The following is a 136,760-nucleotide window of genomic DNA, read 5'->3' as shown; positions in this document are numbered from 1 at the left end:
GATTCCATAAAACCAAAAGCAGAGGCGATGGATTTCAAAATACGAAGAATCTCTAATTCTCTACCTGTAGAAGTTCTTCGAAAACATCTTCTAAGGTGATGATGCCAATGACCTCACCATCTTCCGACTCATCCGGAGCAACCAACCCTTGCAGAACTGCTTCATTATACGCGAGGTTAGCTTTGGATGCTGGCTTTGAAACCTTATCAATGTCAACGACAACAGTATTTGATTTATCTTCTTTCTTTGTTAGCAATGGGGTGGTTATATCCGAATCTCCGTTTGTCGGTTCGTTCCCCTCAGACTTCTCCAAAATCGACGGAGGTCTTTTGCATCCGCCTTTTGGCTTCACAACAGCTGCCATATGGCTACTACCTTTTTGAAACTCGTTGAGTATGTCGTAAAGGGGCATATCTGCAGGAACACTGGAAAAGCAACGGTGCAGATGAAATTTGGAACCTTTATAGTCAAATATATAATGAGAACGTCGATAGTTCAAGATCATACCGAGGAATTCTTCTAATAGAAACAGCACTGACAGGGGTCTCTGTTTCTGCTCTCACGGTGAGAAGACTTTTTACCTAATATCGCTATTCGTGTGAGAGTCAAGCATTAAGGATAACGAAATAGTGAAGTCCATTTTTGGAAACTTACCAGTAAAAGTCCAATAATGTTCCTTGGATTTCCAGAATACACAGGAACACGGCTATGACCACGAGCCAGAACCTTACCAATTGCTTCCCTGAGAGGACAAATCAAGTTATACGATGTATTTCTTGAATAAATAAGCGAACTTAAGTAGAAAGAAAATTCAGGCTTTCTGAAAGGCATATATCAATATATCATATATGGAATAGTATAAGAAAATAATGTAATAGTTGCACCATCTTGCTTTACCAACGAGGCTACCATCTTGCTTTACTAACGAGGCTTGAAACTGTCGTTCCTATCTAAGCAATGTAAAGAAATCATTTCTATCTCTTACCAGTCGAGCTTCGAGTTAACATCCAGCGAAAATGTTGACTCAATTGGCGTCATCGCCTCCTCAGCAGTCTGGTCGAGAAACAGTAAATGTAGATGAAGATGCTTTCATAACATTACATAACTGAGATTAAATAAAACTACATTCATGAAGGAGTACAGGCTGCTAACACCATACCTTCTCTGTCAAATCTAGCGCTCCACTAATGATTGTTGTCTCATCATGTGTTAGTTCACCGCCTTTTCCAGCCTGAAAACAAAACAAGACAGCTTAATTTGGTCATGAATCAAGACTTGAGCAACTTGCAAGTGTTTTTACCTCCTGGCTGTGAATAGAAACGAGAGCTTTCAGCTGAGCTCGTCTAAACAGTGCATCATTGTGTCCTAGAACCCAATCCAGAACCTGAATTCATTGAACGGCAAATCACAACTTTCAATCGATTTAAGATCAAACTTCAGTATTGAAAGCTAGGGAATATCTAAAAACACATTGGCAGTCGATAATTACCTTGCCAATTGGGTAAGCAATCGGGTAGCAAACGATCATCAGAAAACGAACAAGCCACACACAATTAGCACCTACGGCGAGACCATATCTAGTGCATATTGCTTGAGGGATGACCTGACAACATAATAAAAAAAATCTCATCAGAGAATGAACACCAAAAAGTGAGAGTCGGGAAGAAGGAAAGGCTGAACACGTAGAAATCAATACCTCTCCGAAAAATAAGACAAAAGTAACTGATAGTATAATGGCAACATACTGATTGAAGATCCTATCTAGGTACAGAGGAAGTGCCTGCAACAAAACGAAAGTAAGCATATATGCAAATATGCAATACAAAGAATATGCAATTTGGCTTGTCTCCGGCTTCTTTGAAGACTGAGAAACACATATCAGAACAATATTATCAGGGGAAATCGTACCTCCATTGCAGCAGCATTACATAAAAGCAATGTCACAAGAAGCTGATGCTGCTTCTGAACCACCGGAAATATCGCAGCTGATGACAAATTGACTAGGTTCAGATCGAAGGGTAAAAAGGAATAACAAAAAAGAGAGAGATCCTTCGAAATCACTTTGCTAAGGTATACTCTAGAGCTGCAATCCCAACTATTAGTTACACTTCCAACATCGGCTAAGCATAAGTAAAGAAAAAGCAAGATTCCAGAATTTGCTTCTCGTTATTAACTCCATCTTCATCCTATTATCACCCCAAACTAACTTTTCAACAGCTAAGTAATAACAGTGAACGATCACAAAACTTTCAAAAACAAGATCCAATCTTTATCCAGTTTTATCATCAGGGTTATTTCAAAGATACCCAAAAACTTCTTCTATCTAGTATATCTACATTTCAAGCAATCCCATGCCTCCAATCATAATCAAACCGCAAAAATTCCATCTTTACTCAATCCCCATCAGTTTATATAACTAAAATCAATCATCACCCTATAATTTTCAAACTACCTCAAACTAAAACAAAATTCAAAACCAGCCCAAATCAGTCAAACCCCAATCCCAATCACAACCATCACAGAATCAATACACAGTCCAAAAAAAAAAAGAGGGATAGCGTTTCTCACCAGACTGCTTCTTCTCGGCGGGGGTGCCGCTGCGCTGGAGGATTTCGAGCTCGACAAGGCCGAGCGACATGAGGCCGAGCGTGAGGCCCGACATTACCCCGGCGAACATCACCAAGATGCAAGATATTCCCGCGTATACGTACCACCACACGGTGCCGAACTCTATCTCCGATCCTAACATCCCGCCGCCGCCGTTCTTCAACGCTATCGACAGCAGCGCCGCCGCATTCACAAAGTGCATGATTGTGAACTCCGAGTCGAGCTCCGCTGGCAGCAGTGTGATGTGAATTGCGCTTTGAGTGTGTGCGTGATGAGATATCAAGTAGAGAGAGAGGGCGAAGGGGTAGTTGGGATTTGCAGGCTGTGTAAGAAAATATTTGTGAGAGGCGCCCAACTAGTCAATTGGGAAGCAGTACAACTTAGACAGGCACTAATTTAGATTCAATCAAATTACTCCTATATCCATTTATACACTAATTTTATTCTACAAAATATATCCATTTTCATTTTTTTCACTCTCAATATATTAATTTCTTTTCAGAGAATGCTAGAGCTTTGAAACTAAATAAATTTCACCTAGCTATATTTCATACTACAATAAGCCAAATATAGAATATTTCTTAGAAATATATCATCTTTACAACATCGAACCACAATTTTATTAAATAATAGTACTAGCTATTCTCGAATACTAATCACACGTATGAGCAAGTCAAAGTTCAATGTTAATTGTATAAATTTATAGGTAACAATCATACTACTTATTTCTTCGTGATTCAATTCAATATTATACCACTCATTAGTGTCATTAGTCTTTCCAAAATAAAAATAACTTCGGATCAACATTAGCTATTGTACATTCATAATAGATGGTCCATATATATCTGTAGATTATGTATCTTACTTTTATAAGGAGCCAACTGAAAGAGTTTCTGTAACCATGATTCTCCCAATCAGTCTGCAATGTAGAAGAATAACTTATTTGTTCAATTATTAAATTTTATCAACAAGCGAGAAACCATGTGACATAAATATTTATTGTCATTAATTTAAAAAAAACAAGAATTACGAAATAAAACAGTATAACAAACTCTTCTAGTATATCCACCGAAGATAACTCAGTTTCTATTGTAGTTTGTCCAAGTTTAGATGACTTATTATTAAAATAAAATAACCTTCTCTCTATATTTTTCCTCTTATTTTATTACTCCCTTCGTCCCTGAAATTTAGGCACATTTTTATATTTTCGCCCGTCCTACAAAATTTGTCACATTTCACTTTTTACTATTTTTTTTAATAGACCTCACATTCCACTAACTTATTCTCACTCACATTTTATTATAAAACTAATAGTTTAAAAGTAGGAATCACATCCTACCAACTTTTTCAACTCACTTTCCTTTACATTTTTTTAAAACCCGTGTCCGGTCAAACTGTAACAAAATTTGAATGAGGAAGGGAGTATATCTTTTCTTTAACTCATAATATAAAATTGTATTTCATGCAACCTAAAATAAATTGTATTTCATGCAACTTATAAGATGATAGCCTTAGAATGGAGGGAATATCTATATGTATACTAACAATAATAATAATAATACGAGAGCAGATGATATTAAGTTGTTGTGTTTAAACTTAATTTTTAAAAAGGTGTGGAGAGAGATATAATATGACGATAATATTTTGACTAAGACACATATTTATCCATTCTTTTTTAAGTTATAAAAATCAATTATACTACATTTTACTCAAATCAAATTAATATCTAACCATTATTATTGACTTTTATATTTGACTCTAGTACCTATACAAAATTTCTATTATATGGTCGGATCACAGAAGTTGTCGAAATAACTTGATAATATAAAGAAATGGTGTAGAGGAGAAAAATTGAATCACATGATAAGTGTGCAGCGTGGATTGTCCGAGTATAGAAGAAATGGAATCATTCGTATGAGTATTTGTTTATTTTGTAGATCTTAGACATTTTTTTGATCCACGAAATAGACATAGGTGTATTATGTGTGTGTTATTTTTGGATCCACACAATAAATATCAGTGTGAAGATATATTTACATTTTTTGGGCCCACAACTCCTTTGAATTCTCATGCCAAAAAAATACTTTAAGTAACATGAAACGGAGGGAATAGTTTATAAATTTACATACACTACTAGTTATTTTCGTGTTAACTTCTATCGTTAAAACCAGAAAATCACAGTTAACACGTAAAATTAATCTATTCACTACATGTACGTAGAAAAATGAGCATTATAAATTGAATTTTCAAATTTTTAAAGGAATTTGAACATAGTCGAGGCATTTATAGGTAAAGAGATGCATTCATTATACTTATGGTCCGGTCCAATGACTGAATTTTTTTCCATTTAATAAGTTTTTATTTATAGCTAATTCTTGAAAATCAATCTCAGTTATTTGTAGGAATTTGAAAGTTGAAATTTGAAAGCTCTAGAGGGAATGAATTGAATAGTACTATTGTTATATTGTGGATTGTGGACATTGTTTTCTTGTTATACACTTGTTTAGATTTTTTTTTTCGGTTAATATTGAATGATTTGTGTAGTGTATTCTAATGCAATTTGGTACCCGGTGTTGAATTTTAGGAATTTGGCAAAATTTCAAAATTTTATAAGATTATATTTTATATGATTTTGGTTTTTTCATCCAAATATAAAATTTTCCAGTTCAAATTGAGCAAAATCCTGAGCTGAAATCCAGAATATTCACCCGTAAGCCCTAGATATATATATATATATATTTACGATCTATAGTTAGTTTATCAACTACTTTCCTTCTCTGATAATCCCTTACAAAATCGAATTAGATTATTAATAGTATAATTTTGAAATATAGGAGCAAATTGTGTGAAGAAGGAAGACCATACCCCACAAAATGTTAAAAAGGTTAACAAAATATTGAGTTACCCTATGTTAACTAATTAACATGTCAATTGTCATTATAAACAATTGATTATAAAAAGATTTATTTTGAAAATTGAATTAAATAGCATTAGTTGGTCTAAAGTTCTGATTTAAAAAAAATATTAGTAACTCTAGATTTAGATCGATAAACATCAACAACTACAAATGTTTATATCCGTAAATACTACTAGTACTGTACCATTTTAATTTGGATCATTTGTTAGGATTAAAGTGCAATGATTGAAAATTATTTAACCTCTTAAGTCGATAATAACTAAAATGATGGCCAGATAAAAGTTATCAAAATGAAATAGGAGTAGTAATATTAAATGCAAATAATTCAAAAAAGGTGAAATTTTAAAGAGTAAAAGTAAAACTCTCACCGAGTGAAGATGGATTCTATGAATTTCAATGGAGAATTCTAATTCTATGAATCTCACGACGCCATCTTCGATCTCTGCGCCGCCGTCGTCTGGCACGTCGTGGTTTTCTGGCATTGTCCGGAGCCGCTCCTCCGCCTCCGCCAAGGTTCCCAACAAAACCCCAGCCGCCGCTGGCGACGGCGCCGGAGGTGGAGATGGACCCATCAATAAGAAACGTCAATTTCGCGGGGTGATGTTTAAGTATGGCACGAAATCAATTCAGGTATAGGAAATTGAAAAATATCCAGAAGTTGTGAAATTAAAAAACAAGATGTATGTTTTTTTCTTCTTCTATTTCCTTGGTTTTGATTAAGCTAGTTTTATGTAGTTGGGCTGGTTTATTGAGCTGAGTTTTTTAGAGTTTATTTCAGTAAGTGATTTGTGCTGTTGATTTGTTGGTTGTAAAATTTGGAGAATGTCGCAGTATAAGTCGTGAATTAGAGATCAAGGTTCTGAAATGGAACTGCTTTATATCTGCAATGGTTTGAGGGTTTTAGCAGCGATGCAAGATCTTTGAGTTGAGGTTTGGAGTGCTGATAAATATTGATTTTCTGTTGGTTTTTATTGGAGAAATGACAAATATTCAGGAAGATAAATGATGGAATTGTGTGATATTGTATGTTGTTCCACAACGATCTGTGTTCTTAGATTTTGTACTGAGGATTGAGTGGTGATGTGGAGAATGAGCTCATGGAGTGATATTTAGGTGAAATGTTCCCATTGAAATTTAGTGAATTGGGAAGTGTTCGTGTAAAGACATTGAACTTCGTTAATTGTGTTATTTTATTTCTTGGAGGTGTTTAGATTGATTGGTAATTAGAACAGACACATTTTTGGTAAATAGCTCATTAGTTTTTTACCCGACTTTTGAGTATTTATCCATGTCTTGTACATTGATAACAGATATTGTTCTATTTTTAAGTTTCAACTAGTCATTCTTGATAGGTTTTTAGTGTGCCTTTGTTGTTCTTAGAGTGTCATTTGTCAGAAGCAATACACGAGATGCTCAAATTGTGGAATTCAAAGGAATATGCTAAGTTTCTTATGATGCATCTGGATTTCTGGAGCAAGTTCTGTTTCACTCTTTCTATCAACTGGAAATATACTTAAATCTTTAAGTATGATTTAGTTACACTACTTTATTTCTTTTTGTGATGACTGCATATAGAGGTAGCTAGAGTAAACTGGTGAACACTACTAAATTTATTCCTTGTGCTCATAATCTCATATTTCACATTGATCTTTTAAGACCCCTTTCTACTCATATCGCCTGTTTTTTCTTTTTTTCTCTTGGTACAGGTTGCTTTCAAAACAGGTGATTACAAGCAGCAAGTCATTTTTATTGGTGGGCTGACCGATGGGTTTTTAGCTACTGAGTATGTTAACCTATGCTGAATTTATTATTATTATTATTATTATTATTATTATTATTATTATTATTATTATTATTATTATTATTATTATTATTATTATTTTTCCCTTACCCCTGTTCTACCGATTTGGGGTTTGCATGCTCTTTCTATTTTCTTCCTCTCGTTATCTCATTCATGCATGAATTCCTGTCAAATTATTTATTTTCTCTTTATCAAATGCCTAAAGTTATCTGTGTATGAACTAACAGCCATTTTATGGCTTACAATCTAAGGACATCTATTTATTTCATCCTGCTATGGATTGTTGCCAATATTCTTGATATTTGGACCCTTTGGCAATTGTGTTTGAGAAAAACTGCTGGTCACAAGTTCAATTTCTGATAATATATCATAATATAGATGATTGCCAATTTTATAGATATTTGGAGCCTTTGGCAATTGCATTGGAGAAAGAGCGCTGGTCACTGGTTCAATTTCTATTTTCTTCGTCATACAGTGGTTATGGCATCTCGAGCTTGAAACAAGTAAATTTTTATTCTCTTTCGAAATCATGTTCCATGGTGCCAATGTAGTGAATCTTGAATCCCATTTTTTCCCTAGTTTGTTGCTGTCACTTTGTTCTTTTATGTGCTGCTTATGTTTGGAGAAAATATCTTGCGTGCTCAACACTTGCAAATTATGAGTGTTTATCTGCGTGTGCTAAAAACTTTTCTGGTTGCATTTCTCTGAAGGACGCCGCGGAGCTTGATCAATTGATTAGTTATCTAATAAATAAGGAAGATTCTGAAGGTGTGGTGCTACTAGGACACAGTACTGGATGCCAGGTAATTAGCTGATTCTGTTTTAGTGAATAGTCATCGGATCCTCGATGCAGTTTTATCGAATCAAAGATAGCCCCATGGTCGAAGGTGTGGAATATGGCTAAGGCTTGTTTACTTTTATATTTTCTAGGATATTGTATATTACTTGCGAACTAATGCAGCATGTTCAAGAGCAGTTCGTGCAGCCATTTTACAAGTAATTTTTCTATCGCACGACACTGCTTGAAATTTATCGACACTTTAGTTTTGAATTTAGTTGCTCCAGATTTTATATGTTCTTATTCATCTCGTCTATCCAATGTTCAGGCTCCAGCTAGTGACCGTGAATACAGAGCCACTCTCCCGGAAACTGCCTCCATGATTGATTTAGCTTCAACGATGATAAATGAAGGCCGGGGATCAGAATTGATGCCAAGGGAAGCCAATCCAGATTCTCCCATTACTGCTTACAGGTGTGTAGCTTTACTGTGTGTTGTTTTAACACACAGATAGAGAATAGTGATCTTACTATTTGTTTGTGATATGTAGATTTCATTCTCTCTGTGCATACAACGGAGATGATGACATGTTCAGCTCCGACTTTAATGAAGACCAGTTGAAGCAGAAACTTGGCCACATGTCCAACACGCCTACTCTGGTAGGGTCTCGTTCAAACTTGATGCATGGTTTAAGCTACACTCGAAGTTCTAAAGCTGAAATTCATTCTGGTCCTCGTAGTTAGAATCATTTACGTTGGTTTGAGTCTCTCATCCATGCTCGTCGTCTATCCGATATGCTGTGATATCTTCGTCTAGAAACCCTCTGTTTACTCTGCTTAGATTTTACTTTCTTGTAGGTCATGTTTTCCATGGGAGACGAATATGTACCTGAATACGTGGACAAGAAAGCTCTGGTTGACAGGCAAGAATACGACACTCTCTCAGCTAGGCCTAACAAAATAACCTCTTAGATTAACTCGTGCAACGTATCTCTTTAGGCTGTGTGCAGCAATGGGGGGAGCAGAGAAGGCTGAAATCGAGTATGGAAACCACTCGCTCTCCAACAGAGCCCAGGAAGCTGTCCAAGCCATAATCGAGTTCATCAAGAGAGATGGCCCTAAAGGATGGGATGACCCTTGGAGCTAGCGTGTCACCTTCCAACTAGACGTGTTTTTCGACCTCCATGTGATTGATGCGTTACAGATCGTTATCAGCCATCCCGCGATAGGGATATTTTACTTTGTATTAGAGGTTTTATGTAATTGAATGGGATTATCTTGAATTACTTGAAATATTATAAATACAAATTATTTGTTGTGACGTTTTGGGAGTAGGCGCATATGCGTGAGAGTGATGTAACAGAATATCTGGTAGTTATCTATGAACGTGAGCAGGATTTGTGTTGGGTGTTTGTTGATTGGGTGCATCAATACAATTTGCATGACTAAAGGCTTCATTCTTGGGAAATTTCAAATAAAAATCTTGGCATTTTCAATATACTAAAATTTAGACATGTTTTAAAGGTTAACACTCACGCACTCGTCCTCTTAATTAATTGAAGCCTTTGATCAACTAGTGGGATATACCAAAAGTTGAGTTTACTTTATAAAATAAAAAATTATCATTGACTTCTGACTAATTATATAATAGTAATTTTTAAAAATAACTAATTAAATCATAATTAATTATCTCATACATATTTAATACTCCTATTGTTCAACGTTATGGTGATCGAATTCTAGATGTTTATTATGTATTTGAGAAAATGTAACAAAAATTATGATATAATCAACTAGTAGTACGGAGTATTATTTAAGTTGACCAAAATTGGTCAAATTTCATAGTTTTCTTATTAATTTAACCTTTTAAAAAATTTATGAAAATTGAAAACAAACTATTTAGATCTATGATTTTAACAATTTTATAAAGTAGTATGATTTTGGCCACGTCTAGGAGGAATATGTGCCCCTATTATACTGCCAACAATTCACAGCCAAATAATTGAAGCGCACCTGCAACATGCAGTGTCGTTCCGTCACATGATCTCTGTCGTTTTATTCAATGCCGACATTCAATTCAATTCAATTACTAATATATAACCAATCTTTTCTGGGTTCTGGTAAAACTTTTTTTTATAAATCTATGTTGTACTTAAACCATAAAGCTGCAATATCTGAATTACTGCAAAAATATTAATAGTATGCTTAAATTTAATTTAATATTTTTGATATTCTTTATTTTAAACTAGACGTTCTTTAATAATCAATTGAATTTGAATCTATAAAGTCATAATAATCGGTGATTTACATAAAACATTTTTAACAACGCCTAGAAAAGTGAGGAGAAATCCACTAATCAATCACCTTCCAATTTAATTAAATATGATTCCGACAACACAAAAGTGATGTGACCATACCGGTAAATAATAAGGTCTAGATTCCAATAGAGCCCAACTCACATATCAAGAAGAGGTAAAATTTTAATTAAATAATCAAAACAAGAATGTATTTATATTAAGTTACTCCATTATGTACTTGACTTGTAATAATTGTGCGGTAGGTGTAGCGCGCACCCGAGTCCAAAAAGAGGGCAACTACTTTTGACTTACTATACATTGGTTTCTATTAATGAGCTTTATCTTATTTTGTTTAATTAATTTGAGTTCCAATAGATTTTTTCCACAAATGAACTATACTATTTTCATAAAAGTTTTTAATTTATCTAAGGACAAAGCTTATAATCAACGTTCAAACGAAATGCTACAGATTGACTCAAAGGAGATTATGATTAATAAAATAGAGGAGAAAGAGAATATAAGTGGGAATGTGGGATCACACAAACCATATGGTATAAAAATATAATGATTTTCTAAAAATGAGACTAATTAAGTTCACTGCTGTTGATTAGCACGTCTCTCTCAATCATTCTTGTTTTGCTTTCATGTTCATGAATAATGAGCTAACGTATAATAATCAGTCATTTAAAATACAAAATTGTATTTTTGGGGAATTAATTTGAAAAACAATGAAAAATCGATGGGCAAGCTGCTGCCCACGTGGCAAACGAAGGCCGGTAGAACCATGCAGACGGCGAGAGCGGGAAAAGACAAAAATACCCACACCAAGCGTTCCGCCACAGTTAAACGCCAACTGTCCGTCGGTGGACAACGGAAACGAGAAGGGCAAAATGGTAAAAATGAGTCGATTTGCAAGAATTTATTATGGCCATCATATAATAATCCAACTCCGGCTCCATTTCCGCCTATCTTCCTCTTCCTCTTCCTCTTCCTCCCATTATTAAAAATTTTCAACTACAGCAACACACTCTCCACTACTTTAATCACTGCACAATTATTCTTGAACGACAGCAACAGAGACAGAGGAGGGATTTCCGGCTACATTGAGGAAAATAAAAGGGAAGGCAATTCCAGACACCTTGAGCTATATTGGCTTTTCCAATATTGAAGAAAACAAAATAAAAGAAGAAAGGGTGAGTCTTGAACGATAACTTTGTTTTATTTTTTCAAGAAAACACAACAGAGCACTTATATTTTGCTGGGCAAGTTGCTTTTCTGCTACTTCTTTAGTCAAAACAATTATATTTTAGGAATTTTTGTCTCTAATTGATTCTGTCTTTTTTTTAATTCTTGGTGTTATTATGTGTTTTTGTTCAGATGAGGGAGAAATCTGCATGGTTTCTGGGGGCAAACCCCATAGTTCATTCATGGTTCAAGATTTTGATGATGTGTGTGTTTCTTGGAATCTTGATTGTGTGGGGGATTGATGGTTTGAGCATGAGCCCATTCCAGAATGATTTTGTTGTGGTGAAGCTCGACACTGCCGCAGAAGCTACAATACCCTTTAAAGATTTCAGCTTTAGGAATCGTTCCATTAAGTTTCAGCCCAAATTGGAATATCATGACCAGATTGATTTGAACCTCACCAACCAGATTTTGGCAGAAACTCATCCAAGTGTTGATCAGATTACCCCTCAGCCTCTTGATTTGGTTGGAAATCGAACTCTCAATGTGTCGATTTCGATTACGTTTTCGAATTCGAGCCCTAATGTTTCAGCTGATTCTAGCAAGAGTTGGACAGGGATGAACACTTCTTCAAGCCCTAGGGTTTTGTCTTGGATTTCGGCTGAGCTGGAGGCGAATTACTCGTCTCATCTCATTGCAAACTGGCTGGAACCGGGCGGTGAGGCGTGTAAGGATTCCAAAACTGTGGATGTTAAGGTTGCTGGATTGGATGGAAATGAGAATGTGGAGTTGGTGGCTGGTGAAATCCATGAGTTTGTGTTCCAAGCTGTTGATGAGGCAGGGGAGCCTCGTTGTTTGGGTGGAGATTACTTTGAGACCGATCTTTCGGGTGAGAAGTGGAAGTCTAGGCCTCCGGTGAAGGACATGGGCAACGGGACATACTCGTTTTCGCTCCAAGTCCATCCTGATTTTGCTGGTGACTACAATCTGACCATCATTTTGTTGTATAGGCACTACGAGGGTCTCAAGTTTTCGCCTTCCAAGTTTGTGCTGGACAAGGTTGTTCGCTTGGTTCCAATCACGTTCGTTAGGTCTGCGTTGCATTTGCCCAAGATCAGGCAATGCAGGTGGAGTGACTACACGAGGGATGTCTGGTCCGGTCGTTGGACAAGGCATGCTAAGAACGAAAACTGTGCGATTAGCTATGATGGTAGGTATAGGTGCCAAAGCCCGAGCTTCCCCTGCCAGCAGCCGTGGTGTAGTGGTCCATTAGGCGTGCTGGAGAGCAACGGGTGGGTGTACTCGGCCCAATGCTCGTTCAAGCTCTACAGGAGCCGGGAGGCGTGGAAGTGCTTGAACGGCCGCTGGATCTTCTGGTGGGGGGACTCGAACCACTGCGACACCATCCGTAACATCCTGCATTTTATCTTGGATGTGACCGACGTTCCCACCGTTCCAAGGCTGTTCGACATGAACATCACAAATCCGAGAAACGCGTCTCAAATGGTGCGGTTCACGAGCATATTCAACGGCCATTGGAACCACACTGGGAACTACCAAGGTTTGAACTCGTTGATCAACGAGGACTACCGGGAGACGTTGAAGGGATACTTCTCTCAAAGTGTCGTCCCCGACACCGTGATCATGAACTCGGGTTTGCACGACGGGATATACTGGTCCACCATCCGGAACTTCATCAAGGGCGCGAACTACGCTGCCAAGTTTTGGAAGGAGGTGATGGAGGGGGTGAGGCAGAGGGGGCTGCAGCCCCCGGAGGTCATATATCGGACCACCGTAGCCACAGGAGGCTATGCTAGGTCGATGGCGTTTAACCCTCACAAGATGGAGGTGTTCAATGGGGTGGTGGTGGACAAGCTGAGGCATTATGGCTTGCTCGATCGGGTCATCGACGATTTTGACATGACATACCCGTGGCACTTTGACAATAGGTGCAACGACGGGGTGCACTATGGGCGCGCCCCGTTGAAGGCCAGGTGGCGCGATGGACAGGTCGGCCACCAGTACTTCGTGGACCTCATGCTCGGGCACGTGGTGATCAACGCACTCTGCGTAAGGCCCGAGCATTCATCCGTGTGAGGGTGAGGGCAGGGGGCACAATGTTGTGAGCCATTAATCAAGATTGCAAGCTGGAAAGATTAGATTTTTGTGACAGGAAAAATGAAGGTATATTAGGTAAAATATGGGTATATAATTCTTTTAGCAGATTGATATATGTACTAATTCTTTTTTGTATGCTGTGATAAAACTGGTTGAGATCCCACTGTAAAGTTGATGGATATATGTCCCATTGATTAAATTCATAGAGATATTTTCTCCGTAACTCTTTTTTGTATCCTCTTATCTAAGTTCCTTAATTGCACAAAATTAATTTAAGAATGCGGTGGAATTTTGGATCAAGTTAGGAGTAGCTATTTTTCATGTTCGTTATGCTTTGTCCCGTTTTACTTGTTATTCTATTTTAGCTTTTCCATCCAAATCGCTTTATTATGAATTCAATCCTTTTGACGCAATTCTTTTTTAGTTTTTAAGGACTTATTATTATTTATTAGTGATTATTTAAGCATCAAAATCATAGTCTAAAATAAGCAACATCTTCCCTAAAATCTTTCCAAATTTTCACCTCTTTCTTTGCCACCACCTACGTTGGTTTCGATTTTACACTAATAAAGAATCTATAGTAACATGTCTCTGCAGAAAATGGATGGAATTGATTGATTGCTATTATTAACTAACCATTTTTTGTCAAAACCAATTGATTGGACTAAGGACTTTTTAGTTGGCTGGAGGATATATTTATTAATTTATCATTTGATTTCGGTTAATTTTTATGTACTCTTAATTAGTCTCTTCGGCTATTACTACAGAAAAAAAAACTCTAGAAATTAGTCACGTCCTTGAATATTCTTTCTAATTTTAAAAACATTCGCTTTCTTGGTTGATCTACCATTATCAATTTACTATATAATACTGTAGCACGACATGGACAGTGATACGTGCATATCTTTGGAAGACCCATATCTTTATTAATGATATTTTCTTGTTCCTTAAGTTAGGGTAATTAGCATTATAAATAGGTGTAATTGTTATTCCTTTCAATCAACGAATGAATGAATATATGAATTTATGCTTCTTTCTGTTTTATTTGGTGCACTTTATTTAAAGTTTGAGTTGTCGACAGGATTCCGCCTCCCGGGACTTCTTGTTTATCCTCTCCGGCTTCTTGATAAGGGAAATACCCTTATCAAATTGGTGCTTTCATCTTCGAACTCATGGCCGAAGTCAATCTTCGTTCGTGGTCGGAGATATCGCAAGCATCCGAAGGCTTGCAACTGAATTCAACAGCAGCAACGTTGGAGTATATTCGTGCTTGGCTCGACCGATTAGAGACCCGATTGGTTGAGCATGATCACAGGGCAGCAGCCACGCTCCCTCCGTTGCGCCTAGAACCTGACCCACCCGACGGACCCCCGTTATACCCCACTGCACAACCGCAATTCTAGTTCTCGTCTCTAACATTAGACGCTACCTCCGTTAGCCTACTCCACCAAACCGACTAGCCGCAGTCGTCCTACACCTACACGGATTCGTACGCGCTACTACAAAGTCTCTACGCCGAACCACTGAATCCACCGCCACCCTATGTCCCGCTGCGTCAAGCGTATTCCTACCACGAGCATCCTAATTGGCCGGTTCCAGCCGCTGTCCCTCAAGAGCGTTACACATACTCAGATTCATACGCGCCGCTGCAAAATTCCTACGTCGGATACCATTCGTGGCAGTATAACTACCAGCCCACGAATTTTATGTCCCAGTCGCCACTGCCGCGATCAGAATATCCGCTGCACCTACAGCCGCAGCATCCCTCCTGCTCGCACAACTATTGCGCACCATCGTCTCCGCCTCCTGTTGTTCTTGCCCTGAACGCAACCCTGACAGCATCTCTGGATAAAGTCGAGGAGCTATCTAAGTCACTTGAAGAAGCTCTGGCCAAACAAGCAGAAGAAAATGATGACCTAACGGACTGTGAGAGAGACTATGATATGCTTCCAATAGTGGTAGAACTCTCGGAACAGAATTGGAAGGGAGATGTGAGACAAGCAGTTGAACCCCAGTCTCAGCCGAACGAACTTTCTATCAAGGAGGGGCAAATCGAAGTGAACACATCTGGTGATGAAGTACAGAATGACATTGCCTATATCTATGTGGATTTACATGCTGCTAATGCTACAAGTTTTGATCATCAATCGTCATCGTTCGACGACGATGCACGGTGGATTCCTGCGAGCAATAACGGGTCATGTTTGGGCATTCTTGAACGCGTGGACTAACGTCCTGTTTTGGCGTTGGATTTTGGCAACCACATTGGTCCACATTTGATGATTTTTGTGGAAGATGATGTAGGGATATGCTCAACTATTCGGTGTATGTTTGACCCAGGAGGATTCATCGACGCTCATCGTTGCTTCATGGTTCCACCTTGAGGACAAGGTGGATTTTAACCGTGGGAGAGTTGATACGTGCATATCTTTATTAATTAGTTAATTAGTGATTTGTCATATCTTTTCCATATATGTTTAGGATATTTTCTTGTTCCTTAAGTTAGGGTAATTAGCATTATAAATAGGTGTCATTGTTATTCCTTTCTATCAACGAATGAATTAATATATGAATTTATGCTTCTTTCTGTTTTATTTGGTGCATTTTATTTGAAACTTGAGTTGTCGACGAGATTCCGTCTCCTGGGAATTCTTGTTTATCCTCTCTGGCATCTTGATAAGGGAAATACTCTTATCAAATTTCCGCAAAAATGAGTTGGACGTCGGTTTTATGACCCTTAAACGACGTCGTTTTACACTCAATCACATTTAGAAAATGGTAAATTGCTTCAAAAGTCGTCAACTTTTCAAATAGTTTGGTATTTCCTGTAAACTTTAAAAGTTGCATGAAAAGTCATGAACTTTACCAGGTGTTTCAAATTTTCCGTACGACCCGACCCAGTACATTTCCAGCAAAAACTAATCCTACGTGGCTCGCCGGAGGCGTGACATGGCAAAATCTCCGGCAGAACAATAAACCGACGTCGTTTTTTAGTTTCAATTAAATTAAAATATATATCAATTTAGGGTTTATGTCTCTTCTCTCTGTGACAGAAATCTCAATTCCCGTCGAGATTTCAATATAGGATCCAACTAATCACTTTAATGACAAATAGGATTAAAATTGATACATAGACAAATCGGGTTTGGCTGTTGACCCGCCGGGGGAAATAGCGAACTAAGTGAAAGTTCGTGGTTTTAAATTCCAATCTCATAGTTCGTGGGAAAAAACTGTAATTCGGGGAAAGTTTTTAGTTTTTAAAGCCAAAAACCGTTCTTTATATATTTATATATAAAATTTTGATTATATACTTCAACCACACTAAATATTCCTTCTCAAATGTATAAATTTTTCTTATGCATTATATTTTTACCCCTTCTCCAATAAAATACCGCTCTGCCCTTCGAATGAACTGACCCAATTAAACAAGAATTCTTTTTTCATGAAAACCAAAATCGTACAATAACTTTTTAATCCATAGGTTTGACATATAAATATATAATCCATGATTAAACAATATATCAAAGTGTATAAACCTAGTTTGAAATTCATTGGATTGACCCATGACCCATGACATTGACCAAGAATCCTAATTTCATAAATATCCAAAAGTATACTACAAGCTTTTTTATTTATAGATTTGACAAATTCTTTGACACCAAATAATACATTAAAGTGTATAGATCTAATCAGTAATTCAATGGGACTAACTCAATTAACCAAAAATCCTTATTTCATTAAAAAGCAAAATTTTGTAACTACTTTTTTATCTATGGATATGACATAAAATTCTTTGACCAAATAAATCGTCGAACTATATAATCTGATAAGCAAAGTCAAACCAATAAATTCAAAATTTACAGAACCGACAACAAATTTAAAAATAAAATTTTCACAATTTAAATATAAGTGAAGTGAAACTATGAAAGAGTTTTGACTAGGTAATATCTAGTACTGTCAAATTGGGTATCCGCAGATATCCGATCCAAAATTTTGGGTACCCGACCCTGAAATTTCCAAAATCCAATATCCGATACCCGACCCGAATTTGATTTCGGGTACCCAGTCCCAAAAAATTGGGAATCCAGTCCCAATTATAATTTTATTTTATTTTTTAATTTTTTTGAAAATTAACTAATACAAAGTTTTACAATTTATTTAATACTATTATTTAGTTCGAATTTAATACAAAGTTGAAGTAATATTCAAGAGAAGTACAAACTTTTAGACATACAAAATTCTTGTAATAGTTCGAATTTAAGAGAAAAATAATTACAAACTTTGAGAAATACAAAATTCATAAGTTATTGTAACATATTAACATCGTTCATCCATCCACAATAAGGAAATAAATTAGATTAAGAAATTATATTACATATTAACATCTTTCATCCATATACATGTAATTAAGAAATTTAATTACATTTTTCATCTTTCATCCATCCCCAATAAGAAATTGACATATTAACATCTTTCATCCATCCACACGTAATTAAGAAATTAAATTACATTTAACTATAATAAAAACATAATTTATTAATTTTTTTTTAAAAAATCAGATAATTCGGGTAACTCGATACCTGATCATCCAAAATTCTCACTACCCTATCCCGATCCGGTACCCGAAAAATCGGGTTTCGGGTATCCAATTACTTGACTTTTTTCCGATTTGGATATTGGGTATCCAATATCCAATATCCATTTTGACATGCCTAACTTATAGTCCATGAAATAATACTTACATTTGCTATTACAGAATGTCGACGATTTAAATTTACATTTATTTATTTTTCTATTTTAGGCAATAGTGTATTAAATAAATATACTCAAATTATAAATAAAAGATCAAGGGCATTATAGTCAACTCAAACAGCACAAAATGAATGACAAAAATATACTCCATAAACAAATTTATTGCTTCAACCACTTTTTGAAGAGGGTAAAATCTGACTTCAATCTGACGGTAGTAAATATTTATACAGATATTTCAGCAGATATCGTTTTGTATCATCTATAATCTGACAATGGTTAGCTCAACCAGCCAAACGATTTAAGCCAAGCCGCTGTGAAAGTGGGGGAAAAGGAAAAATAAAATAAAATAAATATAATATGATTAAAAGGTGGCTTATGCAGTAATAATCATCCCCACCACCTTATTATTAAAAAAATAATAGTAGTATTAAAAAAAGTGGCTAACCATAAATAAAGCTCCAAAAGCAAGACAAGTGAGGGTGCTTGTTTTGTTTTCCCTTTGCAACAGTCTCTCTCTCCCAAACTCTGAAATGGAGGTAGTCCAGAATTCAGCAGGGCAAGTGTTAATGTGGCTTGCAAACAGGGCCTGAATTCCTTTTCTCTCTCCTTTTTCCTTCTTGGTGAGTTCTGTGAAGGGACTGCACATCATTTTGTTGAAACTGTTTTTCACTCAGATCTACCTCACTCTCTTTCTCTCTCACTGCGTTACCCTGTTTGTAATTTGTGTTGCTTGTGCTGCAAAATGAGTAAAGACGAGTTCTTGAAGATCCAGGTACCTACTTTCTTTTCTCTTACACACATTTCTTGATAAATGGTGAGCTCGTGTGTGTGTATTTGTGTGTTTGTGTGAGAGAGAGAGAGAGGTGTATTGCGTGTGCATTCAGTATTTTTCTTGTTTAGGGACTCAAGATTTTCAGTGTATTAGGGACTCAAGATTTTCAGTGCCGTTTCTCTCTCTCTCAGTCACTCATGTTTTGTGTTGATTTCACTGAAATGGACTTTTTCGTTGGGATAAAGTTTTGATTTTTGTGTTGTTTCAGTGTTGATTTCTTGTTTTCCTGGTCTGATTTGGCTCAAAAATGTTAAAGTTGCAATCTTTATCCTAATTGAAGTGGCTGTTTCTATGTGGTTGGTTGCTTGTTCTTGCAGACTTGTGTTCTTAAAGTCAATATACACTGTGATGGATGTAAGCATAAAGTGAAGAAAATCTTGCAGAAGATTGAAGGTATACATACAACCTTGTATTTCTTGACTAATTTATGTTGAGTGTGTGTGAATCTTGGAGAGGAATTGGGGTAATTAATGTGGTGTTTTGGTGGTAGGTGTATACACTACTAAGATAGATTCAGAGCAAGGGAAGGTGACTGTTTCTGGGAATGTTGATCCAAACACACTGATTAAGAAGCTAATCAAGAATGGGAAGCATGCTGAGATGTGGGGTGCAAAGCCCTCCAACGGTAACAATCAAAACCAGCTCAACAACCAGTTCAAGAATCTCCAAATCGACCACAGTGGCAAAGGTGGAAGTGGTGGCGGTGGTGGTGGGAGTAAAGGGCAAGGCCAGAAGGGTGGTGGTGGTGCTAACAATCAGCCAAAGGGCGGCGGTGGAGGCAAAGGAGGAGGAGGTGGTGGTGGAGGTCCCCCTGGGCATAATCCACAGCTGCAGCAGCAATTGCAGCAGTTGCAGCAGATGAAGGGGTTTCAGGATATGAAGATGATGCCGCAGTTTATGAAGGATGTGAAGATGGGGACACCCGGCAATGGTGGGAAGGAGCAGAATGCGAAGTCGGTCAAGTTCAAGCTGCCTCAGGAGGAGGACTTGAGCGATGATGATGATTATGATGACGATGATTTTGATGATGATGAAGATGATTTTGATGATGATGATGAGATGGATCACGCGGCCATGAGTAAGATGAAGGCGGCTATGGGGGGCGGCCATGGTGGTGGAGGACCGCAGATGCCTCCCGGGATGATGATGCAGAACAAGATGAATGGCCAGCTCCCTCAGATGATGAAGCCTGGTGGTGGTGGTGGTGGTGGTGGTGCTGCTGCGGGGAATGGGAAGAAAGGCGGGGGCGAGGGTGGTAGCATTCCTGTTCAAATGAACCACGGTGGTGGTGGTGGTGGTGGGAAGAAGGGTGGTGGTGGGAACCCGAATCAAGGTGGTGGTGGTGGTGGTGGTGGTCCGAAGGGGGGAAAGAATGGTGGTGGTGGTGGTGGAGGCAATGGTGGCCAAAATAAAAATGGGGGTGGAGGTGGAGGTGGAGGAAACGGGCACAATTCCATGCCCAATGGGGCCAAGAAAATGAGTGATGGACCTCATGGCATGCCTAACATGATGGCTATGGGTGGTAATGTGGGGCATATGGGAAACCTACCACCAATGGGGCAGATGGGGAACCTTGCCGCGGTGCAAGGGTTGCCGGCAGCTCATGGTGGTGGCGGCGGCGGTGGTGCAGGGTACTTCCCAGGTGGTGGGCAGCCTGACCAAATGGCGGGGGGTGGCAACAACCCCTACTACCAGCAGCAGCTAGCAGCCATGATGATGAACCAGCAGAGGGCGAACGGGAACGAGAGGTTCCAGCCGATGATGTACGCGCGGCCTCCCCCAGCCGTGAACTACATGCCGGCGCCATACCCGCCATACCCGTACCCTCCCCCACCCGGCGAGCGGGCCGATCAGTATGCCATGTTCAGTGATGAGAACACCTCTAGTTGTAGTGTGATGTGAGGGAGGTTGATGAATCAAGAGCTTAATTGTTATAGTACTACTACACATGGAAATGTTTTTACTTCGAGTTCGCTTCTCTTCTCTATATGTCCCCTCTCTTTTTTTATTAGGTGTATGATTTGTGAAATGCCAAAAAGTAGGATGGGATTTGAGAAAAATAATGCACAAGGGAAGAAAATAAAATAAAATAAAATAAACCCCATCTACCTGTTCATTTCTATCTCTCTGCACACAAATTGTGATTTCTATATGTTGCTCTAAATTTATGGTTCACACTGCCTTCACGTGATTTTTAGTATTCAATAGGGGTATGTGTGGTATAAAATTGACCAAGTTGAAGAGTATTTGATTCAAAATATAGTCTAAATTTAGATTTGTTGTCATGAGAGCATCCACAACCATGCTCTTGCCAGCGGCACGGTTGTAGGCCCGACCCCACTTTTTCTGTCTGCTCTCTGCCAAGAGCACAACACCCACAGCTGTGCTCTTTCGCAAGGACGAGCACAATTAATTTAAAATTCAATTACACAAAAACATTTCCATAATACTAAAATTCATTAAAAAACCACAATAAATATTACAAATTACAAATAAAATAAAAAAGACATAATTAAAATCCTAAAAATTAAAAATTACATAATTAAAATCATAAAAATTAAAAATTACATAATTAAAAAACTAAAAATTACATAATTAAACTCCTAAAAATTAAAAATTACATGATTATTGGCTAATATTACCCGAGGAAGACAACGCATCCGGCGGCACCAACCCCAATTGTTTTTTTGAGACTCAATATCATGAAAAAAAAATTAAAAAGTGGAAAAAACGGTTATAAACGGATATATTTTTTTTGTGAAGTGATTTTTTTTATTTTGTATCGGTTTTTTTAATTAAAAACCTATTTTTTAATTAAAAAAAATTAAACACAACGGCTATGCCGTTGACGAATCCTAGTGCGCCACGTCAGCTGCTTGCTGGCACGACGTTGATCGATGCATCGAGCAGCGCCGTACTAGCGGCGGCAGGTAGCGTTCGTGCTAGCGGCACGGACAGCCGTGGCGACGGACGCCACCGTTGTGGATGCTCTAAGATAATGAAAATGAATGATTATGTACATTGACTAGGCGTTTTTAGTGGAGGATTTAACGTTTAGTGGTGGCCAATTGAATTATGAATTTGTGGAGTGTGATGTGGGGTATAGTGTAGTACCAAATTTCATGAAAAAACATTCAGTCCTTTCACTGATTGACTCTGGCATCCACACTCAATTTGTGTATCTATTTAAAATATTGATAGTATTTGTGTGTCTATATAGATAGTCTAATTAGTGAATTACATCGATTTTTTTTTGAGTTCTTACTTCTTAGATAATAGATGGTGACTTTGGTGGTGACATGTCTGAACTTTTAAATTTTGGAAAAAAATAACATCAATTTCCTAAAAAGTTTGTATTATTGATTGGAGATGGAGAAGATTGATAAATCACTATCGTTACACATTAGAATTGTTTGTCATGTAGGACAATTTTGGAATTTTCTAATCACAAAATCTTTGGGAATATTATCTGAAACTATATTGAAAAAACAAAATAAAGAAAAAACGAAAATATTAATCATTTTGGCAGAAGAATCAGTAGATTATAGTGTCTACATTAGTAGATAAACATCAATTAATTGTAATTCCTTTTTTGCACACTTTGGATTAGAATGGAAATCTTAATTAGCTGTAACTTTTTATTTTGAGCTCTTATCTGCGTCCTAGTATCATGACTTAATTAGTATAAAATCTATTATTCTTGAATTAATGCTCCACCTTGTTTAAATTTGAGGTGTAGTAGTGTTAAATGTTAATCCAGTATGCTTAAAATGAAAATCATTCAAAAAAGTTCGAAGATATTTTATGCTATTTCTAGTGGGACCTAATTAAATGTGATGTTATCATCCATGGACGTCGCGATAAATTTGAACCCATATTTTTAATTACGATATTAAATCGCTCTATTTTGATTATGCAAAAATTAATAATCATGTCACGATAGATTTAAACTCGATATCTTTAAATCAATACAAACACACACTATAGATATACATTTCCGATATGTTTGATTAATATATTAAATTGCTCTACTTAAACTAATACAGGCTTATGCTATAAATATCAAATACACCTCTATGTGGTTACTAAGTATTTACACAATTATATACTCCAGGATAATATTGATATAAGTATAATATAAAAGTTAAGTATTAGAAAAGAATAAAAGCAATTTGAATTTCCATGATAACATGAGAATTAAAAAACACATACTCCTATAGTTCTATTTGAAAATGAAAACAAACACCATCTAGTTGAGAAAAAGATTGACTAATTATTAGAGGAAAAATAAGAGATTGTTGTGTGATACAAACATAATATTCCACCCATGTCGAAAATAAAGTCATTTACTTCTTTTTTTGTCGCTCCCAAAATCATCAACTTTTTCTTACAAGACATAAATCGAATTTTCATTTCCTAATATACTCTGATTTACTAATATTCTTTAAAATTTATACTCGGTTACTTTTTAAATATGTGTCTTATCTTCTTATTCACTAATAAATGTCCTCTATCCAAAATTAAGAGTGCAATTATGACATTTTTCCATTTTATTCCTATTAGTGATTAATAGTATAATACTTTATTCTCGAGTACAATTGAATTGCACCTGTGTATTTAGTATTTTGACTAATATGACTACTAAGTTTAGTATTTAGTATTTCTATTTTTCAATATGTGTAATTTGATGGCTAAGAACATTTAATGAAAAAGGTCAGAATACTAAATAAGAGTATAGTACAGATTTTGATAATTATGTTATTTACAATAATAAGTTTTGTTATTATTCGAAATGAGGAAGAATACCACATTTACAACCTCGAATTGAGTTGTTAATCAACTAAACCAACCAAAAACGAAAATAATTTGAAGTCTTATAATAAAAATAAATCATGGATTAATTTCAAATTGTTTGTTTGCTTTTGTCCCAGATTTTCAAGTCATTTTATAATATATTGCAATAATGACTTTTATATTTCGATTATGATATTTCTGTATATATCATTAATTTTTATTAAAAAATAATCCCTCCGTCCCCTTAAATATGCAACATTAGGGAATCGGCACGAGTTTTTATGTAGTACTCCCTCCGTCCCGCACTATTCGCACTTATTTCCTTTTTGGGCGTCCCAAGTTACTTGCACTCTTTCCATTTTTAGTAAAAAATTTCACCTACAGCCGTCATTTTTGACTTTCCTATACACTCATTCCTTAATCTTTGAGCCGAAAAGGAAATGAGTGAGTAGCCCGGGACGGAGGGAGTAATATTTTGTGAGTTAATGCAGAGAGAATAAAGTAAGAGAGATGAAAAGTAGAGATAAAGACGTTTCCATTTTAATAAACGTTTCATTTTTAATAGGACAATCCAAAAGGAACCCGTTTCATTTTTAATGGGACAGAGTGAGTATATAATGGGACGGAGACAATCTAGAGAGAGAGACGAAGTGCTCGTTAAAGAGGTAAATCAAACGTCAAATCTAACGGCGTTGAGGCTCCACAGAAATTTTGCAGGATATTTGGTATAGTCTTATCACAAAAAAATAAACAAATAAGAAGAGAGCATCAAAAGTAGTGATATTCCAGTGCGGGCGACACCACAATGTTTGGCCATCGGCGGACATACTCATCGTGGGCCCCATCTCTTCTGTCTAATCAGACAGTGAATTTAGTGGGACCCGCCTCTCGTACTTGACACTTGTCACCCGACTAGTACATACTACTCCACTACTACCATTTTCAGAATTATTGTTGGAGACTTGGAGTAGTAGTTTTTGCGCTCCATATTCAACGTAGGACACAGATTTTGTCAAAGTAAATCTTCACCTAAAATTTTGAAATACGTCATTTACAATTTGACATTTTTAAAAAGAAAAAATATATGCCAGTGACACGAAAGAAGTAATTATATTCGACCTACAAATTTTACAATACAAAATCAAATTTTAAAGTCCAAATTTCGATTCAATATTTTAACATGACATCACAACAATATAAAGGTTTTGAAATAATCCATACTATTTTTAATTAATTATTTAATTTAAACACAAAAGTAAAAAATATCGTCCGGCCCATGTATCGGGCGGGCTATCGTCCGCCACTGTAGCCATGCGGACGATGCCCGATGCATCGTCCGCGGACGATGGCGTCGGAACACTCATCGTCCGCGGTATCGTCCCCCCTGCGGGTCACGCGGACGATACCGCGGACGATCCAACGGGTTTTCCTTTTTTTGAATTTTTTATCTATTTAAACCTCCATTTCTCTCTCATTTCCCACACCAATAATTCTCTTCCATCTCTCACTTTCCCCACACACCAATATTTCACTCCCAATCTTTCTCACTGAAAAAAATGAGACCCGACGACGACTGGAGTACCTCTGAGGGCATTACTCGGGCCTTATTCGATTGCGTTCATGAGGCTGTGGCGGAATGCTTGGCCGAAATGGAGCGCGAAGCGGCGGAGCAGGCCCAGGCGGTGCAGATCCTACGTCCGATTCGACGTCGGACGTTTGTCCGCCGCGAGCACGACGTAACTCACCAACGTCTGTTCGTAGACTATTTTGACGAGCAACCACGGTGGGGCCCGACGGTTTTTCACCGTCTTTTTAGAATTCGACGAGATCTTTTTCTCAGCATTTTCCAAACGTTGGAGGCACGTGATGAATACTTCTAGTATCGGGAAGATGGCATCGGCAGGCCCGGACTTATGCCTTTGCAGATGTGCACGGTTGCGCTCCGGCAGTTGGCCTACGGCACCACGGGGACATGTTCGATGAGTACCTTCACGTCGGGGGAGACAACTGGCCGCGAGTGCCTGAAGAATTTTTGTAGGGGAGTTGTGGAGGCTTATAACAACACCTATTTGCGAAAGCCGACTGCTGAGGATTGCCAGACCCTGATGAATATGCACGAGACGGCGCACGACTTTCCTAGAATGCTAGGGAGCATCGAATGTATGCACTGGGAGAGGAAGAATTGCTCGACGGCATGGAGAGGCCAATTTACTAGTGGATACAAGGGCAACCACCCGACTATGATCATCGAAGCCGTCGCTGACCATCGGCTCTGGATATGGCATGCTTACTTCGGTGTAGCGGGGTCGAACAACGACATCAACGTCCTCAACTCATCCAACCTCTTCACCGAGCAATGCAATGGCAATGGCCCGGCCATCGACTTCACTGCCAACGGACGCCAATATCATATGGGGTACTACTTGGCCGATGGCATATACCCGAGGTGGCCTATTTTTTTGAAGACGATCAGCTGCCCAATGGGTGAGAAGAGAGTTTTATTCGCGCAAAAGCATGAGGTTGCGCGGAAGGATGTGGAGCGGGCATTTGGTGTGCTCCAAGCGCGGTGGGCAATAGTGAAGGGTCCGGCGCGGTTCTGGTACAAGGACGTCATCGCCGATGTCATGTATGCGTGCATCATCTTGCATAACATGATAGTCGAACACGAAGGTGGAAGAGTCATCGATTGGGGCGATGATGAAGGTGAATCTAGCTCCAGCACGGCGGCCTCGCCCCACGTTCGAGGATTACCGATGGGCTTCAATAAGGTTCTATCTAGACAGGCCTCAATGCGCAACCAACAAGACCATGCTCAGCTCATGAACGACATGATTGAAGAAGTTTGGGACCGTAACCGCCTTTGAGAATTTGTAGTTTTTTTTTTATTTCGTAGTGTTTTGTTTGAATTTTAATGAAATGAAGTTTTTTTTTTAATTTTTATAGTGTGTTTTAAATATTCAAATAAATAAAATGCTTAGAGCGGACTATAGGGCAGCCTATAGGGCATCCCACTGCAGGTGGAAAGGTAGGAGGATGAAATGCTGATGTGACGGAGCATAGGGCGCCCTATTGTGGATGCCCTCAACAAAACTCTTAGCACAAGCATAATACCTAAAACTTCTTAATAAAGCAAGCTTAAATTGTCGATGAAGAACTCAAGTAACACAGAGCATAAATTAACCATGAAGAACTCATATGGCACCGGTATACATTGTCAATAAAAAAACTCAAGTGACACGAGTTTAATTTATCAATCAAGAAATCTAGTGACACAAGCATACTTAAGAACTCAAAATGATATGAATAGAAACTTTTAATGAAGTGGCTCATAGAAAGAGTTTAAACTAGCTTCTTGATAACAACAGAAATTAATGATTACGTATTTGCTTAAGATTTTCTTGGATTTGGGGGTTGGATTGGAATAAAGCAAGAAAACGGAATAGCTTAGTGTTGTGAATTTATTTAGTTATTTATTTTTAATTTTTTTCAACAATAAGGTTGAACAAATTAACTTATTAGGTCATTAGCTATTCCGATATTATATAGTGGAAGCATAGTCATCAATTCTTTTCAATTGCTCAATATTCTTCCCAATTACTGCTGATAAATATGGTATGCAATTCAGTTTATTTGAATCTCAATTAACGAGATTACTAAAAAAATGCTCGATACATACATAAGGTCAATTTTTATTGAGGAGAAAAATGTAGGTGGAAACAATGTTTAATTAACTTTCCTCAAATCTCATAAGATCAAAGAATCTTGATATACTATATATATAGAGGGTTGTGATCAATTGAGATTAATTGAGAATTGAAATGCATTATCAGCCTCTCATTTTTATTAAATGAGTGGTCCAGAATTTGTCACATGGAAAATATTTTTAGATTAATTAATTATGAAAGGGAAGAATGGTAATTTTATGGTACATTTTATTCAATAAATAATTTTTTTAATTTATTTTTTTTAAAAAATTTATTTATTTATTTTTATATTTATTTTTTTCAACTACACATGCAATTCATGTCAACTACACATATAATGTCAACTACATATACAATTCATGTCAACTAAACATATAATGTCAACTACATATACAATTCATGACAACTATACACATATAACGTCGACTATAAGTTGTTGACATTTGATGTGCAGGCAATTGATATTTATTGTGTAGACTATTGACGATAATACCCCCGAGTTGATATAATCTACTTACAGTTGACATTTCGAAAATGTTATGAATGAGTGGCTGAAACTGCGTCTCAATTCTCAATTAAGTAAAAATCTCAAACTAACATGATCCTATATATATTTAATCATATCTTTAATAGTATATCAATAGCCAATAGTCCAGCAACTTTTACGGATCGACGATGTCGATCCATTTGAAAACTCACTTTTTAATTGAACGTCAGTCTAGATCTAAAACACTACAAGTCTACACTCAACTGATATAGAAGTTAAATATAACTTTGTTTAAAAAAAAAACAAAAAGTTAAATATAACTTTGTTTTAAATTGAAAAGATAAAATGGTAGGAGTATTATTCAAAAGCTGCTAAATACTCCATATTTCAATTTGTTGCACGTCGTTCTCAAACTACAAGAGATACACCAATCATGCTTACTATAATCATGATTATTTTAAATTTAATATCACGACCTTACAATCTTGTGCTTGATTTTAATCATTGCATGTCTACCCCATTTATATTTTTAATTTTGTTATTTAATGTTTATTAGTACGACCATTCTTCTCCCCGGCCCTTATATAGTTGAAAAATATATACTATTTCATAAAATTTTAAAATCAAATGAATTTTTAAGATTTTTTTTGAAATTTTTGTAAGTCTAGTATACCAACTTGTTTATGCTTTTATATATATATATATATATATATATATATATATATATAGGGGAGCGTTATTCTCCTTTTCACATCTTAGATCCTTTTTCCTTCTTAATATTACGCGTTAGATCTAAGGCATCAACGGATCAGATTGATTCTATAAAACTGGTTCCGTGTTGCATTATAGAAGGTGGTTGTATGCATTACAGGGTTATTATTGACATTTGACGGAAAAGTAACTACCACATTTTGGTATCTGCGAATAATGCACCACATGGTCACGAGTAATGCATATAATTGACTATATAATGCACAATATGTGAACTGCAATGCATACGAATAAGATGTACCATGTTATGATGTTTGGACACACGTTTCTTGTTTCCCCTAAGGGTTTAATAAGCTTAGGGGCTAGGGTATAGTACGTAGACACGTATGTAATCTTCACATGGTAACGAGTAATGGATATAATTGACTATATAATGCACAATTTGTGAACTGCAATGCATACGAACAAGATGTGATGTGTTATGATGTTTGACACACGTTTCTTGTTTCCCCTAAGGGTTTAATAAGCTTAGGGGCTAGGGTATAGTACGTACGCATTAATAACAAATTATAAAACGATACGAATAATGCACCAAATTGTCACGAGTAATGGATGTTATTAACTATATAATGCACAATATGTGAACTGCAATGCATACGAATAAGATGTACCATGTTATGATGTTTGACACACGTTTCTTGTTTCCCCTAAGGGTTTAATAAGCTTAGGGGCTAGGGTATAGTACGTAGACATTACTAACAAATTGTTGTTATTGGAATATACGTATGTGCATTATTTGGTTTAGGTAGTGCATTATGTAGTTGTTACTTGTCATTATCTCAGTATATTATGCATTATTAGAGGTATTGTGTATATGGGTTAATCAACGGATTGAAGATTACATAAGTGCATTTAGTAATGTCTACGTACTATACCCTAGCCCCTAAGCTTATTAAACCCTTAGGGGAAACAAGAAACGTGTGTCAAACATCATAACATGATACATCTTATTCGTATGCATTGCAGCTCACATATTGTGCATTATATAGTTAATAACATCCATTACTCGTGACAATTTGGTGAATTATTCGTATCGTTTTATAATTTGTTATTAATGCGTACGTACTATACCCTAGCCCCTAAGCTTATTAAACCCTTAGGGGAAACAAGAAACGTGTGTCAAACATCATAACACAGCACATCTTGTTCGTATGCATTGCAGTTCACAAATTGTGCATTATATAGTCAAATATATCCATTACTCGTTACCATGTGAAGATTACATACATGTTTACGTACTATACCCTAGCCCCTAAGCTTATTAAACCCTTAGGGGAAACAAGAAACGTGTGTCCAAACATCATAACATGGTACATCTTATTCGTATGCATTACAGTTCACATATTGTGCATTATATAGTCAATTATATGCATTACTCGTGACCATGTGGTGCATTATTCGTAGCGGTTTCCAGCCATTATTAGATTACTATTGTACCCTCATAATGCACAAAATAGGACAAATAATGCAACACGGGATTAATTACCCAATGTTGATCTTGACCGTCCATTTCTCTAATCTAATGGCTGATATTAAGAAGGAAAAAGGAGGAAATATAGAAAAAGGAAACGAATACATCCCTATATATATATATATATATATATATATATATATATATAGGGTTGTCTTATATGCTTATATGTGAAAATGTTGAAAGCCATCAATTGACCGAGGAGAGTCCATGACTAGTACACCATATCAAAAGAGAATTTCAAAAATCACAAAAAATAATAATAATATCAAACATGCATCGATCTCACAATGCACCAAATACTCAAATTAAGCCCAAGTAACACAACACAATCTTTCAGACAAGGCAATCTAAGGATATGAAAAGTTGAAGAATATTTTTGTCTATAATAAATTTTAAAAAACGGTTATATATAAATTATTAGTATGTATTGATTTTGATTATCTTAATTGACTGCTTCAAATTTCGGCTCTATAGATTTTGGTCAAATTTAATTGTCACGAAAATTCAATAAATCAAGAACGAAATACAATTTTTAAGGGAAAAGAAACGTTACACCCCCATTTAATATACTACTACTACTAAAAAACTAAGAATAATTAGCGTACTCATTAAGAATGAGTCTACTTAAATCAATCATTCGAACGTTCTATCAAACTAGGATTGATAGATTTTTTTCCCTTTATTTAGGAACCTTATAAATTCAACCTTGCACTATACTATAACAAATCCCATATATATAATATAATTGGATCTAATAAGCAACAAATCCTATCAACTTGTCGAATTGTTACATGTCAAATCCATTTGTTAATTTTCCTATTCTAATTATATCTTAGTTGACAGGAAGTACTATTTTGCGTCGAAGGATTAACAATCCCCTCAGTTTATCTACGATGAAATCATTTTATTTTAGAAGTCTTAATCGTTAAATTATTGTTTTTGAATTAAGGAATTATTTGGATTGAAGCATCAGTAACGCGTTGAGCAAACGATGATATCATCAATTTGCCACTCATGTTCTGATTCATATATTATGTGTGGCATAATAATTTAAAACGCATATTTATGATACTCTATATAAGTTTTCGTGATGTATATCAGAAGAACCAATTCAAAGTGAACCTTTTTGTGACATTCTTGAATCCTGCCATTATCTAATATATATGGTGTAGATTCTCAAATACAAAGTGTTGAAGAGAAAGGGGAAGTTTGGATACGATCCCTTTTTTACCAAGTGTCAAGACGCTAAATGAGTTGTTTCTTCTAAAATTTCCAATTTAATTTAAAATATAGAAATGCAACTTTATTTCGAATGTCCCAAATTGACCACGAAATGACATAGAACATAGACGTCCACAGGAATTTGTCGAACCTCATGAATAGGACATCCATCCAAGATAGTAGACATTCTTTTGTATGGTTGAGAATACACAGAGAGATATTCCATCGATCCCAACAATAATATCAACGACTACTGGTTGCTCGCACTTGAAAAATAGATGTTCAATAATTAAGTTTCATTCCCACACAAAATGCATCAATCATCCTCCATCTCGACTGCTCCAAATCTGAACAGTGTCTCTCTAAGACTTACTAAGTCTTCGCCGCAGAAGAAATTAAACATGAAGTTGTGCTCTTAGTGAAGATTCAACCTTCATCCAAGAGAATCTCCTATATTTGCCTAGCAATTTCTCTTGCAAGATAAAGTTAGAAATAGCGAAATACCCTGAATTATCACACAAATAAATGTCATGTCACTCGTGTTTTCCCTTAGTATTTGGCAATTCACAGCATTCAAGAGTTTCCTAAGCGATTCTTCTTCCAAAACAAAAAGATTCCTAATCCACTAGACAGTCATATTCCCCTATTTTTTTCCATCTTCCCATTTTGTGAACACTAGTTGTGATCCAAAACAACGTCAAGAGGATACGGTGATTCTTGGCCTTGTGTAAGCAATATAACCAAAACTATGCCACAACAACAGTTTTATTTCTTGTCTTCTAATTTGGTCTTGTTAGCAAAATCTGAATCACATTAATAATAGCATGGAGATTTTTAAATTAATAGTGCTTAAAATTAAAATTTGCTAAAAGTTTAATAATTTATAATCAAATAATCATATTATATTTATAAGATCATCCACAATGGGGCGCCCTATAGGATGCCCTATCTTCCGCCACATCAGCATTTTATCCTCCTACCCTTCCATCTGCAGTGGGATGTCCTATAGTCCGCCCTATAACACCACAATTTAATTTTGTATTTAATTTTTATGTTTGCAACTATATCAAGCAAAATAAATAAAAAAAAGCACCACAATTAAGGCAAATCCTACATTTACTTTATTAATAAAAAAAAGTTACAAGAGTGGAGATAACAAACAAATGCACTACAGATAAAAAGCGCATACTCTAAATCATTCCCAACTTGAAGAATTTGGGAAATCCGGCCACCGTGCACCACCATCGAACATTGGAAATCCGTCGGGACTATTCGGATTTGGGAAATCACCGGGATTCATTATAAATTGAAATAGAGAGAATGAGATGAAAGAGTGAATGGAAGAGTGAAAGGAAGAAATAGAAGTGTGGTGTATATATATAAATTTTGAAGAATTTTAAAAAAAAAGAAAACGTGTTGCATCGGGCGTGCTATCGTTCACGTCGCCCGCAATGGGGCGGACGATAGCATGCCCGATGCGTGTTCCATGGACTATCGTCCGCGGACGATGCATCGGACATCGTCCGCATAGCTACAGTGGCGGACGATAGCATTCTCGATGCATCGGGCGGACTATTGTCCGCGCAATTGTGGATGGTGTCAGTAGATGAATACATTGATTACGCATCGTCCGCATAGCTACAGTAGCCGACGATAGCATGTCCGATGCATCGGGCGGACTATTGTCCGCGTAATTGTGGATGGTGTAAGTAGATGGATACATTGATTGAATTTCCAATCAATCGCCAGAATTGTGTTTGAAATCCCGTGACTAACCTGACTTCTAAGAAAGCAACATTAACCAAATTAAAAAATTATTAAGAGTGATAGAAGTCAAAAGAAGTGGGGTTGGGAGGGTTAACTTCGAGGGACTTCTCATTAAAAGCTCAAACTTCTAGGTATTGTTTAGCATAAAATCATGTGGATAGTTGGATGGATTTAGGGTAATATTTTTTCTTTAAAATATTTAATATTCCTTAATTGTATAGGAGTATATGTTATACACTTATACTTGGTGATCTATTAAATAAACTTGCAATAATAAGATGGGTGTGTATGGATTTTGCACAATGAAATAAAAAATAATGCAAGATTGTATTGCTTTCCAAGTTACTTTATTCCAGCCTTGTTTATGTAATATTTGTGGAATTAATTAGTTAAACTATAATTGGAATTATATATAAAAATTAAATCAAGAATTGGTGGATTCTACCACCTTCCCTCCATAATAGCTTCACTTCACCTTTCCCCGATTTCAGTCATTGGTCGCAGATTCCTCTTCATTAATTAGTTGAAAGTGAAACTAAACAAACTTTGCCTATTATAAAATGAATGAGTTATTAACATGAAATTATAAAGTTCCTTAAATTTAATAATTCCCCGCTAATTATTCTTTATGGTTGTTAGAAAAATAATGTTGTTGGAGAATATAATTTGAATAGTATGATTTTTAATAAACTTCTATTCAAGATTTATTTAATTTTTTTATTGAGACAATTTTTTTATTATTTTTTTAACTTTAATTGTGGGGCTTGACTTTAGAGCATCCACAACCGTGCTCTTGCCAGCGAGCACGGTTGTGGGCCCGGCGCCACTATTCCTGCATGCTCTCTGGCAAGAGCACAACACCCACAGCTGTGCTCTTCCGCAAGGACGAGCACAATTCAATTTAAAATTCAATTAAACAAAAATATTTCCATAATATGATAATTCATTAAAAAAACTGAAATAACATTACAAATTACAAATAAATTTAAAAAGACATAATTAAAATCCTAAAAATTAAAAATTACATAATTAAAATCCTAAAATTAAAAAAATCACTACTCGTAGCCGAATTTCACCCACATGTGTTTGATTAGGTCTTCTTGTGGCTGAATGTGGGTTCGGGTATCGCGCATTGTGTATCTTGTCTCGATCCTCTGGCCAACCGTCGTATGCGCACCTTGGCGTGGGGGAGACCTCGCGGTTGAGCTTTCGGCTTCATCCTCGTCGTAGAAGCTAGCCGCCATCGGTCCTTCGTCGGCTATAATCATGTTGTGTAAGATAATACACGTGAACATGATGTCGGCGATATTATTCACGTACCACAGCCGAGCCGGGGCCTTCACAATGTTGAATCGGGCTTGAAGGACCCCGAAGGCTCTTTCGACGTCTTTTCGCGCGGACTCTTGATGCTGCGCAAAAAGAACCCGTCTCGGGTCGTGCGGGTTGCTGAGCGTCTTCACGAAAGTCGACCACCTTGGGTAGATACCATCGGCGAGATAGTAACCCATGTGGTATGTAGTTCCGTTGACGGTGAAGTCGATCGCCGGTGCAACACCATTCATCACATCATTGAAGAGTGGTGAAGAATAGAGCACGTTCAAGTCATTGTTGGATACGGCAACGCCGACATATGCATGCCAAATCCATAGGCGGTAGTCGGTGACCGCCTCAAGGATAAGTGTTGGGCCGCCGCCTTTGTGACCGCTTAAGTGTTGCCCCCTCCAAGCAGTCGGGCAATTCTTCCACCTCCAATGCATGCAGTCAATGCTGCCAAGCATTCCGGGAAAGCCATGGACTGATTCGTGAAGACGAAGCAACCGTTGGCAATCATCGGTGGTGGGTACCCGAAGGAATTTATCACCGAAAGCTGAACGAACGCCCTCGCAAAAATTCTTTAGACAAAGGATTCCAGTGGACTCACCGACATGCAAATACTCGTCGAAGAGGTCGGCTGTTTGCCCAGTAGCGAGTTGTCGGATGGCACACGTACACTTCTGCAACGACGTGATACTTTGCCGACCGGCTGCATCTGGACCTGTTTGGAAGAATTCAACACGTGCGGACAATGTGTTGACAATTCGCATGAACAGGTGCTTTGACATGCGAAAACGGCGCCTGAAGTAATCTGCCGGAAACCGCGGCTGGTCGGCAAAATAGTCGGCAACGAGCCTTTCGTGAGCTCCCTCCCGGTCACGATGGATGTAGCGGCGAGTTGATCTAGTTCGTTGAGGAGGAGGAGCGGGGGTATTCGCCGCGACATATGCTTCGTAAGCGGCCCGATGTTGTTCGTAGTATTCTTGTTCTTCGCGCTCCGCTTCCGCCATAAGATGAGTGAAATCCATTTAAGGTTTTGAGTGAGTGATGAATGTGTTGATAGTTTGTATGAGAATTATGAATGAGAGATGATTTGAAGTGATAAATGGATGATGAATGTGTGTATTTATAGATGATTTTGGGGGAAATATAAAAAAAATTCAGAAAAACGGGCAAAAAAATGGCCATATTTTTGTGATTTGGAAAATATTTTTTTTAGCATTTTTAAAAATTAAATAGCGAATTTTAAATAAAAAAAAAAAATTCAAAGTTGCCCAATCGCGTGCCGCCACGTCGCCTGCTCGCTGGCACGGCGCTGCTTGATGCATCGAGCAGCGCCGTGCCAGCAGTGCGAGCGCAGCAGCGGCGAGCCTCGTCCTTGCCAGCGGCGCGGACGGACGCGGGGCCGGTGTCTTGTGCATGTTATTAAGACTCAAAATTTCTACATTTGTAGTGTGAACGTTTTCCCATGACACAATTTTTTAAACTAACGTCGATGGAAAGTAATTCTATTTCCACAATATCTTCCTTTCTAGATTATGCTGCAACCTTCTGATTTTTTTATTTTTTATTTTTTATTTTAAAGACCATGCAATTTATATAGGTCTCGAAATTTTTTTTTATCGTATATGCAGAGACAAAATCAAGTATCATGGATTTAAAGGATATTCTATCAATTGTATCTCAAAAATTGAAGTTCATCCATTTTATCCACAACCTTTAATTTATCAATGATATATCTAAAATTTTGAAATTTATCAATTTTATCCACAACCTTTAATAATTGTATCGATTTTATTTTAAGTTTTTTAACTTATCAAGCTATCCTAATGTTTTCAATTCGTATGAACAGTGAACTTACTCAATCGTTTTGCAACTACTTGTTTCTAAAAATTTAAATAAAATAAAATATTAACATCATCTTTATACACGTCATTTCACTGCGCACCTCGTAATTTAAAGTTTTTGCCATAGAAATGAACAATTATTAAAGGTAAAGATGAATTTGTAAGACTTAAAAATTGAAATAAAATTGGGTAAAACACTAAAATTCAGGGTAGATGGGATAATTAACTCTCATTTAATATTGAAAAAAGATTGAGATATAATTGGTAAAGTTGTTATATGTTTAATGGCCATTCAATTTTATAGTACAAGAACATATAGTACATATCTAAATGCACGATATTGGATATAAATGTATAGCCAATAAATAACACAATTTTTAAAAAAACATTATAATACATTTTTCACCTAAAAAATACAAACATATTTTTAATAGATTTGGTGTTTATTAATATTCAACATGAACATTCATCCTTCAATAATTAATACTCATAGATGAATACTCCTATTTATGCATTCCCATCTTATATTTTATTGAGGAGTTTCTACGCTTTCTTTCTCAAAATAAATACTCGTATGAAAATAAAAACAAAAATAAAATCGAACCATAGATCACGTGGCTATTTGATTCTTTTATTTGTTATACTGTGGTAAAGATTTATTTGAGAAAATAAATATGAATTGAAAAATTAAAGATTCTAAGTTTAACTATTACTCCAACACCCACATAAAATTCAACATCTTGTCACTATCTTTTACTTTATTTTTCTTCTTTTACGAACCTCTATCTGTTTAACAAATTTTCAATGTAAATAAAAGAAAAACGAAATAATTACTCGTAATAATCATGTTAGCTTAAAGCCGAGCCGATTAGTCGAAGATACCATTAGCTGATGAGCCGATCAAACCAGGGGTAAAATAGTGAAAGCGTACGGTTATGATTGTTTATTAGCACGATGATAATTATTGATCTATTAAAGAATAATTTAAGAACCTTTTTGTTTCCTAAAACTAAATATTATTGCAGATAAAAAAGAACCTTAATTTACTCTGATTTTTATGCAGACTGCTTCCATATTGTTATTAGTATCATTTAATGTAAACAATATTTACATAGACACACTAATAGCAAGAGAGTGAGGTATAAAAGTGTCAAATGTAGTTTATGAAACAAATGTTGAAAGTTATTTACAAAATTATAATGAACTTAAAAAAATTATAAATACATAGTAGACTTTTACGAAAATTTTAAATTGGCCTAAATTACCAAAATTTTAAAGAGTGGACTATGCTAATAGTCCTTGTCTTGTCGAAAATATTCAAAACCATAAATAAAGATATGGCATTTAGATTATAAAAAGAAAGATGAAAAAATATTTAAATATTGGCAAGTTACTAGACAATAATAGGAGTAATACATAGTATATATATTTAGTCAAATGCATGATTGTAAAATTACTCTTTCCAATTCGTATGACCATTAGTAGTACATTCAATAGTTTCATAGTGACAAATGCAATATATTTAAAACGCCATTTTTAATAAGATGCCTAAATTTCGTATCAATCATCGTAAAAGTAATAGGTATAGTAGCTAGCCACTTTTAATGAAAAAGTAAAATTAACCTTACTAGATCCACTAGTAAAGTAAAAAAGAAACAAACGAATAATATAATTAATGTCTTGACCTACAATTGAATAATAGTTTTACTATTGAAGTTTCATTTATTTAATTATGATAAAATCTCCAATGATTTGTTCACCTCTTGTTAGTAATAAAGGAGTTATAGATAGACATGAGTTGGAATTAAAAATAATAATAAAAAAAAGAAAAAGTTAGGATTAGAGATTGAGTGAGGTGGTTAGGAGGGTGCCAAATATTATGCCAGTCTTGTGACTTAATAGTCAAACACTAACCCCCCTTCCTTGTCTTTTGCCCATCCACTCCACTCCACTCATTTTTTTGTTACTTACAAGTTACAACTCACAACACAATTTGTATAATTTAATGTTTCCCAAATTTCCATTTTTCGGACCAATAACAATTGTTTTTAGCCATTTTAGGACAAGTTTTGTGTATTAAAAAGTAATGTTTTTATATGAATGCAATTATTTTCTCTTATAAATATGATGAGATGATATTCAAAGGAGTACTAAATTAATAAGTTTGGTTGAAGTCAGGGTGTAAAAAATCGATATTGCGAGTGTGGTAAGTATATTGGAAATTTGGAATGTAATCAGTTTTGGACTTTTTGGAAATTTCAGATATTCCGGAATTTTCGAGATTAATTATGAAAGTTTTGGATCTTTCAGATTTGGTTTTTCTATACTTCAAACCGATTCAAATTTATATTCTTTTCAAATTTGGCAAAAGTTTTTTCGCAAATACGAATAATTTTTGTATGGGCCTAATAGGTGTAATTAAAATGTGTCAAAGCGATAAGTCCAATCATTTGTTTATTTGGGCTGACATCGCATTTTATTGAAAATATATTTGAACGAAAAATGTTAGTAAAATTTATATTTTACACAACCAAAATTTTTAGCTCGTCCAAGAGTCACGAAAAAGGTAAATAAATACTACTAGTAGGAATTTTCACATAAGAAAGTAGTACTAGTATATAATTCTAAGTTATTAAAAATTTTTGCTAATAAATATTGATCGGTTTTAAACAAGAATTAAGTATTACGCAAACAATATTTTTGTTATGAAAAATCAATGATCAAATTAAATTTTAAGATTGGGTAAAATGAAATACTCCTAGAAAATATTTAAGATTTAAATTATCTAAAAGGTTTTAAGTTTGAAACTGAACTACTGCGTCAAATAGAAAAAAAGGAGGAAAAAAAGAGGAGATCACTGGTACGCTGCCGTTTCGATGCCACAACAATCTTAGGGTTTATGCTTCGCTCTCTATAGGCAACATCCAAAATCTATTTCCCCATTTTTGATATGGCTTTGTGGAGGCAAATCCAGACGGGAAACAGCCGATTATCTTCATTTTTCACTAATTCAAATCATGTATCTGGAATTGCGAATTTCACAACCAAATCAAGTCATTACATGGGTGAGAAATTGCAAGATGCTTTCTTCTGATCTTATTTTTTTGCTTGTTCGATTCAGTTTCAGAAAATGAGCTGCGATCGTTTTGATTTGAAAATGCAGTGAAAGTTGGGATTCCGGAGTTTTTGAATGGAGTGGGGCGAGGATTAGGAAATCATGTGGAGAAGTTGGAATCTGAGATTGGAGATTTGAATAAGCTTCTCGTCACTCGAACTATTAAGCTCAAGCGGCTCGGGATCCCTTGCAAAGACGTAAGAGAAATTTCTCTCTTTATGTACATATTTTAGCTTGTGTTTTAGTTAATGTGGGTTTTAGATGGATTGTGGATATTGATTTTGGTTTTGTAAAGGGTTAGATATATTCTTAAGTGCTTATTAGATCAATAGCCGAAGCTAGGAGCTGCTGAAAATAGATAGAAGCTTGGAGCTGCTGAAAACTGGTAGTATTATCTTCATAATGCCATTTACTTGTTTCATTGTTTTGCTTCCTTCTCTTGTTTGAGAATCTCTCCCTGAAAGATGCACTGGTGTGCTTCGCCTATGTGTCTATAGGTATTCGTATCCTTGTTACAGTTTGGGTGGAATAATCCCCACCTCTTGTATTGCATTACCACTTCTCTTGGTCAACAAAGGTCTTGTTGCCAAAATTGCTTATGTAGAAAGTATTAAAAGCGAAAGTTAAAATTATGTAATTTACAAACTTATTAGATGTATTCGGACCTGATTTTGATACTGTCCTAGTACTCACGTTGTTGTTTGTTCTCTTTTACACCCGGCTCATGGTAAATGGTTTTCCAAAGTCTTTTAATATATGATAAATTTAGACCATGTTGTTCGCTTTGCTTTCTGTTTCATGACTATTGGTTCTGCCAGCCTGAGCACTCTGTAACATAGGTTAACAAAACCATCATAATCAGAGCCGAAGTGAATATGCTTGATCATTGTAATTTTGCAACTGAAAAGAATTTGTCTAAGATATCGAATGAGACTCATGTTTTGGGTTGGGAATGTGGATGCATGAAACCCCTCTGGTCCCATCTTTGCATGATCTGGGGTCAGTCCTACATTAACTATTTCATGTTTACCTCAGCTCGTATGATATGATTTTATACTTTGAGCTCCAGTTGGCAAAGATGGGCCCTTCTATTGTCATGTAAAGCCTTAAAAGACAGAAGGCCATCTACTTTATTTAATATCTAGCTCAACGAGCTACATAATTAACAAGCTTGACAGTGACTTTTGTTGATGAGTTAGGTTTCCCATTTTGGTAAATTTGAGTAAAAAATGCATCATAAATCAAATATTAGGAGCGAATTGTGCATACTCATAAGCTGATGATATGTTAAATTTGCAAATGTTGTTACAAATATATGAACCATACTAGTTCGTTCATATCTCCAACCACAGACCTTTTTCTGTACTGGATAAACTCATGGAAGAGTGTTTGGTTATTTTTGCAGAGAAAGCTGATACTGAAGTATGCCCACAAGTACCGGCTTGGACTGTGGAGGCCTAGAGCTGAGCCCGTAAAATCTTGATGTTCAGAAGTAGCGGAATACTATTTGGCTCTTTGCTGGACTTGGTTCTTTTGCTCTGAAACACTCTCTTAGGGATTTAGGGTTTATGTTTTCTTAAAATCTGTTTGAGAGGTTGTTGATGCTGGTTTACCTCTGCACGGTGCATCTGGATGATCAATAACATCAAGCTGTTTATGCCAGTTTTAATGCTCTCTGCATTTGGATTTTTGAGGTTGTGATGGAGTTAGCGGGTCGAAGGATCAGATAAATCCCATTGACCGGCTAACTTCATCACCTAAAGCCTTGGATATATCTTTCAAATGGTGTAGAGCCTCAATTTCCATCCCGCCGGTTTTCGAACCGAAACCAAAACCGTGAAAAAGCCTCACGGTTCGGTTCCGGTTCCACATTTCCTAAAACCGGAACCGGTTCATGAACCGTGGGCAACACTAATCCCACCCATTGTTTTACCCCCCATTTATCCTCCCATTTTTCTATTGTATCGAGTAGTAGTACTTTGTTTAGTTAGTGGAGTAACTTTTCGCTAATTGGTTAATACAAATAAAGAGCTTTTTTAAAAAATAAAAAATAAAAAATAGATATTATAGTAAGAATAGTTTTATTATTGAGTTATATGTTGATTTTTTAAAACAGAAATAGTAACAGTTGGCTGTGAAAATGGGATGGAAAGAGTAAAATTTTGACTTTTTTGAGCCATAATTATAGCAAAAAATAAAAAATCTGAAAGTAAATATAGAAAGACACGATTTTAGCTGTCGATATAAAACGCGAAACGTATATATCCTCTCATTTCACTGCGCTACCAAAAAAGGGAAAATTTGAAGAAATGGCTATAGCTTTCTCTGCATTGCTGAAGCGAACGTCAGTGATTAACTCAGCGATCGGCGGTTTCCAAGCATCAAGGGCATTCGCGTCAGTTGCAGTGGGCTCGGACTTGATATCGGCCGCATCGGATATTTCCCTCCAGAAAGCTCGCTCTTGGGACGAAGGCGTTTCGTCCAAATTCGCCACCACTCCACTCAGACACATTTTCAAGGTTAATTCATTCCATCCATAATAAATGTGGTGAAAATCATGTTTTTTTTTTCAAGTTTAATTTTGGGGGGTTTTTGTAGGGTTTTCTGAGTTGATTACTTGGAATTCTAATTAATCCGTTTTGTTTTTTTTTTCAGGGCAAGAAAGTTGTTATCTTTGGGCTTCCGGTGAGTTATTCGTATCGATTTCTCCTTCTCTTTTGATCATTGATTCGTGTGTTATTTACTATTTAGGAGAATTCCTGCTTTTATTTTAATGTAATTAGTGATTGATCTAGTTTATTGTGTTGAAATGAATCTTTTTTATGCATGATGCTGCCATTTACATTTTGAAGAAATTCATTAGATATTTGTATATGTCAATGGATTGAATGTGTTTCAAAATCCAGTAAAAGTCACTCAAGAAAATAGCTCATATGCGAAGAATAAAAGACTTCGTCAGGAACAATTAATCTTTATATATTCTGTTCTTGAGGTTCCCGCGGATTGCTTGCTTAAGCGTCATTGAAGTATATTATTAGAAGTTCAACTCTTTAAAATTTGAATCTGTTAAGAAATTGTGATCCAATCTCTCCTGTCAATATATTAGGTGTGATGGTAGCATGAGGCCAAGTTCATTTTAGCTCATTTTTTCTATTATTTTGCCTTTTCTTTTAGAAAAATAGGGTAATTTAATCTGTTTCTCTGCATATTGATTGAGTTTGGTTTTACACCCTTAGGGAGCATACACTGGAGTGTGCTCGGCACAACATGTCCCTAGCTACAACAGAAATATCGACAGCTTCAAGAGGAAAGGAATTGATTCGGTTATATGTGTAGCTGTCAACGATCCCTATACAATCAACGCCTGGGCTGAAAAACTTCGAGCTAAAGAAGCTGTAAGTTTCACATTTACTGAATAAAACTTTGTTGTTTGAGAAAGATGAGCTGTTGATAATGGTGGCATATACTGATTTCATCTATATGGCCTTGATAGAGCTGTAGTAACTCATCAAGTCTTTTATCAATATCGTGCTCCAGTCACTTTGTTCTAGACATGTAGGTTGAGATTTAACGATTTTGTTCGTTTTGTGGTTTAAGTATTTGGTAATGCCGTGACTGAATACATCCTATATTTGCCTTTGCTATCTATTAGTCAGCCTCATTAGCTAACGGATTTGGTCCCTTTCTATAAGCAAGGGCCGTTGTCTCGGGCCTAAAGAATGGCTGATCTTTCGTCTTATGCTCGTGCTATTGAAGAGCATATTGACTGTGTGTTGGGTCTTCATCTTGTGTTGTTGCAGATTGAATTTTATGGAGATATCGATGGTAGCTTCCACAAGAAGCTTGACTTGATGATAGATCTATCCGCTGCATTACTTGGACCTCGATCCCACAGGTATTTTCGCTATGTGGCTGTGCGATGATATTCAGTTAATCTGGTTGGTTCTCTTCCAAAAATCAAACCATATCTATCCATCTCCATTAACCTTTGCGCTCTTTACGCGCAGGTGGTCGGCTTATGTGGATGACGGCAAGATTAAAGTTCTAAACATCGAGAAAGCTCCTTCCGAGTTTGACGTTTCTAGTGGCGACGTCATCCTCCAACAGATCTAAGGCAGTTGTTAATTGTTAGACTTCAGATTTTGCCACATTTTATATGGGCATTGTTTACTCATTCTGAATAAGGATGTCAAATTTCTAAAATTTGGTGCATTCCTTTTTTGCTATAAATGGACTTAATAGTCCAAATTATCTAAAAAATCATGAATTTTGGTCATATCCATGATGCTTGGATTAGTATGCAATTATCATACTGAGAAAAATTTTCATTGTTTACACTACAGTAAACGTGTAGTATGTTTCTATGTCATAATAACACGCCATTAATGGATAACTTTGTTTAACTCATTATAGTGTCTGAACAAATTTGTTGTTCAATAATTTCAAACTAAATCCATTTTCATGGATTTTTTATTGCTGTTTTAAAATTATGGGACATACTATTTGTTTAAAATTCTTTATTATTCCTGCGATTTGCCCATTTAATTCTATAAAATTTTTGGCAGCAAGTCTATGTCGTGGCTGTTGGACCAGCAAAATCTTGCTCACCAGCTCAAATAGTCAATTTAAAATTTTAAAAAAAAAGCTCAAATGGTCAATTTATATATTCTCATTTTTTGCATAAGTCGATTTTTACTTAAAAACTAAAGACCTCAGTATATTTTTTACAAGAGAAAATTATTGGTTATTTTTTGTGGATGGTTGGTTAATTTATTTTACTACATCGAATGAATTGGTTAAATTTTATTTATCAGATTAGGTCGGTGGAAGTTTAATTCGAACATACCTAGATGCTTATATGTAATAAAACTATATAATAATAAAACTATATAATAATAAAATCAACAAAAAGTTAATATCGAAAATGACATGCTAACGAAACGACGCCGTGTGATATTTTCATATAATCATCAATCATAAGACCATCAGCAATGGCGTCCGTGTGTCCGCCATTGTGCATGGTATTCACAGATACGGAATTCCGCCGAGGACACCGTAGTTCAGCGGCGTTACGCGGAATTCCGTCGCAACTGGCGTGCAGACGTCCGCGCGGAATTCCCGTTTATTGCATTAAATTTTTTTAATTGTGGGAAGTATTTTTTTAATTGTGGAAAGTCCTTCGGGAAGTCCTTGGGATGTCTGACACTGTGCAATGGGAAGTCCTTATGACGTGTCAGTGCAGTGGGAAGTCCGTATGACATGTCAGAAGGTGTTTGGGAAATTCCGCGCTAGTTCTGATGCTCTAACAAATTACAGTACAGGAGCTCAGCTCAGCTCCAGCCTCCAACTCTTCTTTGATGGCGTCATTCTCTCATCTCCTCTTTCTCTCTCTACTCTTTCACTCCGCTCTATTCATCAAATGCGACGGTAAGAATTTCCTCCCTGTTCCTCGTAACTACCGTTTTTCTGGATTCATCGCGAGATTTACTTCCGTTTTGCTTTTCTGCATTTGCAATTTTTCAGTTAAACCTCTTTAGGTCTTTCTCTATCTGAAGATTTTCAATAATATAGAGAAATGTTAGCTCGAATTTAGTCGGAAATTTGAAATTTGTATTATATTTTCACGCATTAGTTTGTTGACTTACTTAGTGGGTTATTGGATTTGCATTGCGATCCAGCTATTGCTATTTCGATTGATAACCTCTAGAATACAGATTGATTTTTCTTAGGGAATTTGGACTGTAAAAGATTATGCAAAAGTGGAATCTTCTATTCGGTTAATTTCCATAATTATTTGATATTTCCATCGTTCTGGGCTATATAACACCGATACGCCACCCTGTTGCCGTATCGCGTATCGGATACGTATCCGATACCGATACGCGACGGATACACCGTCGATACGTATCCTGGGCGTATCCGCGAGCTGGGCCGTATTGGGCCGGGAAACCTCAGATTCGATACGTATCCTTCGGCGTATCCGCGAGCTGGGCCGTATTGGGCCTTCATCCTCCTCTATCTGCAAAGATCTGAGGTTCTCCTCTTCGAAATCAACGTCCATCTCTGTCGAAGAACTTCGCAACTTTCAATTTACGAACTTCAATCCGATTTGGGAACAAAATCGACAGTTAATCGGATATGAAGAAGAAGAAGAAGAAGAAGAAAGGGGAGGCGCCGCTATTGCCTCAACTAGGGATTGAAGAAAATTGGAAATGGGAGAATGAATTGGGCAAGAAGTAGTCACGATGGAAAAGGAGTATATTTGGGGCTCATTTTTTGGGCCAATTTATTACTCCATTAACTTTGTCTAATTTTGTAACTAGAAATAAATATTTTGATCAATATTATTGGTAATATGGATAAGTATAACCAAAAAATCGATGTGGTGTAATCGACCATAAAAGAAATTGACTTTAGCTTTTAATATTTTGTAATTTTATTATTTTTATTTGTATAATAACATTAGAATATCTATTTTGTAATTTATTATGCACTATTATTATTTATTAAAAAAATAGTTAAAACGTATCCGCGTATCGGGTTGTTTGGGAAAGAGCCGTATCCGCGTATCCGTATCCTTCGGATACTGATACGCGTATCCGTATCCGTGCCGCATAGGTTCTGGGCATAGCAGTGTTTCTCTCTTCTTAAATTTCTAGAACAAGGAGTATAAGATTGCGCTTGTATACTTTCCTTTAAAGTTTGGTATAGTTTAAAATTAAAGGTCTTGCTTTACTCGAACGCTAGATCTACCATTTCTGCAATAATGATATCTCAATACTTTATTGTTGTGGACTTATGAGTGAAGATTTTAAACATCAATTTGAATTATTTATAAGTTTGGAACTTTATTGAGCTTGTTTAATGGTTGAATTAGTTAATTTGAGGTGAGATTTTATTGAGACGAGTCATATCTTATAGATCAAATACACCATCACCCAATATCTCATCTCTCACAGCTAAAGCACTTTCCCACTTTTCAGATATAGTAATAGGAAACAGTTGATGCATGTAGGCAAAGATAACTACATTGTCTGACAGATTGGTGGAATCTTGTTGATGCATGTTAACCCTGTTGATTAATGACTATAAGTTTGATATTTGGTGCTGATCTAAGTCGTGTGCTAAGAGTTCTGGTGTCATTTCTCATTTGCAGACGAGGAAGACAATCTTCTTCAAGGGATCGACCAGTACCGAACATCTCTAAACTTGACGCCTTTAACCAAGAGTGACCGAGCAGAATGCCTAGCTAGTGAAGTCGCGGATCAGTTGAAGAACCAACCTTGCACCAACACTACGGGCGCCAACACCGTGCCTGGAACCGAACCTCAGATTTCCAGCTTCCCTAACCTCCTAACGAAATGCCATCTGAATGTCACCACGACAAGGGACGGGCAGATTATGCCAGCCTGTGTCCCCAATCTCGATCCAACCCTTGTGCTCTCCAACTTCACAAAGTCGCTATACTCAGGCTATCTCAATGACACCAAGTTCAGTGGTGTTGGGATCAGCTCTGAGGACAACTGGATTGTTGTCGTTCTGACTACGAGCACACCTGAGGGTAACTACTCACCGGGAACTAACGAGAACAACGACGACAACAATGGAGCGGCTGGCCTCAGCCCGATTGGCGCCGTGGTGCTTCTGCTAGTTGGTTTGTTCATGTTGATGTAAACTTGATTGAAGAACAGACAATACACCAGCACGACGCTTTTATTGTATCGTTTGTTTGAGCCAGACGTTCTCTTACAATGTAGTCATATATGGAATTGTGTTTTTCTTTTACAAACTCATAATTTTTTGATGGGAGAGTCCTTGTAGTTTGTGTTTCTTGAGATATCTCGATACGACTAAACTCGTTTGAGTTTTTATAATCCAATTTTGTCTGAACTAAGACGTGACATACGGAGTTTATTTGAACAATGTTATTTGAACTAAGATATTCGGTGCCGGCAAAAAAATGATATATAAATTATAATTGCATTTTCCCTTATGAAGAAATTTTAAAAGGAAATTAAAAAAAAAGGAATGGACCGTTCCGTTTAGGATCGGGAGATTTGAACCCGACGTGAATCGAACACGCAACCTTCTGATCTGGAGTCAGACGCGCTACCATTGCGCCACGGATCCACATCATATTCATACCACAATACTATTATTTAACTTGACTCACTCCACCGACAGATTACCTTTTGCATACAATCATGTTTGGATAAGAAATAGAAATCCATTTATTCTCATTGTTCACCAACAACATTGATGCAAATGCACCACTTATTGAAGATGACACAATCAATACTACTACTACTACTACTACTATAAACTCTATTTATCCCTTACTTTGCACGCGAGCTCCTCAGCCGAATTCTTCCTCAGGCATTTTCTTTTATAACAAAAATTATTTTCATTATGTAATCGTGTTAATGATTACATCAAAAATTATTTGTCCAAAATAACTATGTAGTAATCCATTAAATCTTGAGGGAAAATCGTTGAAAAATAAGTGAATTTTTTATTATTATTTTAATTGAGAATTTACTATTTATCCTCAACGGCAGACCTTTTTTACATACCCTCCCTCAAATAAACGAGGTCGCGCGCATTTTGCTGAAAACAGAAAATAACCGACCACATAATCCTTCACCCTTCGCCTATTTATCTTCAACTTGGCTTTTCTATCATTATTCAACTTCCGCATTTTCCCCTCCTCTATTACCAACTATTCCCACAAGATGGCGTGTAACAAGACGTTTTTGCTGCTGTTGTTGGTTTGCGTCGTAACTGTGGGGCGCTGCTCCGCCCAAGAACCGGCCAATCGCGTCGAGCCCCAGTTCGACAAGGACGGTGATTCTTGGTCTGGTTGGGCCTACAACAAATTCTCCGAGTAATACAATCATACATTCTCTCCACATAAACTAAAAATATTTCATTTTTTGATTTGAGTCGTAATCTTGTTTAGGATCGGGCTTGTTGATTCAGAAAAGGCCAAGGATGTCGCTCACAATGTTGTCGAGAAAACATCCGAAGCTGTCTCAAGATCTGCAGACACCGTCAATTCTGCAGCATCTGGTATTCCTATTGTTTGCTAGTAATAATATTTATGAAAAATGGTTAATGGATGGAATACTTGCTTATTCACTTGGGTTAATTTGGGCAGATTCATCCAAGTATGCATCGGACGTGGTGAGCAGCACATCTCAGAAGGTCGGCAGCGCCAAGGACCAGGTTTCCGAGAAAGCCGGCGAGGCTGTGAAGAAGGCGTCCGAGATGGCTTCCGGTGCGAGTGAGGCCACCAAGCAGAAGACCAACAGCGCCTACGAATCCGCTTCCGATTTGGCACGTGAGGCCACAGACAAGGCTGCGGGCGCCAAGGACAATGTCAAGGACAATGCTAATACCGTGTATACCAAGGCTGGAGAGGCGGTGCAGCAGGGCAAGGGCAAAGCTGCGGACACATACGGGGACACCAAGTGGTCGCTGGGTGAGGCTTTTGATAAGGTCAAGGGGTCGATCTCGGATCAGGATAAGAAGAGGTTAGACGAGGCGCAAGAGAAGGCTAAGGGAAATTTGTCGCCCGAGGATAAGAAGAAGGTGGAGGACGCCAAGGAGAAGGCCAAGGGGTCAGTGACGGAGCAGGATAAGAGGAAGTTTGAGGAGGCGAAGGAGAAGGCCAAGGGGTCGGTGACGGAGCAGGATAAGAGGAAGTTCGAGGAGGCGAAGGAGAAGGCCAAGGGGTCGGTGACGGAGCAGGATAAGAGGAAGTTCGAGGAGGCAAAGGGGTCGATGACAGAGCAGGATAAGAAGAAGATCGAGGAGGCGGAGAGGGCTGCGCAGGGGATAGTTGATGCTTCTTAATTGTGTTGTGTTTTATAAATATATTTTGGTTTGGTAGGTTAGCCACATAAAGTGGTTTATAGCAGCAGAGGTTTTAAGACCTTGTTGCACTTTAGTACAATAAATATGATATATAGTTGTATACTTGTATATAGTTTTCATGTGATCATCAAGATATCACATATAATAAAATTTCAGTAAATGTTTCTTATATTCGTTAGTTGAAATCTCGGACTTTCCAGTCCGAAACCACTTTCCGGTACAGCTTACAAAAAGATGAATTGAGAACATCAGTAAGCAATTAAACAACACTAAATCAATTCCTGGTTTAAATAAGATACTTCCCAGATTGATACCAATTCAAACTCTCCACATATCCTAGCTTCCATCAACTCTACAAAAATCTTATACATTAAGGACCCGTTCACCTTCCCTGAAATGCCCAGAAATGGGCTCAATTCTGGGCTAAATCAGGTGTTCAGGGTTATGGTTTTATTACTGTCCAGCCCGTTAGATATGGGGAAGCCCGCACTATTCAGTGCATTTAACGCAAGAAAAAAAACTGACGAACTAGGTGATTTTCAATTCTCGTTTCACTTTTTACATCAAGAAATGATTGTGCAATTACATTTTTGCCCCTCATCTTCCCTTACCATCGCTGATTCTCTCTCCTTCCTCACATTCACATTTGGCAAACCCTAGGCAGCCGGCATCCACTCTTTCTTCTCCGACATACAGCCGGTGCGTGCATCGGCGTTTTGGAAAACTACTCTGGGCACGCTGCTCACACCCCGAATTGAAGGGGAGATTATGTTTTTACCCCAGAATTGAACGCAACTTTATTCCGGATTTCTCGCCCAATTTTTCCGTTTTGATTCTACAATTCAATTCAATTCAATTTTTCTTCTTATTGGCGTTTGATTTCCGTGATTCAGCTATTGTAGGGTGTGGAGCAAGGTTGATTTTTTTTCCGTGATTGTGTGGTTGGCTGATTTGGGATTTTGTGCACAATTTAGCGGAGCGAGAAGAGAATAAAAAATAGAGAAATATGCGCTTGTGATGGATTTAGGGAGTGAAAATTTTGGTGTGGTGAGCCTTATGAGAAACAAGGAGGCGGAAAGAGCTCGTGGCGATGAAATACATTGAAGGGGGCATAAGGTTTTCATTCTACCTTTTGTTATGCTGATTAGTACTACATTCTGATTAAATTCGTTCTTTTAATTTGATTGGTGCCCTTTTTTCATCCAATCTTTGTTTTCTGAACTAGATTGATCAAAAAGGTTGAAAATTGTAGTGCTGTTGCAGAGGGATCATTCCAAAGATGGCGGTGGCTGATGGACAATGTGATGACGACGAAGGCGCCGCCGCTCTCTTCAAGGAAGAAGGCGTCGACTACGCCGATGACATCGATCATTCCGATACACCTATTCTCCTTCGTCCCCTCGCCTTAGCTGCCGAGTCTGGCAACCTCGACGCCCTCCGCCAAGCGGTAGATGCTTTTGATCGTAAGATTGATGAATCCGGCTATCTGGAAATTGCCCAACTACTTTAAGCTCTGCTAATGACAGTGTGGAGCGAATGTTGGAGACTATTGGTATGGAAGGGGATACGCCTCTTCACCATGCTGTTGGAGACTCTGGTCTGATGCACAAAAAGAAGTTGAAAATTGTAATGCCTGCTGAAAATTTTTGTTTGGAGTTTGAAGGGGTATTTTTGGGAACACACTCATATAAAGAGAATAAATAAATAAACCATAAATGCAAATATGAGTTTATTTCTGCCTCCTCGAACAAGCCAATTGATTTAAGAATATGTGGGCCCAACCTTATACAAATAGCAAAGGAATTTAATCAATACATTTGGAATGGCGAACACTGAACACGCCCTAAGAGTTGTTTAGGCCAAAATAGCAGTATATAGCTTACAAATGTAACATTCAAACTCTGTGCTAAGATTCTAGTCTCGATTCGAGCTGGAAATTTATCAAGCATCTCATCCCATTAGAGGAAGCAAAGAACATCACCAGACTGGTGTTTCGTAATCACTGGTTCCAAATGCATGCCCTGAAGACGATGAAGAAAATATTAAAGTGGAACACGTAGAACAATTTGCTTAAAACTAATCAAACTTGAAATGGACCGATTACAAAAGTTAAGATAAAGGCCACTTCCTATGTTTCAGCTTCATTACATAGGCATATGCAAAACTTTGGCAAAGTTCGTAAATATATATCGGGAAGGGGGAAGAAGCATCTTTCGAGTTGAACCTAGTATTTCTTCAGCCTATAATCATATTGCTCCATTATAGAAACTAATGACAAAAGCTATAACAAAATACAAGTAAAATCAAGCGGCCACACAAACCAAGTAGGCAAAATTTATGTCTGTCATTTACATCCAACAGTGCAATATTCTTATGTAGTGTAAAGACTAGTATCGGTGTCGGTGTCATGACCTGAATTTCTTGTCCTTCAGAATTATAAGTTGGCCAACTTTATCTTTGACAAAGCTTTTTAAACCTTGAATTCTCTCATCAATTAAGTGGTAAAACAAGAGAACGAGGATCTGAGCCTTAGGCCTCACATGGGGGGGATTGACTGAGCTTATAAGCTCCACAAATGTTTAGGAGCTTATAAGCTTTTGAAAAGTGTATGACAAGAAAATACCCTAAACTTATAAAGTTTTAAAATAAGCTCCAAAAAGCAAGGTTCATCAATCTCATCTTATTTTTTCATATTCATATAAGCAACAATAAATTTACATAGATAACCCTACTGTGTTTTCCCATACCAGCATATATTTTTCCCATTTCATCTCCTTCCAATTTTCAATTTTCTCTTCATACTACAATTCTCTCTCTCTCTCCCTCTCTCTCTCTCTCTATATATATATATAACTGACAACTTATAAGCTCTTGAAACATTACATTTTATAAGTATAAGCTCTTGAAACATCTTATAATGAACTTAAGGTGTCTAAAATAAGGTTAGCCAACACCCTGCGGATTATAGTTCATGGCTCCCTATCAACAATATGAGATGAAGCATCCTTGAAATTTCCTATCAACTTCTCATTTAGCTTAATCAAGTAAAGCAACCAAAGTAGCAAGAAAGGTTCTCAGTATTCGCAGATCCAGAAAACTGAGGTATCACCGAGTCATTTGTGCATGGATTTCATCATGCCAATGTTACTTGATTATTCCCAATCAATCCAGTAATCCACTCTGGTGTTGTGCCAGCAAAATCTAAAAGTGCATAGTCTGCTAGGGTGATGGAATGATCCATTCCGTTTACAGCATGCAGAGAGTACAATTCAAAATGCAGACTCTTGGCAGAGGCCAGGAAATTCTAATGTCAACATTTCAAAGAATAAATGCTCAGGATTGTGAATTGTTCATAAACTGGAAACATGTAACTATTTCAATTTGCATCTCTCGTTACAAAAGAGCACACAACATAAAACATAAGGTCATTAGCCAAGTAAAAATAGGAGAAAGATATGAGCATGGCCAACAACCATTTTACAGCAGAAGAGAGATTGGAACTGGTCACATAAACAAAATCATGACTCGGAATTTTGATTCTGGAGAGTCCATCACACAAATCTCAGATTTCAAAAGAGAAGGTTTACAGCACCAATCAGCACCATGAACCTCAATACATGCTACACAAGGCTTCTGTTAACTCCTTACTGGAAAAACCAACGGAACTTAGTTCATCAATGGAGACATGATTGTTAGGAACCTCGCATTAAACAGAAATTTTGCATCTCCAACTCTAAGCTATCAATCCATTGCACATAGCCACATATGGAACCCAATTCTGCACCCCAAACTTAAAACTTTGATGAAAAACAATATGTGAGTTTCACCACATAATATCTAGCTACAGCTAATGATATACATATATACATGGAAAAGCTAACGACAAGTTCCCTCAGTTCAAGCTTAATTTTTAGTTCAGAAAATGGAAAATACGATATTAAGCAATTCATTCAAAGTACATAACATAAACAGAAAAGAATAGTAAATAACTACCCAATACTGCCCATGCCATTAACTGGTTCCACAAACTGTAGCTGATGCTGATGTTGATGCCCATCCTGATGTGGCTCTATCTGCTGCAGTGGCTGCACAGCACCACCATCAAGCGGCATTACAGAACTGCTAGCTGGGGTTCCCTTCCCTTCACCGAACCGCCACATGTACCATGCCCCGACTGATCTATAAGGCCTCCACTTCTCACACAACTGCTCCATCTGAGAAGGACGTGGCAACTCCTCCAAGCCATACAAGCACTGCACTCCTTTCCTAACCCCTAAGTCGCTCACCGGCAAAACATCCGGCCTGTGCAGTGAAAATATCATAAACATGTGGACCGACCACGAACCTATCCCCTTCACCATCGAAAGCATCGTGAACAATGACCGATCGTCCATCTTCACCACTGTTTCATCCGATAGAATCCCCGATTTATATTTATTAGCGAGGTCGTACAAGTAGCTAGCTTTGCGGCCTGAAACCCCGATTTGCTTGAGCTGCTGGGTAGAGAGAGCAAGGACAGAATCAGGGCATATTACTTCCTCTCCGCCGCAGAGCGAAACGAAACGTGTGTAGATGGAAGTTCCAGCTTTGTAGGCTAGCTGCTGGTAAAGAATACTCTTGGTGAGAGCGAGGAATGGGGGGTGGTGGGACTCGAAATGCGGCTGTGGATGGGAATCAATCAGTGGGGCCAGTAAAGGATCAGCTGCGCGGAGGTGTCGGATGGCTAATTCAATTTCCCCGTCGGCCGACAAGGGTTTGATCACTTGGGGGAGAGCTCTGGCAGCGTGGGAGACGCTACGCCGCCGGTTCTTGGCGGAGGCGGGGGTAATGGCAGCCGGATTGGGAGCTGAAGAGGACGAAGCGGAGATGGATGAATCATCGGTTGCTAGCTTGACAGCGGCGGTGGTCTGAGCCGATAGTTTGCGGATTTTTTGGGGGCGAATTGGAATTTTGGAGGGATTGTTGTGGGAGATCTCGGTGGGGATAGCGTGAGATGCCTCAGGTATGGAGGTGGCGGGCTGGGGATGAGGGATTTGGAGATTGGGGTCGGAATTGGGCGGTGATGGATGGGAGTTAGAATCTTGATGCGAATTGGGTTTTTCGATTTGGGATTCTGGTTTAGGTAGGGCTTCGATTTGGGTGTGAGCCTGCTCACCCATGAGAATCTGTTGCAGCGTGGAGGGGTAGTGAGGGAGAGAGAGTGTCGGCGGCGGCGGCGATGGTGGTGGGGATTATGAAGGCGAAAGAGGGAAACTTGGTATTGTTTGGGGGAGATTGCGGTAAAATTGCAATTTTTAGTTTCAGGAAATTACTACCTGTCCGAACAGTCACTCAACCGGGACGTAGTAGTTGATGATTTTGTCAAATGATGTTGGTTTTTTTTTCTAAGATTATTTAATTATACTAAATATGTAAAATTTAAAATATTAATTATGGGGTAATCATCAAATCAAATACTCCTTCAATTACTTATTATCAATATAAAAATATGATATTAAATAAAATGACATCCTTTTAATTATTTATTTTATTAAAACCATTATTTAAGTATCGAACCAATAGCCAACTAAATCGAACTAATATACATGAGCAGCATCAAGGGTCAATCCACTCATCTGGCGCCGGGTGGTGCGAGCACCGCCGCAGCACAGGTGGGGTGGGGGGCGCGGTTTTTTTATATACAATATAATTATCCTAGAATTTGTATTTTATAATTTTGAGGCTTAAAGTGTTATATATTAAATGAAAAGAAATAAAAATTATATAAAGAAGAAGGGATATTAGTGTATACAATCATCAATTTTGGTCAAATTTTGGTATTTTCCATGAACTTTAAAATTAGTCTAAAAAATCACAAACTTTACGTTTTGTTTGTTATTTTCCATGACGTATCAATCACCATAACCAACTATCTTCCGTGCATATTTTATCATACTTGGCACTACTAAATCAACGTGATTTTATATGTAGTATTTTATCCTACTTGTCATGAACTTAAAAAGTAATCCAAAATATCATAAACATTTTACGATTGCCAAAGTATAATAAGTTTTTTTTCCGAAAATATCTTATTTGGGCTGCCATGGGAAATAACAAACAAAATGTAAAGTTTGTGATTTTTAGATCAATTTCAAAGTTCGTGGGAAATACTAAAATTTGAGTAAAGTTTATGGTTTTAGGGATCAATATCCCAAAGAATAAATAGTATACCTAATAATAGTGTTTTAGTGTATAGATTGATTAATAGAGAAAAAGGATAGCTAAAGATATCATGAGAGGTAAATGACCTTATCCCCTAAAGTTTGATTGTTTATTTTGAGCGGTAAGTTAACAATAAAATTATAATCATGTGAGTAAAAAATATCGAGATAATAAACATTTTTAATTTTATGGTCCTACTAAAAATTCGATTATGACATCAAATTTCTTACATCAATACTATTTACATTGTTACATAAATTTACAGTTTGATGTACATTACCCAAATGTGTAAAGGTATATCAATTTTAAACGACTCATATTTCCATATTTTCATCTTACATGAAAACAAGTTATATGGATTATGGAGTACCAAACACACCCCATCACTGAAACGACGTCGTTCGATTCTGATTTATACTCCCGGCAAAACTTTCTGTTCTCCAAAATCCAATTAAAAGATGGTGCACAGCGCCTATGATTCCTTCGAGCTCCTCCACAACTCCACCGCCAAAATCGACGCCGTCGCATCCTACGGCCACAACCTCTTACTATCCTGCTCCGACGGCTCCCTCCGCATTTACTGCCCGGAGTCCTCCGCCAACGACCCCCGATCTCCGACGCCGTCCTCCGATTTCTATTTGCAGTACCCTGAGCTGAAGAAGGAGCCTTACGTCCTCGAGCGGACGATCAATGGATTCTCTAGGAGGCCTATGCTCGCCATGGAGGTCCTCAAGTCGCGGGAGCTCCTCCTCTCGCTCTCGGAATCGATCGCCTTCCATCGCCTGCCCAATTTCGAGACCCTCGCCGTGATCACCAAGGCCAAGGGCGCCAACGCCTACTCCTGGGATGAGAGGCGTGGATTTCTCTGCTTTGCGCGCCAGAGGAGGGTTTGCATCTTCAGACACGATGGTGAGTAATCGTTAATTTAACAACATTCAGCTTTTCATTAACCGTTTTTTGCCTTTATGGTTAATTAGGTTTAGCAATTGGGTAGACCGGGTTGGGGAGCTAGTTCAATTGAGAACTACTGTATCCAATGTGAAGATGGTAGCTTTTTCTATATGGTTTAATGAGTTTTAGAATTGCGATGATGTTTTGTCACATTTACACGAGGTTATAAGATCAACAGAACAAAAGATTGAGTTTTGTATAATTTGATCTCTTGAATGAACTTCATAATTTCTAGTGCTTTCTGGACTGTTCTTCATAAATTTGGATGTTTGTATCTGATTTCATTATGATACCTCATCTATTATGTTTTCACAAAGGTCAGGTTTACGTCTTTGCCAGGATTTCTGCGAATATATGTGGATTGATGGTTCTTCTGGACAGAACTATGATTTTATTAGTTTTGTTGTTTGTGCAGGGGGACGGGGTTTTGTAGAGGTAAAAGATTTTGGAGTTCCGGATTCAGTCAAATCAATGTCATGGTGTGGTGAGAATATATGTTTGGGGATCCGAAAGGAGTATGTGATATTAAATTCCACAAATGGTGTGTTGTCTGAGGTGTTCCCCTCTGGAAGGATTGCTTCGCCTTTGGTCGTATCTCTTCCATCAGGGGAGCTTCTTCTTGGGAAGGTAATACATTTTTTTTCAGTGGTTCATATGATTGATTCATGTTAATACACTGTGGGGGTGTGTTAAAATTGAAGCCCTTTCTACCCCACATTAACTTAAAAAAGATCCTGACAATAAAAGTTTGGACTTTCCTCTTCCATTATAAGGATTTTAAAGAATAAAGGGGAAGATGGGCCCAATTCTTATGCATTCTATACGTTTTAGTCAATTAGATTGCTATCATTTAGCATGGTCACTTACATCTATGTCGCAGCACTTTCCAATAAAATAATGCTCTTTGGCATCCTTCTTCAGCACTTAACAAGTTCAGTTGCTTTAATTTTCCTCAGGATAATATTGGAGTGTTTGTCGACCAAAATGGAAAACTTCTTCAGGAAGGCAGGATTTGCTGGTCAGAGGCTCCTGCTGCAGTTGTTGTCGAAAATCCATATGCAGTAGGTCTTCTACCAAGACATATTGAGGTATCTTTACACTTCACTGTAGATAACTCCATACTTCTCTCCTTTTTCAATACATCCACCATACTTCTATCCTTTTTCAATACATCCACCATATTTCTATCCTTTTTCAATACATCAATTAGATTAAGGCTTCTAAAGTAAACATTTTGGATGTAGATACGATCCCTTCGTGATCCTTATCCACTGATCCAGACCGTTGTTCTCCGGAATGTTCGTCGGATCCTCCAGAGTGCCTATGTTATAGTTGTTGCATTAGAGAGTTCCGTTTATGGCTTCTTTCCTGTTCCTATCGGGGCACAGGTATTTCCTCTCTAAAATTCATGGCTTGTTCAATACGAGTTAGTTCACCCATAGCTTCCTCAATCGTTCCATTTTTATATTTTAAGAATGATAGTTGATGTGTGAATTTATGATTACTGCATTTGCTGACGTCTGAGGTAATGTATCATCTAAAGCTACTATATAATGTAAAGTCGTATGAGCATTATGTGAATGCTACTAGAAAAAATATGCAGTAATTATTTCCTGATCTTACAAGATATAGTAACTTTAGAAATCTTGATCACTTCTCCAGCTTTCTCTTTTTCCAAATATAATTAGGTAAGGGTTAAATCATCAGTGGGAGTACACATAGGAGATGCAGAACATAATCTTAGAAGCTAATGACCAGCGTGAAAGCTTAATTTATTTTTTAACTAAAAGCTTAAGCTCAGTAGAAATCCAATCACTTCATCAATGATTTTTTTCTTCTTTCTTACCACCCAGATTGTACAACTAACAGCTTCAGGAAACTTTGAGGAAGCACTGGCTTTGTGCAAGCTACTTCCTCCAGAAGATTCAAACCTCCGAGCTGCAAAGGAGCAGTCAATTCATATTAGGTAAACATTGGTCCTTGTTCCAATGTATTTAGTCTACCCTTACTCTATTTGGGTGTGAAGGTCATTAAATTGAAAACATAAGTGCAGAAGGGGCTAGAAATAACTCGGCAGTTTGTTAAGGCTATATCTTTACATCTCCGTATAGGAAGTCAAGACCTAGGTTATCTGAGGTGACTGGCTCCTCTAACTGATTTCATATTTAAACACTTGAAGACTGCCTAGGTATTCAGAATTTAGATAGTATTATAATGGGAGTTTTAGTAAACCTGACGATTTAATATGGAAATGTCAAATGTGTAATAACAACACAATCTTGTAGTAATTGTTAGCATCTTTTCAGTGCGCAATTAAGCTTCATCATAATGTGATCCAATGTTGCTGAACTTGAGTCAACAGACTCAATACCCTTCTCTATCGTTCTTCATCTTTTCTATTCGTCTGGTTAGACCAATGTTATAGAGTAAACGCGATTGAGGTAAATAATGAATGAGGAGCAAAGAGAATCTGATTGAAATAAATAGTCAGCACGAAAAACAAAGAGAATCCCTCCTCTCACGCAGCCCTACAACAAGATTTTTCCTGAACTCCTCTCACAAGGCCTACAACGGATTCTGTCCCGAAATAATTATCAGATGATGGTCCTAGCCTGACACGCTAATAACTATTTCAGGACCTAAAAACTTGAACCCCAATTAAATAACTTAAAGCCACACAAAAGTGTGATCCATCACTTTTTCTAACCCTAAATAACTAAATAGATTAAGGAAATTAAAGGTAGCTAAGAATGAAAACTTCATTAGATTGTTGCTATCTTGACTGCCAGATCTTAGTTTTTGTTAGCTAATGAACAAGAGATCACTATGTAATTGAAAATTCAAGCTGTGTCCTGAAAATGCTGCTATTTATGACTTATTAGATGCCTAAAGCATGATGTTGAATCATATTTATTCAGATATGCTCACTATTTATTTGAGAATGGCGACTATGAGGAGGCAATGGAACATTTTTATGCATCTCAAGTGGAAATCAATTATGTGCTTTCTTTGTATCCATCAATCGTTCTGCCCAAATCATCTGTTATACCTGACCCTGAGCAATATACGGATGTTGGTGGAGATACTCCAGTTCTATCAAGAGGTTCCTCAAGCTTGTCAGATGACATGGAATCTTCACTTCCTCTTCATGCCCTGGATTCTGAGGAAAGAACAGATCTCGAATCCAGGAAAATGAGCCACAATACTCTGATGGCTCTCATTAAGTTCTTGCAGAGGAAACGATTTATTATTGTTGAAAAAGCTGCTGCAGAAGGAACTGAGGAGGCTGTTTCAGATGCCGTAGGACATAATTTCGTTTCTTATGGTAGTGGCCGGCCAAGTAAAACGGGCAAGGTAAGGAGTTTGCTAATTAATATTTGTATTTGTCTTGAGGTTCTGGAGTTATATTTTAATAGCTCATGCATGTTTTCGATGAATAGTAGAGGTGTTCTTCCTGTTCCAAGGTGAATAAGGGGGTTGAATGAAATACCCTTAAATAATTATTAATCAAGTAACAACTCAAATATCCTTAAATAGATATTACTCCACCATGATACTACTTAGTGTGTCCCATTGCTGTATAGCACTTAAGTTTCTGAAAAATTTTGAATCTTTTTTTACTCACTCCACCATTAATTTGTTAGAGTAACGGCGGTTGCTCATGGAGAAGAACAATAAGAAACAAATAAGATAACTGAAACAAAACTCTCCTCCGAATTGGCCACAATACTTGCTCAACCTTAATTATATTTCTGAATGAATGAAGCGTGAGAAACATAACCATATAAATGATGAGCTGACTGAACCCTAATGAAAAAAAACTCCTCATCTGGTTCAACACTAATAGATAAAAGCTTAACCACTAACAAACTCGACTCCTTAAAGAAACAGACTCCTTAATGAAACAAATAACTAATAAAATAATTATTACTAGTAACTAATACTAATAATCTGCAACCAATGATCTCTATCAGAATTATTGTGCATGTTTAAGAATTGCAGTACCATTATTAAATTTTTTATCCTTTTTTCCTGGATAGATGACGTGGATTGGCCTGAGTATGCATATAGACTAGAAGTTTTCAATGTACCTGCTGCTTTTTCTCATTTTTAGTAATCCTTCATGAGAAGTGCATGATTTTCATTTCAATTTAAAATTATTACTGTTTCTACGTAAAGCATGTCTTGAATCTAATTGTGCCATTAGGCAACTTGGGTGACATTTTAACTATTATTTCTGGGTCTTATAGGCTCGTGCCAATGTATCTATCAGCTCAGTTGCTAGGGACACTGCAGCCATACTGGACACGGCATTACTCCAAGCCCTTCTACTGACAGGACAACCTTCAGCTGCTTTGGAACTACTTAGTGGTCTCAATTATTGTGATTTAAGGATATGTGAGGAGTTTTTGCAGGAAAGGAATCAGCATGCTTGTCTGCTAGAACTGCATAAATGTAATGCCATGCATCGTGAAGCACTAAAGCTTCTTCACAAATTAGTGGAAGACTCAAACTCAGACAACCCACCAGCTGAACTCGGACAGAAGTTTAAGCCTGAAATGATTATTGATTATCTTAAAGTAAGTCTTAATTGTCATCACATACTATTTATATAGTTTGATGTTTCATCACAAATGCATAAATTTAGGGAAGGCAGTCTAGATTTTATTCATTATAAATAAGGTTATTCCTGGATTCCAGTTATGTTTTCTAGGTTTCTCGTCACTATTTACCCAATTTCTTAATATACATGCTGATTTCAGAGAACAATTTCAAGTGCAGTGTCATGTTCACGTTTTCTTGTAGTGTCTCTGCTAGGCTATTAAAAGCACAGGCTTTGATCTTTTTTTCCATGTTGGTGTTCCAATACCAACACAACACATACAGAAATGCACTAAGATGTTTAGTTTATGTTATCAAGCTTAGAATTGAATGATCACTTTCTTGTGAAATGCTGAAGTTGTTGATCTTAATTTACTGAAGTTTTGTTTTATTAGTTGGTTCAAGTAATGTCAATAACAGTATCATCTGAGATGTATCTAAGGAAGCTTCTAAGAGAAGTAATAGGAATAATATCTTCACATTTAGATTTGTACTAAAGAAGGGAAGGAAGATGCTGTGTACTAAAATCCCCAATAGCATGCTTGTGGCTGCAAAAATCAGAGTGTATGTTAGTCTAGCTAAGGGCATTGATGACCTGATAGAGAGCTGTAGCCCAGTATTAATTAATAATTAATATGGTTATGTTATTTTGATAGTATTTCATTGCTCTTCTGATTATGTCTGCATCAGCCCATTGTACATGGGCTTAGTAGTATTTATAGGGGTCTTTTATTCTCCTTTTAGGTAACGTGAACTATACTGTATTCTGGACGAATTGTTGCTGGCCTTGTTTGAGGAGGGTTGTCATATTTTATCGTATTTCTATTTGCATTCTGCCTTCACTCTATCATGAACTTTCCTTATAATATTTCTGAGTATTTTCCCCCCTTTACAGCCTCTCTGTGGCACAGATCCGATGCTTGTCCTGGAATTTTCTATGCTCGTCCTAGAAAGCTGCCCCTCACAAACTATTGAGCTATTCTTGTCTGGAAATATTCAAGCAGACTTAGTGAACTCTTATCTGAAACAGCATGCTCCAAATATGCAGACTACATATTTGGAACTTATGCTTGCAATGAATGAGAGCAGTGTCTCAGGGAACCTCCAGAATGAAATGGTATGGATATTATTACTTCTTTTGCATCTGGTTAGCAAGTTCCCCTGATAGCCCATTTATCTAATAGTATATCCCATCATTTATAGTTAGTCACATATTTTTATGCAGCTATTTGGTACTTGTCTAGTTTGAAAAGTGGAAGTTCAGGGTTCGTTTAGTTTTTTATTTTGTCATAAATCATAATAGTAAGATGGTGCCCACAACTGAAGGAATTTTGTAAAACTTATTTTATAACTACTGTAACAATGAGAGGTTTCTGGTGTATTAGGTACAAACTACAAAGTTTAATAGGCTCTGCTCACTATCTACTAACTGAATATTTACAAATATTCACTATACAGATGCAAATATATCTGTCAGAAGTTCTTGATTGGTACAAAGATCTTAATTCTCAACAAAAGTGGGATGAGAAAGCTTTTTCTCCTACAAGGAAGAAGCTGTTGTCTGCTTTGGAGGGTATCTCTGGGTACAACCCTGAGGTTTTGTTGAAGCGCCTTCCGCCAGATGCCTTGTATGAAGAGCGGGCAATTTTGTTGGGAAAGATGAACCAACATGAGCTTGCTCTTTCGATATATGTTCACAAGGTACTTTATTGAAAAATCCTTTAGTTGATTCATCATCTTCCTAGAAATCACGCCCCTGATATCATGAATGTGCTAATATTGCTAGGATAAGTCACTAGAACTTTCTTTCGACCAGTGATACTCCCTTTAGCTTTAATGGTTGCTCTGCATGGTCTATTATCATTTGAGAGTGAAAAGTAAAGCTGGTTCTTGCTTTATGTACTAGTACTAATTACCTTGTAGATCCTAAAAGTTAAATTCTGCACGTGTCACGTGTACTGCATGTCAAAAGAACACTTGATTCAGACTTCTGTTTTCCTTGCAATATCAGGCCATAATATTTGTGTGCATTTTACCTTCTGCTCGTAATTTAGTTTTCCTAATCTGCCTATGTCTCTTCCGTCTTAGCTTAATGTTCCTGAATTGGCGCTGTCCTACTGTGATCGGATATATGAATCGGGACCTCAACACTCAGGGAAATCTCATGGAAATATTTACCTTATTCTACTACAAATATATCTGAATCCTCAGAGGACTACGAAAAACTTTCAAAAGATAATTACTAGCTTGACATCCAACCGAAGTTCTGCATTCCACAAGGTTGTTCAAGCGGCTGTTAAAAATAAAGGTCGCCTGTCAAAAAAGATTGCACAAATTGAGGGTGCTGCGGAGACGCGCATCAGCCAAAGTAGCACTGACAGTGGAAAAAGTGATTATGATACTGATGATGCTAATGATAATGAGGAAGGAACTTCTACCATTATGCTCGATAAGGTTCTTGATTTGTTGGGCCAAAGATGGGATCGAATAAATGGAGCTCAGGCTCTAAGACTGCTTCCTAGGGAAACTAAGCTGAAGGTTACTCCCTTGTCAAACAGAGTACTTGTTAGATAAGATGTATTAGATGTATGCTTATTTTTAAAATCTGTATTAGTTAAGGGTAAATGTTATCTTGTTCTATTAATATTTAATGCTCTCTCTCTCTTAATGCATCGGTTTGGGCTCACTGCAGAATCTACTTCCTTTCCTTGGACCTCTTTTAAGAAAATCCAGCGAAGTATACAGGAATTTTTCAGTCATAAAGAGCCTCAGAGAGAGTGAGAACCTACAGGTATGTTCTTTTGAAATGTCTGTAAAAAATAGAACATTCCACTTCCGAGCCAACTTTTAAAATACAGTATGATTATGAAAACATGTTCGTTTCCAACCTAGGTTTGGCTCTTTGCATAAGGTAGTGCAATTTATCTAAAATGACTTTATATGTTGCATTTACTCTCTTTAATGGATGAGGCCATCCCCAAAACTAAGCTTTAATTCTTTTCTTTTTTGGTCTCTGGCTTAGTTAGTTATGCTCCATGTTTTCTTCTATGTTAGCTAATTATGTAGGTGACAGTAGACCAATACCTAACTCTCCTTGGCATTTGTGAATTCTTCATACATGCTTTGTTTTGTATAAATGCTGATGCATGATCGCTGAATATGCTGCAAACAAATCAAAGAAGGTCCATCTACGTACATAGTAGTTTTCTTCTATATGTGATATTTCACGATCACTGATGCTGCAAACAGGTCAAAGAAGATCTTTATAGCCAAAGGAAGAATTCAGTGAAGATTAGTGGTGACAGTATGTGTTCGCTTTGCAACAAAAAAATAGGAACTAGCGTGTTTGCAGTTTATCCAAATGGAAAGACGCTTGTCCATTTCGTATGCTTCAAAGATTCTCAGAGTATGAAGACTGGGGGAAAAGGCTCACGCTCACCGTTCCAAGTTAGATGACAACTGATTTGAGATTTGTTGGTTGTCTACTGATTTCAGCTATATCCAGAGTGCTTGGAAATAGCCCATTTCATAAACTTACCTCAGGTTTTTTACATCACATTTTTTTTCTCTTTCTTGCGCGTGGCTTCAGTGTGACGAGTTTTCTGGTAGATATAGAGTGGCTTCAGCATTTGTTTCCACGTTTTCGTGTTCTATATTCTTACATGGTTTATGTCCAATTGTGGTATCATATTCTTACATGGTTTATGTCCAATTGTGCGGATACCTCGAATCACACCTTGGCATATTGGTTATGTATTATATGAAAGAAGGGACCATACATGGTTGTAAAAAGCTGGTTACCAAAAAAAATGAGAGAAGCAAAAGTGGTTTAATTTAAGCTAATATGAAACAGAAAACATGCACAGAACCAAAATGCTCATTGTGTCAATCTTTGCATCTCATCTTGGTCGTTGAGAGTCTCGATAAGCAAAGGAGGAACATACTGAGCAGTTCCTTGGTGTTTGTCTGAGTCCTGACAGAAAGAAAGGATCATCGTGTCGATAGACATCTCCACAATGTAACCGAATCCCCAGCAAACCTGCACAATCAACTTCATCAGTAACGAGGCGTTTACATATTTCGAAATTCACAATCATGTATGCAGAGAGAGCATAACAGTACAGGAAACAGAGGGGATGTGATCTTGTTGTGTGCAGATTTGTATGTGTGTGTGTCCAGCCAAGAGTACTGAAACCATGAAGATTCATATACACATGAAGACAGTAATCAGAATAAGTATAGCGTAAAATTCGTTAAAGAGAAACAAATGAGGAAGCAAGAGTCCGAAATTGTTGAGATAGACTTCAGGCTCACAGTTTTGGCATCTAACCTTTAGTACTGATGGCCTAGAGTTAACCGATTTGTGGATAGATCGGTCTATGGCGATATCCTCTATAACTTTCACCCCACCCATCTGCTCCCAGTGGTTCAAACATACATTTGACGCACGTGCAATGAACTGACAGCAGAAGTCGAAGACTAGTATATTAAGATGCAATCTTTCATAAAGAAGATAAGAAAAACTACTCCTCAGAGATATTATCAGCAAAACAAAAAAGATCAACTAGAATTGCCTCCAAGCAAAGGTCAATAATCGTAGAAATTTACCATTGACACTAGGAAATATAACAGGATAGGATAGCATGGACCCTGCAGCTGAAGAGAAGTGTTCCTGAGTTCAGGGGTTAAGTCCGCAAAATAATCATAATTTCTATCAATCCAATCATATACGGATATCTCCTTCCGGATAATCACAGACCCAATTGAGGGAGTCTTCGGATGGGATGGGACGGGACGGGACAGTCCATCAAGCAAATACTCCGAGCATTGGAGAGCTCGAATTTGAACCAGTATCTGATTTCCAATTCACGTAGATCCTGATCACCATGTCTTTCACCACAAACATTCCCCTTATAGTCCAGCCCATAGTTTAGCCTGCCACACAACAACAGTACAACACACAAGCAAACAAAAAAAACTATAAAATGATACTAAAAAAATAGCTTCTTGTTAAATCTTGAGGATACTGGTTAGAAGGCTCACAAACTGAAACAATTCAAAAATGAGAAACATTCACAATGTTCAGGACAATCCCAATTCTGAAGAGCTCAAGATACAATTTTTTTGAAAACAACTGTCTCCAGCATGAGGATTCAAACACACAAGGCAAACACAAAGAATGTATGAACAAATACATTAGTCATACCATGAAACTCCCAAATGTAAAGATGCTAACTTTCTTCATAAAAAGAGTAGGGTAAAGACAGCATTTTTCGAGTAAAAAAGACCGAAGAAATAGATCAGGATTACTCAAAGACAACATTTTTCGAGGATTCAAACACACAAGTAAGCACAAAGAATGAATGAACAAATACATTAGTCATACAATGACACTCCTAAATGTAAAAATGCCAACTTTCCTCATAAAAGTAGGGTAAAGACAACATTTCGACTCAAAAGGAGCAATGAAATAGATCAGGATCACGCAAAGATAAATCAGACGCATCTAGTTATTTATAACATTTCCTTTTCTAATTATTTCGCGCAAATCCATATACTGGAGTCGTTTGTATTTCGCGCTGGTATTTTATTTGATAAGAAAAAAGATGAGGAAAATAAATGCGGATAAAGATGCCTAGCAAATATTTTATCTACATATTATGTCCATTTTTTTTCTCTTGTATGTACATTTGGTTTATGTGTTGGAAATAACCAGATAGTGTTTTTATAATGTTGTTTGATTAATAAGAAGAGCCCAAATCGTACTTGATGAATCGGCGAATTTTCGATGATGATGAATGCTCGTAAAAATAAATTACGACACAGAGAATTTTACGTGGTTCGATTTACTGAGGTAAATCTACGTCCACGGGGAGAAATGGGGGCAGGTTTGTATTGCTTGATCTGGAATTACAGCTTACAACACAGACTTGCTATATGGTATTTTTCTCTAGAGAGCTTCTAACCCTTTTCTATCAGATCTAAGTTCTATTTATACATTGAACTAAGATCGTGGCTTACATCATCACTCTAGGTCGTGGAGGTCGTGTAGGTCATGGCCTAAGATCGTGGCCTGAGTTGACGCCACGTGGTAGTGGGTATGTTGGAAGTCGTGGAAATCCTGCATGGGTCCACTAACTCCTTGTTCGGTCGAAAACTGAGACCGAACTGCTTTGGTTGCCGATCTGAGAGTAGAGCTTGATGCCGACCTGAGAGCAGAGCTTGATTGGTTGGCTTTTACCGAGCTGTAGGCTGAGGCCGAACTCTTTGGTAATGCCGAACTCCTCCGAACTCTTTGGTAATGCCGAACTCATACTCTTCCTTGGGCTTCGGGCTGATGGGCCGTCATTGCTGTTGGGCTTGTTTAGTACGCACCCCATCACTACCCCCCCCGAAAAGCGAAGTGAATCACTTCGGCGAAGTGAGTCACTTCGGCATTCTGAGAATGGTACGGGGGAGGCTGAAGTCAGGGGACGTGCCCTGCGCGTGACGCCTTTCTTCATCTTTTGAACACCTTTGCTATTGGCTTCTTCTGCACTCTCTATCTTTTGCGTGAAAAATTTCCTTCCGCTTTCAAAGATTTCCTCAGATTTTGCAAAGAGTAAGGACCATGTCTGCTTCTTCTTCGTCTGAGTCTGGTAGCGGTGGAAAAGGGGGTAAGGGGTCTTCTAGCCGGAAAGAATCCGGGGAGAAGACCGTAGAGTATTTTCACAGTATCTTGAGTAAGGATACTGTGATATCCCTTCATGAAAAATACTCTTTTCCTGGGGGGAAAGCGGTGGTTCCCGATGATGATCATAGGGCTAACGACCCGCCGGAGGGTTATGCCACCGTTTACGAAGCCTGCTTAGAATGCGGGCTTCGTTTTCCTCTTCCCCCACCTTTTGTAGAGCTTCTTGATTTTTTTCAACTCCCTTTAGGTCAGGTGACTCCGAACTCTTGGAGGCACTTATCGGCTTTTGCTGCCGAACTGCGTAGGCTAGATAAGGATCTGTCTCTGAGGGCAATCCTTAATTTTTTCCAGTTTAAAAGGAAAGGATCTTGGTTTTACTTGATCCCCTTGCAGCCTTTTAGGGCCTTCTGCAAAACCAAGTGGCCGAAATGGCAAAACCGTTTCTTTTTTTATAATAGGACTTCGGCTCCGGGCTTTCCTTGGAGAAGGCCGAAGTCCGTGATTCCCCATCCTCGGTTAGAACCGTTGGCCGAGCTCGAGGGCGAGCTCAATAAGATTCCTATGATTAGGAAACAGTATTCGGAAACTGAGCTCGTCAAGGGCGACGTCGTGTTCGACATCTCGTCTTCGGACGAAGAGGCCGAGGGTGAGGATTTCTCTTTATCTTTATGCTCTACTGCTTTAACGAAGAAAACTAACCTTGTTTTCTTGCTTTTTGGCAGTGTTCATGCTGAACAAGGCTACCCGAAAATCTTCGGAGTCCCAGGAGCCGGAGAGGCCGAAAACCACCAGCTCGGCGTCTGATGCCGAGAGGACTCCGAAAAGGCAAAAAACCTCTTCGGATCCGAAGAAGCCGGAGTCGACTTCGGCAGAGGGGAAGGGGAGGGCCCAGAAGCCCCCGAGAGCGCCAGAAAAGGACGTGGTCTTGGCGCCTCCTTCGGAACATATCTGTGAGCCGTTTTTATGGCCCACGGACTTTGCCGAGGTGAATTCTCTTCTTGACTTTATGGTCTTGCTTTTTTCCTGTATTTTTTGTGGCCCCTTTGTTGACTTTTTTCTTTATCCATTTTCAGAGGAACGATATGCTCTCCAAGCTCGTCGCCGTCGAGCTCTCCAAAGCGTCCAATGACTATGCTGAGATGCAGAGGAAGTTGGCGGCTGCTTGTCATCGGGCCGAACAGGCTGAGGCTAACTTTGAGAAGGCCAGAGCTGCTAGGATTTCGGCCCAGGATGAAGCTCAGTTTGCCAAAAACCAGCTCGTCATCCAGCGAGAGCAGACGAAACGGAGTGATGCTGCCGCCGTGGTTGCCCAAGGAGAGGGTCTCCGTGTTTACACGGAGAAACTCTTTTTGAGCAGCCAGTTCTCGGCCTTTGTCGGTAGTCTGGTAAGGCTAATTGCCGATAAGGGCGAGCAGGGGGCCGACGTCGTGCTGCCTCTGTACAGCCGAGAGATAGCAGCTCGGCTTCAGAATCTGCCGCTCCTTGAGGAGCTCGCTTCATCCTCGGTCCTGCTTTCTGCAGACCGAGTCCGGAGTTGTCGAGCTGATCGGGACGAGAACCTGGAGGCTATCTTTGCCTCTGTGGGACCCGTTTCACCCGCTTCGACTTACAACGGAGAGGGTGAGGCCGAGCCGCTGGAGCTGGAGGCCGAAGTCGAGCGGGCCGGGCATCCGGAGAAGGAGGCCGATCAGGAGGCGGAGGCGAGGCCGGCAGGAGGCGAGGCCGAGGCTGAGGTAGCCCAGGAGAAAGAAGCTGTACCAGACCGAGGAGCCGGAGACGAAGCTGGCGGAGTATGATTTCGTCTCCCTTCTCTTAGTCTAGTTTCTTCCTTGTAAAATGGCCTTGAAGCCCTAGTGTAAAAAATTTTCCTTGTGAATGAAAAATTCTCTACACTTGTCTTCGTATAGCTTTTCGTACTCGCCTTTATTCCTGTTGTATTTTACTATCTGCTCGGTACAGCTGCCGAACTAATATAGCTGCTTTGTACCCAAGGAGATGGAGATACTTCACTGGAAACGGCTGTACTCTTCGGCTTTGGACGAAGCTGAGAGAAGAGCTATAGCCGATCAGACGAAGAATGACGAACTCTTGGCTCGTTCAATGAAGCTGGAGGCCGATAATAGGGACTTAGAGTCCGAAAAGAAAGATCTGGAGGCCGAGCTGAATACCGCCGTGGCTGAGAGGACTGCGTATGAGGATTTCATCAGCAGGCGCGGGGGAATGACCATATCAGAAGTTCAGGAACGAGTTGACGAACTGTGGGAGGAATATCATGTACTCCGGAGGAACAATGCGCTGGAGAGCTCGGCTTGCCAACAAGTTGTGAAATCACTGCGGCGTTGGGCTTCTCGGTACAACATTGTTCTTTCTCGGCGCCCCTCCATAGAAAGATTCCTTCGGCATATCGTGCCAACAGATGCTCGCACTCCAGATCAAACCTCTGGTTCCCTTGTTCAAAATCCTACTCCCAGTCAACAACGAACTCCGGAACAGCCGGAAACGTCGAGACGAGAACGGGCTCAGGAGCAACCGGAATCGTCAAGACAGGGACGGACTGAAATTCGCCGAGGAGTTGTGACTATGAGCGAGCAAGATCAGCAGATGCTTATTGCCGAGACTCTTCATCGCCGAGGTGTTAGGACTTCTCGGGCTCGGGGAAGAGGCGTTGGGTCGAGGATAGCATCTCGTCGACCTGCTTATTCTTCATCTGCTCGGAACAACCGAACTCGGCTTCCAGAGGATTTTGCAGATAGGTGGCTTAACTTCAGCAACCCTGGACAGTAGAATAGTCCTTTGTAATAGCGTAACGCCATTTTGTAGGGTAGCGGAGTTGTATGCCGAACAAGATTTGAAAATGAAATTTTGTTTTCGCTTCTAACACTGTATTTACAGCTTAGCGAAAAAATTTCATCGTACTTGTCCTCGGTCTTATGAAGTAAACTTCTTTGACCGGACTCGTCTTTGGTCTGATGAAATAAACATCTTTGACCGGACTCGTCTTTGGTCTGATGAAATAAACATCTTTTGACCGGACTCGTCTTTAGTCTGATGAAATAAACATCTTTGACCGGACTCGTCTTTAGTCTGATGAAATAAACATCTTTGACCGGACTCGTCTTTGGTCTGATGAAATAAACATCTTTGACCGGACTCGTCTTTGGTCTGATGAAATAAACATCTTTTGACCGGACTCGGTTTGTGTTCTAATTTGGCGATTTGTTGCCGGGATCGAACTTTCCCTTGTCCTAATTCGGCGAGTTTTATCGCGTGGATCGGACTTTCCTAGTTAACCGAAGTGGTCTTATGCAGTAAACCTCTTTGACTAGACATGGTCGTCCTTGGTCTTATGAGGTAAACTTCTTTGACCGAACTTGGTCGTCCTAATTCGGCGAGGTTTATCGCGTGGATTGGACTTTCCCTTGTCCTAATTCAGGCAAGTTTTATCGCGAGAATCGGACTTTTGTTGCAGTTCGTTTCAGACGAAGTGCTTGATTCTTAAGCAGAATTGTGGTCTTGTATCCTCTTTAGAAGCTTTGACACACAATCGTGGGCTTGTTGCAGCTCGTTTCGGACGAACTGCTTGTTTAAGCTGAATTGTGGTCTTGTATCCTCTTTAGAAGCTTTGACGCACAATCGTTGGCTTGTTGCAGCTCGTTTCGGACGAACTGCTTGTTTAAGCTGAATTGTGGTCTTGTATCCTCTAAATTTCTCCTCAGAAATGAATGACGACGGACTGAGAGCAGAACTAGATCTCGCCGAAGAAAGAAGAGAATTGGCGTGCATAAAAGCAGCCAAGTATAAGGAGCAAGTAGCCCGGTATTATAACCAAAGGGTGAAAAAGCTTCAATTTCAAGTGGGAGATCTCGTCTTGAGAAACAACGAAGTAAGCCGAGCAGAAAAGCTGGGCAAACTCGAACCCACATGGGAGGGTCCATATCGGGTGTCCGAAGTCCTCGGCAAAGGGTCTTATAAATTGACTCACATGTCAGGAGAACAAGTACCCCGAACATGGCACGTCTCCAACCTCAAGAAGTACCACTTGTAAGAGACAAGGTCCGGTCAGTCTGTCTTGTGTCTAGTTCGGTCATAGGGGTACATGTTTTTATTTGTTTGTTTTTTTACCTTTTACTTGTCGTTTTTTAAAAGGGGTTTAAAGTTTTTTTCCTTCGTCTTTTTCATTTTTTCTCTATGTGTTTTGTCTCTATGTGCTTGTCGTCTCTTACAAATGGTACCAAGGTATATCGTTCTTTAAAGACTGATCCCCTTTTTAGATCGATTATTAAAGACTATTGTGAGTCCAAGCTTCTAAGGAGGATATAAGACCACAATTCAGCTTAACAAGCAGTCCGTCTGAAACGAACTGCAATAAGCCAACGATTGTGAGTCCAAGCTTCCAAGGAGGATACAAGACCGCAATTCAGCTTAATAAGCACTTCGTCTGAAACGAACTGCAATAAGGGAAAGTCCGATCCACGCGATAAACCTCGCCGAATTAGGACGACCAAGTTCGGTCAAAGAAGTTTACCTCATAAGACCGGGGACGACCACGTCTAGTCAAAGGGGTTTACTGCATAAGACCACTTCGGTTAACTGGGAAAGTCCGATCCACGCGATAAAACTCGCCGAATTAGGACAAGGGAAAGTTCGATCCCGGCGACAAAAATCGCCAAATTAGAACACAAACCAAGTCCGGTCAAAGATGTTTATTTCATCGGACCAAAGACGAGTCCGGTCAAAGATGTTTATTTCATCAGACCAAAGACGAGTCCGGTCAAAGATGTTTATTTCATCAGACCAAAGACGAGTCCGGTCAAAGATGTTTATTTCATCAGACCAAAGACGAGTCCGGTCAAAGATGTTTATTTCATCAGACCAAAGACGAGTCCGGTCAAAGATGTTTATTTCATCAGACCAAACACGAGTCCGGTCAAAGAAGTTTACTTCATAAGACCAAGGACCAAGTCCGGTCAAAGAAGTTTACTTCATAAGACCGAGGACGAGTACGATGAAATTTTGTCGCTAAGCTGTAAATACAGTGTTAGAAGCGAAAACAAAATTTCATTTTTCAAATCTTGTTCGGCATACAACTCAGCTACCCTACAAAATGGCGTTACGCTATTACAAAGGACTATTCTACTGTCCAGGGTTGCTGAAGTTAAGCCACCTATCTGCAAAATCCTCTGGAAGCCGAGTTCGGTTGTTCCGAGCAGATGAAGAATAAGCAGGTCGACGAGATGCTATCCTCGACCCAACGCCTCTTCCCCGAGCCCGAGAAGTCCTAACACCTCGGCGATGAAGAGTCTCTGCAATAAGCATCTGCTGATCTTGCTCGCTCATAGTCACAACTCCTCGGCGAATTTCAGTCCGTCCCTGTCTTGACGATTCCGGTTGCTCCTGAGCCCGTTCTCGTCTCGACGTTTCCGGCTGTTCCGGAGTTCGTTGTTGACTGGGAGTAGGATTTTGAACAAGGGAACCAGAGGTTTGATCTGGAGTGCGAGCATCTGTTGGCACGATATGCCGAAGGAATCTTTCTATGGAGGGGCGCCGAGAAAGAACAATGTTGTACCGAGAAGCCCAACGCCGCAGTGATTTCACAACTTGTTGGCAAGCCGAGCTCTCCAGCGCATTGTTCCTCCGGAGTGCATGATATTCCTCCCACAGTTCGTCAACTCGTTCCTGAACTTCTGAGATGGTCATTCCCCCGCGCCTGCTGATGAAATCCTCATACGCAGTCCTCTCAGCCACGGCGGTATTCAGCTCGGCCTCCAGATCTTTCTTTTCGGACTCTAAGTCCCTATTATCGGCCTCCAGCTTCATTGAACGAGCCAAGAGTTCGTCATTCTTCGTCTGATCGGCTATAGCTCTTCTCTCAGCTTCGTCCAAAGCCGAAGAGTACAGCCGTTTCCAGTGAAGTATCTCCATCTCCTTGGGTACAAAGCAGCTATATTAGTTCGGCAGCTGTACCGAGCAGATAGTAAAATACAACAGGAATAAAGGCGAGTACGAAAAGCTATACGAAGACAAGTGTAGAGAATTTTTCATTCACAAGGAAAATTTTTTACACTAGGGCTTCAAGGCCATTTTACAAGGAAGAAACTAGACTAAGAGAAGGGAGACGAAATCATACTCCGCCAGCTTCGTCTCCGGCTCCTCGGTCTGGTACAGCTTCTTTCTCCTGGGCTACCTCAGCCTCGGCCTCGCCTCCTGCCGGCCTCGCCTCCGCCTCCTGATCGGCCTCCTTCTCCGGATGCCCGGCCCGCTCGACTTCGGCCTCCAGCTCCAGCGGCTCGGCCTCACCCTCTCCGTTGTAAGTCGAAGCGGGTGAAACGGGTCCCACAGAGGCAAAGATAGCCTCCAGGTTCTCGTCCCGATCAGCTCGACAACTCCGGACTCGGTCTGCAGAAAGCAGGACCGAGGATGAAGCGAGCTCCTCAAGGAGCGGCAGATTCTGAAGCCGAGCTGCTATCTCTCGGCTGTACAGAGGCAGCACGACGTCGGCCCCCTGCTCGCCCTTATCGGCAATTAGCCTTACCAGACTACCGACAAAGGCCGAGAACTGGCTGCTCAAAAAGAGTTTCTCCGTGTAAACACGGAGACCCTCTCCTTGGGCAACCACGGCGGCAGCATCACTCCGTTTCGTCTGCTCTCGCTGGATGACGAGCTGGTTTTTGGCAAACTGAGCTTCATCCTGGGCCGAAATCCTAGCAGCTCTGGCCTTCTCAAAGTTAGCCTCAGCCTGTTCGGCCCGATGACAAGCAGCCGCCAACTTCCTCTGCATCTCAGCATAGTCATTGGACGCTTTGGAGAGCTCGACGGCGACGAGCTTGGAGAGCATATCGTTCCTCTGAAAATGGATAAAGAAAAAAGTCAACAAAGGGGCCACAAAAAATACAGGAAAAAAGCAAGACCATAAAGTCAAGAAGAGAATTCACCTCGGCAAAGTCCGTGGGCCATAAAAACGGCTCACAGATATGTTCCGAAGGAGGCGCCAAGACCACGTGGCGTCAACTCAGGCCACGATCTTAGGCCATGACCTACACGACCTCCACGACCTAGAGTGATGATGTAAGCCACGATCTTAGTTCAATGTATAAATAGAACTTAGATCTGATAGAAAAGGGTTAGAAGCTCTCTAGAGATAAAACACCATATAGCAAATAGCAAGTTTGTATTTGTAAGCTGTAGAAAACAGATCAAGCAATACAATCTTGCCCTCCCTTTTTCCCGTGGACGTAGATTTACTTCAGTAAATCGAACCACGTAAATTCTTTGTGTCATAATCTTCATTCTCTACCAGCATTTACGAACATCAGAAATTCGCGGAGTATGATTTCGTCTCCCTTCTCTTAGTCTAGTTTCTTCCTTGTAAAATGGCCTTGAAGCCCTAGTGTAAAAAATTTTCCTTGTGAATGAAAAATTCTCTACACTTGTCTTCGTATAGCTTTTCGTACTCGCCTTTATTCCTGTTGTATTTTACTATCTGCTCGGTACAGGCTGCTGTGATCGCTATGCTTGATGATGCCGAACTGATTGCTCGGCACTTTTAAGCGCAATCTGCGAACACACTTGCTCTTTTTTCGATCACCTCGGATGACCGCTATCTCTCCTTTGGTGGGGAAGGTGTTCGGCGAGGAAGCCTCTGATCGCTATGATCGGGCTTCTTTTTGTCTTCTCTAGATGAGCTGTCTAAAGACCGTTTTCGACGGTCTGCCTCATCGGCACGAGAAAACTTGTCCGCAATGTCCCACATCTCTTGAGCTGTTTGCGGACTGCATTCCACGAGCTTTCTGTAGAGAGCTCCGGGCAGGATTCCATTTTGGAATGCCGAAATGACAAGTAGATCATTGAGATTATCTACTTGTAGGCATTCCTTATGGAATCTCGTCAGGAAGTCGCTGATCTTTTCGTCGCGACCTTGACGTATAGAAAGCAGCTGAGCCGAAGTAATCCGGGCTTCCGCTTTCTGAAAGAACCTCCTGTGGAAAGCATCCATTAGATCTCGGTAGGATCTAATGCTGCCTTGGGGGAGGCTATCGAACCACCTTCTTGCGTTCCCGATAAGCAGTTCGGGAAACAGCTTGCACATGTGGACCTCGTTGAGACCCTGGTTCGCCATGTTATATTGATAGCGTCCCAAGAAATCATGAGGATCCACGAGTCCGTCATAGGTTATCGACGGAGTTCGGTAGTTCTGTGGTAGGGAAGTTCGGGTAATATCGTCCGAGAACGGAGTCCTCAATGCTTCGTACATGGCGAACCCGACATTTCTTCGGTATGGAGGAGATGGAGTTCTCCTGTGATTCCGGTACCGAGGATTCTTTCTTCTGGAAGACACGACACTACTGCGGTAGTGACTGTCTCGTATGGAGGGAGAGGGAGAATCCGCCGTTTTCGCCTCCGGCTGCTTTTGGCTTCTCTGCAGGAAGGTTAAGAATTCCTCCTGCTTTTCAGCCAAAAACAGCTTGACAGCCTCGTTCAAATCGGGCTGCTGGGAAGATTCGGTGTGACGGCTTTTGGAGCGGCTTGTTCCTCCGCCATGAGAACTGGTGGTGGATTCATCCCTAGGCTGTTTTCCAGACCTATGGGGTGGATTGGCTTCCTCCTGGTTCTCACGGGCAGGAATACGGGTCTTCTGCGATCTGGTATGCATTTTTTGGGTTGAAAAAATGGTCAAAAATTCGCTTTATCACAAATTTGGTTCTCTGTTTCCCACAGACGGCGCCAGTGATGAATCGGCGAATTTTCGATGATGATGAATGCTCGTAAAAATAAATTACGACACAGAGAATTTTACGTGGTTCGATTTACTGAGGTAAATCTACGTCCACGGGGAGAAATGGGGGCAGGTTTGTATTGCTTGATCTGGAATTACAGCTTACAACACAGACTTGCTATATGGTATTTTTCTCTAGAGAGCTTCTAACCCTTTTCTATCAGATCTAAGTTCTATTTATACATTGAACTAAGATCGTGGCTTACATCATCACTCTAGGTCGTGGAGGTCGTGTAGGTCATGGCCTAAGAACTAGATCGTGGCCTGAGTTGACGCCACGTGGTAGTGGGTATGTTGGAAGTCGTGGAAATCCTGCATGGGTCCACTAACTCCTTGTTCGGTCGAAAACTGAGACCGAACTGCTTTGGTTGCCGATCTGAGAGTAGAGCTTGATGCCGACCTGAGAGCAGAGCTTGATTGGTTGGCTTTTACCGAGCTGTAGGCTGAGGCCGAACTCTTTGGTAATGCCGAACTCCTCCGAACTCTTTGGTAATGCCGAACTCATACTCTTCCTTGGGCTTCGGGCTGATGGGCCGTCATTGCTGTTGGGCTTGTTTAGTACGCACCCCATCAGTACTCACATAAACCAAATTCTGGACTGAAGAAGCACACCTCCAAATCAAGCAAAAATAACTCGAATCAAGCTCTGTTGGTGCACTGATTGAGTCATATTCAATTTAAATGTTGTAATTAACCCTCCTTTAAAGCCGAGCTACGTAGACTAGAACCTTATGACCTTTGGCTGGACATCAATAGTTGAAGTAATCTATTGTTAAAGAAAATCATAAAATGAATTTATTTTTAAAATAAAAAAGAGACTTAAAATTCTTTTTTTAAAGAGTTCTCTTTAAGGGCCTGTTCAAGCACCCTGGAATGCCCATACATGGGCCTAAATCATGGAGTTGTGGTGTGTTCAAGATGCTTGGGTAAAGGTGCTAAGGCCCGGTGCTATTTAACGGGCCGGCACTGTTCCAGGCTGTTATTTTCTGAAATGAATTCATATGAAGGAGATGCTAATTCATTTCCGGACTCGATTTTCGGACCAGGTTATGAGTGTAAATAGACTAATATGCCCCTGAAATGTTTGAAATAATCATCTAGCATCTACCCCTTCCCCCCCCCCCCCCCCCCCCCAATTTCTTCCGCAGCAACCCTAGCTCTTCACACCACGTTTCTGTCGCAGTAATCGTCGGTGCTCTTGTTGGCGTGGTGAATTTTTCCAGCTCCGACAATTCCCCAAGAACCCCAGGTATTCCCAGCTTGGTTTTCCTATCTATTCCCCCAATTCTGATCGGACATTGGTTTATTTCTGGGCGCATGGTGAAGCATCAGGAAAGCTTAAGAAAGTGAAGGCTAGAGTTCGTCATCGTGCTCCTCATCTTGTCACCCGTAACCCCAGGTAAGAGGCAGTTAATCAACATATAAATTTGTTGTGGTAGATATAGCGCAATTTTAACTGTGAAATGCCGATATTGGTTGGCTTGCTGATGTCGTTTGGGCTAATACCGCCTCCCAGCTTGTTTAGTTCTCAAATTTCATTTGGTAAATGTCAAATAACATAAACGTGCGCCGCTTATGTTATTTTGCGTGTCAATAAAATTTGTATCTGTGTTGATTAGCCGACTATTAGCCGACCATCGCAATCGCCCCTGCTGCTAGGGCTACCACCCCATGGACGTTTTTCGGTGTTGGGGATACATACATTCGGTGTACCAGATAAAGGAGACCGACCTTAAGCAGAAGCCCATACGCAATAATCAATTCACACAATAACTTAATCACAATTGCAAGTGGCAATGTCAGTACAGAACTCCAAGAATTATAAAACCTCTGCGTCAATTTACTCAGAAATCATCAACAATTGAATCGAAAATTAAATACAACACCACGATGTTGGGGGCAACCGCCTGACGGTTAGACTTGCATACCGTAAACAATCGAAATTAATAGCATTGCGCCTCACACGCCTCGCGCAAAACATGGATGTAACTGCACAAATGTAAATACGAAAGCGTGCAAAATTGGAGAGCATAGTACATACCTTGGCCGTGCTGGAGACCGGACTGCATCGTGCTGGTTGTCTTCCTGAGTCTGACGAAGGTAGCTTCCTGTTGGTTCACCAAATGAGCCTTGAAATGGTTGAGGTTACCGCCAAGTTTATTTGGCTGGCGGGCTTCCTCAAATGCCAAGGGTAGAGTAGGAATTATCCATGGTAGGAATTATTAAAGAAAAATTAAAAACAAATTATACTCCCTATTTCCGGAAGCATCCCAAGTTGCTTGAACATAATAAACACCCCTATTACAAATGTGATTGAACATTAAATAGACCAGATCAGATTTAAATTGGCATATATAATGCCTGCCAACTTGAACAGGCCCTAAATGTAGAGAGAACATTCCACAAAAACCAAACATTGGATTTGAGCGCACGTTTCAGAATCAACAGAGACTGTTTAGGCATTGAGCACTATCAATGGAGAAAGGGGAAGCCTCTGGCTCCAGTTCTTCCAGTGACGACGTCTGGGCTAAACTAGGTAGCAAGAAAAATGACGAAATAAAAAAATTTATTTTGTTGATTTTTTTCACTCGAGATGAGTTTATCTTTCAGTGATTGACTGCTTTTCTCAATCTTTATGAGTTGGAATGAACTATATAATTGCATGACGGATTTTTCTGTTTTTCCTACTCATTCAACTATTAACTCGCATTTCATGATTTTGTATAATCGTGGTTTCTTGGATTCTGAAATGTATCTTGAAGAAACATTCCGTCCCCGAGTGAAGACATTTCAGGAAGAAGGAAACAGATGAGGAACATATAATATAAATGTAATGTAATTTGGTTGTTATGTGGCTTAAGTTTACAATATAAAGTGGTTTTCTAAGTTGAATGTATCTTGGTTGAAGATGATCATTTTAGAATGCAACCAAAATTAGTCTTTTATCCCACTTATCTACCTTGATTTTGGGTATTTATGATCTGTCTAGGATCTCCCAGAATTTGGATGTCCAGCAAACATATTTACCACAGCTTTTTTTGTAGTGCCATTGAACTCGAGCTATCCGGATATAGAATTGAGATTGAATGAGGAGACAATTTGCTCAGACATAAAAACCCCTCCATGTGAAAAGCAAGTATGGTGCCAGATTACTAGGGAGAAGGATCATAACTCTGCCTTAATGAAGAATAAGTGGTATGCTGTTTATCCACCCTGGTATAGTTTATGTCTGATGAGTAATTTGGGTGTTCAGTAAGAAATTTCTTTTAGCATTTCACAAAATGTTTGAAATGATTAGTTCTGTTTAAGTAAACTTGACAGTGACAACTCCTATTTATGAATCAAGTAAAAGTTTCTTGCAAAAGCCAAGCAGCTGGCCTTATAATTGTAGTTTTTGGTATTCATGATGATCTATCTTTGCATCTACTTTTTTTTCATATGGCATGGATGTGTTTGAAACATAGTACGTAGTATAACAGTCTTACAAGTTATAAGTGGCATGCATGCTACTTTGGTTTGTTCCATCATAATTTCAACCATTGGAGAGACACCTTATGTGGCGTTATAGAAGTTTCTAGGTACACCATTGGAGAGACAAATTAAAAAAGATGATAGATTTTTATTTTGATGTGGCATTCATGTGGACAAGTCGAAGCTGCTTTTTTGGGTATACCATTGGGAGTACCCTAACAAAACATTACTTCTATTGGATAGGACTTGTGATGCGTGGTTGATTTGATTATCCTTTCTCTTACATGAAATTTGACCCTTGCAGAGGACTTACTTATTGCTGTCTGTCTGGATATCATATATCTCATCCCATTTTACTTTCTGATTATTATGTCCGTTGGCCAGGTTACCTATGATCGTGTACATATGCTTCCTTTCTTGCTGTTGACTGTTGTCCTTTTGCAATACTTCTTAGCAGAATCCACATAACAGCTAATCTATGTAGTAGAGAACTGCTTTTTATTTTTCATGCTGTTGTTCAATTTTATATAAAGATCTAAGAACTTTACACCTTTTCTTGTGGAAACTAGTTGTAGTTCGATCCTTGTTGATGGTGCAGTTGTTAAAGAAGATGATACGAGCCCCATTAGATGTGGTAGCGAAATGATTCTAGGTCCTGTGGCCGACGGTGAGAGTTGATATAGCCCATTTGTATCAAGTCTTATTCCTTATGTTCTTTTATACTCACAGTGACAAGTAATACGATTGTGCAACAGTTCAGCTTTTTCACATCTAAATACTACTAGTAGTTATTAATATTAACTCTTGCAAACTATCCATATCTTATTAGTGAAAATCACTTCTTTGAATTATGTTGATTACATAATATGCTGTTAGAATGGTTTCATTGCTAAATCATTTTAGATGTGCTAATAGTGAGTTGCTATCATAGTGTCAAGGGAAACTAGTCCATCCTTCTGGTTTTTTTGTCTTCTTGGCTTCTTGCTCGGGAAGCAGATTAAGCTGTCTTCAACATAAAAATTATCTATTTTTGCTTGCATCACTAAAACATGGAACACTCGTGTTGGTATTTATGTTCCGCAAGGCAACAACTTTAAGAGTCCTTACTTGTGCATTTTATTGGTACAGGGTTCTTGAGGTATGTGTTCAAAGTAATGCCTGCAAAAGAAATTTGCAAGAAACAGCTGAAGGTAGACAGCAGCTAGCCTGCTACTTGGTATTTGTTATACAACAAATACAAGTATCAGAATTTTCCTTTTCTTTTATGCTAACTTCCAGCATGAATTTGGACTAGAATTTTTAGTAAATGTTCCTTTTTTGGTAGATAACTCTAGATCCTGAGCACGCCAAGTGTCCAATATGCCTAAATGTTTGGCATGATGTAGTAACTGCCGCACCATGTCTCCACAATTTCTGGTATGTTACTCCGATTTCTTCATGTAGCTTCTTTTTCTGTTTGACCATGTTAATATCTAATCAGACTTCTCGTATTCAGCAATGGATGCTTTTCAGAGTGGCTAAAAAGGAGTCAAGAAAGACGTGCTAGTGTTATATGTCCTCAATGCAGATCAGTTGTGCAATTTGTTGGACGAAACCATTTTTTGCACGGTATAGAAGAGGTACTGGGTCCTCCTTTCTTTTTCATTTCTTTTGTTGTGGGTAGTTCACTTCAACAGATTCAGATCTTGAAAAGGATGTTATGCCTAGTTTGTCTACTTTTCACTTCTAGTTACATTCTCTAGTTCTATAATGGCTAGTCGTGTGATTCTTATTTTGTTTTCTTTTACTCGGTTATTTCTGTTCAGTTTTAGATGGCCAAAATTTGGAGAGTATATTATTTTCATGTCCCCCCTGCCCCTCCTCTTCCCTTCTTTTATTGTTGTATTGAGCTAACACTGCCAACTGTTTCTTGTGGCTTATGAGTTATGACTAGCATATATTTGTGAAGCTTTTTATATTTTAAATGGCCTTTATACTTTGGGTTGCTGGCATTGACCTTTTGCACTTCAATTCATCCTATTATCATGCAGGATATATTGCAATCCGATTCTTCTTTAAGGCGTTCAGATGAAGAGCTTGTACTTTTGGATTCCTGTTCAACAATTAAGTCACCCCTCGTAAGTATTACTCCTATATATTTCTATCCGGATGAAAGAACCACTGGGAGGCTGGCCCCACCCCAAATGTATTGATGTATGTCAAGGTCATAGATAATCTTGTTTTTTCTGTTGGAAACTGCTTCACTGGCTTGACGCCTTGACATGCATACTGCAAAGTGTCTCACCAAAAACTATGTTAGCTTTAAATCCTAATTGATACTCATTTATAATAGTCCAGCTGTTCTATCAGTCACATTGGAAGGCTTCAAATTCACGTTATGGGGTTGACATTTGTAGCTGTCTCTAATATACTCTCTCTTCTTAATAGTATTTGAATTTAGATTTTTAAACAATTACTTATTAAACTTGAAGATTTCTTGATCTGTGCTTACTTAGGGTTTTCCAATTAATGCTTGCTTTTTTTTATTTAATGCTTGCTTTTTCCATTTATAATAGGACTCTTATTGTGGGATGGACCGAAATAGCAAAACATGACTCTTATTCTGGGACAGAGGGAGTGTTATGCATTAATTGTCTTTTAATTGTGGGTTGGTGGTTCCTTGTTAGTTTTAGTAGGAGTATTATGCAATGCTTATCAAGCCCATTTATCCTTAGCTTTCACAGGAAACTACTCTTGGCTTCCCCTATAAGCTACTGTGGGAAATAAAAAAAGTTTTTCTCTTTGAGAGAGACTTAGCTAGGATTTTGCTGGAAACTCATCAGTGTTCTTTGATTATCACTGTAATTCCTCATAGTTTAGCTTTTCTGTTTGTGTTCTCTTTACTTCTATCAGCTTACGTTTTCTTTGTTTGATTAGCTCCTAAATACTTTTAAGAACAAGAAAATCTCTAAGTATGATAAATCCAATATTAGATTTACCTCCGATGGTTAATATTTATCTTATTTCAGGTTGTTAGCCGTGGAAAAAATATGAGTCACAAGCGGGCCCGTGCTCAATCTGCCGAGGGGAGTGGAAGGGATTTATCATGTCCTCAGTGTGGTAATCACACAATCTCTTTGGCCTATGGCTTATTTGTTATCTGACTAGCCACAGATAAATACTGATAATTATTTTGTGCAAACTATTTAAACTTAGAAGCAGTAGTCTCAGTCTCCATGAGTTAGTATTAAAGCTACCACTAGTCAAACTTTTGAAGCTTTTTTCAGATATTGATAATCAATTTATGTGGCTCAGATAGAGAATATGGTGGTTTTCAGTGCAATGAAAGAACAGTTCATCTTCAATGTCAAGCATGCTCTGGCATGATGCCTTCCAGATCAAATGCTCCTGTGCCGCAGCACTGTAATTTTCCTTTTGCCCTTGTACATGTTACTTTTACTAAATAGATATAGTAAGGGGATGCTTACTTTGAGTGATAGGATAATATGGTTAAACAGTACTATCGAAATTCATCAATCCATTGAAGTAAATAGTAGATTGGCATGAATTGTTTTTATCTATCCATCCCCTCACTCAAAGTAAACGGCCCTCACGAGGGTTTATATGGCTCAAAAGGGAAATGCTTAAGGAGGTCTATGTGCTGCTTAGGAGTATACTCATGGATAAAACATGAGCAAACTATGAGAATGTTAGATTACAGATCGTCCTTCTTTATTTATTATGATTTGAACTTTTGATGACTATTCAGTATGGATGGCTTCTCTCTTTACAGGTTTAGGATGTGACCGGGCATTTTGTGGTGCCTACTGGCATGCTATGGGGGCTGCTGGTTCTGATGTATATCCAGTATGCAATCAAGAAACTCTAAAGCCTGTAAGCACATCCTTTTATTTTAACCTCTTCCAACGTTAACAATTTCTATGCTTGTTAGCTACCTCAAGATTGTATATCTTCTTGTTACTACTTACTTTTTACCTAACGTGTGATATTATAATCAGAAGTATTAGTTTGGAGTAATGCCTGAAATAGTTCCAAGTAGAAATAGAGTTTCTGAGTTGTATAAGGGGGGGCCCTGAAACCATGCCAAACATGACAACTTCCTGCTCCCTCCTAATCAAATGAGATATTGCTCTGGCACTGATTTAGCATGGAATCTCAAAGTCTATACAGCTGTCTAGAAGACATAAGAGGCATTAATATAGTTTTGAGAAGTACGGGTACCACACTGATTGACTCTGGAAAGTGTTAGTATAATGTCATAATAAGTGACCAATGTGCAGGAACTGTAGATTCCTTATTTTTGTTTCTTCTCTAACCTCATGGTTAGGAAAATTCTAAAACTGAAACATGGATATATCTTACAGATGGAGGCTTTAGTTTCATCTGCTATAGGTTCTTGATTGACATTTTTTCATGTTTCAGATTGCTGCCCACTCTCTCACTAGATTACCGTTTTTAGCACATGAAAAGAATCGACATGAACAAGATGTATGGAACTTCTTTTATGCTTTATTCTCCTTTTCTTATACTGTTTTTATGTCTCTGTTTTTTTTCTTTCTAAATTTACTTGTCCTTTAAGTTCTGCAGATAACAGATAAATGTATCAGGCAGATGGGAAGACCATTGCAGGATGTGATTTCAGAATGGATAAGAAAAATGAGTAACCGGGAAGTAGGTAATATCCCTATTGGGGCTTGAATACACTTGTTAGAAATACATTATCCTTTTTGGTCTAGCTCTTGACAAAACTCATTGTCGGTACGAAGTTCATGATTTTTTGTTTCTCTCTTCCAGACAGGACGAGGCTTCTGTTGAATCACTCTGAAACGATTACTTCCCAGACCTATGTTTGCCGGTGAGTTATTTTCTACGTTTCTCTGTTCTTGGTTATATTCTCCTTAGAGTTCTGCACTGAGAAAATAATGTTGCTATGCATTTTTCTTATTTAAGCTTAATTGCCTTAGAAATTACTATAGGTGTGTTTGCAATTACAACAGTCTTTTGATTATGGTATTACATTACCTCCAATTTTTATTTCTGTAATTACTAAAGGGAAACGCATATTGGGACATATTTATAGGGAAGCTCCTAAACTTGACATGTTGAAATATCTTTTTATCTTTAAATTTACAGACTAGTAGCAGTTTAAATTGGATTATGCTGATTGCACAACATGTTTGATTTTTTTTTTGTTTTTTTGTGATCCTTGCTTATGGTCAATCTAATTTTATTAGCAGTACGCATTTGCCCATGTTTGTTCAAGAGTAAACTGTTTTCTTTATTTGCAGTGATTGCTATGACAAATTGGTCTCATTTCTATTATACTGGTTCCGGATCACATTGCCAAAACATGTAAGCTGCCTACTCGTACATTTTCTTAGTTTTACGGAGCTTCAGTGTCTCATCAAGATTAAGATGATGTTTTTTCAGTGAGACTAGATAGATGTGTATTTTGGTTTATTCTGGTTTATTGCTCATGTATTGGAACTAAGGCACTTTGTATGCCTGCCTGCAGTGTCTACCCCAAGAAGCACAGCAACGCGAAGACTGCTGGTATGGATATGCATGTCGGACACAGCACCATAACGAGGAGCATGCTCGTAAGAGGAACCATGTATGTCGTCCATCTAGGGGTGCTCGTACGCCTTGATGTATGTTTCACTATCACTTTTAGTGCCAATACATTTTTTTGTCATGATAAAATTGGGTTCCATATTTTGCACTTTGAATGATTCATGTTCTTTCTTTAGGTGCTATTTCAACTTGTAATTGTTTCTTCATATTTCTCCCTCTTATAAATCTACCTGAGAGCTAATCTGGACCTTGACTCGACCAAAACTCATTTAAGAATTAAGATGGTTAATTAAAACGTAGCTTGAAAAAAAAATCCCAACTTGATATAATTTATTCTTTTTATACTTTAATTATTAATCCCTCTGTCCGTCATTAAATGTCCCATTTTTCCTTTTTTGTCCGTCTGTCAATAAATGTCTCATTTCACTTTTACTATATTTGGTAAGTGGATCTTACCTTCCACTAACTCATTTCACTCACATTTTATTATAAAATCAAAATATAAAAGTAGGCTTCACGTTTCACTAACTTTTCTAAACACTTAACTACATAAAGTCAAACAATTTCTTAAGACGCGTGCCGATCAAATATGAGACATTTAATCACGGACGGAGGGAGTAATATCAATATGTGTATTGAACTTTAATTCATTTTCAATGTTATGACAAAATTAATCAACGAAAAGAGTTGTAATTAGCTCGATTAGAGTGCATCCTATTCTAAAAGGGGAATACAGAAAAGAGCAGACATATTATGAATGAAATTCCCATGGATTATTTATTAGTTATATTATGTTCCTGCCGTATTCATGAATGATGCATATTCGTTGTTGAGACGTCTCAAATTAAGTGATGCATTCCTTCTTTGACTAAATTGAACTCTGATTATGTCTTCTACTTTATTATTTGTACTCATATTTTATTATCTACCTATTCGATTTACTAAATGTTAGTAGTACCTTATCATGTATCGTGTCAAAAAAAAAATTCATCACACTAGTAAAATCTAAAATGGAAAGATAAAAATAAAGATGAAACAGAAGTCGATTAAATATATCTTTAAATATTCCTACATTGGATTCCTTCTGGAATAGTATTAGTCTGCTTGACAATGTAGCCTAGAAACACAGCAAAATACATAAGTGTCTCCCTATTTATGTGCTAGAATATCAATTATAATACTCCCTCCGTCCCGGGCTACTCGCTCATTTCCTTTTCGGCTCGGAGATTAAGGAATGAGTGTATAGGAAAGTCAAAAATGACGGCTGTAGGTGAAATTTTTTACTAAAAATGGAAAGAGTGCAAGTAACTTGGGACGCCCAAAAAAGAAATAAGTGCGAGTAGTGCGGGACGGAGGGAGTATCATGCATATTATTGGTCTACTTTTACAGAGGTTACTTGTTTCATTGAATACCGTGGGAGAAACCTAATAAGTAAATGTACAACTGTACAAGTAGAAGGTCTAGCTGAAAAGTACACTAATTCTATGTTGATTCAAATTTTTATCACAAATTATGAATTTTTAAGAGTGGCTAAAATTAACTTCCATGTGCAGCCTCCAGTTATAAATTTAAATGAAATGGAGATAATACGCTAAAATTAGTTTAAAATTCTATATATTGCGTTCCTTTAATTATTCTGTGCATTTTTAAACTCCATATAACTTTGTTTTTTTATGACGAAATGCATTGTTTTGGACATTGTAAGATTGCCACCTTAATAGGCTTCAATTTTGGGAAAGTTTAGTGTTGTGGAAAATTAGCTAGTTCTACTATAAACTAAGTTGACAACACCACAACTACAAAGTTCATGTTTTCACAACACAGCTTGACATCCTTTTGCGACAGTAGAAAGAAACATTGGTAAACTACTTAATTGAAATACATACTACTACTACTATTAAATTTATTTTCGAATTTGAAAGTGTTGAATCTCCCCACCCCATCAACATGAAATATATGGATTTTAATGAGAAAGCTTAGTGTTGAAGCGGTAGAGAAGCATCTTGTTCTTGGAAGTGAGATTGTTGAATGTGAGAACCTTGTATCCTCCTCCTTCCCTCCAATCCTCCTATTCTTCTCTATTATAATTGTGTATCCATCTTCATCCCTCCGCACCAATTCCGCACCATAGCTCACTTCCCACCCCACCACCCTCGCCTCCCAACTCACTACACATCCCTATATTGCATCATAAAATAAAATACAGTAACAAAATTGTAAGCAGATTTGGAAGGGCCAGCAACCACAAACTTGCTCTTGATCCTTTGAGTAAAAAATGGGCTCATCATTTTGCTCAGAGCCAAATACCACCATGGAACATTAATGAAAATCTGATGAGTAATTCAAAAGCAAAATTGTGAGAAGGAATTGACAATATTTACCATAATAATAATAATAACTTGTTTGGCAACAAATTCAGGATAATTATCCTGAAAGAGGTGAAGAGCTTGAATGAGGTGAAGCCAGGAGAGTTGTTGAGGTCATTGACTTGAACAATGGTGGACACCCCTCCATGTCTGAAATCCAAATTTCTCACGCTCTTCTCCATGAACCGGACCCTCCACCTCAAGAATCTTCTTCTCTTCTCCTCATCTCCGTCGCGGAATTCGCCGTAGACGTTGTAGCAGACGGGGTGGCCCTCTTTGCTGCGGCCGTGCATGAACACGGCCTTTTCAAATTCGGATTTATGGATTGTTTTTAAGTTTATAAATTAAGTTAAACTTTCATTCCCAATTATTTCGTGCTATGAATATAATTTACAAAACGAAAATCATCGGACATTGGATGAGTATATGGAATTAAATTGGAACGATGCATTTGTGAGGATTTATTGGTGAGTGGGTAGAAAGTTGGATTAGTATTATAGACGAATATGTAGTCCCATCACCGTGGACCTCCCTTTTGCCATATCTATTGGATGTGTATATGTATATCACGATTTTATAATTTTCCTGTGTTACCCTTCTTTTAATAATAGTAGTAATAAATACAACATAAATGATCTAGTACGCGCGTGTCAGAAAATGATTAAAACCCAAAATGTAAGTAAAAGGTTTGACAAAATAAATAAATCTAGATAAGTATTAAATCAGCCTAACTTATAATTGATCATCATCAATCAGCTTAGGAAATGCTAGTATTAAAGTCAAATGACCCAAAAAGACAGTCACACGTGACAAAGACATAATCTGATAAAGTCAACAATTTGTTAATAGGTCCACTTGTACATAGTTTGTAACGCACGCATTCATACTCAGGCCATCCACAATAGCAATAGCCCAGCCATAGTCTAGCCACAAACTCCTCATGCCACATCAACAAACACTAAAAATCCTCATGCCACATCATCAAAACAAGCAAATAGCTCAGTCATAGCCTAATCACATCACTAATAACAATTATATAAAAATGAAATAATTAACAATCACACAATATACGGAATTTAATTTACGAGACATATACGAGAAACATTAATAATACTATTAAAATTTTAAAAGTACAATAATTTAAAAAAAGTACAATAATTTAAAAAAATTACAATAATTAAAAAAAGTACAATAATTCACTACTCGTCTCCGTCGACGTCTCCTCCGTCGATGTCGCCACCATCGCCTCCGCCTCCGCCTCCGTCGCCACCGCCGCCGCCGCCGCCTCTACTCCCGCCTGTCTCCCTCCGTGCCGCCTCCAAATCCTCCTGCATGCTCAGGAGCAATGTTTGAAGCAAACTCTTCTCCACGGGGTCTACCGCCGCCCACCATTCGGACATCGTCTTGACCATCCGATTGCGCGTTTGTTGACGCGCGAAGAATTTGAGATCCGTTGTGGATTGGCCAAGGGAGGATGCCGACTGGACCTCCTGTGAACCCCCGGCTGCCCCCCTCGCCTCCCGTTGAGCCCGCTTGTGCCCAACCGGGCGAGTTCGGCGAGCGAACGAACGAGGGGTCGGGACCTCCTGGGCCGTCTCAGGGAGGTTGTGGGAACCACCGCTGAAATCACCGGTATAGTTCAGTCGTTGCTTCTTCGGCCAGCCAGCGTGGCTGCTGCAGCCCTGATTCGGTCCCACCCCTTCCGGCAATCCTCCCCGTTGCGTCGCCTCCCCTCCGGGCAAAATCTCTGGTAGGCTGCTGCTATCTTGCCCCACAAGTTGACGATCCTCTGGTTGTTAGAAACGAGAGGATCGTCGCAAACACTCGCCCACGCCTTGGACAGCGCGACGTTCTCCGCATCCGTCCACCTTCTCCGTACCGAGCCATCGTCCTCACCCGGCTGCGACGACTCCCCGACCTTCTTCCCCTTGCCCTTCTTCTTTGGGGCGCCACGACCCTGCACTACTCCCCTCGTTTGAACGGGAGTATCCGGAACTCCGAGAATATCAAACCCCAACTCCTCTAAGGAAAAGGCATCAAATTGCGTGAACTGCGCATCCGTTGGGGTCGATATGTGCGAAGAAGCAGTCGAAAAATCAAAACTGGGGCGATAGACGTCCCCCTCCCCCGGCGTCCCCTGCGTCGCAGGTACCCCCCATGTCGGGGGCTGCATCGCCGTCCCCCCTCCCCCCGCGGCATCATCTGCATCCCGAGCGCCCACCCCGGCATCATCTGCATCCCGAGCGCCCACCCCGGCATCATCTGCATACCAGGTTGCATCCCCGGTACCCCCTGCCACGCCGGCATACTCTCCCTAGCTGCCATCCCGGGCATATTCCCCCCGGCTGTCATCCCGGGCATCATCTCCTGCCACGGGTATATGTTGTAGTACCCTGGCATCGGACCCCATCCACCTCCCACGTGTACCGGGGGAGTTTGAGACCCGCTCGTCACTGGAGTACCTTCGTTGGTGTTCTCCATTTCTCGGTGTTGATCTTGTACAGAAATTAAGATAGAGAGAGTACTCGTTAAAACAAGTGGTGCGAATGAAAATGACGTGCAAACTGCGTATATATAGTGTTTCGAAAATAAAAAAAAATAAAAAATAAAAAATTCCGCTCGGCGGTGCGCTAGGCGATCCGGGCGTTGCAATAGCGCCGAGCGGATCGCCCAGCGCACCGCCTAGCGCCGCGAAACCGCCGAGCGCTCGACGGTTTTTAATTCCGAAATCCGCTGGGCGGTTGCAATGGACCGCCCAGCGAACCGCCTAGTGCCGTCGCTCGGCTAAGTGGTGCGCTAGGCGCCATTGCGGATGGCCTCACAAAGGCTTCATATTTTGGTATACGCGTTTTTTAGAAGTAGAGATAAAATTCACCACTTTTCAGTTTCTTTTTCAATTCACAATAAGTAAATAGTAACCAATGTGTATATATTTAATTAATTATATGTAATCGATGTGGGACTAGTCATTACTTCTCCTTATTCATGCATGCAAATTCAATTCCATAGAAGAAAACAAACGTTATTTATTAGCTACAATTATTGTAGACATAAAAAAGCATTAATATTACAACAGACATCATGGTATGCATTCAAACCATTACCATGATTCATGAAAAGAGTGCAATGGTGGTTTAGTATTTGATCCTCTTGTCCATACACAAACTGTCAGATAGTTGGGCAAAGCATACTATAGTCACCACATGGGCTAATTAAGAGTGACAGGCAGATCTAAGTCAAATACCATATATATATTGAGTTATTATAAAATTTAGTGGGGTGTTTTCACTTTTCACATTAGTAGTGATGTACCCAAAATTGATACTATAATATAATATAATATAATATGGATTGTTTATTGGCAAGTAGCCCACCTAGCTATATATATGTATATAGGTGTATCTATATAGTTGGAGTAAACAACAAAGATAGTGAGTTTTACTTTTTTGAAAGAGAGAGAGCAATGGAGAAATATGAGGTAGTGAAGCATCTTGGAGCTGGAAATTTCGGAGTTGCAAGGCTTCTCAGGCATAAAGAAACCAAGGAGCTCGTGGCCATGAAATATATTGAGCGTGGACATAAGGTATAGTATTAATTAATCTATAGTTCTTTCTATACATACCTTTTCCTAATTATTTTCACATCATTCTTTTGCAGATTGATGCAAATGTTGCCAGAGAAATTATCAATCACAGATCACTTCGCCATCCCAATATTATTCGTTTCAAAGAGGTGTTGGATGGATGTATCTCATTTTCAAATTTTGTTATCTTTTACGTTTTGATTGGCAATTAATTATTAAGTAAAAAATAATAATGGGGATTAGGTGGTGGTGACGCCGACACATTTGGCAATCGTGATGGAATATGCAGCTGGTGGAGAGCTATTTGATCGGATTTGCAGTGCTGGTCGATTTAGTGAAGATGAGGTCAGATGTCACATATATATACTACTACTATTACTATATGATAATGAAATTAAATAAATTCGGTTTTTTTTTATGTCTTGTTTCCTGACTATATTTGTTTATATTAGGCGAGGTACTTCTTCCAGCAGTTGATTTCTGGAGTCTCCTTTTGCCACTCCATGGTATGTAACATGCATCCTAATTATTAGTATAATATAGTAGTATTAACAAATTAATTAGACCCCTCTAGGAATATTTACCAAAGTAATTAAATATCTCCCTTTAATTTACACTAAAAAATTATAGTGTATGCAATTTTATTTGTATATTTGAAAAATGTTATGCTGCATAATTATTCGTGCTCTCATGATGATATTGGATATGAGAAACTAAGTGAAAATTCAACACAAAAAGAATATACTTAGATCCCGTTTTAAAATAATTGAATAACAAAAAAAGCATATCTAAGTGCCGTCCAAATATAATCTTCCCTTGCTTTAATTGTTTCGCACTTCAAATTGCCATGAAATGTAGTGCAGATATACATTCAAACACATGGTTTAGAATTTAATTAACGTGTCATTTCGATTTAATATATTTATCCATGTGCAAAATGCAGCAAATATGTCACAGAGATCTAAAATTGGAAAATACGCTGTTAGACGGAAGCCCAGCACCCCGCCTCAAAATATGTGACTTTGGCTACTCCAAGGTTCAACCCTTAAATTATCATACCTATCAATTATTTGGATATAATAATTAATCAGACAATTAAATTATTAATTCAAATTTTGATGTGTATTATTATCAGTCATCAGTGTTACACTCAAGGCCCAAATCTACTGTAGGAACGCCGGCATATATAGCACCTGAAGTCCTCTCTCGCCGAGAATACGACGGCAAGGTACCAAAGTTATTACCCTTCAATATCATTGTATATATTGTTCATTACTTTGTTTGATAATCCTGTTACTTACTTGAATTAAATATTACTAGTACCTTTTATCTTTTAAAATGTAAACCTGTGGGACAGGTTCACATGGCATGATATGGTGATGATGGTCATTTGGAATCTTCTATCTCATTTCTAGTATCTCACTTATGTGTATTAATAATTATTTTCTGTTTTTAATCCTTTTTCTTAATTTCAATTCCAATACTGTACATTTCAGTTTACTTTCATAATTACCTATGTACAATTGATTATATCCAATTAGGGAAATGTATAAAAATGGACTCTTTTTATTTCCCAGGAAAGTGGAGTTTGATCTACTCTTTGCCATATAAATAATGAGTAACATGGTTTAACACATGGGCTGTCACAAATAGTATGGAAACCCCAAATATAATACTAGTGTCTAGTAGTATGCACTTTCTTCAACTCGAATTAATTATCATCTCAATCATACATTTTCTTTTTCATCAAGTAGTATACACTAACATATCTCCTCGTTGGTGATTATTCTTTTCACATAAGCAAATACAGTAGATGTTTAACTTTTGTTTATACTTTGGTAAATAGATGGCAGATGGGTGGTCTTGTGGAGTTACTCTATACGTGATGCTTGTGGGAGCTTACCCGTTCGAAGATCCAGACGACCCCAAGAATTTCAGAAAAACTATTACAGTGAGTGTCTGTGTGTGCGCGCGGGCTCAAGAATTATAAAGAATATACTACTAATATTTTGATGATCCATTAATTCTGCAGAGAATAATGGCTACACAATACACAATTCCAGACTATGTCCATATCTCCCAAGACTGCAGGCACCTGCTCTCCCGTATTTTCGTTGCAAATTCCACTCGGGTATGTGTATATCTTATCTATACGTATATCATCGAATTAAAACTGTATTAACTAACTGCGTGTTGCAGAGAATCAACATAAAGGAGATCAAGAACCATCCATGGTTCTTGAAGAACTTACCACGTGAACTTACTGAAGCAAATCAAGCAGTGTATTACCGGAGAGACAATCCCAGCTTGTCTTCACTTCAGAGCGTCGAGGAGATCATGAAGATTGTCAGTCAAGCCCGGAAACCTCCTGCGTCATCCAGGCTCCTCGGCTTCAGATGGGGAGGAGAGGAGGATGCAGAGAAAGAAGACGAGGTTGAAGAGGAGGATGAGGACGTTGAGGAGGAAGAGGACGAAGATTATTATGAAGCCCAAGTTAAGCAAGTTCATGCTAGTGGGGAGTTTTATCTCAAATGATGGATTCTTATGCCAAAGCAACATACTATGTATTAGTTCATCTTTAATTCGAATTCTAGCATGAAGTTCCTAACTCATCCAACATCAAATTACTCCATCAATAAACAGAATGAATATTACTACTATTATATCTTCAAATATAGCTAGAGAAGTTCATTCGCTAACGGATCTATCAGGTGAGAAATAAAACAGTCAAAGATAACGTCCAACGAGAATATAACATAAACGTATAATAAGCATATACACATTTAAAACGAAGTTCTCATCATTCATCGATATGCATGAACCGCACTAATATTTTCATTAATACAACTTGACAAATTTATAAGCGGGCATGAATATCAAATGTCAGGGGTGTATACAACGCTGTGTTCGTTCAACATAAAATTGAAGCAAAACAAACGGAGAGTGGAAGAGAAACTCTGCAGCAAACCTGACTGGAAAACTAACCTGTAGGCCAAGTGACTGTCAAATTATTAGGGTCTCAACTTCACAGCCTTCTGATTTCCTGATTCCTCCCCGTACAAGTCGTGAAGTTTGCAGCGGTAGCCTCTGATAGATCCGAAGGTCTGATGTGTGAATATACTTCTTTCTCTGCATCCAACTTATAAAGATAACTTCGGATATTTTTCATTCTTGAGTTTCCTAAAAAGCAGTAGTATCTTTCTTATCTAGGGCCCATATATATATTTCTCAGAGTGTAGGCATATATAGAGGCGAGAAAGAGGATGAAAGGAAATGAGGGAAATTGTTGTCACCAAGACAAGGGCAATATACCCCACTGGTGAAGAAAACCTTCCCCAGTGGTCACCTCAAGCACAAGCAGAACAAGAACTGCCAGCATGGCTGCTCTTCCGTTCCATGTTTCAGCACTTTTAGTCCATCCCCATTCCCAAACTACAACTGGTGCTGGAAGCTCCCTGCGTTGTGAATCATATGTTGCCAATAGCTCCTCTACACTGCCGAGTGGGACCAAAGACTGCAGAGGAAACCATAGACGCCTTTTAAATCCGGACAGTCGTGAAAAGAGAATGAATAATATAAATTACCTGTCGAGCTTCAAGATTTGAGACAGCCATCGCTCCAACATATGGAAGACTTTCTATAACCGCATCAGCCAAATCTGAAATAAAAGTAGGCTCACAACCAAGTGCAGGAACTCGTCCCCACTTTTCTATGCCAGATTTTAGAGCCAATTCTTTGTATTCAACATCCATTTCCTCCAAGGTTTCAATATGTTCGCTGACAAAACTGTGGTAAAATAATGATGGGAAAACATGTGAGTAACTACCAGTTGAAACAGCCATATCAGTTAGAGACGAAAAGTGATCCCTAGTATATACCCCTTCCGCTCTCAGGAAGCTATAGAAATTATGAGCAAAATGGTGGCATGTACTGATCACACAGTCTCACCTAATTGGGACAGCTAGAAGACTTTTCACTCCTTTTTGTCCAAGTTCAACGATTGTATCATCTGTGTAGGGTTTCAACCATTCTACAGGTCCGACTCTACTCTGTAACAGATTAGACAAAAATATCAAAATGGTGAAGAAATAACTACAGGCCGAGGGAAAAGAAAATTTTCAAAGAAGTAAGAATGTGGACTTTAAAGCTATAATTGTGAAACCATTAGCATGAAGTTGAATTGGTTGCACTAGAACAACACGCTAGCGGAAAACATGCAGAAGCATGTGCTACATGAATGAGAGCATAAAAGACAGAGTAAATGTACTTTTGTGGCGAATTTTTACACCATAGGTCTGAAACACAAGCTTATTACTTTTACAAAATGCAAAGCTAAAAAAGTATCATACCTGATAGGCAAGGGTATATGCATTATTTACCCTTCTTTTTTCTAGTTCTTCCATTATCAAGTCAACGCACTCCTCCATCTCAGCTTTGTATGGATCACCAGCTTCCTCTACATATGCAAGTGGTACCCCGTGTGCGCTAAAGAAAATCATCACCTGTTATAAACAACTAACATCAAATTAAATGGAATGTGCATCCAAAAAATTATTTCATTTTAATTTTGAGTAATATTGAGTTTCTGATTCAATCATGTAAGTAGCTTAGCTTATACAAAGCAGCATGAGCATTTATTGGAATGGAAGGAATGAAGCATATAAAACCACTACCATCATCATTACCTCCTCAGAGCAATCAAATTTTTCCAACTCTTTTTGAATCAAATCTGCCATAGCTTTTATATATCCTTCCCGCTGGTACCAGGAAGGAATTACAGTATGCTGCATGTTGACTAGATATTCATCCTCCCTAAAGTATAACAATTTTTCATGAAATGGGATTTACTTAGCCATGAAAGATTTATACTTGAAATTTTACATCCAGATATAAGCACCTGAATATACTTTCCAGAAGCCGAAGACTTGAACCACTAGTAGAGATTGAGAATTGGGGGTAGAGTGGAAGCACAACAAGCTTTGATATTTCATCTCGCTTAATCTAGACGAATGAGAGTCACAAGAAATTTAGAGTCACAGGATAACGATACATACCGAAAGCTGTAATGCTAGAAGCACCAAATAACTGGTGCCCGATAAGCGCTATTGACATCCATATAAATATTTTACATCATACGTATAATAAGAGCTTATTGAAAGTAAAGACCCAGACACAGCTTCACAGCAGAGAATCATACAAGAATTAAAGTGTGAGGCTAGACCTAGGATAATTAGCAAAAAAATCACATTCCAGCTATCAGTTGCTATAAGCCAAAGGTCTATACACAACAGCTGTAGAGTCGTCGACATAGTTGTTTAATTTCAAGAAAACTCAAAAGCATACCTGTTCAATAGCTTCTTCAGTGAACGGATGCCAGTAGCGCATGCCAACATAAACTTTTGCAGGAACATTCTTGTCACATAGTGCCTTTCTCAACTCCTCAGCCTAGAGATAGCAATTTGGTACAGTTCAATCGACTTATAAGTTATAAGATATAAACCTTATCAGAACCATCTCGAGAATTTAACAGTATATTACTCCACAATGGTCACAGCAGTCAAATTTAGAATGATAAACAAGTTGATTAACTAACATTAAGAGTACCCATCTGGCAAAGATTCTATAGATGAGTGGACCTTTCCAAATATGGCATACTCCCATTCTTTCCAGAATGCAAACCCCACATGAAACGAACAAAGAGCAAAATGCATTATAGAAAGCACTGGAATATACCATGTTGCCAAGATATATTTATTTATGCAACTTCACATTCTATGCTCCTAACTAACTAATGAAAATAAAAGTACCTGCTTTATGTTGCTGTTATCATGAATTTACGAGAAATCAAATTACAACCTTCAACATATCCTATCTTAAGGTAGTGTTTCAATTCATATCAATAAGATCCTACCTGAGCATCAGTGATACGACGCAGTGGAGAACCACCACCGATTGAAGCATATCCTTCTTTGCTCTTCGACGATCTAGCAACAGATATAAACTGTGCCAAGGGCTTCTGAAGAAAGCGAAATAATCTTGGCAGTCGAATAATATCCTACTTCCCAATACGCAAAACAACAGAGAAAAGAATTGTAAGTCACTTCCACAAATTGCCAGCAAAATGAATAGAATGGTGTAGCCAAGAGATACTAACTGGATCTGCAAAAAGATTAAACAGGAACGGCTGTACATCATCTAGAGTTTCAGGACCTCCAAGGTTAAGCAATAAAACTCCAATCTTTTCATTACCAACTAGGGCAGGGATGGACGTTTCTTGAGAGCCAGAGGTAACCACAGCTCCTGGTCGTGTTGAATGCTTGATTTGCTGCTCTGCAAATACAGAAGATGTCTTGGACCATCCCGAGGGGCATCTTGCAACTATGGATGCCTTTAAAAGATTAGGAATGGAACACGTTTCCAACTGCATCCTTAAGCAAGGACACATTCCCTGAGAGTAGACATTGGCACGTGGCAGTAGTCTGTGAGGAAAAGATAGCATATAACATCAGAATTTTTTAGAAGTGTTATGCATAAACCATAAAACTGGAGGATAAAAAGGCAACGCACAATATGCTGACTTCTGTTTTACCCTACATCATTAATCCCTGGGGTTAATTCAAGCCTTTACCACTTTAAGTTGGGAATTCTGAAGATACACACAAGTTTCTAATCGATTTTACTAGTAGTATACTTGGTCAAAAGGTTTTTTTTTTTCCTCTAGTCTTCTCCTAATCCACACTGCAACCATAAATAGAAAATACTGAAATGTATGGAGATCATTCCAAAAATCTAGTTTGGCTAATCGAAATAACTTCTCATTCACTAGCAATCTCTTCCAAAGCTTCCCCTTCATCACGAATTCAGATATTTTAGCTAGATTAGCTCATGCCCCATCTCATGCACCTACCAACAAATATAAGCCCTAATTTTGCCCCTCCCTTGAAAAGTGAGCTGCAAAAAAACTGAACTCAACTTCTTCACGGATAACCAACCAATTTTACATGGTAGAACCCCCAAAAGTAAGACACAAACAGATAAATCATGGATTAGATTCACACACAGCAACACTGAGAAACACCACTTAAAAGCATAATCCGAAGCGAAACAGTAGTTAAAGAAAAGGAAATAGTTACAGAGACGGAGAAGGAGCTTGAATTCGTATATTCATGGAGGATTGGTTCATCTTGAGATTGTGAAGGAGTCGAATACAGATTGTGGAAACACTGGTTGCTGAAGAGTGGCTATTTTGTTTGTGTATTGGCACTTGTCCACGTGTGTCACGGATTACTCTTTCCTCCTCGCTCACATATTTAAGCAATGGATATTTCACATTTTCACTTGCACCCCAAATTTTAACATAAAATGTGATAAGAAATTTAGACTAAATACAAGCAAAAACTACTACTATGAAATTTAATTAAATTCTTTACTTATAAATAGACTGTATTTTGAATTTTAATTGCCATATTAGATAGTACAGTTTTGCTACATAATGGCGTACCATAATTTAATCAAAGTTTACGATTTTTTGCAATTTAGTTGCAAGGTATCATATGAAACAAAAACATGATTTAGGGTTTAATCTTTTAATTTACATCCGTTGTAGCTCGCCTAATTGCATTATAGTGCTTGATATTTTATTGAATAAACATTCTCAATTTTCTAAATTGGGATTTTGTTGATTCCAACATAAGAGTGGTTACAAAGAAGATTAGCATGATGCCATGATGTTTATACGAGAATTACATGCACTCATCAATAAAACGACCCCAGCATAAGTGTGGTTTTTCCTTGAACTTAATATGATCAAATCTTAGGAATGGGGATTTCTCTTTGATACTCTCTCTCTTGCATCTCCGCAGATTTCAAGGTGCCCAACGGCAACAAACAGCAAATACCGAAGTTAGATAGTTTAATAAGCAAAAAAGCAACAACCAAAAAACAGTAATTTTAACAAGCACAAAATATTTCAATTCGACTGCCAATAAGCCAGTTTAACCATATATAACTCCACAACTACTACACCTACAAATTATCTACAGAAGAAACCAAATTGGAAGGAAATATAGAACAAAATATAGCTATTTGGTCTGTATCAGTATAACATCACATTTTCTATATAAAAAAAATTCAAGCTCAAGCTCACCATCATGCTATAAACCTCAAGTTTGTGAAACAACTACTAGTAGTCAACCTCAAGCTCACCATCTTGCTATAAACCTCAAGTTTGTGAAAGAACTACTAGTAGTCAACCTCAAGGTAATAAGTATCTATCCCAACAAACAGACTTCTGAGAACAACAGTAAGTTCCCGCAACATCCTATGTTCCGGCTGAACACCTCCGGAGTGATTGTCAGCTTAAGGCACAATGGTGGCAATCAACTCAAATCTCCACACGAGCACTACATCCAATCGATTGAAGAAAAAGGGTAAACATTTTCCAGAGTAATAATACCTTTAGCTCAGTCGCTAAATTCTGTACTTCCACTGTGCGAGCTACTGGCATTTCTACTGTGCAATGAAAGGTTTCTTATGTGGCCATTAAGAGCTGATCCGTCTGTCTTGTTCTCCTGGAAGAACTTTTCTCGCTCGACGTGTTTAGCAGGAGGGGGAGGGATTGCCACTGCAGGTCTACCAAGATTTGTTTCCGGATTAACTGCCAGAGGCAATGGCCTGATGGTTTCTGGCTTAGGCTCTATATCAGGCCGCTGTGTAGCTTCCAGCTGACGCTCCACAGTTAGGGGCCTTATGAGTGGGCGATGTAACATTTCCCCAGGAACAGGGAGCCCCATCAATCCTAGTGGTCGGTCAATCTGGTGGTCTTCATCTTCAGGTCGCACACACGCTTTTCCTTTCCTTATCCTGTTCAACATAGGAAGCTATATTGATGGAAAAACTGAGAAAAAAATAACACGTGAAAAATAAACAGAATGTCGAACCAATGTCTAAACAAGCTTTGAATTAGAATAACACAAACTAGACACATAATATGCATACCGCCGAAAAAGTTGTTCAGGCTCTTCCTCTTCCTCCTCTTCCTCATGGCCAGTGTGAGTTGTACTTGGCATCATTCTGCCAGCTAGAAGAGAATCATGTCTCCGCAGCACTCTTTCAAGCTCCTCATTAAGCTCGACTGCTCGTGTAACAACTTTTTCATCCCTATGAGGTATAAGCAAATTGAGATTATATCATTTTTTAATAATGATACCGCTCACTTTTAACATTGAGAATATAACAATCGACATCAACTGAAAATGTGTCACCTCATATAACAATCTTACATTGATATTCTCAAAATTTGGAAAAGCAAAGCTAACAGAAGTGATGATGAAGGTATGGGAGTTGAAGTAACAAGCTAGGTTACGAAGTTACGAATCTACAATTGTTGCCAACAGAGAGGGTATTGCATGGTAGCAATGAGAATCTTTCAGAAAATATCATCACTTACCGCGAAGTAATTGCCAGGTGCATCACTCGCTGTTTTTGGAATGAGCACTGTTCCACAAGATCTAGGGTAAACTCATCCTTTGCTCCCTGGGAAAACAATAGCTAATGATTATGAGTGGATTATTAAAGGCAATCTCAAGATGCATTCCATTTTTTTACTGTTCTAGCAACTGCAATAATATACTACTTTCGGAATGCAAGAAGAAGAATACCTCAGGGTTCTGTGTATGAATAGTATCAAGGACATCCCTCAGTACCTCCAATGCGGTTCCAGCTTTATGAAGAATACTTAAGCAAAGTTGTGGGCGATTCAGTAAAATGAAGAAAACTACAGCATGGAAAAAATTATCGAGAACAAGTTTCTTCCTTCAATTTGTTAAGCTGGCACGCAATACATATTTGCAAAAGTTATACCTTGATTCTGGAACACCGTGAGCTTGTGCTTCTGGAGCATTTGTTGCAGATTGAGGAGCAGCAGGCTGCTTGTTAGGTGGAGTAGACAGCTTATCCACATGTTGGGTAGCTTGGGGGTTCGGGTTATCATGTGGCCTCTGAGGAAATTTCACTCCTGCACTCTGGGAAATAATTTCCAATTTTGACACTGGTTATAAAAAATTAGTTTAGCCAAAATAAATAGTGTCTTGACATGGAACTCTGGCAGTGTCCAAGGTTTTCTCTGTGAATGGATGAATGGTAATTATAAAACTCAATAAGCCCCAAGTACATATATCGAGGGATTCACATAAAGTAGATCCCACAGATTATGTAATTACATAACAACTGGACGTTGTCTGGGAAAAAGCAGCATCTAAAACCAATTTCGATGTCAACTTAACTGGATTGTGTAACTATTTCATAGCATTAGTCAACTTTTATCCAAGTGAAGAAGTATTTGGCTGAGCCTCTTAGTAAGTGGGACAAAACTCAACTAGTAATCAACCAAATTAACTTTATCCATTATTGTTGAAACTCGCAACGTGGTAATAAGACAAAATCAGCAATGGATACCTACCACCAATTCATAATATGATGAATAATATTGAGGAAATCTCCCGGAAGCACCACCAACAGATGTCTGAGCTGCATCTAATAGGAGAAAGGCCTTTTCCCGTACTGGAAGGTCCGACTACAAAAAGGATGCCGAGAATAATGTAACACCTATAATCAGCGGAGAACTGAGAAACTGGTATAGCAAAATACCCACCTTTTTCTTAACTATCTTCACAAGTATGGGGAGAACTCCTGTATCTATAACTTGCTTATGTATAGGTTCTCCGATATTGTTTATCAACATCTCCAACAGCTGTTAAGTTGAGGGCAAGAGGAAGTAAATCATGTTTGATGCCAATAAAAAAAATCCTACATAGCCAATAAAGTAGAAGGACTTAAAAAATAGCACTCACCATTACGGCGAAGAGCTGTGTATTAGGGTGTTTGCTCCCCAGACGTTTCTTGATAGCTTTGACAACATCTTTAGCTAGTCTGCATTATTAAGAACGCCAAGCACAACTAAATAAATACATACGACATTATCAAGAGAGCAATGAATATATCGAGAGTTAAACTAATCTGATTCTGGAACTAAATAAAACGAACTAGAAAAAAGAGTAAAAGATTGAAAGTTATTAGAAACTTATCAATAAAATCTTATGCCAAAAAACCTTTAGTTCAGCAAGGAAAATGTACAGAACATCATCTAGAAGAACCCCGTACATCATCATAACTCATAAGCTATAGCGTAGTAAGAGTTACCTTTGATCCTGCGCGACCTGTTCACAAATCTCTATGTTTTTTGTCCAGTCCGTTTCGCTGAGTTTTTCACTTGTTGCAGCATTTACAAGTTCAGATGCCATTATGATCCCTTCAGCAAGGATTATCAGAAAACATCAACAAGCAGAAAAGATATCTTACTATATATCACAAAGCTTAAGAAACTAATCAACAGCCTGCCTTCTCTAAACTCATCACTAAAGCTTTAACACTCTATACTACAGTTCTAATCTTTTCCACAATCAATAACCTTTCATGCTAACAAGTTATGACTCATCAGTTATGGCAGGAAGGCTGAATTTTATGTGCGCATGCACTAAAACACATAACTACAAGAACTATATTTCTTGTTTGCCAATCAAAGAAGACATAATAGGTAAGAAAGTTGAGATCATCCAAGACTGAGGCTCAAAATCATAAAATAAAACAGTTCATCAATAGGACCACCCAGGGCAGATAGCATCCCCAAATCAGCCATACAAAACATCAGCAAGTACTATTGAGCATCAAGAAGCATTTCGAGAACTGTTTCAGATTTCTGAAATTTAGTTAGCTAACTAAACCATCACTATGCTAAAACATATCAACTCCTGTAAACCTTGATCAATTGTGCCAACTACCTTCACATGGCTAAAATGGATTCAAATCCTAGCAATTAGAAGAAAGTAACACAATCCTGAAACAAGGAGGGGGGGAGAGAGAAAGAGAGAGAGGGATGAAATCAATCAGAAGATATAGCTTTTAAAATATTTTAGTGAATAACAAACAACCAATTGCAAACGTAAAGATCCAGATAATCATCCATCATTTTCATCTCCTCATAATAACTTTAACCCAATTCAAAAATTGAAAAGAAAACAAAAAATGGGTTTATCTATCTCCATCTCCATCATTCATCCTATTCCTTAACAGCCACTCAATCACCACAATTATAACCATACAAATTAAAGTCAAACCCTTCAATCCCACACCCAGTTAGCACCAGATCTCAAAAATAAGTAACTCATCACAAACTAAAATCAAAATGTTGAGCTCGGGAACAATAACAAATCAAAATCCAAAAAACAAACTGAATGATCTGGATCAATTAAGTCCTAATCATCAAGAGAGAGAAATCGCCCACCTGAGAAGCAAGCAGAAGGGTAAAACTAGCAGCCTCAGCTCCCCCAATTAGTACGTACATATAGCTGTAATCATAGATGACACGTATGTACAACTGTATACATAGGTGTATCAATCATCAAGAAAGAGGATAGTAAATTGAGATTCTCTGTGAACTGTAATTTTTTTTCTTTTTTTTCCGCTTTAAGAGGCTTTATATTCTTTCCATGATTTCAACTTTTTCCATACTGTTAATTTAGCGACCCTAATAACAATGATAAAACCAAGAGCTGTCCAGAATCTGTGTCTGGAGTTAGATTTTTAAATCTTTCTTGTGTTAGTGTGTGAGTGCGTGCTGAATTTCTGAGCAGAGATGTGAAAAGGATAGCGTCGATAAATAGCGGCGATATTTGGCTTGTGAAAAATGGCTAGCACCACACCGATCATAATTTGTTGGACAAATATACCCCTGCCTAAATCCTTTCTCTTTTTCTTTTCTTCTTCCAGTTTTGCATGAGCAAACTAGATGTAGCAGGGATTATTGGTGGAAAGTTGTTTATTAGTTAGATTTAAGTCTATTTACACCTACAATGTTTACAATGAAAACTAAATAACGATCTTGTACACTAAAAAGACGAATCCATTGCTCTGGGATCTCTATACCTTATTCGATAGAGTAGTGAATGGGTAAATCACAGTTTGATCCAAGTTTGTTTCTCAAGGAAATGATCTCATATTTGGTGCACCCAAGGATTCAGGAGTTATCACAATGGATGAAACATCTCACACTATCATTATCAGGATTCGAACCAAAAACTTTATACTCAATATGTTTTACACAATTTGTTTCCTATATTGAAATAAATGCACTCATCTAACAATCGTTCAACATGCGTCAAACAATTCCATTCAGACAATATTTCCTAATGCATATTGTTCTCCAACAAACATCATTGTTCAAAAATAAGATCTAAGTCATTGACTAGATTAAGTCTAGTTTGTAGTAGAAGAAGCACTTGTCTCTCCATGTTATCCCTCTTTTTTTAGTCTGTTTTTTTGGTATGGTTGATCAACAATGTTGTAGTAACAATAGATGGTTCATATTTTTTGTCTCACTTTTGATAAGACTCCATTATTTCTCAAGAAATATTAGGTACTCCATTGATCCCATGAGTCGAGTAATTAGCTTAAGGTCAAATTTAACACACTCAAATATTTATGTATAATTTGTTTTTATATATAGTTTGTAAATTATTGTATATAGAAAAAATTGTATCGAGTGAACAGTGTATGACACATGTCCCAATGCAGATTAAAAGCATATTTAGTGTCTACTTATCTTAATTACTCTATCATATTAGCTCTAAATTCTGCGTTAGTGCGTATGACAGTGCGCGTGTCATACGCACTTACGCATGTACAATCCAAGCTTTTACTATTTGCCGAAGTTAATTGAATATTAATATGAATAATTGGTGTGGGCCATCAGTGACAATAGTTAATAAAGCGATATAATTGAGCATTATAAAGACTAAATGTTCATTCTAGTCCTTAACATATTGTGCTTTTACGATTTTGGTCCAAAACATTATCTTTTGAATTATTCGGTCCATCACAAATAAAAGCGGGTCACATTTGGTCCGAATTTGACGGAATTGTTAAAATTTAACAGTCAGCGGATTTTAATTACATTTTGACTGGATTAAGAGCTAAAATTAGATTATTTTTTTTTCAAAAAAAATGAGAAAAATGCAGCGGGAAATTGATCTCAAATCGTCGCGGATTTCTTCGCTGAGGGAAAGTTCGGAAGAGATTAGCCGGAATAATAGGTTATTGGAGAAGACGATTAGCGCTGTCGTAAATTTCTCAGTTCTCGAAACGGTGCCGTTCCATAGTTTAAGCATTATTGATTTCGTTGTTGTGCTTACGCGTTGAGATCTCTGAGGCATTTTACCAAACAGTTGATCCGCGAAATGGAATCCGCTAGCTGGAATATCGACGTCGCTTCCAACGCGATTCACAACGGTGTTAAATTCAACAAAAAGGATCACAAAGGCTTAGTGTTCGAATCGTTTGTTTGCAGAGAGATTTTCAGCGGCTTCAACGATCCTATCTTTCGAATTGAGAAAATTGATTATTCAGAGAAGCAGCGGCGCCGGATTTTCTTCTTCAAGGAGTTCACGAAATTGAGGTCGGTCTGTGAGTCATTTCGTCAAACATAACCCGAGCTCTTTATTCAGATTTTTTTTTGAAATCGAAGTATCTTAACTTCATACATCCAAAGATGAAATTCTTGTTTTTCGGCAATTTAAACCAGAGAAAGATGGTGAACGGCGGGGATTTGCCGGAAACGGAGTTCTTCAAGATGTTTGATGAAATGTCAGAGAAGAAATTGGTTACTTCATTGTTTGGCACGAGAAAAAGAATTGAAAAATTAGGTCTAGGGTGGGGCAACACATTTTTAAAAGAAATACAAGATGTTCTTTTAAAAAAAATTCGAATAAATTCTTCATTTTTTTTGAAAAAAATTTAAATTTTAATACTAACTCTTAATCCGGTCAAAATGTAACTAAAATCCGTTGACTGTTAAATTTTAACAGTTCCACCAAATTCGGACCAAATGTGACCAGTTTTTATTTGTGAGAGAGCGAATAATTCAAAAGATAATATTTTGGACCAAAATCGTAAAATCACAATATGTTAAGGACCAAAATGAGCCTTTAGTCCATTATAAATAATGGAATGGTGTCGAATAGGTTAATAAAAATAGAACGGACCAATAGGTCCTAGAAAGAATAAAATAGCAAAATTATCTAATGGAATTATGGGGAAAGATTTTATATTTTGGTATATAAATGTCGTGTTGATATTCTACAAGGCCCAATAATAGACACTCCTTGGCGAAAATGAACTAATCTTTTGATATTTTATCGTCATTGTTTACGAAATCATTATGTAGAATTAAAATGCACTTCAAACTTCCCTTAAAATTAGGAGCTGCGCCGTGACGTTCTTCATTTAAAATGTATATTTAAATTTGATCAGAAACTGCTAGGGAATAAATACTTTTATGGGGATGGATAAAATACAGTATGTGGAAGGAGGGTATTAAAGTAATAATGAAGAGTACAAGCGCTGATTAAAATATAGTAGGAGTAATAAATAGGGCGGTGATGTAGTAATGGAAACTGAATTTGTACACGCAGTCGGCGCAGATTGGGACACGATTCCCTTATCGGGACCAGCGAGTAACTTAACAGAAAGCACACTCGAGGAGAGAGAATTATCGGGATAGTCCAACAGGCTAGAGAATCCGCAACGCATCTCTTAATCGTCTCTTGTCCCGTCTCTCCGAGACGAGACGGTTAAGAGACGCGTTGCAGCGTCCCGTCTCGTCCTTGTCTCGCCGAGACGCTCGTCCCTCCGAGACGGCTAGCGCTCGCTAGCGCTAGGCGTGACGCCCACTCGCCGGTCCGCGAGTGGGCGTCGTCACGCTGACTTAATAAATTATTTTTTTTAAAAAAAATTCAATTTTAATAAATAAAAAAAAAATAAAAAACGGTAATATGATCGTTCAACGGTTATTTTTTTAATTTTATTTTTCTTTTTTATTCTATAAATGCTTCTATTTCATTATCATTACACACAAATACACGTCTATTCTTATCTATTCTTCTCAAATCATCTCTCTTTCCTCTCCAATTTTCGTCTCAAATCATCTCTTTTATTCTTCTCCCAAATTTAATCCATCCATGGATCCATTTGAGCAAATCCATCTCAAATCAACTCTTTCTTCTGCTTCTTTGAGTTTTAAATTATGTATTTTTTATTTATTTTTTTAAGAATTTAATTATGTATTTTTTTTAGGATTTTAAGTTGTGATTTAATTTTATTTTATTTAATGAAGTGTGTTTTTATTAATTGAATTTATTGGAAATAAAAATAAAAAAAAAATAAAATTGAATGAATAGTTAAGGGATGAGATGGTTAAGAGACGGTTAAGAGATTGAGGGTTGCAGGTGTTGTCTCTTAGTTAAGAGATGGAGTGAAAAGTACAGTGGGCCATAAATAGTTACGAATGTTAGAGACGGATAAGAGATAGTGTTACTAATGTCATGATGAACTGGCCGGGATTAGGACTGTAGTAGAAATAAAATATCGGGATACTAGATTAGGATGAATAGTGCGAAAGCAGCCATCTTTCGCTTTGAGATATGGGCCCTTATTTTTTTCGCATATATGAAGATTATGACATCTCTCTGTATAGAAATAAAATAAAAAAATCTATTTTGGTTTAGTTTTCAAAAATATCTCTGGGATTGGATCAAAACTGCCATTGTTTGTTGTTTATTTCTAGCTAATTATGACTGTAAAAAAGAGGGGGAAAATATTATGTCCAATCATAATCAAAAAAAGAGAAAAAAAGAGAATAATATTTCTACAATTATAATTGACTTGACACATCCCATCCGGTGACAATATCATTCAGTTTATATCCAATGAATAGGTATATACTCCATGAAAACGATGAGAAGCCAAAGAGCTTATTAATTTTTCTGGTTAGTTAAAATTAGTAGGAGTGGACGAGTAGTTACTAAAACGAAGCTAATTTTCTAACGAAATTGCTCCTGAACTTTCGATCAAATCATTCTTGCTAAATACTCCATTTTTTGCTATATTTTTCTGTACTCTCTGTTTCTCATTCTCCCTCCCAATTATAGCCCAATAATACAAAAGACACAAAAGCCTGACAATTGACAACACTAAAACCCACGAATAATAATGATTCCAAGTTCAATTGCGAGTATTTGCAGTTATACAAATATAACACGCATGATTACACGCATACATTTAAAACTATTAAATCTTGTTCCACCTTAATTTGGTGATGATCCTAGCTATCTATATAATTGTGGATAACTCTTCCCTTTATAAGGCGGGGTGAGTGACCAATTTCTAATATGGTATCAGAGCGGACCCAAGTCGATGATGGATTTTATCTCTTTATCTCCTCTCTTGCCTACCCACGTGATGGAAGTCCGATGTGTCATTCCGGCCCACACGTGAGGGGGCGTGTTAAAACTATTAAATCTTGTCTCACATCGACTTGGTGATGATCCTATCTCCTCTATATAAATGTGGATAACCCTTTCCCTTATAAGGCCTTTTAAGGGGTGAGTGACCAATTTCTAATACATACGTTTACCAAACAAAGTAAATTACTACATTAATAATAATGCTTACTTAGTAAAGCAAAAATAGGTTTTTATAGTTTCTCAAACTACTAGTAATTCTTACGAGTACTTCATAACATCAAGTAGAAGTATCTACCACCAAATACTATCAATCATAGCTCAGTCCATACTTTTATTTAGGGTAACTAAAAAATACTCCATTCATCTATCATTAGCAATATTGTGTTTTTATGACATAAATTTTAAAAAATATTAAGAAAAGTGAGTGAAAAAATTAATGAAATATGAGTCAAATATATATATATATATATATAGGTTCATGATCAATTGAGATTTTTTAAGCTAATTGAGAAATGAGATGCAATTTCAGTCACTCATTTTTATTAAATGAGTGGTCAAGAATTTGCCACATAGAAAATATTTTTACATTAATTAATTGTGAAAGGGCAGAATAGTAATTCTATATTTTTTAAGATTACCGCTCACCCACCCCCACATTCCCTGCCACACCATCGAATTTCCCCTCAAAACCTCCCCCCTCCGCCGCCGCACCACACACCTCCACCCTTCGCCGCCGTCGATGCTCCGGAGAAAGTCGTCGAGCTCGGCGACCAGATCTCAAACCTCACCCTCGCCGACACTCAGAAGCTCGTCGAGTACCTCCAGGACAAGCTCGGCGTCTCCGCCGCCTCCTTCGCCCCCTTCGACGTGGTGATCGACGACGTGCCAAGCAACTCAAGGATCGCGACGATTAAGGTGGTTAGGGCTCTGACGAGCCTGGCGCTGAAGGAGGCGAAGAAATTGATTTAAGGATTGCCGAAGAAATTCAAGGAAAGAGTGACGAAGGAGGAGGCGGAGGAGGCGAAGAAGCAGCTCGAGGAGGCCGGCGCGAAGATCTCCATTTTAGCGCGATGCAGAGGAAATTTCGATCGACTAATTTTGTGCGGTAAATGAATTTTGTCGATTTCGTCTGAATTTGGAAATAGATGAGTAGATGCAGTTCATAATCTGAATTTGTGATTCAATTGAGCTCAATTTTCTATTTCAATTCCCACTGTCGAAAATTTTGTTTTGCAGTGTGCTATAAACAAAAGCTGCTGTTTATTAAAAGATAAACAAATTTGAATTGGTAATTTTAAAATTGAGAAATTTCATCATACGTTTGGGAATGGTAATTGAATTGTAAGAAATTCAAATAGATTTGGAATTGAAGCTCCGCAAAAGCGTTGTTGCTTGTGTGGATCAGATCGAAGCATTCGGTGAATCCTTATAAGTGTTATTTTTTAGTTGTTGACATTTTAATACGAGTTGTTGACATTTGATATTCTCGTAATTGATATGTGAATTATAAGTGTTATTTTTAGTTGTTGACATTTTAATACGAGTTGTTGACATTTGATATTCTCGGTATTCAAATGTGAATTGTAAGTGGTATTTTTTAGTTGTTGACATTTGATATTCTCGGTATTTAAATGTGAATTATAAGTGTTATTTTTTAGTTGTTGACATTTTAATACGAGTTGTTGACATTTGATATTCTCGGTATTCAAATGTGAATTGTAAGTGTTATGTTTTAGTTGTTGACATTTTAATACGAGTTGTTGACATTTGATATTCTCGGTATTGATATGTGAATTGTAAGTGTTATCTTTTAGTTGTTGACATTTTAATACGAGCTGTTGACATTTGATATTCTCGGTATTGATATGTGAATTGTAAGTGTTATCTTTTAGTTGTTGACATTTTAATACGAGCTGTTGACATTTGATATTCTGACTATTGAAATGAAATGACACTTATACCTCCGTGTTGACATAATGTGATAGTTGTTGACATTTAGTTAATCTTGTGGATTAGTGGCTGATATTGCATCTCATTTCTCAATTTAGCTAAATAATCTCAACCTAACAGGACCCTATATATATATATAAAATTTTAAATATAATATAAGTTAAATGTGTGGCCTATTACCATTTATGGTAAAAATGGATCACGACTCTTATTCGTAGACATACCGAAACAGAAAAACGAGACTCTTAATCGCGGTTGGAGAAATAGACTGAGTATTTGAATATTTGTGGTAACTCAGCAATTTTTTATATATATTTAAGATACATTTTCACTATTTCTATAGAATTTCCTCATAAGCCGCCGCGAGCTAATGACACGGAAAACTTCCTTGTATTTGATCCATGTATTGGCCCATCAAACTTCTAGCCTAGTAGGAATTTCATTCTCTTCATAAGCCCGGCCCATGACTCACCCTTTATTTGGTGATACATTTTTCTAGGGACAATTTACATAATACTCCTACTATCTATTTTTAAGATAGAGAACAGAACTATAGAGGATAAAATCATAGTAAAATTCTTAAAAATTGTAGTACATAATTGAGCACGTTATTATTCAGATTGAAGCATATGAAACCAGCAACAAAAAAAAACAGAGTATATTATAACATGATTATGCATTTCTCTCATATTCTCGTATATCTGTTTCTCACGTATCTCTCCCTCGTTAATCATTTGCTTTCATTCAATTAGAAATTTATAAGGAAGCAATTCATTATCAAATACTCCATCCGTCTCGCTTTAGGAGTCCCGGTTGATCAATTTCGGGCATCCCACTTTAGGAGTCCCGGTTGAGATAAACTAATAAAAAATGCCTACAAAGTAAGTAAAAAATTGTTAAAAGTGAGTCCCAACATCCACTACAACATATATTTATTACACACTCAATTAAAAGTGGATCCCAACATCCACTACAACATTTATTTATTATGCACTCAAACACTTTCTTAAAACATGTGTCCGACTCAAATGAAACTCCTAAAGTGGAACGGAGGGAGTACAAGAGAACAAAAATTGGAGTAACGTATGCAATTTTATGTTCAATTACATGCAATATTCATATCAATCCAGTATACTTCATCTCACTTTTCTTTATAAATATATGTCAATTATCATGTTATTAATTAATTAATGGGGGGAGAGACAGCGAGAGACATTTTTTAATAGAGATAAAACTTTTAGATAAACAACTTTTAATGTTTATGAATATTCACAAACTCCACTCTTGATTCGAATCAAATATGATTCCAAGGCATATTTTATTGCATACAGAACACATGCATTCCTCTCAAATAGCATTAAAGTGAACTAATATCCAATAATCAAGAATCAAATACTCATTGGTGGTTTGAACATATACAAGAAGAATATACATACATCATTGGATTCAAATCCTATGTTAAAAAAATCCCCCAAATTAGACAAACAATAGGAGTATTACTTAATAAAAGATTCCCCTCCTAATCCGTGACTGGCACTGGCACTGCGTAGGCAAGTAGGTGACATTTATTTACTCCAATTGCAAGGGTAGCTGAGCATTGATTGGTGGAATGGCCTCTAATCAAAACCCCCTTCAATTATTTTGGCCCAAAAAATAAAAATAATTGTACCACACCAACCACATTTTTCTCAAAAACAATTAAATGCTTCTTCACAATATAAGCTACTTGATCAGTCTACTGTGATCTCACCTCACAACAACAACTACTCCAATAATTGCCATTGCCTTATTGACTTTGCAATAAATGGCATTTTGCCGGAGCTCTCTTCTACTGCGCAAGGCACTCGGCGGCAGCAGCCGTCGCGTGGCCGCTGCCGCCTTGTGCTCTTCGTACAGGAGCTCCGAGGGGCGGAGATGGTACTCGGGGGAGCCGACGTCGGCGGCCGGGTACCACGTGAACACAGTCCCGTCGTACATGACGGGATCGGTGTTTTGGGAGAAGGATAAGCCCATTACTTATGAGGATTTTGAGATGCCACGGCCTAAGGCTAATGAGGTTCTCATCAAAACTAAGGGTAAATTTGTGCTTTTTTTGAGCTAGAAAAGTTAGTTTTGCCAAGGTAATTTAGTACTTACTATCTCATTCTACCGGATAACTATCTTGATTACGAAACTTTTATGTGGACTTGGATTTGTACTGTCATAATTGTCACCAACTATAAAAATTAATGGATAGGTATAGTTATTAATGAAATACTACAAAAATAGTTGTTCGTATTGTCTAAAAGTGAATGTAGCTACGTACAAAATTATGAAAATAAACTTGGATACGTACATATCTTTCTAACATTACTACTTAAGTACCGGTCTCAAAAAAATACATTACTTTGTGTGTTACAATAAGTGATTAAGTTTTGACCCGATTCCTTCCTTGGAACAAAACATTCTCAATTTGTTTTAGAGTAAGCAACACATTTAAAAGATGGAAATTATATGACAACTCAGTGAATTTATTGAGACCATTGTGGTTGCATATTTAATTCAAATTTTAGCAACATACTGTAGTTCATATTCGGATGAAATTTGTTGATTGATGGTAGCTTGCGGGGCGTGCCACTCGGATCTGCACGTGATCAGAGGCGACCTTAAATTCCCGTGCCCTTGCATCCTAGGCCATGAGATAACCGGCGAGGTTGTTCAACACGGCCCCCAAACTGATTCCAATGTCATCCAAAGGTTTCATTTACTTACTGATTCTAACCAAACAACAACACCAACACCAACACGAGATCATAAATAATAAATATATTTCAAATTCCAGATACCCGGTCGGGTCAAAAGTGGTCGGGGCTTTCATAATGCCCTGCGGCAGCTGCTTCTACTGCTCAAGGGGAGAGGATGACTTATGCGAGCCCTTCTTCGCTTACAACCGAGCAAAAGGCACACTCTACGACGGCGAAACACGCCTATTTCTCCGAAACTCCAGTAATACACGCATTCCATTTCCACGGCACGTTCTTATATACTTATAAATTTATGCTCGCTAACCACATAATGTACAGGGAAACCGGTATACATGTTCAGCATGGGAGGCCTTGCTGAGTACTGCGTGATGCCAGCAAACGGCCTAACTCCCCTGCCAGACACACTCCCTTACTCCGAATCCTCTGTTCTAGGGTGTGCCGTTTTCACCGCCTATGGCGCAGTTGCTCATGCCGCTGAGGTCAAACCCGGCAACTCCATTGCGGTGATAGGAATAGGCGGCGTCGGTTCAAGGTAGATAAACAAACAAAACATGATAATAAGAACACACATTTTTAACATGATAAACAAAACAAACTGTACATCAGTTCAGACTTATAACTAACCAGAGAGACAAAAATGAAACAGTGTTCTGCAGATATCGAAGGCGTTTGGGGCGACGGAGATAATCGCAGTGGACGTGCAAGACGAGAAGCTGAACACAGCCAAGACATTCGGAGCGACACACTCGATCAACGCGAGAAAGGAGGATGCGGTAGCGAAGATCAGGGAGCTGACGGACGGGAGGGGAGTGGACATAGCGGTGGATGCGTTGGGAGGGCCGAAGACGTTTCAGCAGTGCATACAGAGTGTGAGAGGGGGCGGGAAGGCTGTGATGATCGGGCTATCGCCCGGTGGGGGGTTGGGGGAGGTGGATATCATCCAGTTGGTTCGGAGGAAGGTGAAGGTGATCGGGTCGTATGGAGGCCGGGCCAAGACGGATCTGCCGAGGCTGGTGGAGCTGGCGGAGCAGGGGATTTTCAATCTCGAGTCTGCTGTTACGAGGAAGTACAAGTTTGAGGAGGCGGCCAAGGCTTTTCAGGATCTTGATAACAAGACTATTATTGGCCGTGGCATCATTGAGCTCATGTAATTCATATCCTTGTGCCCTTCTCATTCACCCCAAATAATATGCTAATTTCCTTTGTTATTTCTATTTTGCCCACATTCAATAAATTGTGTACAAGCTTTATGGAGCATTTCAACCACGTTGCATTTTTATTATTATGAATCGGAGCAATATGATTGAGAAATTGCGTTGGGGTATATGTGAATTTCTTGGAGTTAATTTTTATGGTTTATGTTGAAATTACAAAAATCAAATGTAATCAGTTAGCATTTTATTACTTACTTAGCCCATATATAAGGCTCTTAATTGTAATTTGCTATAACTTTCGGCAAAATGTAATCAATAAAGAAATTTCCCTCTTTTCTCTGGCTCTCTCGTAATCGACAGTTTCTCCTTTTTATCTTCTTCCTCCTTCAACAGAGTTTTTCTTAGTCAATTGAATTTGCCATTTTCAACAGATTATAAGTTAGCTAAGAATTTAAACAATCGAATAAGATCCGGTCAATTCTCAGGTATTTTCCACCCGCACGGTAGACTATGTGAGAATGAATTAAGGATGACAATTTTCGACACGACACAGAAATCCAACACGAAAGCACACAAAATAATGGGTTTGGGAGTTTGTGTTATTGTCGGGTTGACCCATTAGGAATCCAAAAATTTTGAGTTGGATTCAAATAATCCATTAAAAATAGTATTATTATTTTTATTTTTTAAATTACTACTATATTTTTTTTTATAATGAATCCCTTTGCCCTAAAAAATCCTGCCCAAATGGCGTAGAGTAGATAATAAAGTCATAAACCCCATCAAAATCGTTTTGGGCTAATCCACTCCATCAACTACTTGCATTAAATCAATTCCTTCTCTATCATGTGAATTAAGAGTACAGTATATTTCCTGAAAGAAGATTGGCCTGCGACGATAACAATTAACAAAGCTTCTCTAGTTAAGGATAAGAATCAGTGACTAATGGCTCATTGACTACTCATTCCCAATTGATTAAACCTCTACCAGGTCCAGCAGCATATGATCATTCCGTGACTCTGTATTCCCTTCTTTCGGAAACGCCAATTCCAACTTTCTTCAATGGCATTTTGCCGAAGCTCCCTTCTTCTGCGCAAGGCCCGCGCGTCCGCCCTGCGCTTTTCCTGCAGCTCTCGGATGGAGGGTTCCTTCACTTGCTCCGATCGCCGGGGATGCTATTCTAGCTCCGAAGGTACAACCATGACTGCGTCGGGGTACCACGTGGGCAGCGGGCCTTCCCACATGAAGGGGGCGGTGTTCTGGGAGACGAATAAGCCCGTCACTTTCGAGGATTTTGAGATGCCGCGCCCTAAGGCCAATGAAGTCCTCGTTAAAACTAAGGGTGAGAATTACGCTCTGCGGTTTTGGGTTTTTTTACTTGACTGGTTTAATTGTTGTCCATTGCGCTCTAAAGCTTGTACCTTTTGTGTTTTTTATGAAAATATGATGAATTGATGATGTGATTAGGAATGATTAGCTTGTTATTACTGTGCCTTTTCTTTTGTTATGATACATGTTATATTGATATTTGAAATTGGTCTATAATAATATATCACATACTTTAGTAGTACATAATATATATGCGTAGTATAAATATTCATATGAAAATAAATACTTTTTGGTGTAAGGTGTCATAATATCAAATTAAAAACTTATCTACAGCTTAGAAAAGATTGAATCTCATGGTTTTACAGCAACCATGGTGGTATGGTATCTATTCAAAGGGTAAAGATAATTGTTCTTTAGTTGGGATTATAATCTACCATGTGATGTAAAGAAGGTTTTGAGAATAGCGAGTATATATGGAAATCTATATGAATGCAAAGTGACCAAAAAAGTGTCCACTCACCTTATAAATCTTCTAACAGTAGTGCATTTGTGCATTGATTAATAAATTAACAAGCATAAACATAGTGATTGCTACTTGATGATTAATGTGCTGATTGAGCATAATGATGTCACATAGTATTTAGTATGTTAAGCACTTCTTTTGGCCTGTGTTTAACATACGGTAATGCTCTTTGCATGTACAATACTCCAATTGTGTTTGATAGCCTGTGGGGTCTGCCACTCCGATCTGCATGTGATGAAAGGCGAGATTCCCTTTCCCACGCCCTGTGTTGTAGGACATGAGATTACTGGTGAGGTGGTTGAACATGGGCCTCTGAGTGACAGTAAAATCATTGAAAGGTTTGATAAGCTCCAAAATGTAAAAACAGAGAAAAAAGTACATATTTGGGACCAAAGTAGTGTAGTTTCAATTCTAGATTATAATAATGCTATTTACTAAAACGGACCTCATGAATCTACCTTGGTTCAAATCTAGAACTGAGTCAATGTTCTGACTCATTTTCTTTGAACATTACTGAACCAAACAAGGCCATTTGGTTGTAGAGGTGAAAATAGTTTTATGCGTGTCATTTTTATTCAATTTTCAACAATAAAAAGAGCCGTTTCTGGATTTGAACAGAGTTGGATTTATGAGGTCTGTTTGTGTAAATAGGATATGTTTAGTCTAAACCTGAAACTGTGCTAATACTTTGGGTCCAAAATTAAAATTTTCCTTTAAAAAATACTAATATCATTTTCCTTCTCACTCCTATTCATTGATCCATATACTTTTCTGTTTAAAATTTTCAGATTTCCTGTTGGCTCTCAAGTTGTTGGGGCTTTTATAATGCCTTGTGGAAGTTGTTTCTTCTGCTCAAAGGCAAGAATACTAAGTTATGATGTTTGTATGTTCAGCTGCATCCGAGTGACCGAGTCATTGACTAGGTAAACTAACTAGATATTTTCCAACATTATGACTTGCATGAAAACAGGGTCAAGACGACTTATGTGAGTCTTTCTTTGCTCATAATCGAGCAAAAGGGACACTTTATGATGGTGAAACAAGGCTATTTCTTCGAGGCAGTGGTACAATCCTGCCTATTTACTCTTCCTTGATGAACACTAATGAATACTGCAGCCTTTTCTTTCGTTTTTCTTTTTGTTCTTTTTTCTCCACAATCCTGCTGGAATTTCCATCTCTATAACACTGCATATATTTCAGATGTCAATAATAGCGGAGCGGATCACCTCCCCCACATCATACACCAATAAAATAGTGACATGTGTTTACTCTTTAAAATATTAAAAACCAAGCAAAATCCTATGTGGCATCTTCTTCACAAAATGTGTATACTATTTTCACACATTTCATCTTCATTTTCACTGAATTTTTAGTTGCTAGCCACTGGAATCCCCGATCACCTGACTACCTCTGCATCTCTTTCTCTCGTTCCCCTTACTTCTCCCCGCCGATAAGCTCCAACACCTCTCGGATCCCCTGCAAATCGCCACCATCGATTCGATCTCCACCAAATCGCAGCCACTTTCCCCACTGCCGCCTGACTGGTTGCTCGGATTCTTTTTCCGGCACCTCATCTCACAGATATCCCCATCCAGGCCGTCGTCAACATCAGGAAGCTCGCCCTCCTCGCCGCAACCAACTACGACTTCCTCTGCTCTCGGGAAGTTGGACGCTCGGACTGGATGGCTACGCACTGATCCGCTCCGATTGCGAAGTAGAAACTTTGAGGATGGCTATGCACAGTGTTATTGATGTTCATGATACCATGGCGGAATTAACAAATGATGGGCAAATGCAGCTAGGAAAGGTGATAACAAATTGTGGTACAGTTTGTGAACTATAATGCATTGGTGTTTTTTTGGATGAGCCATGACGACTGGTTAAGTTCTGTAAGTGATCAGTGTGAGATCTTGCACAAAACGGAGAATACACAATGTTAGGGATTGCGAAGCCGATAGGTCGGGGAGGAAGTCGTAGTTGGTTGCGGCGAGGAGGGCGAGCTTCCTGATGTTGACGACGGACTGGATGGGGATATTTGTGAGATGAGGTGCTGGAAAAAGAATCCGAGCAACCAGTCAGGCGGCAGTGGGGAAAGTGGCTGCTATTTGGTGGAGATCGAATCGCCGGTGGCGATTGCAGGGGATCCGAGAGGTGTTGGAGCTTATCGGCGGGGAGAAGTAAGGGGAACGAGAGGCAGAGGTAGGCAGGTGATCGGGGATTCCGGTGGCTAGCGACTAAAAATTCAGTGCAAATGAAGATGAAATGTGTGAAAATAGTATACACGATTTTGTGAAGAAGATGCCACATAGGATTTTGCTTATTTTTTAATATTTTAAAGAGTAAACACATGTCACTGTTTTATTGGTGGGGTAGCAAATGGTGTATGATGTGGGGGAGGTGATCTGCTCCGAATAATAGTACAGGATAATGGGAAACAATCATCAAACTTTGATGCAAGTATGGAAAAAGAATCTTTATTTTTGTTATGTCTTTTCATATTTTTTTGCCTTCGGCTAACATTTTATGGTGTCTTTGGGATTAGTGGAGTAAGCAAGGGCTTGTGCAAATATTCAACGCTTAAGCTTTTCAGTAACTATGTTCATATGAGCTTCAGCCTTTTGATGCCTTGTTTCTGCAGGCAAGCCAGTCTATATGTACAGCATGGGAGGTCTTGCTGAGTTTTGTGTGGTACCAGCACATGGATTAACTTCTCTTCCGAACACATTGCCTTACACAGAATCTGCTGTCCTAGGATGTGCAGTTTTCACTGCCTATGGTGCAATGGCTCATGCTGCTCAGGTGCGTCCTGGCGATTCCGTTGCTGTGATTGGCATTGGGGGCGTTGGCTCTAGGTAATAAGCAAATGCATCACATGTTGAGAAGTTTTCAACTTACTGTATTTCTTGTGGTGTGCATCCAAGTGCTCAATCTTAAAAACTCTGAAATTGAAGCTTGTAATGGTAATAAATGAAGTGTTGAATCATGGAAACTCTGATATTGAACCTTTAAAATAGTATTAACTCATGTCCAAGAAACCTACTAGGTATATTGGTTTATATGTTGACAGAATGGAGAATAAGACGAAACTACTATGAAGTGGTTACCTTAGGGTCACGTCTGCTGGGGTTAAAAGTGGGAAGATTCCTCATAGAATCTGTTCAAATACCCAACAATGTTAACCTTGAAACTTATCTTATCAGAAAGCTAGTACTAGTTGGTGGTTCTTTACTGTCACATTGTCTCATAAAATTGGCATTTCAAATGATCCTATCTGGAACTACTCAATCATAGTCCAAAATCTTGAATTTCTGATATTAGGAGTTAAGAATTTAGGTACCATTCTTTAATAACACCAGCTCTTGGTCAGTTCATGACAGAAAGCTGAAGTGGTTGTTATATACCATCATTTTTCATGTCACCTTGAACCACTCACTTTCTTGGCTAGATACCTGTCTACACATAAATTTTTTAAAAGAAATTGTGGTTCTTTGGCATTTCTGATTTTGTGGATGCCTCAAAGGCATATATCAACATTATATAATGCAATCCTGTTGAACTCAATGGATCTTGCTGGGCATGTACTCGCTCCATTTGTTCATGCTTGTTGGACTGAATCTGTATTGTTGGTTATGCATTACACTTCCTTATTAGCTGGTTGAGTTTTTGAGGATTTTAATCAACAAGATGTTCTCTTTTTCCTGTTGGAATTTCATTTTTATCTCACAAAATTCACAAGTTACAGTTGTACTCTTCTATTAACTGTAAGGAAAATTATTTTACCCAGCCATTACCAAAGATGAATTCAACATGTATAATATAAGCAGAAAGTGCTGGACTACTTTTATCATGTGTTTGCCATTTGTTCTTATCCAAATCTCCTTTGCCATCACAACAGTGCTGAATCTGGCTGCTATATCGTTGCTAATCTGATTGAAATTTTTGCATGATGTTCACTTCAAAAAATCTGACAGTTGTCTGCAGATAGCAAAGGCATTTGGGGCTTCTGATATTATTGCAGTGGATGTTCAAGAAGAGAAACTTCAGAAGGCCAAGATGTTTGGAGCCACTCACGCCATAAATTCACGAAAAGAGGATGCTGTTGCTAAGATTAAGGTGCATGCTCTATCATTCATTAAACTTTAGTTTCTACAGATAAAAGAGGTTGAATATGTAGTTGGATGTTAATGCTTCGTCGAGGAAATAGAAAGGTTCAGTAGAGGTTTTTTTAGGGACAGGCACAAAACAAAATGACCATGAAGCACAGGTTTAGATTACCTGTAACTATGATAATATTTTCTCTCAATACTATCCTTAACAAAACCATGATACGTGCATAATCCCGAATGGAAGTGGGATGAAGCAAGTAAAAGCAAAGTCAGTAGTTGGTTAGATCCTTAAATTGCATTGTTTCCCACATCATCTTACCCTAGAAACTTTCCATCTCTCTCTTTTTTAACTTTCCATCTTTTTCATCTACATAAACTTTGATGCCGCAGACAAGCTTTACTTCCTCTGGGGAATTCTTCTGCTTAGATTTCTAATTTTATATAGTACACTCATGTTCATTTCAAAAGAAGCTTACTGAGGCAAAAGTTCTTGATTTGAGCTGCTAATCTTCCCTTTTAGCTGGTCCCATGGTACAACCAGAATTTTGGTGTGCTGTTTACTCTTGTTGTGTTTGTTGGCTTTGTTTGCAAAGAATTCGAACATGTGTCAACAGCCGTCAACTCGTGATTATTTTTGTGGAAAACGTTCCCTTCTAAAATCACTTGCTTGCAAAACTTGAAACAGGAAATTACAGGAGGAAGGGGTGTCGACGTAGCTGTGGAAGCCTTAGGAAGGTCCCAAACATTTTCACAGTGTGTACAAAGTGTGCAGGATGGAGGCAAAGCTGTAATGATTGGCCTAACCCTTTCTGGTTCCAAAGGAGAGGTTGACATTAACCATTTGGTTCGTAAACAGGTCTGTATTCTTCATTTTCTCTCATCTTATCGAGCATTTTTAAGTTATGGTTTCGTATTTGTGGTTCAAGAAAATGCTGACACGACCCTTGGTTTGCAAATGCTGTTGCAGATAAAAGTGATAGGGTCCTACGGAGGGCGGGCACGACAAGATCTCCCGAAATTGGTGAAGCTGGCTGAGAAAGGCACTTTTAATCTGCAGGCTGCTGTTTCAAGAAAGTACAAGTTTGAGGAGGTAGAGGAGGCATATAAAAACCTAGATCAGGGAAGCATCGTCGGCCGTGGTGTGGTCGAGATTATGTGATAATCAGCGTGTGACAGCCAGTCTTGTTCGAGCCGCTGAACTTGTAAGAACTAACAAAAATTACACTATTATACAAGAGAAGTAAACAAATTATAGACACGCGCAAAGTAAAAGAATGGTAAATCAAAATTTAAAAAAATTAAACCGTACTTCACAAAATAGCAAGATTAGCAGCAACTACATATTCAGGGGCCATCTTGAAGGGGTTTATTACCAAAATTTCCATCCAACTATGGCCGTCGAAGCCAAGATTACGAAAATTCTGTCCCAACAATGAATGTGTAGGGAATTACATCTCATCTATCTACTGTATATTCCCAGTAAGCATCAATATCTTTTTAAGATGGTGACTCTACAGACGTTCTACTTGCCACTTAACCGGATGGTTAGCTGCATCTATACCTCAAATCAATAAATGCCTACATATCTTTCCACTTGTTCATATACTTGAGGAACAAGTGCGTAGCACTTTCCCTAGGTGGGGCACGAACCCGAGTTGACCTCCGTACCAGAGCCTCTTCCATTTCATCCCTTTGTACACCCTCACTAGATCTCATTTGTAGTTGCGAGCTGCAGAAAATGAGTTTAATAGTCAATATAGTAGGTTATACATTGCACAAGGTTAGTTTTGCCAAGCCCATTGAAATAGGTTATACAATGTATCATACTGTACTACACTTTAAACCATTATATAATCCAAAGCAATTTTTATATCTTCCTTCACTAAACAAAAAAAGACGAATGAATTTATAATCGATAAAGACAAATCAGCTGACCATATTTTGTTGTAGAACTTCTCCAACTGCTTTTTCAGGGCTCTCTCCCTCTCACCTTTTGTATTCATAGAGCCAATCAAAGCATCAAGCTGTTTTAAGAAAGAGAAACATTTGTTTGATATAGCACCAAGAATGAGAGTAAAATGTGGCAATAACATGATACCTCTTCTGTGGTTTGATAATAACCCCACTGTGTGTATTCAGAATTCTCAACAAATATCCTCCCATCACGCCGAAAAAACCAATACCGGCAATGATTTCGGTCTTTACCCAATGGACTAGTACGTATAAATCTCTTCTCGATCTCCCTTTCAAGAAATTCTTTCTGCATGAGAAGTGGGATTTCAATATATCAGAGAAAAGCTCACATTACATTTTTCTATCTCCATCATTATCCCTTCATAAACCATAGAGCAACTTGACACGCACAATCAAAAAATATGTACATTGCGAACTCATGGGACACATAAAGACCCAGAGTGAAAGAGATAAAAGCCTACCCTTTCTTTAGCACTTTTCATCTCTAATGATTCCTTAATCTCATTTTTCATCAACTTATGGATATCCCTCTTAGATGGATTATTGACATCTTCAAAGGTTGTGATCTGAAGCTTCCGTTTCTTAGCATTTTTCTTACCCGTGCTTTCTCCTTCATTCTCACTGTCAAGGGACATCAGAGGGTGACATAGTTAAAAAAAAGAAGAGAGATTCAAATCCCAATTCTAACCTGTTTCCGGATGAATTATTTGATTGATAAAGAACTATCGCATCAGAAATTCCATTGCGTGCACCTTCCCCATTCTTCACTTTAGGCCCTTCTTTAACTCCTTTACTAGCAGCTTCGATCTTCCTACGTTCCCTTTCTTCTCTCCTCTTTCTACCTTCATCTAGTGCTTCATCCCTCCGTGTAGCAGAAAGCGCTTGTCTTTCTTCAATATACTCATCCAACCTCTCCTTTGCAGTTTCTGTCTCTAGTGCATGAGTAACCAGTTCGCGGAAAATTGCCAATTTAATATGAATATCCAACAAGGCGTAATGTCCTCGTTTAATGGTACTTATGTGAGAAGATATTTCAGCAGACGAAATTGTTTCCAAAAAATCAGATAGATATTCAATCCAGGTAAGCTGTGTAATCTGAATGAGGTAAATTTAATATCAAAATTCCAAACAACAGCAGAAAACAAGCTATCAATAGATTAACTCGTGCTCAAGCAAACTACAAAAAGAAGATATAGCTCACCTTTGGTCTCCTTTTTCGATTTTCTACCACCATCGCAAACTTACTGTTGTCCTTCACAAGTAAGCGAAGAAGAGATGAACAAGATTCCACAACAAGGATTGGAGTGCTGTCTTTATAACAAAGCGAATTTTCAAAATCTTCCAAGGAGAAAGGAGATAAATTCAACAGCCTCCCAAAAGAAGTACAAAAATCCCACACCATCAAAAGATCCCCGACACACTCCATAGGCACGTTGAAATCCCTGCATGGGGAAGGCCTTTCTGTCAGAAGTCGATCTTCTACAGTAGGTTGCACCAGCAAGTCATCAACTGGATACTTAATGGACTGATCTTCTGAATGCTCATTGACTGAAATAACACAGGTAAAAGAACAGAAAGAACTTTGGTTAAAAACATCACTAATAGAAACATCCCAAATATCTATTAAAAACAGTTCACACCACTCCATGGGACAAAAGTGGTAAAGAAGGCCTAATTGGGATGAAATAGATGTAAACACATAGATGAAAGTAGTTTGACCAAAAAAATTCAAAAGACTAACTTCAACATCATCTCCTCTTACCTCCATCAGCACTTTTTCCAGTCAACAAAGATGAAAGTTTATTCCTCCGCACATACACTATAATCCCCTTCTCACTTGCGACCTTTTACAATCAAAAGAAACAGTCTCATTGACAATTTTCCAGGAGACATAAAAGATTTAGGTAAAACAAAATATCAAATTCACCTTGGCACTTCTCTTTCTCTTCCTACTACTACAAACAACGAGTCCATTTTGTAGTGAAATATTGCTTTTCATTTCTTCAGGAGGGATGGTTGAGATCCCATACTTCTTTGATAAATGGTTATGTAAAACCCAAGGAATACTTCGGTAAGTTGAGTCTTTGATGAAAGACTTCAGAGCACATTTACTAAATGGTGGATTCTTGACTTTCAATTCATCACCATTTAATGATGCATTTCCACTCATTTTTTGGTCATCCCCCAGCCACTCAACTTCATATTGTTTTCTGTCAGCAACCTCAACCACTTCTACGATTTTGCAAGGATGTAAACGACCATCTTTTTTTCCATATACTTCATCACCCTCATTAAGGGGCCCTTGAAACTTTGAAGCTATTGAATTGACCAGATCTTTTAAGTTCAGCATACCTAACAAAGAAATATTTCAGAAACAAAAGCAATAAGTAAATCATCCCAGTCCAAAGAAAAATGTGAAGGAGCAAGTAAATTAATTCAATGCAGTCAATTATATAACTACTCATTGATGTCTCTATATCTATATAAAAGGTTAATGATGTACTCAAATAAAAAAAATCATTTCAGGTTCTAAGACAAGGAGACAAATAGAAGGTCAAGTGATACAAGATTACTCATATAAGCAGCAGATAACAGCAGTATAATACTCAGAATAATGTTGTTAGAATTCATAATCACCAATTTCACAAGCTGTGAATAAATGTCATCAGAGTTTGGTTCTCAATTGCTATTCTTAGATTCCCTTTACCACTCTGCCTGGCTTTGCAAATAAATGCTCAATACTCAGACGTTTCGCAAAAAATCCCAACTAGTACCCAACTTTCATCAAATCTGTAGTAAATGCATGTAATGTCAAAAGCACATGTAGGTATGAGGGGTCAATAAAAAGATGATGAGTATTCACACCCCTCTGATCAATATCCTGGACTGGATACAAGAGGAAGCATTGTATGTGAATCTATCACACAGAACACGGTTACTATCTAAGACCCTATAAGTCACCTATTACAATGTAAACAGCTTTTGCAGTTTTTCCTAAATTCAGCTACTCTGACTCTTTACCCCGAAAAGGTTCTATAGTTAGACCAGAATGTTTCAGTATTAATTCACAACATTGTTAATGTTGGAGCAGGAAAAAGGAGGCCGAAATATCGAACATTACAAATTTGATATTTTCAAGTCTTTCAAAGTTTCTACAACCAAATGAACCAATTTAATTTAGTGTAAAGAATGTGGTTCTGAGTGAAGACCAGTGGACTGATTGCTAACCTACCTTGCTCCCAACTCTAACCTATATCTGGTACGTACAACATAATCATTAGAATTCGTAGTGAAAAGACTGTTATGAGTTGTGGAAGGTAGGAGGAGGTATTGGTAGAAACCTTGCAAGCCAAAAGGTGGTTGTCATAGGAAAGGTCATAAAAACAAGGAAGAAAATGGGCAAGTGATGTAAACGCTAAATGGGAAATATTTATTTAGCTAGAGCATTTAATGATTTTTGTGCCTGCTTTTATATCGTTGTTAGCTGGCATGTGGCAAGACAATCTTTTCTAGATCACATTTTGGCATCAATCTTGAGCTTATTTAGAAACTTCGATGAAAATGATTTCGACAGTCACGATTCTTGGCTAAACTTACCAATCACAAATAGCCTATCCTACAAATTGCAAAGTACAAGACAAAAATGAAATCAATGACAATTGTAATGTAGTCTCCTTTCATGACCTGGTACTACAAGGAAATACCATCAAGTACTCATATCATTTGCAACATTTTAGAAACGATCCTTTTACATCTGACATTGCATTATACTAGTAGTCTAAGTTAAGCAGCAATACGACAGAACAATATAGATATACAGTTTTCAAGATGACGATACTCTTATAATTTAGGCGATTAGATGGCTAAAATAAAATGGCAGTGAACTCACTGAATTGGACATCATGAAGAACCGGAGCTACATATTTAGTAGGAATCTTTTGTGTCTTTTTAAAAGCCTTTTCTTCCGATGCCAAGGCTTCTTCATAGGTCAAATTGCCCTTCCCTGTGACTTCGCATGTCCAGACACTTTTGCGATATAAGTTGATCCTCTTCAAATATTCACTACATCATTTAAGATCCAGGCATTATAAAAATAGTAACAGAACATGAACTTGTATGAGCAATTGTGCTTGAATAGAGAAAAGAACTTACTTATAACTCCTGAAGATCTCCTTTGTGAATCGGATTTGAAAGACAAGCTCATTAGGGTTTAATTCCTCGGGCTTCTCAATTAAACAAAATGGCTTTCTTTTCAAAAGAGGCATGTTTGATTTCAAAATTTCTCAAATTACAAAATCATAACCTGTTGACCAAGAAGAAAAACATGGATCAACAACGCCACTTAGAACATTGCGATTTAAAATTCCAGAACCCCCTCCCATAGATGCGAACAAATCACAAGAACAGCGAGAATTCACTTAATTCGCAGAAATATAAAAAAAAGGAGAGCTCCGATTAAACACACAGAAGGCATCGAGAACAGAGACCGAGTTCGAGAATAAACAAGAACACTAGAAAAAATATCAAAATAAAATCGAATTTAGACTAATGTACAACTCCATTCAAAAAAAAAGGAACACGGAAAAAAGCAAAAACATCAAATTTGCATGCATTAAAGCTGCGGCAACGAGTCAATGGCGGTTCCACAAACAAATTCTACACAAAAACACTGTGAAAATTGTTCATACAATTATCGCACAGTTGGAATTTACCGAAAAGAAATCGAAAGCCCACATGCAATCGATTTATTTCCCGCCAGGAGTTGATTAAACGAACAAATGAGTGAAGAATCGTACCGGGGAGATGAAATCGATTGGATTGGGGGGTCGATTGAGAGGGTTTTGATGGCATATGTGTGTAATGTGTGCGTATATAGAGAGAGGGGCGAGGAGAGAAAGAAAGAAAGAAAGAGAGAGAGAGGCGGTGGTGATACTGATACGATTTGTCGCCAGTGAAGACTGACGTTGGGTGCTCTCTCGTGGTATGCCTCTCTAACAAAAGCCTATTTAATATTTTCTTTTTTTTATTTCTCCTTATTTTAATACTCCTCACGTTCCATAGTAATAAAGTTATTTTATTATTTTATTACATTCCATAATAATAGAATCATTTCCCTTTTTTTAATAAAAGTCAACACATTTTTTCATACATATTTCACTCTACTTTTTTCTATCTTCATCTCTCTACCTTTTTCATTTTTCACTTTATTTCCTGTTTACTTAGCTCACCTAACACAATTTTTCTTAATTTATGTGTCGAAAAGAAACGTCTCAATTATTATGGCACGAAGTATATTGCTCATCAATCTTCAATTAAAATAATAATTTTATGGTGTATTTAGTTATTATGGTTACGCTAACCGAGCAATACAAAAAAATAATGGGATACGTTGTCATAATTGAAAAATAAATTATAAAGTTTGGTTGGTTCCACGGTTTTTAAAATTTGAAAATTTTATTTTGAAGTTTTGCAATTATCTCATCTTTTCCTTATTCGGTGAATCACACGTTGTTGATGTGGCATCCGATATAATACACGTGGACAAAATGACAACGTCAAATTAAATTTGAAATAACGTTTTGCCCGCGTGTTTTAAATCGGTTGCCGTATCAGAGAGAAAAACGCAATAATTGCAAATATTTCAAACTTTATGATTTTAAAAAGTGTAAAATAGACCACAAATGACCATTTTTCATGATTTATAACGTGTAAATAAATACAAATATTAACTCTCGACAAAAATACGAATGTTAGTTAGATTGCTTGACATATGATTGACCTTGACACATTAAAAAAAAGACTATTTTAAGATTTATAAAATGAAAATGAAAATGAAAATGAAAATGAAAATGAAAATGAAAATGAAAATGAAAATGAAAAATAAGCATATTTTCTATAGATTTAAAGTATGTTTTATGTATAATTTTCCAAACTTATTTATATTAGTAAAATTTTATTGCATACGTACATTAGATATAAGTTAAGAGGGTAAATTTTAGTTATGTTTTTTGTACTTTACTTTATCATCGAACAAGTGGAATATAGACAATAGTTGCATATATGACACATCCCATCAAATTTTGGATCAGTCCTGCAGTCCTACTTCGATTGTTGACTAATGGTACTGAAATTTTATCGGCTTAGATTTTTATTAGACTTTGTTGTGTAGCAACTCTAAATATTAAACGAAGCCATAAAAAGTACTCCATTCTTCTTTACTTTTTTTACACTTTAACTATTTATTATCATTTTTATAAAACAAGTGCAAAAAAGTAAACATGACTCCTATTTGTGGACGGAGGGAATATCTGCGTGACAATGCTTCAAGATCATACAAATTTCGTAGCTCACTACTGGAATCAACTATTATGCTCCAAAGTGGTTTGTAAATTGTTGATTTTCTTGTCACATTTTAATATTATTCAAAAGGGTCAAATGTATATTTGTGACATCATTGAATATATGATGCAACGAGATTTTGTAACATTGGTACCATTCTCCTTTTATATACATCATGCAGGGTTGATGGTTCCATCATTGCACAAACTATAACACCACACATTACCTACAGTTTCTGCACTCAATTTCTCACTGTTATGTCCATAACTTATGGAGATGCAGCCCAACGACTGCGTTTGGGCAGGATCGGTGTTGGACTTCTCCATGTTCCTTTCTTCGAGAAAAGAGTCAAAAGTACTGTCTTACCCTGCTTCTTGGCTCGTATCATTTGCAGCAGATGGCTGATCGGTTGTCTTTGGGGGTGAACGAACAGCTGCTGGCTTGTTCAATGGTCTCACAACTCCTACTCCTTTAGGAGCAGCCTTGGAACAGCTTGCCAAATAATTTAGCCAAGCGAGGAGATCAAGGATGTATGCTTCCGTCTTTTGCTTGTCAGCATGGTGGAGCGTCTCGATTTGCATTATATCCATAGGCCCGGAAGCCCTGCTATTTGTTTCAGACCTGCATATGAGAGCATTGCTTTCTAGTTTGGTCGACATAGTTTTGATGGTACAAATGTTTTAGATGAGACGAGAAGAATTTGAGTGCTCCTGACTCAACTTATAAATTTTTGATACTCACCCTGTGTTTCCCCACTCTCCGACCCAGCCGAAGCCATGATGAGCCCTGTGTAAACACTCTACATCAGACACTTTGTAGGGTACTAGAAAAATGGTACAACTCTTCACTAGAAGGATCTTAAAACTTACTTAGCTGTGTTTGTTGCAACAGGCACGAGCCAATGTAGTGTCTTTTCCATCTCGTCTTTGACTTCTAACGCAGTTAACTGCAGATGGAAAACTAGAAGAATCAAACTAGAGTGAAACAATTATTGTGAAGAAGAGATGTATTAGGCAGAGATTTCATCAGAAGCATACACTAGTAAAGATGCATGCTGATCAACATTGAAACCATATTACAAATGGCAATCAGCGTATATAATGTACAATCAAAGCAAGAACAAACAGAAGAATACCTCCTTCTCGACATGGAAAGACTGCAGCTTGTATCGTAATGAATCTCTTATGTTTGGTGGCAGGCCTTGATACAAAGTATCTCTGGAGCTTTGAGGAATGGAACTCGAACGCGCTACCTGTTTACATGAAAATTATGGTTAGGTAGATATTAAAAAGGAAGGTGAGAATAATAGTCAGTTCTGCAGCATAGGATTTTCGACTTTTAACTCGTATTAATGTTCACTCATTTGACTCCGGAGTTAATAAGCAAAAGGCCAAAACAAGCAACAAGGAGCAAAACTATTGTGTATCAAGACATGAATGTAATATTATTCCCACGGAACACGATAATTAGGAAGAAAATATCAAGAAAAAGCTATCACGGCAGGATTCTCTTAATCACCAATGGCAAGTGCAAAGATTACTCACAATAGAGTCAATCTGCAGAATGATGTTAGCATAATGTAATGCAAGCCCAGCAGGTCCCAGCCTTAGTCGATTGTTGTTGATTTCTTTATCCGGTGCCTCACTTTCTGTTGGTCATGAAGAAAGAATACACAATCGTGATAACTGATAAGTCCATAGGGACATTAGTTATAGCTAAGAATCTCTTAGTTGAAACATAATGATTTCTAGAGAAAATTCTCTTGTGGATGAGAAAGCTGTGCATCAAATTTTACTGATAAGAACGTTTTTGTACTCCATTATAGAGGGAAAGCAACTCAAATAGAGCAAAGGATAATTTTATTGCCCAGAGTATTTACTGCTCTTAGTATCTTTACATAGGCCCAAGGAACATATAAGGACGCTTCAGTTAGGTAGTGCTTCCCTAACTCATTGCCTATTAGCTTGTTAGTTTATCAAGTTAGAATTTCCAAGTTTCTTTAAAAAAGAAAAGGTAGAATCTCCATGACAAGTTCTAGGAGTAGGATAAAATTCATCAGTCAATGAATTGCCCCAGATAATCCAGCTATAACAGCTAATATGAGAACGAAAAATGCTCTAGCAATCTGTCACTTGCATTAGTAGATTTAGCCGTTACTAACTTAAAGTTTGAGGTTGAACTCATACCTGGATTACCGAACGTATGGTTGATTTCCTGATTAAGAAATAGCACAATATCAACAAGCTTCTCCATAACCTGTTGTCCAGACAGACTTTTGGTTAAAGTTCCAAATAATTTACCCAAGGGAAAAGAAACACTATGAATGCATAACATACCATAGAAACATGTAATTTACAACTGCCATAGGTAAACAAGATTATTTGTTTTTAATCAAACAAATAAAATACTGCATGAGAAAAGAGAAAACTACCTCTTCCATAGTTCTGGACCACAATGACTTTTTCTTTAAGGTTTTTACCAGTTTCTTTTGGTTTTTCACTTCCGTAGCCAAAATACTGACACTGTTGTCCCTGTCTCCTAAAGAAACAAAGCAGAAAAGCATATTCAGCTTTCAATTAAAAGATACATATCCCATGTTACACTGAGTCATTATATGTTCAGAAAAGAAAGAGATCAACATGACTGATTTTTCACAGCTTTGATATTCAGCCACATGGATGCTTTACTCAAAGGTACACCAGGAAATCAAGTACATCGAAGAAGCATTGTCAGAACTAGTTTGTTATATGATGTTAACCCTATAATCATCGTATATTAGTAAATACATGTACATCGAAGAAGAGCATGAAAGACATTTAAAATCCATAAATACAAGAGGTCTCATGGAACAAGAACACACAATTAACCATGCATACCTCGTTGTGCAGCATTGTATCTAAACTCCTCCAAACGCTTACGCTGATGTTCTAGTTCAATTTTGTCAAGTGTGTGCAGCTCCTGATATAGCTCCTGCAGAAATGACATTCTGAACTTCTTCAGGAATATATAGTTGGCAGCTTACAGGGGGCAATATATTGGGGACATATTTCATGGCATTTATCCATCTTGGCAACTCATCACATATTCATGCATAAAAGAATAACAAACATGCACAGAATTATGTTGTCCGGAAATAAACAATTCAGGTTTTTGTCATTCAAGACAGATTGAAAAATTTAAGAAAGCAATATGATAGGAATGCATTGTTAGAGGCATTTGCTCTCCATACATTTACATCGACACAATGTGAAGTCTATGTTGGAATTTTCCATGATAGAAGTCTTTGGTACAGGATGGAAATGGTGAGCTATAGTCTATAGATATAATCTGGAAAATTTTCAAATTGATACAAAAGAATTATATTCAGATTGAACATTTAGAAAAGGGCCCTCAAACAGTACCAATGTACCGATCATCATTAAGGTGCACTTAAGTTCATCAGCTAGGATGAGTGATTTTAGTTATACCTGCTCTTCTAGAAAATGCAGTGATGTTGTTACATATTTACTGAAAAACTAGGAATTCATGTGAGCTTTTACACTACAAAATACAATTGCATTAAAAAAATTTGTTTTCCGAGAGGTAGTCTCTGATTGGACTGTCTATGTAGAAGTGCTTCATCAGTAGATGTTACTATATGGAGAGTAGCTATATGAGAAAAACGAAAGCTATAAGTTTAACTGTTTAAGGCCAAAAAGCAAAATATGTCATGAAAAGAGGCATGCGATGAAGATAAAAGCCAAAACTAAAAGAAATAATGATGATATGGCGATGAAGACAATGATGATGAAGACTTAATACGGACAGCGGTAAGTTGGACTAGAGTCATCAATTGCATCATCACTGATTCTGCTGTTTCCTTCAACTGCTTCTGAGGGGTACGGTCTCTGCTACGTCTACAAAAGTGAGCAGCAGCCAACCAATGAAAGATCAGAAATACTTCAAACATAAAGAACAATAAAAGCCAAAAACTTCAGAAAGTTACTTCTCAAAGAACCGGTCCAAGTTGTGCCACTGGGGTTCTTTACATCGATTCCCAAAGCGGATTACTTCTCCAGTAAAAACCTTCAGCTCCTCCCTGTTTCAGTTTACATATAAATCTTGTTACCCCCTCATGTTAGCGAATATCGAGAATAGAAGTACAACAATCATGGGGGCTCCAGGGCTTTGTGTTGTGTGTATCAGTCCAATCTCTCTGTTACCAACCTTTTATCTGATGCAACAATCTTGAACAGTTCATCCATGTCATTTGATATTAATTCTTGAACACCTTTTTCAGGAAGCACTATTTCTTCCAGCTGTCGTATGCTTTGTTTCGAAAGTGATTGCATAAGGCTTGAACCTTTAACTATTGTATTGGCTACCTCAAATGATAGGATAGAAAGTTCATTACTTTTATTAGTTGATCCCGACACAAATCCCCCTTTTATGTTCAAATTAGACACACTACTGCCGAGTGAGTCCAAAACTTCTACTGCCCTTCCAAGTCCAGCACTGCTGGCTCGGCCTAAAAGAGATCCCACTTCTGAAACCTGCAAATGTTTTTACCCATAAGCATCTAGAGGTGAAGATTGATTATTCAGAAGGCCAATACTAAAAAACTCCGTAGAATTCTAGAAAAAAAGTACGCCAAGAAACTCACGACAGGGTCACTCAAAATAGTTGCAAAACTTGAAGATTAACTTCACATTGTATATATTCAAGTAGTATGGAGTATTTCTGTTTGATTGGATCATTACAACAAAATGTTAAAAGTCAAAAAAGACACCAGATAAGCCAATAGGCAAAACTGTTTCTTAGTATTTTATACCTTTTCAGATCTTAGTGCAGCTGAATAATACAGTTTTAAATGGTGCACCCAGTTGAGGTTAATCTTTTATAAATGTGTAACATACTAACATAAGGGGGCCAATGAAACCAAGTTGACATTCATCTAGTTCTTTCGAAAGTATATACACCTAATTAATAGTAAAATACCAAAGTAGCATGGAAAACCCTGTCAATGACAGTAAAAGCTGATAACTGAAGTATACAGTACACAAACTTTACTTAAGAGAGATCAGATAACTTCAAGTTACAAGGACAGCCGCACCGCAATCTATAAGGGTTGCTTCAATTTTTTTTTATTGATTAAAAGTACATGCCGACATTAAATACTACTCCATCTGTCTACAAAGAGTATATAACAATTACCTTATTTGGTGTCAACAAAAAGTATTATACTTTCCTTTTTAGGACATGGTCCTACACATTACTTAGTATATTTCAACCTTACAAACATTTGTTATTTACCAAAAAAAAACTACACTCTACTCTACATAGTGGGATCCTTGGTATAGTGAACACTGAATTCATGTGTAAGTCAATGAAGAAGCAACGCTTAGCTAACCAACACAGGAAGGGGTTAAATATGATTGTTAAACTTCACATATTACGGACAGAAATGAAAGAACGAAATGTTTCAAAAATAATTCATCCGGTTCTTCTATGAGACAATGGTTATATTTCTTCCTACCATTATTTTCTGGGAAACTGACAATCAAGTTTTCAGCTTTCGTTCAGTGAAATCACCCTTGCTCATTCAACAGATGTTGATCTCCTCCATGCTATCCTAAATCTGAAAATCTCTTCACATATTCCAGCTCTCTCAAACTAAACTTGTCAGTTCAGTGCCAAAGGATTCTACTAAAGGATCACAAGCTAATTCAGTTTATCAAAATCATCATCTCTTGGAGACCTTCCCTGTATATCTTCTCTTAAATTCGAATAAATATGCTAAGATAGTGGATGGAAACTTACTAGTGTAATAAAAGTTAGAGCAGATGTAGTTGGAACAACCACATGAATTATTGACGATTTGCATCAATATAACAGAAACAACACTACGTATAAACAGACAAAACAGCAATTGAAAGAAAATGCTCCACAGAATCTAAACATAATTCTATCCAGAGCAACATTTTTCACTACTGGCAAACCAATTCCAAGGTGATCCTGGAAAACATCAACCACCTAAAACAACCAACACACATTGGATCACACCCAACACCCAACACACAAGATTATATTGGGAGACGTTTACTTTGAGGGATATGATCGATTGAAAAACATAGGATTGAGTAAATGGAATGATAAGTTGGTCGAACAAGTTCAAAATTAACCAATCCATCAAAGTAAATAGTAGAGTAGCCTATGCAATGTTTATCTATCCATCATGCCACTCATAGTAAACGCCCCCCTAATAACTAAGTTCATAAAATATGCAATCATCAGACGAAAACCAATCCTTCCATCCACATTGCACGAAAGAACGAGGAGCAATCAAGCAATTCCAACACTGACCAATTCCAAACACAGCTAAAAAAACACATGGCTGAAAAACAAGTCTACCTTAGCAGACCTCAGCGATCTCGATTTCAAATAGGACGAGCTCTTCTGGTATCGCGGTATCCCATCATAGAACTCATCATCACTGGCAGCCGAGAAGCGACCGGAGCCCCTCGGCGACTCTCTAGAAGCCGACAACCTCGGCGATTCCCTAGCAGACGACAGCCTCGGCGGCTCTTTAGCAGCCTCCGCGGGCTCCTCCGCGGCCGCCTGAGCTGCCGCAACCTTAGTAGCGGTTTCTCTACGCCCCTCTCGCTGCCGCTGCCGCCGCTGTTCTTGATACTGCTTCTCCAAGCCTGTGCTTCTTCCTGCGTAAGGGTTTGGCGCCGATTTCGACTTCGGCTTTGAACACAGTGCCCCCATTTTAATTTTCTTCGTTATTCACCTAAAGCTAAGAATCTTAAATTCCGACGATCATACAAAAAAACGCGAAGAAATCTTCCAAATTGAGAAGAGAAAACTCACCAATGGAAAGTCAAATTGTGTGAACAGTGATTGTGGTTAGTTGAAGGGACGAAAGAGATGGTAGTTGGAACTCCACCTAAGCCCGCCAAGAACACAAATGATTGGTTAAGTATGAATGGAGAAATTAATTAAGCAATTAAAGAAGAGAAAACATGAGTCGTGGTAAAGGATTTTGATTCAACTGCAAGTAGCTGTACCGATTTAATTAGAGAGGATGAATAGAAGACGATGATGGTGAATATAAAAATGGAGGAAGGTGAAATGGACATGGCTGCGGCTGCCTACTGCCTTTGACTTGGAATCGGTCAAATTAGGAAGATCGAGTAACTGTTTCTTTTCTTCATTTCTTTTGTTTTTTCTGTTGCACATACTTGCTTTATTCAATACATGCATAATTGAGATATTTACATTTTCTATTTGAAGGATTTTTTTTATAAGAAAAAGAAAGAAAAAGTTACTAAGTACGTACTAGTATAAAAATGTGTTGGTTTGATCATATCGAAAATCACATGTGGTAAATTAAACTTTCCGATGTGGGGAATATTAGGTATGAATGGGCCAAAGTAATGGTTCTTGTCTTAAAA

General features: G+C 38.1%; 19 protein-coding genes, 1 long non-coding RNA gene, 1 other non-coding gene and 1 pseudogene across 35 annotated transcripts in view; 13 read left to right on the top strand and 9 right to left on the bottom strand.

Annotated features, from left to right (window-relative positions):
- Positions 1-2,987, bottom strand: part of LOC121772736 (DUF21 domain-containing protein At4g14240-like) — a 3,629-nt gene extending 642 nt beyond the window's left edge. The window contains exons 1-10 of the mRNA XM_042169946.1: positions 2,569-2,987; positions 1,909-1,985; positions 1,697-1,780; positions 1,490-1,603; positions 1,301-1,384; positions 1,160-1,231; positions 986-1,053; positions 655-742; positions 508-581; positions 65-425 (exon numbers count right to left, since the gene is read on the bottom strand). Of these exons, the coding sequence (XP_042025880.1) occupies positions 65-425; positions 508-581; positions 655-742; positions 986-1,053; positions 1,160-1,231; positions 1,301-1,384; positions 1,490-1,603; positions 1,697-1,780; positions 1,909-1,985; positions 2,569-2,809 (1,263 nt within the window). The 5' untranslated portion in view covers positions 2,810-2,987. The remainder of the gene's footprint in view (positions 1-64; positions 426-507; positions 582-654; positions 743-985; positions 1,054-1,159; positions 1,232-1,300; positions 1,385-1,489; positions 1,604-1,696; positions 1,781-1,908; positions 1,986-2,568) is intronic.
- A 2,859-nt stretch (positions 2,988-5,846) lies between these two features.
- On the top strand, positions 5,847-9,423 carry LOC121772737 (UPF0613 protein PB24D3.06c-like). The gene is made up of 9 exons (XM_042169947.1): positions 5,847-6,154; positions 7,231-7,307; positions 7,723-7,828; positions 8,036-8,128; positions 8,256-8,321; positions 8,432-8,577; positions 8,654-8,762; positions 8,961-9,025; positions 9,102-9,423. The coding sequence occupies exons 1-9, from the start codon at positions 5,921-5,923 to the stop codon at positions 9,247-9,249; spliced, it is 1,044 nt and encodes a 347-aa protein (XP_042025881.1). The 5' UTR covers positions 5,847-5,920; the 3' UTR covers positions 9,250-9,423.
- A 1,929-nt stretch (positions 9,424-11,352) lies between these two features.
- On the top strand, positions 11,353-13,925 carry LOC121772735. The gene is made up of 2 exons (XM_042169944.1): positions 11,353-11,592; positions 11,777-13,925. The coding sequence occupies exon 2, from the start codon at positions 11,777-11,779 to the stop codon at positions 13,679-13,681; it is 1,905 nt and encodes a 634-aa protein (XP_042025878.1). The 5' UTR covers positions 11,353-11,592; the 3' UTR covers positions 13,682-13,925.
- Positions 13,926-18,889: 4,964 nt separating this feature from the next.
- On the top strand, positions 18,890-21,273 carry LOC121772725 (heavy metal-associated isoprenylated plant protein 33-like). Its single transcript, XM_042169925.1, has 3 exons — positions 18,890-19,226; positions 19,604-19,679; positions 19,777-21,273. Exons 1-3 carry the CDS (start codon positions 19,197-19,199, stop codon positions 21,186-21,188), a joined length of 1,518 nt encoding a protein of 505 aa, XP_042025859.1. The 5' UTR covers positions 18,890-19,196; the 3' UTR covers positions 21,189-21,273.
- Positions 21,274-39,459: 18,186 nt separating this feature from the next.
- On the top strand, positions 39,460-41,442 carry LOC121770841. Its single transcript, XM_042167618.1, has 3 exons — positions 39,460-39,730; positions 39,829-39,977; positions 41,186-41,442. Exons 1-3 carry the CDS (start codon positions 39,616-39,618, stop codon positions 41,261-41,263), a joined length of 342 nt encoding a protein of 113 aa, XP_042023552.1. The 5' UTR covers positions 39,460-39,615; the 3' UTR covers positions 41,264-41,442.
- A 150-nt stretch (positions 41,443-41,592) lies between these two features.
- On the top strand, positions 41,593-43,983 carry LOC121770840 (peroxiredoxin-2F, mitochondrial-like). Its single transcript, XM_042167617.1, has 5 exons — positions 41,593-42,299; positions 42,436-42,465; positions 43,017-43,175; positions 43,581-43,675; positions 43,788-43,983. Exons 1-5 carry the CDS (start codon positions 42,090-42,092, stop codon positions 43,891-43,893), a joined length of 600 nt encoding a protein of 199 aa, XP_042023551.1. The 5' UTR covers positions 41,593-42,089; the 3' UTR covers positions 43,894-43,983.
- A 1,080-nt stretch (positions 43,984-45,063) lies between these two features.
- On the top strand, positions 45,064-47,576 carry LOC121772546 (uncharacterized GPI-anchored protein At5g19250-like). The gene is made up of 2 exons (XM_042169683.1): positions 45,064-45,207; positions 46,937-47,576. Exons 1-2 carry the CDS (start codon positions 45,138-45,140, stop codon positions 47,452-47,454), a joined length of 588 nt encoding a protein of 195 aa, XP_042025617.1. The 5' UTR covers positions 45,064-45,137; the 3' UTR covers positions 47,455-47,576.
- A 262-nt stretch (positions 47,577-47,838) lies between these two features.
- TRNAW-CCA lies at positions 47,839-47,910 on the bottom strand. The gene has a single exon. It is a non-coding gene; the product is annotated as a tRNA-Trp (tRNA).
- Positions 47,911-48,371: 461 nt separating this feature from the next.
- LOC121770736 (ABA-inducible protein PHV A1-like) lies at positions 48,372-49,825 on the top strand. The gene is made up of 3 exons (XM_042167503.1): positions 48,372-48,664; positions 48,740-48,849; positions 48,938-49,825. The coding sequence occupies exons 1-3, from the start codon at positions 48,513-48,515 to the stop codon at positions 49,633-49,635; spliced, it is 960 nt and encodes a 319-aa protein (XP_042023437.1). The 5' UTR covers positions 48,372-48,512; the 3' UTR covers positions 49,636-49,825.
- A 1,519-nt stretch (positions 49,826-51,344) lies between these two features.
- Positions 51,345-54,971, bottom strand: LOC121772371 (alkylbase DNA glycosidase-like protein mag2). Of its 2 annotated transcripts, none has more exons than XM_042169450.1 (2): positions 53,650-54,970; positions 51,345-51,677 (listed from the first exon to the last, which is right to left on the bottom strand). In XM_042169450.1, the coding sequence occupies exons 1-2, from the start codon at positions 54,813-54,815 to the stop codon at positions 51,656-51,658; spliced, it is 1,188 nt and encodes a 395-aa protein (XP_042025384.1). In that variant the 5' UTR covers positions 54,816-54,970; the 3' UTR covers positions 51,345-51,655. The 2 variants fall into 2 exon arrangements, with proteins under 2 accessions (XP_042025384.1, XP_042025383.1); XM_042169449.1 differs by lacking the exon at positions 51,345-51,677 and adding an exon at positions 53,003-53,303 and having other exon boundaries at positions 53,650-54,971.
- A 1,323-nt stretch (positions 54,972-56,294) lies between these two features.
- LOC121771860 (vacuolar sorting protein 39-like) lies at positions 56,295-65,122 on the top strand. The gene is made up of 12 exons (XM_042168749.1): positions 56,295-56,766; positions 57,224-57,435; positions 57,765-57,896; positions 58,053-58,196; positions 58,662-58,774; positions 59,727-60,162; positions 61,059-61,388; positions 62,306-62,527; positions 62,869-63,111; positions 63,499-63,948; positions 64,103-64,201; positions 64,660-65,122. The coding sequence occupies exons 1-12, from the start codon at positions 56,316-56,318 to the stop codon at positions 64,864-64,866; spliced, it is 3,039 nt and encodes a 1,012-aa protein (XP_042024683.1). The 5' UTR covers positions 56,295-56,315; the 3' UTR covers positions 64,867-65,122.
- A 9-nt stretch (positions 65,123-65,131) lies between these two features.
- Positions 65,132-67,021, bottom strand: LOC121771861 (choline transporter protein 1-like). 3 transcript variants are annotated; one of them, XM_042168752.1, is made up of 5 exons: positions 66,170-67,021; positions 66,019-66,066; positions 65,741-65,869; positions 65,533-65,598; positions 65,132-65,449 (listed from the first exon to the last, which is right to left on the bottom strand). In XM_042168752.1, the coding sequence occupies exons 2-5, from the start codon at positions 66,019-66,021 to the stop codon at positions 65,288-65,290; spliced, it is 360 nt and encodes a 119-aa protein (XP_042024686.1). In that variant the 5' UTR covers positions 66,022-66,066; positions 66,170-67,021; the 3' UTR covers positions 65,132-65,287. The 3 variants fall into 3 exon arrangements, with proteins under 3 accessions (XP_042024686.1, XP_042024685.1, XP_042024687.1); XM_042168751.1 differs by having other exon boundaries at positions 66,019-67,021; XM_042168753.1 differs by lacking the exon at positions 65,533-65,598 and having other exon boundaries at positions 66,019-67,021.
- A 12,183-nt stretch (positions 67,022-79,204) lies between these two features.
- LOC121771178 (E3 ubiquitin-protein ligase CHFR) lies at positions 79,205-86,130 on the top strand. Of its 7 annotated transcripts, none has more exons than XM_042167962.1 (15): positions 79,205-79,392; positions 79,901-80,051; positions 80,897-80,979; positions 81,456-81,517; positions 81,652-81,743; positions 81,823-81,946; positions 82,358-82,444; positions 83,336-83,426; positions 83,622-83,729; positions 84,100-84,200; positions 84,750-84,815; positions 84,915-85,002; positions 85,122-85,182; positions 85,616-85,679; positions 85,843-86,130. In XM_042167962.1, exons 1-15 carry the CDS (start codon positions 79,332-79,334, stop codon positions 85,975-85,977), a joined length of 1,374 nt encoding a protein of 457 aa, XP_042023896.1. In that variant the 5' UTR covers positions 79,205-79,331; the 3' UTR covers positions 85,978-86,130. The 7 variants fall into 7 exon arrangements, with proteins under 7 accessions (XP_042023896.1, XP_042023895.1, XP_042023897.1 ...); XM_042167961.1 differs by having other exon boundaries at positions 80,897-80,994; XM_042167964.1 differs by lacking the exon at positions 79,205-79,392 and adding an exon at positions 79,456-79,686 and having other exon boundaries at positions 80,897-80,994.
- A 5,543-nt stretch (positions 86,131-91,673) lies between these two features.
- On the top strand, positions 91,674-94,511 carry LOC121771612 (serine/threonine-protein kinase SAPK7-like). The gene is made up of 9 exons (XM_042168449.1): positions 91,674-91,851; positions 91,926-92,000; positions 92,095-92,196; positions 92,304-92,357; positions 92,795-92,887; positions 92,987-93,079; positions 93,698-93,802; positions 93,884-93,982; positions 94,051-94,511. The coding sequence occupies exons 1-9, from the start codon at positions 91,732-91,734 to the stop codon at positions 94,384-94,386; spliced, it is 1,077 nt and encodes a 358-aa protein (XP_042024383.1). The 5' UTR covers positions 91,674-91,731; the 3' UTR covers positions 94,387-94,511.
- LOC121771613 lies at positions 93,829-94,240 on the bottom strand. The gene is made up of 2 exons (XR_006044094.1): positions 94,103-94,240; positions 93,829-93,999 (listed from the first exon to the last, which is right to left on the bottom strand). It is a non-coding gene; the product is annotated as an uncharacterized LOC121771613 (long non-coding RNA).
- Positions 94,512-94,633: 122 nt separating the features above from the next.
- On the bottom strand, positions 94,634-99,142 carry LOC121771611 (ferrochelatase-2, chloroplastic-like). Its single transcript, XM_042168448.1, has 10 exons — positions 98,985-99,142; positions 98,006-98,330; positions 97,763-97,906; positions 97,195-97,296; positions 96,749-96,852; positions 96,537-96,663; positions 96,201-96,353; positions 95,800-95,900; positions 95,436-95,637; positions 94,634-95,365 (listed from the first exon to the last, which is right to left on the bottom strand). Exons 1-10 carry the CDS (start codon positions 99,032-99,034, stop codon positions 95,141-95,143), a joined length of 1,533 nt encoding a protein of 510 aa, XP_042024382.1. The 5' UTR covers positions 99,035-99,142; the 3' UTR covers positions 94,634-95,140.
- A 657-nt stretch (positions 99,143-99,799) lies between these two features.
- Positions 99,800-104,548, bottom strand: LOC121772162 (TOM1-like protein 5). Of its 2 annotated transcripts, none has more exons than XM_042169159.1 (10): positions 104,192-104,548; positions 103,051-103,159; positions 102,702-102,780; positions 102,503-102,601; positions 102,311-102,424; positions 101,713-101,873; positions 101,511-101,586; positions 101,300-101,385; positions 100,849-101,010; positions 99,800-100,713 (listed from the first exon to the last, which is right to left on the bottom strand). In XM_042169159.1, the coding sequence occupies exons 2-10, from the start codon at positions 103,149-103,151 to the stop codon at positions 100,314-100,316; spliced, it is 1,278 nt and encodes a 425-aa protein (XP_042025093.1). In that variant the 5' UTR covers positions 103,152-103,159; positions 104,192-104,548; the 3' UTR covers positions 99,800-100,313. The 2 variants fall into 2 exon arrangements, with proteins under 2 accessions (XP_042025093.1, XP_042025094.1); XM_042169160.1 differs by lacking the exon at positions 104,192-104,548 and adding an exon at positions 103,689-104,134.
- Positions 104,549-106,142: 1,594 nt separating this feature from the next.
- Positions 106,143-110,318, top strand: LOC121770103 (annotated as a pseudogene).
- Positions 110,319-112,869: 2,551 nt separating this feature from the next.
- Positions 112,870-115,210, top strand: LOC121772247 (alcohol dehydrogenase 1B-like). The gene is made up of 5 exons (XM_042169269.1): positions 112,870-113,230; positions 113,756-113,891; positions 113,977-114,140; positions 114,218-114,431; positions 114,546-115,210. The coding sequence occupies exons 1-5, from the start codon at positions 112,960-112,962 to the stop codon at positions 115,048-115,050; spliced, it is 1,290 nt and encodes a 429-aa protein (XP_042025203.1). The 5' UTR covers positions 112,870-112,959; the 3' UTR covers positions 115,051-115,210.
- Positions 115,211-115,861: 651 nt separating this feature from the next.
- LOC121771501 (alcohol dehydrogenase-like) lies at positions 115,862-122,269 on the top strand. 2 transcript variants are annotated; one of them, XM_042168294.1, is made up of 8 exons: positions 115,862-116,395; positions 117,108-117,243; positions 117,694-117,763; positions 117,876-117,969; positions 119,544-119,704; positions 120,887-121,018; positions 121,697-121,867; positions 121,979-122,269. In XM_042168294.1, the coding sequence occupies exons 1-8, from the start codon at positions 116,116-116,118 to the stop codon at positions 122,168-122,170; spliced, it is 1,236 nt and encodes a 411-aa protein (XP_042024228.1). In that variant the 5' UTR covers positions 115,862-116,115; the 3' UTR covers positions 122,171-122,269. The 2 variants fall into 2 exon arrangements, with proteins under 2 accessions (XP_042024228.1, XP_042024227.1); XM_042168293.1 differs by having other exon boundaries at positions 119,544-119,757; positions 120,877-121,018.
- A 98-nt stretch (positions 122,270-122,367) lies between these two features.
- Positions 122,368-127,948, bottom strand: LOC121771500 (DDT domain-containing protein DDB_G0282237-like). 2 transcript variants are annotated; one of them, XM_042168292.1, is made up of 11 exons: positions 127,698-127,948; positions 127,138-127,288; positions 126,875-127,047; positions 124,913-125,337; positions 124,748-124,829; positions 124,187-124,533; positions 123,674-124,080; positions 123,447-123,606; positions 123,110-123,271; positions 122,947-123,035; positions 122,368-122,740 (listed from the first exon to the last, which is right to left on the bottom strand). In XM_042168292.1, exons 2-11 carry the CDS (start codon positions 127,248-127,250, stop codon positions 122,590-122,592), a joined length of 2,109 nt encoding a protein of 702 aa, XP_042024226.1. In that variant the 5' UTR covers positions 127,251-127,288; positions 127,698-127,948; the 3' UTR covers positions 122,368-122,589. The 2 variants fall into 2 exon arrangements, with proteins under 2 accessions (XP_042024226.1, XP_042024225.1); XM_042168291.1 differs by having other exon boundaries at positions 127,782-127,948.
- A 1,477-nt stretch (positions 127,949-129,425) lies between these two features.
- LOC121772307 (protein PSK SIMULATOR 1-like) lies at positions 129,426-136,507 on the bottom strand. Of its 3 annotated transcripts, XM_042169347.1 has the most exons (14): positions 136,374-136,507; positions 136,177-136,252; positions 135,715-136,096; positions 133,531-133,856; positions 133,310-133,402; positions 133,130-133,220; positions 132,201-132,294; positions 131,756-131,862; positions 131,511-131,580; positions 130,869-130,972; positions 130,460-130,576; positions 130,194-130,270; positions 130,066-130,110; positions 129,426-129,945 (listed from the first exon to the last, which is right to left on the bottom strand). In XM_042169347.1, the coding sequence occupies exons 3-14, from the start codon at positions 136,072-136,074 to the stop codon at positions 129,687-129,689; spliced, it is 1,743 nt and encodes a 580-aa protein (XP_042025281.1). In that variant the 5' UTR covers positions 136,075-136,096; positions 136,177-136,252; positions 136,374-136,507; the 3' UTR covers positions 129,426-129,686. The 3 variants fall into 3 exon arrangements, with proteins under 3 accessions (XP_042025281.1, XP_042025282.1, XP_042025280.1); XM_042169348.1 differs by lacking the exon at positions 136,374-136,507 and having other exon boundaries at positions 135,715-136,102; positions 136,177-136,365; XM_042169346.1 differs by lacking the exon at positions 136,374-136,507 and having other exon boundaries at positions 136,177-136,365.
- Between the last annotated feature and the right edge of the window lie 253 nt (positions 136,508-136,760).

This window comes from Salvia splendens, chromosome 16 (assembly GCF_004379255.2).
Source record: "Salvia splendens isolate huo1 chromosome 16, SspV2, whole genome shotgun sequence".
NCBI lineage: Eukaryota > Viridiplantae > Streptophyta > Magnoliopsida > Lamiales > Lamiaceae > Salvia > Salvia splendens.
This window is presented reverse-complemented; position numbering and strand designations above follow the sequence as displayed.

Bases quoted from the DNA above. Each gene is read 5' to 3' on its own strand.
- LOC121772162 (XM_042169159.1), bottom strand. From the start codon at position 103,151: ATGGCATCTGAACTTGTAAATGCTGCAACAAGTGAAAAACTCAGCGAA. The intron at 102,602-102,701 runs GTGAGTGCTATT...TCAACTTAACAG, and splicing joins CACAGCTCTTCGCCGTAATG to CTGTTGGAGATGTTGATAAA. The intron at 101,874-102,310 runs GTAGGTATCCAT...ATTATTTCCCAG, and splicing joins CATCATATTATGAATTGGTG to AGTGCAGGAGTGAAATTTCC.
- LOC121772737 (XM_042169947.1), top strand. From the start codon at position 5,921: ATGGAGAATTCTAATTCTATGAATCTCACGACGCCATCTTCGATCTCT. The intron at 6,155-7,230 runs GTATAGGAAATT...CTCTTGGTACAG, and splicing joins ATGGCACGAAATCAATTCAG to GTTGCTTTCAAAACAGGTGA. The intron at 8,578-8,653 runs GTGTGTAGCTTT...TGTGATATGTAG, and splicing joins TCTCCCATTACTGCTTACAG to ATTTCATTCTCTCTGTGCAT.
- LOC121771178 (XM_042167961.1), top strand. From the start codon at position 79,332: ATGGAGAAAGGGGAAGCCTCTGGCTCCAGTTCTTCCAGTGACGACGTC. The intron at 79,393-79,900 runs GTAGCAAGAAAA...CTTTTTTTGTAG, and splicing joins CGACGTCTGGGCTAAACTAG to TGCCATTGAACTCGAGCTAT. The intron at 83,730-84,099 runs GTAATTTTCCTT...CTCTCTTTACAG, and splicing joins TGCTCCTGTGCCGCAGCACT to GTTTAGGATGTGACCGGGCA.
- LOC121771860 (XM_042168749.1), top strand. From the start codon at position 56,316: ATGGTGCACAGCGCCTATGATTCCTTCGAGCTCCTCCACAACTCCACC. The intron at 56,767-57,223 runs GTGAGTAATCGT...TTGTTTGTGCAG, and splicing joins TTGCATCTTCAGACACGATG to GGGGACGGGGTTTTGTAGAG. The intron at 60,163-61,058 runs GTAAGGAGTTTG...TGGGTCTTATAG, and splicing joins GGCCAAGTAAAACGGGCAAG to GCTCGTGCCAATGTATCTAT.
- LOC121772546 (XM_042169683.1), top strand. From the start codon at position 45,138: ATGGCGTCATTCTCTCATCTCCTCTTTCTCTCTCTACTCTTTCACTCC. The intron at 45,208-46,936 runs GTAAGAATTTCC...TCTCATTTGCAG, and splicing joins TCTATTCATCAAATGCGACG to ACGAGGAAGACAATCTTCTT.
- LOC121772735 (XM_042169944.1), top strand. From the start codon at position 11,777: ATGAGGGAGAAATCTGCATGGTTTCTGGGGGCAAACCCCATAGTTCAT.
- LOC121771501 (XM_042168293.1), top strand. From the start codon at position 116,116: ATGGCATTTTGCCGAAGCTCCCTTCTTCTGCGCAAGGCCCGCGCGTCC. The intron at 117,764-117,875 runs GCAAGAATACTA...GCATGAAAACAG, and splicing joins GTTGTTTCTTCTGCTCAAAG to GGTCAAGACGACTTATGTGA. The intron at 121,019-121,696 runs GTGCATGCTCTA...AACTTGAAACAG, and splicing joins ATGCTGTTGCTAAGATTAAG to GAAATTACAGGAGGAAGGGG.
- LOC121772371 (XM_042169449.1), bottom strand. From the start codon at position 54,815: ATGGGTGAGCAGGCTCACACCCAAATCGAAGCCCTACCTAAACCAGAA. The intron at 53,304-53,649 runs GTAGTTATTTAC...TGGTTTTTCCAG, and splicing joins AATGGCATGGGCAGTATTGG to TAAGGAGTTAACAGAAGCCT.
- LOC121770841 (XM_042167618.1), top strand. From the start codon at position 39,616: ATGGCTTTGTGGAGGCAAATCCAGACGGGAAACAGCCGATTATCTTCA. The intron at 39,731-39,828 runs GTGAGAAATTGC...TTGAAAATGCAG, and splicing joins CAAATCAAGTCATTACATGG to TGAAAGTTGGGATTCCGGAG. The intron at 39,978-41,185 runs GTAAGAGAAATT...TTATTTTTGCAG, and splicing joins TCGGGATCCCTTGCAAAGAC to AGAAAGCTGATACTGAAGTA.
- LOC121770840 (XM_042167617.1), top strand. From the start codon at position 42,090: ATGGCTATAGCTTTCTCTGCATTGCTGAAGCGAACGTCAGTGATTAAC. The intron at 42,300-42,435 runs GTTAATTCATTC...TTTTTTTTTCAG, and splicing joins CACTCAGACACATTTTCAAG to GGCAAGAAAGTTGTTATCTT. The intron at 42,466-43,016 runs GTGAGTTATTCG...TTACACCCTTAG, and splicing joins TTGTTATCTTTGGGCTTCCG to GGAGCATACACTGGAGTGTG.
- LOC121772307 (XM_042169347.1), bottom strand. From the start codon at position 136,074: ATGGGGGCACTGTGTTCAAAGCCGAAGTCGAAATCGGCGCCAAACCCT. The intron at 133,403-133,530 runs GTTGGTAACAGA...AAACTGAAACAG, and splicing joins ATTGTTGCATCAGATAAAAG to GGAGGAGCTGAAGGTTTTTA. The intron at 132,295-133,129 runs GTCCGTATTAAG...TCATTTCTGCAG, and splicing joins CTCTAGTCCAACTTACCGCT to GAGCTATATCAGGAGCTGCA.
- LOC121771612 (XM_042168449.1), top strand. From the start codon at position 91,732: ATGGAGAAATATGAGGTAGTGAAGCATCTTGGAGCTGGAAATTTCGGA. The intron at 91,852-91,925 runs GTATAGTATTAA...ATTCTTTTGCAG, and splicing joins ATATTGAGCGTGGACATAAG to ATTGATGCAAATGTTGCCAG. The intron at 92,001-92,094 runs GTGTTGGATGGA...AATGGGGATTAG, and splicing joins ATATTATTCGTTTCAAAGAG to GTGGTGGTGACGCCGACACA.
- LOC121772725 (XM_042169925.1), top strand. From the start codon at position 19,197: ATGAGTAAAGACGAGTTCTTGAAGATCCAG. The intron at 19,227-19,603 runs GTACCTACTTTC...TTGTTCTTGCAG, and splicing joins ACGAGTTCTTGAAGATCCAG to ACTTGTGTTCTTAAAGTCAA. The intron at 19,680-19,776 runs GTATACATACAA...TTTTGGTGGTAG, and splicing joins AATCTTGCAGAAGATTGAAG to GTGTATACACTACTAAGATA.
- LOC121771861 (XM_042168751.1), bottom strand. The intron at 65,599-65,740 runs GTTAGATGCCAA...TCATGGTTTCAG, and splicing joins CTAGGCCATCAGTACTAAAG to TACTCTTGGCTGGACACACA. The intron at 65,450-65,532 runs GTACTGTTATGC...TTGATTGTGCAG, and splicing joins TCACATCCCCTCTGTTTCCT to GTTTGCTGGGGATTCGGTTA.
- LOC121771611 (XM_042168448.1), bottom strand. From the start codon at position 99,034: ATGAACCAATCCTCCATGAATATACGAATTCAAGCTCCTTCTCCGTCT. The intron at 95,638-95,799 runs GTGAGACTGTGT...ATTTTACCACAG, and splicing joins CTTCTAGCTGTCCCAATTAG to TTTTGTCAGCGAACATATTG. The intron at 95,366-95,435 runs GTAATTTATATT...TTTCCTCTGCAG, and splicing joins CAAATCTTGAAGCTCGACAG to TCTTTGGTCCCACTCGGCAG.
- LOC121771500 (XM_042168292.1), bottom strand. From the start codon at position 127,250: ATGCCTCTTTTGAAAAGAAAGCCATTTTGTTTAATTGAGAAGCCCGAG. The intron at 123,607-123,673 runs GTTAGAATTGGG...GTCCCTTGACAG, and splicing joins AATAATTCATCCGGAAACAG to TGAGAATGAAGGAGAAAGCA. The intron at 123,036-123,109 runs GTATCATGTTAT...TTCTTAAAACAG, and splicing joins ATTATCAAACCACAGAAGAG to CTTGATGCTTTGATTGGCTC.
- LOC121770736 (XM_042167503.1), top strand. From the start codon at position 48,513: ATGGCGTGTAACAAGACGTTTTTGCTGCTGTTGTTGGTTTGCGTCGTA. The intron at 48,665-48,739 runs GTAATACAATCA...AATCTTGTTTAG, and splicing joins GCCTACAACAAATTCTCCGA to GATCGGGCTTGTTGATTCAG. The intron at 48,850-48,937 runs GTATTCCTATTG...TAATTTGGGCAG, and splicing joins CGTCAATTCTGCAGCATCTG to ATTCATCCAAGTATGCATCG.
- LOC121772247 (XM_042169269.1), top strand. From the start codon at position 112,960: ATGGCATTTTGCCGGAGCTCTCTTCTACTGCGCAAGGCACTCGGCGGC. The intron at 113,231-113,755 runs GTAAATTTGTGC...GATTGATGGTAG, and splicing joins GGTTCTCATCAAAACTAAGG to CTTGCGGGGCGTGCCACTCG. The intron at 113,892-113,976 runs GTTTCATTTACT...TTCAAATTCCAG, and splicing joins GATTCCAATGTCATCCAAAG to ATACCCGGTCGGGTCAAAAG.